Raw genomic sequence first — 112,134 nt, 5'->3', positions numbered from 1 at the left:
GTCCCTCAAGTAGAATTTCTTGAGGTCAAATTGTACAAATTTCTGGTGACTGACGTGTGATTAAATTATGATAACGTGATCATAGTTGACATTAAATCAACAGTTTACACTGGACATTGATTCTGAATGCCTCTTAGTGTGTGTTTTTTTTAATTATTATTTTAAAGTCCGCATCCAAATTCATTCTTATTCTTAAAATCCAGTTGCTTTAAATTCAAATGTCAAAAATTACGTTTACTTTCGATTTATTTGTGATGCGCTTTGATGAGAGGGATTAATAAGAATTTATTCAACCCCCTGATTCTGCACTTATTAGTGGCTGCTGAAAGTACAAATGTCCCTAAAACAAAATCACCTTGTCAGTAACGACCGTAGACCTCGAGGAGCTCTCCTCAGTTAAACCCCAGACAGCAGGTCAGAGCGCCCTCTACTGTCTGCGCATCAGTCACCATTTAACATGATTCTATTAAACCAGGCATTATGAAGAAATGGACACACAAAATTAGCTATGCTGTAATGTCACATATTTCATATTCCACATCAGTGAATGCAACATGAAAAGAATGCAACCAAAAAAGGATTTTTTTCTAGAAATATTTTATGTTTTGCCCTTTTTGTTCTAATTCAAATTTATTTTATCCTGTTACTATCTACTGCTGCATCAACCTAATATCTCAGATTCACAGAGATAATACAGAACATACTGCATATTTATATTAAAACACTTGAAGCTTGTTTGCCATGTTCAAGTCCCCACCACTTTCGGATTGGCAACCCCTGCAACAAGTACCTTTCTTCCTGTTGCCCGACCCTCTTCGTCTTATACTGAACATACACGTATATAAACATTTGCACACATGCTCGTCTCAGTTTAGGATATTTGCATCACCTGGCAGCGTGGTCAGCTGATCTGATTCTTGTTGACCGATGATCAATGGTTACTGTGGCTATACCCATTCAGAGGAATGCATTATTGTTTTTAGATGTTAGGCCTCATCAAGCATTATATTATAAGTAAGTGATTCATTTACCAAAGCATTTTGTATCTTTATTTTCCTTCTTCAGAAAAGAAACTGGTTTCCTTTCATTTCCATATGTCATTAGAATGAATGTTCAGACAGTTTAAGTGTAATGGTAATCTATCCCAGTGGCCATCATTTGTTCTTTCTTGGTAATAAAGTTTCAGCAACATTTGTCGCAAAGTAACTGTAAGTGTAAGTGACAAAAATGAATGATGTTGACCATCAGGCATATTTTACCTCTACTAATCACTTTTACATACAGTAGTGTTTGGTAATAAATGGAAACCAATGGCTGTCTGAATGGGAAGAGAAAATACACAAATCTGTTTTTAAAAAATGGTTAAAATAGCTATAACTAATACGAAGCATTTGGAGTGAGAAACTCAGAGTATTGTTATGCCATATGTTGGTCTGTGACTCACTCGGTCTCCATATTTTACACCCTCAAAGTCATGAAAGTGTCAATTGAGTTATGGGTGACATTTTTATTTGAGTAAGTTGTTTATTTTATTTGCCTCTATGAAAAAGTTTTTATTATCTGTATAAACAGGAAGTTTTAACAGATGCAGTTAATACAATAATGAATGGATGAATCGGACGCATATGAATAAAGGCTGGTGACAATAAGACCAAGGCTGAGCTAAAAAAAAAAACTGGATCCCTGCTCAGGTGTAAGTGACATGCAACATGCTACCACTGAAGTCACCCCACTCTGTTTCTGTCAAGGAAACCAGAGAGAGAAGCTCCCCCCCCTCCCCCTTCATGTCACTGTCTCCTTCTCATCAGGCAACTGCCAGCCCGACAGATAGGCCTTGAAGGAGGCTTCCGATAGCCTGAGCCTCTGCAGCCGCTTTGACTGGAACATTTCACACGCTGTCACAAGTACATGTGAGTGCCTTAAGTTGGATCACACCTAGTAAAGGGCCTCGTGGGTGAAGGAACGGTGTGTATATGTGTGTTGGTGTGCATCTTAGTGTTTGACCTGTACTGTTTTTTGAAGCCATGCTAGTGGTGTAGTTCTGTGGTTGGCAAAGTTGTCGCTGAAATATTTAAACTACTACCGGATGGATAGCTGTGACATTTTGTACAGACATTTATGGTCCACTGAGGATAAATCCCTTATAACTTTGGTGATACTCTGACAATTGCCATGCAAACACACTGAACTAAGCTGGGGAACATGTTAACATTACACCTGCCTAACATTTGCATGCTCGCATTGTCATTTTGAGCATAGTAGCATGCTGACATTAGCATTTAGCGCTAAAAGTACAGCCTCACAAAGATGCTAGCATTGCTGTAGACTTGAATATCAGTTACTTTATAATATATCTTGTGTTGAACGTATATTTAAAAAAACCCAAAAAAACAGTTTTCATTTTCATGGCCCTAGAATTAAAAGCATTCACTGCTTACCCCAGAACTGTTTTCATATCAAGTTGAAAATGCTTCTGTAAAAGCATTTAGACCTTAATGATTCACCAATATGAGCCTCCCCATTGAAACGATGACCAATCAAATTTTCCAAGCTGTCTCTCTAAGCCCGAGTGATTCACCAGAGGAACCTCCATACACTTTGCCTTTACATTAAAAATGTCTCTTCCAAAAAACTGAAAATCAAAAGTAAACATGCAAAAATAACAACTATAGATTTGAGATTTTTTTTATGAAGCTGTGATTTAGTTTTATTACCCTCACATGAGTCCAATATGGCTCCAAACCATAATACCTTCTGAATACTAACACCTTCCCAAAGGGGCCTCGGGTGGTGTGTGCCTACCTTGTCCTCCTGTTTGCATACATGTGTGTGAGGCGCAGAGAGAAGGAGTGTGTGTGTGCAGGAGGAGAAGGGATTATGAGTGGGAGCGCTGTGGGGGGTTTGCCAGCCTCCAGGGGGGGAGGTGAAGTGGATTTCTTCTCTCATCCATTTTTCATGGCTTTTCTCCTTTCAGATCTCCGGTCTCTGTACATACGGCTGACGGGTCGATTCTCTTTTATCTTTAAGCATCTTTTGGGGACTCGGTGTGTGCGTCTGGGGGGGGGGGGGGTCAAGGTTAAGACATGCTGTTTTTCATCACGCTCTAATGACTATCTCACCAAACTGGCTGCTGAGAATATGCTCATTTGCTCATGTGTTTAAGGTTTTAACTGCAGCTTCTTTCTCTAATGGTTAAGTCAAAAGATACTGAATTCTAAATATGTAATAATGAGGATGAGTAGCTGCATGTTTTTCACACTGCACATGGATGAATGGATGTGGTTATCTCATAGGAATATTATGGAGGTCGTACGACGTGGACCATACATAAACAGTACTGTTAAATAGCAGTTTTATTTCCCTTGTGGATTAATTCAAACGCATAAGTCTTTTAAAAGGGGATTTGAATAATTAATGACCTCTGTTTGTGACCTCTATGGTTCATCATGATTAACCAAACTTGTTTCCTGGCCTCTACCCTTCCCCTTGAAGCAAAGAAGCCTTTAACCGGCACCAATTACCATTTTTTTTGTGGTAGCAGCAGTAGTTGCAGTAGTAGCAGTAGTCGTAATAGTAGTAGTAGTAATAGTAGTAGTAGTAGTTGTCTTAGTAGTATATCCATTAAAGCCACCATTCACCCATTTACCCACACATTCATTTACTGATGAAAGATGCTACCATAGCTGGTGCTACCTGCTCATCAGGAGCGATAAACATTCACACGCACACTCGGCAATTTGGGCTTCAGTATTTTGCCCAAGAACACTTTCACGTGTAGACTACAGGGGTCAGGGATCGAACCAGGGACCTATTATCTCAAAGACCGCTCTAACTCTTGAGCCATAGTTTTCCCATAAAAATTGACTCTAAACTTTAGCAAAGCAGGCTCAGGAGTATGATTGGACAGTGCAGCTCATCAGCTAGGGGAACTATTGTAAACGTGCCCTTGAGTGAGGCATTTAGCCCACAATGCAACAGTGTTCTCATGACCTGAACACACAAACACCAAGCATATTGCATACTTGATATACCATGTAGAAAAACATTTTTCACAAAGTTAACCAGTTTTTATGATTTGACCTGCTTTCTTCTATCAATACTCTGAAGCACACATTGATAACAGTGTTTTATTTTTATTACAAATGTCAGATTTACAAGAAGGAACAGGAATAAAATGTTACTATAAAACCTTTCATTAACCCATTTTCCCTTAAGTTCCCATGGTTGCCTGAGTTATCCAGTGTGTGGAAAGGGCATTTCCGCTACGATAAGATGAGACATGTTAGTCACCACTGACACCGTAGTGTACCTTTATCATACCCTCATGTTCTGCTCTGCTGATAGTACTGTATGCACTCACGTTCTCTCATGCGGAGAGCTCAGATTTCATGCCAGTCTGTGTGACATGTTACTGTTCAGGGAAGAGGAAAAGTGACAGACATTTTCAAACCAACTGGAAATGCATAGTTTGGTTTCAATAACAATGGGCGAACACGGAAACCGTCAACTCAGACAAACACACACACTGTTTTTTGAGAATGGAAAAAACACAGTTATAATGTTAACCAGTCGGGCCAGTTACTAACACAACGTACAGTATGTCTCGCTTTTCCTGTTTGTGCTTTGTAACAGATTTTTGTAGTGGCAGTCCCCATTTAACCTTTTCGATATCGACACATGACGACAAACTGAAAGGTTTTCTGTACTTTATGTGGTGGCCTGGCAACACTAAATACTATATTGATTTTATTCTGCTGGAAAAAACTCAGCTCATGTCCTGGAAGAAAAATACAGTGAAAGAGCGTCCTGAAAGCCTTTGAACCCAAATTATTGCTTGTTTTTGCTTCCTCTCCTCCACTATCACTAAATTCTAAGAGATGAGATATATAATGCTCAGATCTCCTAAATGCTACCTGCCACGCTTCCTTCTATGAATCACTGAATAAAGAGGATATGTGGTCTTGTCAGTGTAAACATGGCAGATAAGAATACTTTCACATATGCAGAGACATGGGACCTCGTAAATATACGTCACTGATAAGGCCTCACAACGCTCCAAAAAAAAGAGCAAAAAAAAAATGGCCAGCTTGATTATAGCCCTTTAAAACAGAAACAGGTTGTGGGTATTCACCTGGCTCCTGTCAAGGACTGTTTATCAGTTTGAACCAGTCGGCTCCTCTGCTTTTCCTCAAAGCACAATGTCATGTTAATCCAGGGTTATGACCTAACTGAGGAAGAGTCGAGGGCAGAAGAGCAGCACATCTTGTAGTTATTTAAGGTGTATGTTTGGTGAAAAAGTAGATAAGAAACGATAGATTACCTGATCTGATCAGAATATTCAATTATATTTGCTACTTTATGGGGTTGCTAGATAAATCTGAAGGGTTGTTAGATCACTAAGATAAAAAAAAAAAGGAAACTCTACTGCATTAAAAAAATATATTATTTATTATGAATGACTGAACATCACTCTTTGGTTGAACTTGTCATAATTCATTGACATACTGTGTGCAACCTGTGACTGAGGGGTTGCAAGTAGACATATCTTTACTATAAATGAGATTTGTTTCTGCATCAGGATTAAAGGAGGAAGCCGTATGACGTTATCATAGTGCCACAAAGTCTGAGCATAAAGAAGGACAGGGTGGATAGACGGTTCAAAATGTCCTCAGTCGTTGTTTGCTTCCTACCAACAGTTAACCCTGGATTCTTTTAGCCATGACCAATGTCATTTTATCACCTCAACCATGTGATTATTATTTAAACCATGACAAAGATTAAGATCCCCTAATCTTGGCAAAATAGTCATTTTAACAGAAACTATAATGTTTCTTTAACTCTTATGTGTGCTGTTCTGTAATGAATGGACTAATGATTTATTTTGTCATTTCATTTGGAGGATTCAAGGCTTTAGAGGGTCATAACAAGCCAAAAAGGTTGGTGACCATGGGTTAAAAGGACATTTGTTCCAGCTACAACTATACCACTGGTAATGTAGGTTTTATTTATAACAGTCTACTCTAAACATTATGGAAGCATTTCCAAGAGTTTAACCAGTGGAGGTGAAAGAGGCAGTCAGAACGTCTACTAAAGGAAAAGTAGCAATACTTAATTGCAAAAATACTCTGTTCCATGTAAATGTACTGAATTAAAAATCTTAGATAGGTGAAAGAACAGTATTGGCATCAAAACATACTTTAAAAAAGTATTCAGTACTCATCAAGCAGAATGGTCCATTTCAGGATAATATATATATATATTGTATCACTATATCATACAGTTAGTGATGTGTACACCACTTCAATGTTGCAGCTGGTAAAGGTGGAGCTAATTTCAATTGGAAATACTCAAGTTAAGTACAGGTACCTAAAAATTGTACTAAAGTACAGCACTTGAGTAGGTGTGCTTAGTTACTTTCCACCGTTAGTGACCTCCTTAGCTGGGAATACTGCTTTAACTGTGCCCTCAAGCAAGGCATTTAGTCTTCAGTGGATCTGTTAAGTGTATTAAGAGTATGAAAAGTATAAAGCTACTGTACATGAACATGTGAAGATGCAGAGGTCGACAAAGGTTGAGAAGCACACCTCCTTCCCATATGTGTAGCGTCTCATTTGCATACAGATGGAGAGTGTGCCAGAGTGTGCTGGAATCACTCTGGTATTGTGCACATCAGTGTCTCCTCACTGCAGCGCTGGATCTTGTCTTTCCTTCAAAGAGCAGGTTTTAAGCTCCCACCTGTGAATGGACTGCATTCAGAAAGAGGGGAGGTAATCCATCTGCTGTGGTAACACACACACACACACACACACACACACACACACACACACACACACACACACACACACACACACACACACACACACACACATCCAGATGGTCTCTGGAGAACAGGGCCGTCCCATGTGTCCAGTTACAACATGAAAGCAACAGGAACACAACTTAAGCACCCATCCGCACCACCCATCCGCACCACCCTTTTATAGTCAATGGCTAGGGGAAGATGTAATGTTGTCATACACACAGGCTGTGTTCAAAATCACAATGTATTATTCATGTTAGCACGACTTATTATTGAGTATGTAGTGCGTTCCAGATGCATAGACAGTTTTCATTCAACTGTAGCTAGGACTGGTAAAGTCATGATCAATACAGTCATGTGATGCAGGGAAGACATACTAGTGTACTTCAGTGTGAACAGTCTGATGGTAATGGCACACTTCATTGATAATTCAGAAGGCAGTATGCAGTATAAACTAATGAGCATGTAGTGTGCAGCATGTAGAGTGCAGTACTCTAATATGCGATTTTGAACAAAGCCAAGTCTCCGTAAGAATGAGCTTGATTTCAGGAAGTAAGCTAATCTGTTTTCTTTCTGATGAGAAGAAGAACACCAGGCTACTCTTTGTGTATTAAGTATGGAGCTAGCGTCAGGTGAAGTAATAGAGAGTATTTCCTAAAATGTTGGAGTCTTACTTCAAGGCCTGAAAGAGAAAAAATAACCCAAACAATCCCCTTGAATCATCCATATCTCTCTGGATTTCATGATGTTTTGAAACTTCAGAAGACATTTTACTAATTGAAACAGACCCCAATATCTATGCAAATGCACAACTGAATGTGTTTTGAGCAACTTGATTGAACAACATGAGTCACCAAGCTGACTCATGTTTTTTAACAACCCGGGTAAGAAGTAGAGGGTCAATCGATTCTCTTTCAGTCTTAAAGTTATTAAAGTCAACAGATATACACGAGAATGCAATTTAAAAACTTCTCCAGTATCTAGTCGGATGTGTCTATAGTGTGCTTCTTTTACAGGAGAGACATTACCAGAGCAGAGTGGTTTGATACTAAAGTAGGAGACCGTATAAGCGTGACCTGTGGCAATTTGTATCCTAGCAACATGCTTTTAAGAGGGCAACAGAAGTGCGGCCTTAGAAAGGATATAAAGTGAAATTGATAAAGGAAGTCACGCTTGGCAGACATGTTTCAGCAACCAAGTTGTTGAAGCAAATATGAAGACTTGTTGTCACAATGTACAGAGTTTGATGAGCTTTTCATTTTTGTCTTAGTAAGAATAAATCTACCAGAAAGAAAAGGTTCTTCCTGTTTCCTTACACTCATTCACATACACACTTCTGCTAGATAAAATCATCTCCACGGTGCAACAGTTTTTATTTTCCCCCTGGCTAAATGCGAGAACTCTGCTTTCATTTCTGGGAAACCATCAATCAGGATCTCCTCAGGTCTGCAGAATTTACATTTGCTTTGGCTTATCTTCATCAGGATGTGTTTGTTCAAGAGAGATGATGTGTATCAACGGGCTGCTGTTGACAGATTCATGTAAGCAGCAGGTAAAGCGCTGGGGAATTCAAGTAAATCACATTATACTTGCTTATCTCTGTTCTTTCAGTTTCCTATGGAAGTAAAGTAATTGTTATACACTTCATGCAAACATTACTTGAAGTCCCCCGGGAGTGTTCAAACATGTTACAGTTTATAAGACTCTATAATGTTGTAAGCAGATATAAGGACTTGGTAATGTAAGTTATTTGTCAGTGATTATGACACAGGAAGACATATTTTAGTATTGTATCAACTGTGTTTTGTTATATTGTCATTCATCATCTGTTTATACAGCAGCCTCCACTTATGGTTTCTACAAAAGGAGTAATAGTTAATGACACATTATAAACACCCATATCTGCTTACAACTACATTAGTGTTTTTTATACCAATTATTAAAAGTTCATACAGTGTACAAATGACTCAGGTCACAAATAACATTTTGGTCGCCCAAAAATGTCAGCGTTCAGTTAGCTCCACCCCAGTCTATTGTCTGTGGTGTAGTGATCGTGACATTCTCCTAAAATAAGCTTGAAGCATATAGTAAAATAATACAGGAAAAGAAAAAAATGTAATTTTGGGCATCAAACCCATTTTATTTCAACTTAATGCAGTTTAATCCAACACAGTTAGTGCACATGCAAAGTATCATATTTAAATATATACTGTATGTTTGTACCAAGTGTTATGTTTTTAATGTTTTAATATTTCAACATTTAGATAATAAATTAACAAAAAAGTTTAAACATTACTGAAAAGACTGCCCACAATGAGTATACACTTTTAATAAAGCAAAAGAAAGAAAAAAGCATGATAAATTCTTAAAACTGCAATGTTCGTTAGTGTTTGTACATTTTTCTCAGAAAATATTTTTTTAAAAACACAAATTCAGTGAAGAAAAAAAATATCACAATTGGACAATTTTCTTTATGTCTTTACCATGAAAAAAATCATAATACTTCTTTCACTTAAAGGTATTATGTGTAGGATTTTCACTGAATATTACACTATCTAACAGATAACATGTGCTACACTTTATAATCACTATGAACGGCTTGATAGCAGCAAATGTGATTATCTTCCCCTTGTTGCTTCTGAATATTCAGCTACCAGTCTGCCAATAAAGAAGCAAACACGACCGACATCCAAAATCAAGGGGACTTTTCCAGCAAATGAAGTATTGTTGTGTTTATCACCAGAGGTAATGTTTGAACTGTCACATCCATGGTCCAATTTAACAGTTACAAGAGAATACTACACATAGCACCTTTAAAAACATGTTCACGATTAACTGTTGCTCAGCTCATGATCACTTAAAATACAGTAAGAAATTGTCAAACGGTGCACAAACTATTAACAGAAGAAAACGAAAAAACACGATCACAGTTGAAGAAGCAACTACAGCATAGCCATGGGGGTACATTTATAAAAGTCTGGTACCGATGAATTAAGTATTCTTTCACAGAGAACCACTGAGTGTTGACATTTCTGACGTTTCTGAGAATTTGATATGTCAGCGCCTTAGAAGCAAGCAAACGGACACTAAATAGTTTCATTATGTGCCTGAGAGATGGAGGTAGAAATGTCCAATGCTGGGCTGATTGTTAATATCCAGCACAGGCAAGAATGAATTAAACAACCATTTACGTACCTCATGTATTAGTGTTTTATTCAATAGAAGTAGCATATGGCTTACCAGTGGCACAGTCTGCAACCTCACTCTGGACTGTCAAAAGTGCATTTACTTTTGTCATAGAGGGGAAGGTTAGGATTGTCGCTGTGGGAGACTTAAAGGAATAGCTCAACATTTTGGGGGATATGCTTTATTGCTGAGAGTTAGATGGGAAGATTGATATCACTCTCATAGGCAGCAAAAGTAAATATGAACTAACAGCCAGTCGTCTGTTAGCTTAGCTTAGCTAAGCTTATGCTGAGCTAAGTTATCCAGCTGCTGGCTGTAGCTTCATATTTATCATACAGACATAAGAGTGAAGTCAATCCTCTCATCTAACTCTCAGCAAAAATGGCAAATAAGCACATTTTCTAAAAGGTCAAAAATGTTCCTTCAAGTCCTCCAAGAAAACTGCCAATCACAGGAATAAACGACCTTTACATGAACTTCCATTAGAACAAAGCCAACACTATGAGAGAGCAGAGTTTGGCTTGAAAGTAAAAATGTTGCATTTTATGCCGAAAAACACACATAAGATAATAAAAACATAGCCCGTCACAATAGCTTATAAAACTAATTTTAAAAAAAAGAGTATAAAATAGAATGCAGGTCTGATAACAGACCAGCTTGTGAGTTTTGACGCCAAAAGTTGAACAAAAATAAAATACAAGCCACACATAAATTTAAATTTCCATCTTATATATTTACCTGCCCATATAGAGAAGCCAGTTGATCCAGCTGAACCTGAAGCGCTGCCACGCTGGTTGCCACTTGCAGCAGGTATTTCTTTTTCTTTTTTTTTTATGGATGCCACTTTTGTTTTGTCAATCATTAAGGCTGCTGTCTGTCTTTAGAGAGATGTTCACTAAAAGAGCTTTACCTTCAGATAATAGCCCGAGGGAAGGTGTGGAGAAATTTGGACTGCTGTTGGCTTGCTGGCTGATGCTGCCCACAGTGACAAGCCCATGGAAAAGGCCAAGAAAAGCCTTTGTGTTTTTGCTATAACTTTCCTCAAAAGAAAAATAATTTCGACCAAAGGAGAAGTCATATGGCAGTTTTCCACATTTGACAGGCACATTAAGTTACAGACTGGCCTTAAAAGTTTAAATGGCTTTGTTTTACAAATCAGAAGCAGATGGCCTAATTATAGAAAACTGAGATTTTCTAAATACACAGAGGAATAGTCATTTTGGAAAGATTATGGCTAACCCATTTAAAATCTGGGAGACAAAAAGTGACAACCATCTTCATTATTTGCCACAATAGGTCCATCTCATACCAGACGAGAACAAGACGATGGAAAAATGTGAGCACCATTGGGAATCTTTCAATAAAGTTCTCCATTAAACTTGACAAGTGTTGAGATCCACTCAGTCCTTATTCAACTGAAATCAAAAGAAAGGTTTGTCACATGGAAGAAGATGGAGGAAATTGGAAGGTTAAGGACCAAATTAGGATAAGGTGCCAAATAAATATCTTTCTGAAAACTAAAAAATAGCAATTTAAAGCTATTAGGGTGGCTGTTTATCATGATGTAAAGTTTGGTTAAGAAAATACTGTTTAAAAACCCTGTCAGTGTTACTGTAGCCATGTTTCCATTCAGTTGAAAAGGTGATTGTCAAGTTTATTTTAAACCAACTTTGTGTCAATTAGGCAAGTTTAAATTATTCTTTCATGTCAGCTACTAATCGGCCATGTTTTATGTTGTCTGGATACAAAGACAAGCAGTCGCACATTATGGGAATATCAGGGTAACGCAGACAGCGGAAAAAGGTTATCCGTAATTTAAGTTAAAACGTTATTCTGCAATTGAGGAAGTTTTATAAAATGTGGCCGTTTTCATACAGGTTTTTTAATGCTATACTTCAAAATGGGCAAAAAAAGATGTTAATGGAAAGACGGCTAGTGTGTGTGTCCTTTTTTTGATCAACTCTACACATAACACTAACAAGCTGTCTATTGGTCGTTTTATGGGTTTCCAAAGGTGAAATTCACATTTTCCCAAAATTGTTATTGTAGCTACTTCCTGGACATTAGTTTTGAGTTATAATTTGAGAGAATATGAAGCAATTTAGCAAATGAGTAATCCTTCTTATTCCATAGAAAAAATAATCATCAAAATAAAAATGTGTTCAAGCAGTTCCAGCAAACTATACAATCTTACATCAAGGAATGATCTTTGATGGACAGAGGGATACCAAAGCTCAAAGATTGGGGTTTAGGGGAGATAAATATGGCTTAAGGGTTCTGCATATGTTCCAATAGAGTCTGGGTGGATATATTTGACTCAATTATGTGAAACATATTTAGTTTGGTTGATACAAATGAATAGATATAAACAGTGAAATAAGAGCTTAAGCCGCACCAGATAACCGTGTTGAGATGCCGGATACTGAAGCTCAGAGAACCCCTGTGAGATTCAGTAGTGACAAACACACACCTGACACACCAATGAAGAAAATTTACCCAAAAAACACAAGGTTTTATGGGTAAAATAAGACAAATGTTCACATTTGATTGTCAGTTGTTCCTCAGGATAATAAAAGGCCAATGAACAAAATAAATCCTGGATTGATGCTCAAGTATTTTCTTCATTCAGCCGAGTTTAGACAAATACATCAACAGTAAGTTGTATTATGGTAGTTTTTGTATGAAATTCCAGGTTTATGATTTACCTTGTGATTTCACCTCCAATATATTCAAGGTGTTATTAACAACTGAACAAATAAATAACATACAGCACTTTTAATTTGTATTTCGTAGAAAACAAACCAAGTAATTCAGGCAGGTTTTTTGTTTTTTTTTAATAAATGGAAAATTCCTTCACTATATTTCGTCACAAATATTTTCCAATTCCAAACTCTGAAGGTGCACCAAAAAGATTTGCTCTCTTATGTCTGACAGTAATAATGCATTAATAATTAGATGCGTTATCTGTTTTAAGTGAGCGGTAATTTTCCAAAAATGGTGTCGTCTTTGATTCAGAACTTGCATATTTTTAAGAAAACTACAAGGGGGGGGGAATCGCTTACTTTTCACATATTGATTGATAAATGAAGTACCAGCCCTTTTAGAATGAAGAAAAATACTAACATGTAGTAAAGATAGTAAGAACTTTGTTGCTTTTGAGCTGAAAGTGAGTTTGAAATATACTTGCTAACATGCTGGTCATCATCACATCCAGAGATCCACCCTGAATATGACCAAAAGTTTGATTATTTGGACCTGAGATTTTGGCAAACTGCTGTTGAGATTCACTTCGTGAGATAAGGTTTGTGTGTTAATGACCATCCGAGATTTACAACGCAGAACCTCTGATGTGAATAATGATCAATCTTATTAGTGGGTTTAAGTCCTTTTAAATAAGCTCCTACACCTGTACTAATGTGTTCAAAATGTAACCTTGACATGCCGTGTATAAAATGAACTCTCTAAAAATGACTTTGATTGTAATGAAAATGATAAAAAAAAATGATGCACTGGAGAGCAAAATGACCTCCTTCATAAATCAAAAACTAAATGCAAACTATTCACTGACATGTTACAGTCCAAATATCGGTAACCCTTTGCAGGATTGTGCTTGAGAACAATGACACTTTAAACTGAGGTGAGGCCCTCGGTGCAGGGGGCAGGTAGGTGTATGTTTATTCTGTGACGTGAAACAATACCTAAATCACATTTTCCACTTGGCTTGTAGGAGAAAAAAAGTCTGCCAATATGTCCACTGGTTTGACTTAATGAAGATTTTCCAACAGAGTTGATTTTAGTGACACTGAGTGATTGTTTAGCCCAGGGTATTATCATAAGTATTGCTTAAAGGCTGTGGATCAGAGAAAACTATTGAGGCATGCTTGAACAAGTGGTGGTTTAAAACACACCTAACACCTCAAACGTTACAAGGCCCCACCATTGACTAGCATAGTTTTTGCATTACTGGATCATGAATTAAAGGAATACTCCACTGTTTGGTTTAGCTTTGTTACCTTATCTGTACCTTTAATGGTTCATGTAATGACCAGTACAAAAAGTATCTATTGTTCAAATGATGTGTATTTTCATATTAATATACAAAGTTCCTCCTGCAGTCTTGGTCAGGCAAGTGGAACTGTTTGCATTAACTCCAATAAAAATATTAGCATGGTGAAATGTTAGCAATCCGAGGCTTACCAGGAGCACATAGCTGGTTAGCATCATCAGGTTTGCTTTGAATGCTGGGAGTTGTAGGAATGCTTGAAACATTGTTGACAAGTTTGTTTATTTGACTGTGAGCAGAATGGTAAATGGCTTTTCTCAGCCAATATCAGATGTATTTAAATGCTTTTTTTGCTTTTATAAATGCAGATAACATTCAAGAACCTACACTAGAAGCAGTGGAGTGCTCCTTTAATCAGGGGCAGGCAAATGAAATCAGTGATATGCAGCCATTTATAACAGATGGCACAGTAAATGAAATGATTAACAGACTACAAAAATCATCAAGAAGAGAAAAATGTGCCAGTGACAACCAGCTATGGCAAATTTGTTTTTAGGGGAAATATTAAGACCACATGAAACTTAAAAAGGTTAACAGGACAAAACTTAAAGATACCTGTTGGCAACAAGACAAGGGGGCCCACCTTTCATCATGTACCAATAAGCAAAAAGGCAATACAGGATGAAGAGCCATGAGGGGAAGAGTGGATGTGCTTGGCCAGTGTTTGATTGAATTTGGAATAAACGGTATAAAGATGGTTGGTTAATACTAGTTACACATTGGTGGAGATCTTGTACTTGGGAGACATGTTATTATGGAACCAGATGAAACTAAATATTAAGCCCATGGTTTTGGGTATACGCTCGTCGTAGGCGAACGTCATGGCCTCGTGCAGCGGGACTTTGACCACCTCGATAAGCTCTCCCTCCCGTGGCTCACCTCCACCTGCACTCACGCAGTTGTCATCCGACACCTCGGCGTAAAACATAGTCTGCTTGGCACCTGTTACACCTACGCCTGACCTGTAGGGACGGAGAAGGGAACGGAAAACTTTATTGATATGTTCGTGTTTTTGCAATGACTCAAGTTTTTAAAATAAAGGGTCCAAAATATAGAATTCAAATGCATTAGTGTTTCAAATTTTCATTTCCCTAAATCATGTGACTTTTAGTCCCAACTTGAGTGTCTTTCTTAAGTTCCTGTCTGGTTAACACCCATGTTTTACAAATGTCTTGTCCCCAGTATTAAATCTGTAGTCTCCAACTACATATGAAATCTGTACAGCTTTGTCTTTGAATGCCGGTAATAAGCAACACACCAGTATTTTGAATTATTCTTTATGCTATTTCAACCAAACTGACCTCAGGCTGCCTACTATTAGTACAGAGCTTCACCACACCATGCGCTTCCGTCAAAACCACCCTCATAGGGGTCCTGAGGGTTAAAACGATACCCATCTATTTAATGGAAGAAGCCCACACATAACAACAGTCATAGACAACACCAACAAAGCTTGAGGAGGTGTTCTAGTCAAATCAAAAGCACAGTTATGAGAGCTGTCAGTCAAGGCTGTCCAGGTGCGGATGTTTAATGTGAGACTGTTCATGTCCTGGAACTTGAAACTGCTGCTTAAAGATATAGTATGAGCTTATACTGTGTTGACAAAGATGGCTGCTTCCACTGACGCATCTTTACAGCTCACTCACATAACCACAGCTCAAACTAAAGGTTGCATTTTGGAATCTTGATACTGTTCCACCGAGGTAAACTACATTCATGAAGATGCATGCTTTCCTTTTGGGTGCATCATATTAAGTGGACTTTTAGAAAGCTTCAAGATTTAAAAGGGATACTCAACCAATAATTGAAATAACTCAAACTCTTGACAATGGAGAACTGGATTATGCTGCAGAAGTGGTTAAATGAGTTTCTGTATGTTCAGTACTCATCCATGAAAGGCTTTTCTAATCATTTTAAAGTCTGCTATCACCCTATTAAAGTTGTTTTTAAAGTGTTTTCAATGGTACCTGGAATTGAACTTTACAACATCAGTTCAACTAAAGGAACAAAGTTGCAAATGTAGGTTATTTCTGAGTGAACATAGCTAGAGGAGCTTCAGAAATAATAAATGAAAATGATACAAAATAGGACAACAGGATATTAATTGTTAAGGGACAAGAAATCCAGTGGGAGGGACTAAAGTAGATATTTAAGAAGACTATGAAAAGCCTTGTCCTAAAACTTATTTGTGTTGGAAATGGACAGACTAAAACCTCATTGATATTTCCTACAGCTTCAGAAAATGCAAATGTGCAATCAGCTTACCTGTAAGAAGTAATCCTCTTCAGTTTAGAGGCAGGCACATCGTAGCCACACTCCTCCAGCACCTCCTGCCGGGCGATCTCCTCCAGAGATAGGTTGGGTTTGTCCACCAGCCCAGCGCAGAGCTCGTAGGTGACCCCAGCTGAGGCCGGGGGCCACTGAGAAGAGCTCTCCCCCTCTGAGGCCGACTGGCCCTCCTGAGATTCGGGGGCAGGGGCGGTGGCTTCGGAGGCGCCCTCCTCACTTTTTTCAGCCGACAGAGGCGGCTGCGTCTTGTTTCTTTCCCACTCGCACATGTATACAGCTGGTTGGTAGAAAAGACAAAAAATACTGTTATACCTGGGTGGAATTAAGACATTGTTCTCGTATGTGTCTACTTTTCTCGTCTTTTATAAAATATGATTAATCAATTAAAAGGAAAAATAAGTGACAAATGAATCAATAATGTAAAAAGTCAGTAGTTTTATCCCGACAGGATGCATGCTACTCTTTGAAAGCTTTTTGAAAATAACTCTAACACTGACACAATTCGAGCAGCGTTTTATTGTGAAGGCATCACGACTCACCTGAAATAAAAGGACGCATTACAATATTATGAAAAGTAATCAATTTCTTGGGTGAAACCCTTGATATACTTTTTAATTGGCCCTGTACCACAAATAACTTTCTTTCTATTTATTGTCCGATACCAATAAGCTGACCAGCATATTGACCACTCCCTATAAAAAAAAACAAATGCCATTCTCAGTTGTAGACAAATTGATTTCTTTCAGATAAACGACAGTATTTTTCCCCAACTGCAAAGAGAGAGCAGAGAAGAAAAAAATATCAATGCCCAGACTTCCTTGAATTTAGCACACTGCGTTGTGGAACAGTCCCACGCGACATCTAACAAAGGAGGTTAGGCTGCTTTGTAACGGGGCCTCTTGCGGTCTATTTATGAGTCTGCATTGTTACTAAGATCCAGTAGAATAAACAGGGATTATAATGTACTGCTTTTTTAGTGAAAGTGCCCACAGGATTTACAACAATCTAGATATATCCGGGTGACAAGGAGAAAATGAATTAACTAGATTGCAGAGTAAAGTTAGTCTCCTGTTTTGTGCACTGAAAACTCACCTGGGCGGAACTGCTTGACGAGGACAAAACAGTGTGAGCTGGTGTTGAAGAGCAGCACTGACACACTAAAGAAAAAGAGAAAAAAAAAAGGTCAAGTTAAAATAAATACAGAAACATTTTTTCTAATAGTAAATCTCTTTGCATACATTATATATTAGGAAAGATAACACCCAGCATTTCAGTATGGTGGGTCCACAAGTATTCTATGCATGTGAATCTGAAAAAGAATCATTTTTTAAAAACCTGACAAAGGAAGAACATTTTCTGGAGGGTCATATGTTTTGGGCTGAATCTACCCAAAGCATCATGGATGGAGGATTTGTTCTAAAAATGAGGCTCAAAAGTGTGGTTTAAGTTTGAGTAAACTAACTGAAATCAAAACATTAACAAGGGACAAACTCAATCAGTGTATGACGCATCTCAATACACCCATGCCTGTCGTTTTTCATGCCAACCCATAGAGATCCCGTTTCTAGATACACAACTATCCTTTTTAACGCTTCATTCAATAGCGGCAATTTTATCACTCCATCCCGGCAACTGAACCTTGACAACAGCTGTCCGTAGGGCGCGTACAGTGCCCTGTTGGCATCAATTGAAGCGGTGTTGCACTTAAACCTAAATCTATAGCTTTTAGTAACCAAATTGCCAAAGTGCTATAACCAAAATGATACTGAAACTCAAATCCAACTCAATTGAGTAATGAACAATGTTATGGAATGTAGAGGACCAAATTTTTCCAGATTCAAACCCTGAATCCCAACAAGCAAGTTGATGAGATCCAGCGTTAGCGCACGGTGAATTGTATGCACACAGGTGGTTCACTGCTGTGTTTGAGCGAGTATGTGAGCGTGACTGTCGCTGCCAGTGGAGACTTGAGGCCCGGGGTCGCCGTTGGTAAAGCGGATGTGTCTGAGGAAGCAGGAAGCCCTGCCCTGCCCTGCCTTGCCTTTCCCAGGGTGAGAGGACATTATTGGACATTGCTATTACGACTTCTTTCTAGCTACAGTGCCTGTGTTGATACTGATTTAATATCTGTTTGCAACAGAGATATTTAAAGTTAAAGCCTAATGTCCATGTTACGTTTGTAAGGGTGTGATGAATTTGCCCTGGCTGGTACAACATTACTACTGATAGTACAAATGTCCAGAGCTATAAAAGAAAGACCCAAGTTGTGGTTGAACATGAATTCATTTATTTGGGCAAAAAAAAGCCTGATAATTCCAGACACAGTATTGCTTCGTGGCTTCGATAACAGCTTCTCGATGTTTGAGAAGAAAACATCAATTGTGTCCTATCAGTTCTTCCTTTGCTCTCACATCCTTGAAAGAGAGTACACTGAGCACCCTTTTTTTTTATTGGTTCGCCCTTGAAAAAGTTATTGGAACCTGACATATCACTTCATCATGTCAATGTCTTTTTCTTAGCTTTTATCTAATGATTAAGTTGATAATTTCAAAGGAGAGATGCAACCAAATATCAAGATGGGATCACTCAAAAAATAACCTCTTTCCCTCAAAGTCTTCAGCAGGTGTATACCAAAACGCCCGATATTTGTGATGCCTACAGCTGTAAAAGTTATGGAGGGGGATACAGGCAACGTAGAGTACAAGTACGGATGATATAATGGTGCATCGGTACTTTTGGGCTTAAAGTAGCAAAACACAGGCCTGAGGCATGGAGGCTGTCCCCTGAGGCAGGCCTGGCTCTTGTTGTGCTGTTCCACACCATTACAGCTGTTCTACAGCCTCCCGCTGAAGAGAAATGCTCTAATGGTTAAACCAAGAAGCGGGCTAAACGGACGCTAAGGCCTTTTCATGCACCATTAAGCTTTGTCCGCGGGGCTTCTGGCTGGAGAGCGGGAAACCTGGGTTATGACAGACACATGAGGAGCAGGACTAAGGTGAGGATTGGTTGCACTGCAAAGCTTATGGTCTCTAGATACTATGATCAGGTCTTCTTTGTACAAGATAGAAATGGGTTACGTGCTAAATAATCCATCTTCAGATACCAGAACTGAGGCAATCGAAATGTGCAAGACCAACAACTCTAGAGACTAATTTTCTTTTAGTTCTTTTAACTTTTGCTAATTGAGATATATTTGTATGCACCACATGAAAACGTGGTTAAAAAAGTGGTTATTGACTAGTTTTAATGTGTTTTTTGTTTACTCATAAAACTCATAATTCCAAGTGATCCATATTTGTAGACACTCAATTTTTTTTGAACATCCCTTGCTAAAACATTTAGTGTAGATACACATCTTATTTCCTTGATATTCCCTCTAGACTTTATTAAAGCCTCCCAGTGGGGCATTAAACGGATTGTGTTACTCTGTTTACAAACTAATCCAAATGAATCCCAAATGTGAAACACAAAGTATTGTGTACCCTCTACATGTATTTCCTGTCTGGGGATACATCAGACATAATCAAACTCTGTAGGGTGAAGGCATTGACGCAAATTAAGACACAGGAGCAGGACTACAGCAAGAGCTCAACATATGAACGACCATGGTCTCTTTTTTTTTTTTTCTTCCACTGGCTAAAAATGGCTAAAAATACTGGCGGTCATTAAATGTTACCTCCAGTAATAAACAAACACCCGTTCGCAAACGCTCCCATAAACACATAGGTGTCGAAATACCAAAGCAATGGTTCTTTACTCATCAAGCATACGTGTGTTTTTTTAGATTTTGAGACAGCTCATGACCGTGTCCCACTAGATGTCTTAGAAGCTCTGCATTCGTGGCAGTTAGTGAAGGGAGTTCTTGGTGGGCAGAGACTTCAACATTGTGTATCTGCTTTTTCCCAAATATGCAATTTTGTTGGCTTCAACAGGCTGTGACATCCAGAGGGATATCCAGAGGGACATCCCGAGGAACTCCGAGTTGGAGACCATGGGACATGTGATGGAAAACAATGGATTTTTCCATTTTCAGTCCCCTTGGGTTAACAGTATCTCAGGGTAAGATGTGGTATGTGAGTTTAACCAGATTGTCACGGTGAAAATGAAGCTTCATTCACTAAATTAGATATTTCACTGTACATTACCCACAAACATTTTTTGCTCGTGCTCCTGAAATGTGACAAGAAGTGTCCTGCCGAGAACAAAATGTTATGCGCACTTGAACAAAAATGCAAAACAACCCTGCATCCTTCCAATACAGACTAAAGGGGGAATAACACTCTGCAGAATTTCCACCTGGGGGAAAGCTGGATATTCCCATGGGCTACTTTCTTTAGGAAGTACACGTTTTAGGTTTACTGCTTTTGCCTCAGTGGGACTATTTTTCACAGGGACCTCTCTTCAGGGTCAGGAGTGGAGGAAAGAGGGCTTAAATGACCTGAGACTTACCTCAGGGCATTATGGTACCCTGGTCAGAAAAGGGAGTAGGGACCGGGGTTTTCGACACAAATGTGTGATATTTCTCTTACAGTGCCCCCTGTGAAGCTCAAGACATTTATAGCCGGTGAAATGTAGAATAACAGGGCACTAGTTCCTGAAAAACAAGGTCTGTTTTGGTTTGGCTGCCATTCCAGTATTTGCTATATTTTAGAGATGCTAGAGAATAGAAGGTATACAAATAGAATGGGTGAGAGGTGTTAATAATGGCTACAGGTGAAATGACGCAGAAAAGAAATAAGCAAAAACTCACACAACTTATATATTTTACTGTGCACACAACTCACGAGCATAAAACTTTATAAATATATTTCACGGTCGACCAGAAAATCCAGAAAAAAAGCATGTTGTGTCCTTTTTCCATCTGTTTGTATCTCACATTTGAACTGAAAAAAATATGCTGCTTATAAAAAGGCAAAGAATAGAGAGTAGATGTAATATTTAGAGGTACAGAGATGGTGAGGTTTAGGATTGGTGCAAATCAAGCCCCTTTGTCACTCAGATCATCAAATTCATCCTTGTTTGCTCCCTGGAAGCTCGATCAGATTCAGGTACTTCAGTGCCAAGCTTTTCATATCGCAAAATGTTTCCCGACACGAACTTGCAGCCTTTTCTTTACATTTCAAAGCGATTTCATTGTCAGCTATTCTTTAGAGGTCAAGTCTTGGCTATGCAAACCAAACGGTTTTGACAGCAAGCTGTACCATCTCTTTGTGCATGTGTTTATTCGTGCACACATGGAATAAGAGGGGGACTGCTTCGATTCAACAGTAGAGAAGAAAATGTGATTTTACCTATCGTGGGTTCGCATGAAGTCCCAGGATTTCTTTGTGCCATTCTGTGAAGGAATAAGACAAAACAATCAGCATAAGTTAATACAATAAACGAAACACTATTTTAATCCCCAAACACTGTGGTTAAACAACCAAGCGAAACAAAAGAGAATACAAAAAGTGTGAATACAGTGTGCATTCAGTGTAGCATGACTTCTTACTCCCATTGTTGTATGTGACTGGTATGGCAGGATGTGAAATCACCGATGATTTATTTTAATATGATTTCTGTAGAAGCAATCAGCTGCCCCACAACTGATGCCTGCATGGGCACGTTAAAGTAAAACAACAAACCCCACCCAAATAAAACATCCGCGGATGCAAATCAAAAAGCACCGTGCCTGCACTACACGTTACATATTTTAGCTTTATTAACTGAAGTTGAGCAAAAAGAATGTGAAAGACAAATGCAAAACTTTTAATTCACAGGAACATCCTGTGAATTAAAAAAAATCGGAAAAGGGCATTTTGTCTTGTTAATGTCCTAATATTAAAATAATTTTATATTTAGCGACCAACATGGACTGCTTTGGGTGATTTTTTGGAACTTTAACACAGTGATTGTTATGCATCCTCAGTCAAAAAGGCTCCACGGTAATTACTGCTTGACTCACTAGCAGGGAGAGACTCCTGATAGCAACATGCTAAAACATGTCCTGTAGTTATAAAACGCATGTGGGAGAAGTTGTTGTAGCGAAGTGTTTCCATGCCCTCTGGTCACATCATCACATCACCAAGGCCTTGCAGCCAAACACTCCTTCAGTAAATTTCCAGCGGCACAATTATATCACACCGCCGAGGCTGGTGTGTGACCAGCAAAAAAGAGATACAATCCCAATCAGCACAAAATACTCTGGCATAACAAGATCTTAAATATGTGGGCAGTGACACACACATTGTCTGATTGTTGGCTCATCACTTTGCAGTAGGAGTGAACGGGACAGTGAGCAAACAATCCTGATATTCCAGTTCATTTTGAGGTTATTTTCATTCATGCCAGGTGAAGAGAGGACAGCTGTTTACAGTTACGTGTGCAAATCTGTGTGAAAGGAAAATCCAAATGATGTTGAATTCATCACTTCATATCCCTTTTGCTTTTAGTGCATTTCAGTCGGTACAAAGGACAGACTTCAGCCCACTGTTTTGAAGTTTAAAACCTTGAGCATAAAAAGGCATATCAATATTATTGCGTCCAATGGTGGTCCAATTTTGTAAGGCAGGAATTGTAATCTGTAAATCAAGCAGAAGTCACAGTGAACAGGTCAGATGAATGGCTGCAGACGACATCAAGGTAAGTAAGACCTTAAACCATTTTGATATAATAAAACTTCATCATTCACATCAAATCAGTAAAGATATGTAACTTAAAACAGAAAACTAAGCATATATTCCTCCATCCACAGATTGCATGCTGTATAAATATGGTAAAGTTGGCCTACATTTTCTATGCCTGAGGAAATATGGCCTTAATTCAAAATTAGGCTACACCTCCTCTCCACCCACAAGCTCTTTCAGACACAGGGATGACAGCTTTACTAGAACAGGCTTATATTCAGCTACAATAGATGTGCCTTCATGTGTGCCAGTGCGGTGGTGCAGTTTTAGTACCACCCAAGGAATGGGAGGAGGCCAAATGGCAAGCTAATTGCACTGATAGAATCAGAAATAATAAAGCTACTGTTGTTGCAACACACGGTTTGAGTGTGGATGTGCCACTGTGCCAAAGAGCAACTTTAAGATTTGTATCTGAAAGGAAATAAACTCACACACAGCTTTCAAATGCAATCGGCCGATTTGACTGATTGAAGTCTCTGACATTTCTAAATATTCTCATTACTGGGTTTGAATCAGCCTGGCTGAATATCGCTCTAGAATTGCTTTATGTTGTGAAAAATATCAACATTTGTACAATATTGTTCAACTAAAATACAACAAAACCTCACACTAAAAAAACGCAAATCTTGCTGAATTTGAATAAACTCCTGTTTAAAAACGACTAAACTAAAAGTGAGAATATAAGCAAACTTAGTGTAACTATCAAAATATAGTGTTAACTTCAGGGCTACTGCCTTGTGTTAACCTCAGATACAGCGGACATAAAAACTCATAAAAATCATACTTTCAAACAACGTTGCATGACCTAACAGGTCAAGTCCACGGGGCCGCAAAGTGAAGAAGCCAAGCTAATATGAAGCCGTTCATGCATCATTAACTATCATGTTGTGGTGTGAAATGAGAGGATGAAGCCAAAGTATGTGTAGGCTTAGTTAAGGTATTGCTATGGCATCGCCTTTATCTCCTGTAATAGCTATTACGTCAGTTTATGATAAAAGCTTACTGTATGCACATTTGAATACTGAGCTGAGAAGTTACTTCTGACACCTGACTTTAACCTAAAACAAAGTATGTCATCATTTCTATCACACAAATGTAATAATCTACTGTCTTGTTTCTATCTTCTATTTTATATATAAGTTGTACAGTATGATGTATAAGAGATTAAAAAAAAAATGCATTCAGTCTGTCCATATTCTCTTTGAATTGCCTATAAACCAAAACTGCAGGTTCATAATGCAGGTTACTAGAGCCAGAGACCTAAAGACAGCAGTGATACCAGTCAGCGGCTGGGTCGTTGCATGCAGGATGCATAAAATTAAGATTTACTGCATACTGCATTTTACACTCTACGTGTTGGGACATACCTAATCGTCTTCTGGCATACTAGATAGTATGGTAGTATGGGTATTGGAACGCATAGATCTTCTCTGGTTGTCAGCCAATAGTAAGGCGTTGACATCATCCAAACTCCTCGCTGTGTCATGTCATCAAAGATCTTCTGCGTGCGCTGCAGACAGTCTACCGGTGTGATCACGCTCACAGAAACCTGTCATGTCAACAAAGTGTGCCGAGCGTCTTACACGGCATCATTCCTGCTTGAGGCCAAGCCAGCCGCACCCCTCTCACTTTCCCTCGCTAAAAGCAAAACTAGTGTGATAGCGTGTGTGTGTGTGTGATTTATTACTTGTCGTGACTGAGGCGGTGATGTTCTTCTTGTGGCTTGTTGCTTTGTTAAGCGTTATTATTGTATGATGTATGAGACAAAACTGTTTATCCTTTCAATGAACATTTTAAAAGGTAAATTGTGGGGTATTTTCATGTAGATTACAAACAAAGATATACACTTGGGGATGTCAAACTGATTTTCCGACATTATATTGATGCAGACCGCACACCTACTATATTGCATTATACTTTGCATTGAAGCTATAATAGCTAGGATACTTTCGAACATAACATGTGGTAACACGTACTAATAATAAACATAGCCACGTGTATACATGGGACATTCCAATCCTATTTTGTTGACATTCTTTAGTAATGTTTTTAAAAACTAAAATGCACTTTCTGGAGGATACAAAACACATGGCACAACACCAATATTTAGAAATCTAATATTTGGTTTATGGCTCTGAAACATTAGAGGCAATCATCTGCAGAGAATTGGTAGGCATCCATTGACAATTCCCATAACTCATTCAAAAGCCTATTGAGTCTTGCCTGACCACAATAAATGACGCAGACAGACTGTGGTTTGGGGCAATTTACTGATCATCAAAAGCTAGTTTAGCTCTGGCGGACGGAAAAAAACAGGACAATTAAGATACGGATCAGCAGCTACCTCTAACAAGACAGCTAAGAAGATGCAGTGGTAGAGGCTAACCACCTCCCCAAATGTCCATCCCCAGCTCACACATCCCAGACTGTGCAACTTTATGCAGAGAAACCAATCATGCCAACCCTTTCCCTGACAAACTGTCAAAATAACAGGGCACTAATGGGAAAAGTAACTTTTGTCATAAAGCTTCATTAGTTAAGAGTAAAAAAAACCTAAGCTTATTTGGGATGGAAGGCCAGAGAAAAAGATCAAATTTGGCCTTCTTAGAGCACAAACTGTGCAAGCGTGTGCTGTCCTTCCGGTGTAAATGGGAGCTACAGCTTTCCCAGATTTCTAGTAACAGCGGATGATGGAAGGTGTGAAAAGCTGATGATAAAAAAATAATAATAATAATCGCCAAGAAGGTCTGTCCATTCAGAAAAGCACTAGAGAAAATAAACTCATCAAGAGGGAGGGAGGGTCGAAACAGGTCAGAACGATATTTTCCCAACAGGAAGTTGCCGAAATTAAACTCGGAAAACACAGGCACCAACGATAGTGTCGGTTAGAGACTAAGAGAAAGACTAACCACCATCTTGATTATAGTCTAGTTTGTTTACAGTAATCATATCAAATTATCCCAATTAATTTAGCAATGATTAATTCCACTGATCAAACATCAAAAAGATGGATTTATTTTACAGCAACAACATACTGTACAAGTTAAAACGACTCACTCACTCACTCACTCACTCACTCACTCACTCACTCACTCACTCACTCACTCACTCACTCACTCACACACACACACACACACACTCTTGTATCCTGTCACAACTCACAGATGGTGGGGTTCCCCTCATTACTGGGGCCACTTGCTGAGAGAAGGGGGGCGGGGAAGGCTTGAATGGCCCAGGGGAGACAGAGAATCATGGCCGACATGGATTACTACAGAGAGATTAGCCCGTTGGGAGGGAGGCATGGAGGGAGGGAGGGGGAGAGAGAGAGAGACATAGACGAAGACAGAGAGAGAGGGAGGGAGGAAGCAGGAACACTGCTACACAGGACCTTGGAATGAATGTGGTCCCTCTGGCTTTGGGCATCAGAAATGACAGACTCCTGTGTGAATGGCTATTGTGGGGAGGGATGTATGGTCTTTTAGGTGCTTAAAGTCTAATAACCACACACACACACACACACACACACACACACACACACACACACACATATACCTCCATACACTCCGGCAGCTGCAGCAGGAAGAAAGAAAAAAAATCAACTACCGTCCTCAAATACAATAGCACTCTTTGAATCTCAACATGTGCTCTCCAGTTTTTTTTCTGGTTTTAGCTTCGGTCTCTGTCTTCTCAACCAGCCTGAACAAAGGCACTAAGGCTATCAAACACACATTACAACCAGTGAACTAATGACCAACAGAGTTTGAAAATGACAATGACAGAAAGCATCTGCACCTGCACAAAACTGATCGACCATTCATGACGAAATTACAGATCTGCAGCATTAAAACAACCTAATACGTATCCATGAGTGCCAAATATAATGTCAAGGACACACTCCTCAAGTACACAACCATGTGCCCTTGAGTTAAAAACCATAGAAAGCATGTTGACCTCAAATTGCATCAAGTCAGCTAACACATTAGTGTCCCTCCAATGCAAACTGACTACTTGGAGGAATTGACCACAGCATATTTCTGTTTTAACCACTGTTATCTTAAACAGGCCCTATTATGCTATTTTCCGGGTGCATATTTTTATCTCAAGTTACAGTTACAACATATTTACATGCGTTAATGCTCATAATCCGCCTTGTTTTTCTCATCCTGGCTGTCCTGCAGCACCTCTTCTCACCCTCTCTCTGAAATGCTCCGTTGTAGCGCTGGCTCCTCCCTCCAGAAAGCAAAGTCTGCCCTGATTGGTCAGCTAGCCCGCTCTGTTGTGATTGGTCAACGTTTCACATTTCAAAAAACTCTTCCTCCGGAGCTTCAGCTCCGTCCCTCTCTTTTGTTGTTTGAGGGCAGGCCAAACTAGCCGGAAGGAGTTTTACGTCACTTTCGTAACATTATGACCTCATAAAGTTACAGAAGTGAAGGAGAGAATTCAATGGAGCTGTTTCAGGCAGCTCAGGAGCTTCTGAGGGGGGGGACGACTTCAGGTTTTACACTCTACGGACCTTTTACATGTACAAAAATATATATAACATACTAAAGAAGTGTGAAAAAGTGGAAAAGCATATTAGGGCCACTTTAAATGGTTTGCCATTTTTTTAATTCAGCAGTCAATAGCATTTGTCCAAGATCATTATTTAAAATCCATGCAGGCTGTAATTTCTCCCAACATGTTAGGGCTGGTAAAACACTGAAGCAGTTAATTTATCAACAACTATTTTAATAAAAGACCAAGAGTCTACAGCCTGGTTAGCAGCTCTGTAAGGCTGTTCTTAGACACAGCCATGCTTTGAGCTAAATGCTCACCATGCTATCTAGCTAATGTATGGCAGGTATAATGTATGATCACCATGTTAGTTTAAGTATGCTAACATTTTCTAATTAGCACTAAACACTTAGTACAGGTGAAGCTTATTGTAATGTTATTTTTTTTGCAGGTATTATTGTTATAAAAGTATTGGACAAAATGAAAAATTGACCTGATGATTGTACAGATATGTTAAATTTCATACAGGAATTCAGTGGTTTCAACTAATCTGTTGTCACTAAATCCTTGTAAATATAGAATTTCAAGTTAATTCAATTTACATTTTCTAGTTTTTATTTTCAGACCATTTCAGCACTTATAAACATGACAATTCAAGTCAATGTCATGTTTATAAGTGCTGAAATGGTCTGAAAATAAAATGAATAACTGAATGTACTGCTGGGAGATCACTCAACTCATCAAATTAACGATAATGATATTAGCAGACTTCCTTGCATGCATTTTTTTGAGTGTTGGAACTCTCCAGAGATCGGTTGTATAATTTGAAGAAAACATGGATGGAAAAGTTAGGCTGTGTGTCAGAGATATGGTTTAACAAAATAGCTGCTTATTCAATTTAATAGATTAGGTTTAAAAAAAACTTCTCCCAGTGAACTTAACTTAGTTTGTTTAATATTTTCTACTTATGTGACAACTTTGATTCCACTTTTCAACTTCAGTTCAGCTAACTAAAGTTTTTAAGACATCAGGGAAATATAGGTTTTTAAGTTGAACCAGCGAAAGATGCTTTACAGTTTGAACTCAAATGACAAAAATGTTCATCGGATAAAACAAGAACTTCAATAACTAATATTGTTCAAGTGCAAACAATGGTCTCTCCACCTACAGACACACTCATACACATAGGGCTCATTTTACAGCCATGAATCCAGCTGAAGCCTAAATAAATGACTACTCACGAGAGGTAATGTGTGTGTTAAGATCATGATAGATCTCAAATTCATTGAAGGACTAGTGGGGCCACTTGCTGTAAGCTGTACAAGATAAATAATTCCAGATGAATAATTCACATCACTATAATGAATAAATGGAAGGCAATTATCCTGCACCAAGTAGCAACCCGTGAGTCAACGTAAGCACGAGGCGACGGAGATAAGAGGGGTTTCCCAGAGTCAACGAGGGACAATCACCTGCCTTGTAGAGAGAGGCAAGGGAGAGGAGACAAAACACCAGTAAACACTAATGATGAAGAGAGCCTCTCACGCATGACATTATCTACTGTTACAGTGTGTTTCTGTGTGTGTGTGTGTGTGTGTGTGTGTGTGTGTGTGTGTGTGTGTGTGTGTGTGTGTGTGTGTGTGTGTGTGTGTGTGGGTGAATGGGTTTCTGTTAGTGACCAGTGGCTTAAGTGCAGATGTACCCACGAACATAAAAGGTTTTGGGGAAGAGATGCTCCCTCAGTGTGACTGAAAGGCCTTTGTGGGGAGTCCCTGAACAGCTCCTCCCGAGCTGCAGAGGAGAGATGACGAGGATGAAAGGGAGGACAGGACGGAGAGGGAGTCATCTCTTTTGTTGTCCATCTGCTGTCCTAGCCGTTCCGCCGTTCTCTTGACAAGCTTAACCCCCACCCCACTGCTGTCACAGGTGTAAACCCCAAATGAAAAAAAATGAAAAAACTCCTCGATGAGCTCCCCTCAACATGAGTGCCTTGCTACTTGAGTTTTCTGATTTCATTGAAAGCAACACTACAAAAGAACACTTTCCAGTTATAGATAGTTGCAGTTTCTTTATGTTTAAAAAGTACTTTCCACTCTGAACACTGAGCATTGTTACCAGGCCTGAGTGAAGAAAATAGCTTTTATCTTGCATTTTCATGTATGACATTAACTGTACTTCATCAGTAAAACCAGGTTAAATAACGTCTTTCTATCATCTACAGGGAAAGTTATGTGTCTTTAGGGCGAGTATTACCATGATTCATCTTCTGCACCACTGTCGCTTTCCTGGTTTTACACAACAGAAGCCAAGTCTATAACTCAGGATCAGACATACTGCACAAATATCAAACCTAAAAATAATTTAATTCTGGACTGTAGCCAATGTTTGGGTGAGGAAGCATTTCTCACTTTGCTGGAGACCATCAGGACACACAGTCATCACGCTTTCCTTTTAGCATGAGCACTTAATAAGGAAATATATATATATACACATATATTATACGTAATGTATTTACTTTGATGATAAACCTATAAAACACAGATAAATAAAGCATAGCAATACTGATTCTGAGTCATGCTCCAGGATCACAATATCATGCCTTTCAATTTCCATAATGCAGTTAAGAATATTGAACATTTACCGGAAACCACTGAATCAGCTAATATGAAATTTGACAGTTTTTGATCTCCGGAGATAAAAATGTACAGTTAACGAGAAATCGGTCACAGACAACTCACTCTGCCCGCCCTGATTGTCACCATGACCTGGATAGGCAGCTAAAAATGGATAGTTGAAAGGAGGAATAGATGGATGGATAGGTAGCGAATATAGGTCCACCCACAGGCCCCACAGTATACAGTATATGCTTGTATGAATGTAACAAAGTAGGACTTCAAAATCTATACAAGAAACACTACAAAAGCATATTAGAGGAGATGTTTTAAGTCAGGAAGAGATTGATTTCTGATTATGTAAGGTAAAATGAGAAGACTTTGGTGGCATTAAAAACAGAGTAAACTGGGATGAGAATTAATAGCAAAAATACTACATTTTATAATGACAAAGAAACCGTTTTTACTGTGGATCATGGTCAATACCCTGCATAACACATGTGCCAATCTGCATCGCTAAATAATACCATCATAAAGAGATCAACATCATCATACTAAATATAAAAATAAACATATCAAAACCACCCTCTCACCCAGAAAAGAGCAGTAGTTTAAGGCTTCACTCAGGCAAAAAATGTATTTGTGTTTGAAGGCACCGTATCCAATAAGCTTCATGTATAAAGTAAGAACCTAACAACGTTTTTGGTCAGGTTCATTCCCAGGCAAATGCAGTATATGAGATAATGATCCTTATTGTACACATATATTTTTAACTATCTGGTACCATCTAACTTCTTACCGATTCACACTTTCATCAGTATAAGGGTTTGGAAACACCAAACAAAACGTGAGTGATCAATGACCAAATAAGAATAACAAAAGGGTGCAGTCCGTAAAAATTAGCAGGTTTGATTGGAACTATAGCACAAAAAGATCTAAACCTATAAAGGTACTTGGACAATAATGCAAAAGACTGCAGCTTCCCTTAGTTTAGAGAAACGTAGACGGTTTCATGTTATGTATTCAACCTGTACCTTCACTGTAATGTGGTAAAAACAGATATTTAATGTAGATTTATAAGTCTTTACAATGTTGCACATGTAAATGGGTTCATTTAGTTCAATGCAAACCCTTAACTGTATTGACCTCTGACCTCCAGACACCAACACCTCACAGACACACACACAGGAGTCAGTGTGACAACTGGGATCAACAAGTCTCACCTGACCTTCTGTGCAGACGGAAAACAAGTCCACTTGTCATGTAACACTGCTAAACAGTGTTAACTACACCTCCCTATACTGTACAAATGAGAAACATGTGCTACCGTTTACGTGATGCTCAATCTAAAAAGCTCTCCAGCTATAAGCTACCGTTAGCATTGTTAGCTTATAGCTGTCTCTCAGCTGCCTCGGCTCATGTCAAACACACAAACGCACCGTACGTGAAGACAAAGCGAACACTGTTGTTTAGTGATTGCGGATAAAGCAGCGCCGATCTTTGTAGTACACGTCTCTGTGTAAGGTCAGTTTAGCCTCCATGTTATGCTAGCATGCTAGCCGCAAAATGAATGGGGGGTTGGGCTAGCCTACAGCATCCAGCAGCCTCTACCCACCGCTATCAGACAGACATTACTCACCTGGTTATAGTGCACCCGCAACGGTTTCAGATAGTCGGACTCTGTGCACGGAGTGACTTCAATGTTATTGATCTCTTCCATAGTTGTACACCTGGAGCTGGATTGTTGGCTCTCCGATGGTTATCTGTCACCGCACACTGACTGACAGTAAAGGAATGTCTACGGAAGCCGGGAGAGGACATGAGACTGAACCGCGAGGGTGGCATGAGAGGTGAAAGGATGCGAGAATGGAAGGCAGTTCATTTCATTAGAGTAGAAACTGATACAAACTTTTAGGGAACAATAGCTGAGAAAACGACTCTAAGTATTGCCTAGAATAATGTTTTTTATTATTATAAATGAGCATTATAGTACTAATATTTATTTGTAACTTTCATACATATTATCAGTGGCGGAATGTAATCAAATCAAATAAGCTTAAAATCAAATCAACCTTGTAACTAAGTAGGCCACGTTTACTATCATAGGCATTGCAATTTACTTGAGTAATTCCATTTTATGCTTCTTCTACATTTTGGAGGCAAATACTGTACTTTTTAATAATTATGTTATAATATGTATAGGTTAAGCAACCAGCTGTATATAAAGTCATTAAAATCAGACCCACATTCATCAGCTGCAATATTAAAGTAATGTACGGATGTACATTAATGCATCACCAATTATTATCCAGTAACATGATAAATATTATTCTGAAATGGTGGATTTTGCGTAATTATTATTTTTACTTTTGGTACTTAAAGTATGTATTGATGCTGATATATTCTTTTTTATAAACATTTGGCTGACAATATAACAACATACAAAAAAAGGAGTAGAATACAATCTGAAATAAGATAAAAAAAAAAATAAAAAAGTGAGTCTGAAACCTTTGGCAAGGGCTTCTGGGAATCCTACATCCATAGTGTCTGTTTCAATAAAGGTCTTGGACAACATAATGTCAAGTCAGGTTTATTTATAAGTCTCAATACCACAAATCACATATTTGCCTCAAGTCCTTCTGACAGGTACATAAGATCAAAATCCCTGAAAGCTGACTAAATGGTTCAAAGAAATCCACACACCGTCAATTAATCATTCCTCAATTTCTCTGCAATGTTTCAGGTCTTCCGACGTTCACAAGGTCAAATTCTTGGGTGGGATTCACCAAGTGAAATATTTGGTTTATTCATCATCGGATTCTGTGAATTGGCAGATAAAGTGCCAGTTGCAATTCACACACACGCTTAAAAACTTTGGGTGATTTAGGGCCACATTGACACAGGCAAGGCAGGTGGATTTTTAACCTAAAGTTTCTTGCTGCTACATTAACCACTGCATCACCACCACAACAATACATTTGAATCATCATTAGCTGCTGTGTCCTAGGCATTATTTCAAAAAGTCTGCAAGCACGAAAATGTTCTAGATATATGTCTAACATCAGACTTCAATGCAACAACGCAAGATTTTCTTAAAAGACTCAATGTGTATGTCCTTCCTTTTTTACAGAAAACAAATCTACATTGCTTGTGTTTCTCGAATGATAAATAAAATATAACCTTATTATCTGCTTACTATAGTGCTTTACAAATATGTTTCTAATGAAAACTAAATTTCGTCAGTTTGTCAGAAAAAAAACAACCTCTATGACCTCTCACTAGCGCTTTGTGTTTTCTTTTTTAAATGGTCTTTACAGTCTTCATCAGCAGATTTAAGACGGTGTTCAAAGCACCTAGAAAAAGTTCTGGATGTTTTGTCAACTACTTGACAGAACTTTCCTCCTCAAAGTTGCATCAGGTTCGAAAAAACATTAAAGGAATAGTTTAACATTTTTGGAAATCTGATTACTGACTTCCATTTCCAAGATATAGATAAGACAGGATTGATACCACATGTGTTTGTGCATTACGATTTACAAGGAGTCGTGTGTCAGACTATTTACTGGCCGGGACAGTGAACACTCCTGTAAAACCACAATGTGTCGTTTTTTTTAATTAGATTTTTGCACATATCGAACAAACGAGATATAACGTGCAAATTAAGCAACTTTACTCATGCTGGTAGATTGATTTCTTCTTACTTTTGGACAAAGCCAGGCTAGCTGATCCCCCCTGCTTGCAGTCTTTATGATAAGCTAAGCTAAACGGCTGCTGGCTGTATTCAAAAATCTTATTTCCCCTAATATTGCTCTATTCCTTTAACAACTGAGAAATTATAATTTATCTATAAATATTGATTGTTTATAGACTTTTGGATTGACAGCTTTTTTCGATCCAGTGTGTTGAGTTTGTAGAGCACCTTTTAATGTTGAATACAGCTTCATATGAAACATTCTAAGAGGTCCAGCATCCTCTCACTTTGCTGAGCAATGAATAAGAGACGGGTGTGGGAGCTCTTTCTCACCAACCCTGCCTTGAAGGGTGAGGCTGCATGATGTCACCCCCTCACATCGATAACAACCTTATAATGGGAAACAATCTGCAGAGCTCCAATCTCCATGGGGCTGACTTCCTCCAACAAATGAGTCCCGTCTACCGCCCACTACACAAGGACAGGACGTAACACTTTTTGAGAGCTGATTTACATCTAAATAAATACAGGCCTAGACGAAACAATGTGCGGACCCAACGGAGGAACCGGCGTCTCTCTGCTGGGCACGACCATTTTATACTGCCCGATCAGGCCAAGCTGCAGGACACGATAAGACGGAGGAGTGGGGGGGGGGAGGGTACTGCAGAGTTGAAGTATTGTACTGGAGTCAACCTGCTCTGATTTGCTGAACACAAAGAAACTATGGCAGAAGAATGAGGGATTGAAATATACTAAAATAATATTCCCTATTGTCAAAACAAGTATTTCTCACTGATTAGTGTTAAGGGTTGGGTAGGTTATTTTTGGACGACTATTATACGGAAATTTTTTATAACGACTATTACACGGAAACTCTTACCTTGTCGCCTTGACAAAGCAATAACCGTTAGTTTTATCTACTTTATGTACAGTTAGGTAGATTCCTGACTTCAAAGTGTCTTAAGATAAATCTGAGGGGTCTTGAGATGATTAATGGGAAAGGAAAAAAGTTAAACAAAGTTCTTATAAACAACGATTCTCTTTGATTTTAGTGAAATATTTGGGGGAATGACTCCTTGAGGAAATGCGAGCAACTCAAATATATCCTAAACAAGGAGTTAATAAGGAGCCGCAAAAAGATACAATATTTGTGTAAGGGTTCGCAAGACAAAAGATTGAGAGCCACCAGTTTGAACTTTAACAATACACCGTATTCAATAATCTTAATCCATGTTTTATGTTAAATCTTAACAGTAAATAAAGCTGTTCATTGAATGTAGTGATTAAAAGGTACAATAATTCCTTAAATAGCTGTATAAAGTGGCATAAAATGTACAGTACCTCAAAATCTTGAGTTAAATGGGACATATCATGCTTATTTTCAGGTTCATACTTGTATTTTGGGTTTCTACTAGAACATGTTACTTGCTTTAATGTTCAAAAAAACACTTTATGGGTCACCTCTTTGTGAATTTAGAAATACATCTGAAGTTTTTCAGCTGAACAGTCAGCAGCAGAAACATGAAACTTCATTCCTACACAGTAGACCGTCCTGACACTGACTCCTGTCTTGGGCCTCATTTGAGCATCACCCACAAAAAGGCCTCCAAAAATCTTATCAGCTCCTGAGGCACCCATAGCGTGTTAATCCCAACCTTCCACCAACACGCCAGTGAAGACTCCTTTCCGTCACGACCAATTACAGCCTGCATGCGGCTGATGCACGCCAGACTTCTCCTAGCTTAGCTCAACGCAAAACCTGGAGCCTCCTGAAGCCACCAAACATTCCCTTCTTGTCTGTCTCTTTATGCCTTACTGTGTCTGTTTTATAACAGATTTAAATATTGTCCACCTCTCTTTCATTTTTGTTTAATTAAATCATATTTTTTTGTTATTTTACAACAGCTCAATACTTTTCAAATTATTGGTATAAAATCAGTCAAATACTGTGTACTCCCTTTACTTTTGCAACTTTAATTTATTAGTTATGAGATTTTCCTTTTTGACTTTTAGTAATGTTCAGTCTACTTAGTCTACTTAGTTAGTTTGTTCTTTACCTTGAATAATGTGAATAAGAAGCAGTTTGATACTTATTTATGAAGCAAATCAAATTATGAATAGTTTCCTCATTTCTATGGGATGTAGATAAACTGTACTACATGTTGATGATGATTATTCTAATTTCAGGATTTGAATTCTATGACGTTTGGTGTTTTTTTGTGTTGTGGAAATGCACTTACTCTGTGTGAATGTTGTCTTTTTATTAAGAAGAATACATTTGTGGAGGAAATGGACCAGAGAGTGATAAAACTAGACAATGCTATTGGAAAAGAACATATATGTAAATGGATTTTATGGCCCACAACATGATCCATATTAGTTGCTGTTGTGGAAACTTTGGTCTAACTCTTATTTTAAAGGGAAAAACTCTCCCGTGGTCTATCCATAGCATAGTTTATCAGCCAGGGTCAAGCAGGGATTTGGGCCAGGGGCTCGGGGAATGCACTTAACCAAGGTGGTAGCTGTACCTCTGTTAGCGGGCTCAGGGTGTGGGTCAAGATGGCCGGTATCCACCCGTCCAGCAGTCTGGACGTTCAGCCGCCACTCGCCTTGTCCAGGAGACGCTCCTAGATCCTCCCATGTGAGCTTGGATTTCAAAATAGGGCCACGTGTCAAAAGGGCACTCGATAACGCAGCACAGACAACTGCTGGTGCGGTGTAGGTGTGAGAAGAGTTGATGGTGAATTCGAGTGAGGACAGTAAAACACAATGGTGACCGGACTGGGGTTCACATTGTTACACATTTAAAAAATATTAGTTTTAAAAGGATCGAAAGATATATAATAAATGTTTCTATTAAAGATATTCAGAGTTGTAGACTTGGACTAGAGTTATACTTAAAGTTGCACTAATTAATATTTTTACATTATAAACATGAGTAGTAATCCGGCTTCTTTCGTCTCATTGTTTTGTCTTTTTGGCCCTCAGTTTAAGTGTTTTGGTTCACTCTCACTGTTCTCTCTTGCTGAGAGCAAAACAAAGCTAAAAGGAGAGTTAATATTGGACTGACATTCATCAGATGACTCAAGGCACGACTTCAAATGAATGCCTATGTTTGCCTGTGTCTGCTTGATGTGTGAATAGTTTAACAATTTTTCCATATTCAACTTTATAAAGTGATGATATGTGAACGCTGTGTTTAAAAGGTTGTTGAACTGTGCCCCCCAAGTGGCCCAAAAAACAATAAATGCAAGTTAAAGTAAAAAAAAATGAGTACTTGACTTGGACTTGAGTTATCTATGCATTGACCAAACTGAGACCTGACTCCCTTAAGAATTTATTTAACTGGAAAACAAATCATTCAAGTCACAAGTTTAGGCTGACCTTCAATAGCCACACATCATAAATACTTGAGAATGCATCCATCCATTATTGGATTATCCTTTACAGGGGCGCAGTGGGCGAGGGCCGATCCCAGCTGCTTGGTTAAGAGGTGGGTACACAGGTCACGGGTCAGTCACAGGGCTGGCACTTACAGGCAGACCACGATTCCCATTCACACCTTTGGGCAATATTAGACTCAACAATTAACCTGCATGTCTTTGGACTGTGGGAGAACCCCGAAAAACACAGGGAGACCAGAAGGGATCAAGCCGCCCAGGGAGTTCAAACCCAGAACCCTCTCGCTGTGAGGCGACAGTGCTAACTGCTAATTGCATTTGACATACTTGATATCAGTCATATAATGGTCAGCATGCATAAACCTGAAATACTTTTTATTTGCTTGTGAAGACTTGCCTCCAAAGAATTAAAATAGCCCTGTAGATATCGTCTGCAATTTGACTAGCTGTGCTGCATACAAACTTCATGAAAACTTTAATTAACAATGACCATTGAAAAAATCAGACTAAGAGAGCTGCATAACATGCAGCATATACTGTTAAACAACACAGTCATGTGTGAGACACATGGCTGGACTAGTCAGCTTTATCAGTATTTATGTTCCAGGTAGTAGTAATAAGTGGTGACTCTTCTTCCTCCTCTGCAAGATCCAACTCCCAAGGCCATTGTGGTGGAAGCCCTCCTCTGTCAGGCCTTTGTATTTTTTAAGGAAAAGCTATTATTGTTCTGTTCCCTTGTATTTCGTGCCCCAGGATGCGTTTCCCTGAACAAGGTCAGAATTCCTGTTTTGTCATCATTATTCAACCAGAGAAAAGGCCACTCGCCCACAATGCTTTCTGTTCGTCTGGGTTCCTGGTACTTATTTGTCTTCCATGGATACAAATAGACCTGAAATGGAATTTGGCCTAAGTGAAGCTATTGTGGCAGAGAATACTTTGGAACCAGTTTAACTAAGCTGGAAGTTACCCTGAAGTCATTTGCTATTGATGGACCAGAGGGGGAAAAAATGTCCTTAAAAATAAGTTTCTAAAGGCCCAATGATGCATCATATTCAATTATATAATTATTGTTAATTCATATGCCTGTAGGTTTTAGACATAGCAAATTTATATGGAGGATAAGTTACAACTTGCACATCTTGGGCGGATTTCTGCGAAAAGACCATATTTTTTATTCGCAAACACAACCTAATACATCATATAACACTATTATGAACTCAAAGTCTTTTGTAATGTAACTTCAAATAACACACAGACACCAGAATCCTACTTGGTGGGCTGCATGTCCTCATTGATAGTCAGTTTTTTTGATGTATTCAATCTCTGCTGCTCTCTGACACACCTGCACAGATATGCAAAGGTATTGTTTTGCAGTAATTTTATGGGTTGCAGTAAAAACATGTTCATGTTTTAAGAAACTTAACATACATTTTAATTAAGAATATTTTACAGTGTCATACTTTATTTTTCAAATAATTTTCAACAGGTTTTGAATGCTGGGAAACATCCTCTCTCCACGTAGAACAGCACGGATATTAAGGGAGTATTAACATTAATACTTTTTCCCTTCTGAGATGTAATATGTCCTCCCAAAAGTTTAAAAACAACCTCTGGACTGGATGGTTTGTGAGGCTGTTGGGACCATTGAAGCTTGATACTATGGGACAGCTGCTGTGTCCCCCTGCTGAGAGGGAGCCCATTTTAACAAGGAAGGCCTATTGTCTTTTCCCAAGAATGACCAGAGAATGTGGCAACTCCCTGGGTCACATAGCGTTTACTAGCGTGTGTGTGTGTGTGTGTGTGTGTGTGTGTGTGTGTGTGTGTGTGTGTGTGTGTGTGTGTGTGTGTGTGTGTGTGTGTGTGTTTGTGTGTGTGTCGATGGTCATTGGGGTGAGTGGTGGGACATGGCTGTGTCACCGTCATTCGCATCACTATGCAAGCACATACCTTCAGAGTTAATTACCTGCCTGGAAGGACCAATTAAGAGACCCTCTGACGCCCCTAAAAGGTAACCTACAGAGGGCCAACAGTCGTGCGGCATGGCTGTGAGTGGGAGGTGGGGAGGCATTGATGAACAGGACAGAGGCATAAACAGTTTTATTTTAAGTCAATTGTGTGGAGACACGGCTCCGTGTGTCTCTGTTTCAGGATGCCAGCGCACGGACGAACAAACACAACATTTAATGTTATTTGGGGTTCATAAAAGTAGAAAGTCTCGCTGCTTCCCATAGTTCAAAGATGGCCAGTACATCATACTTTCTGTCACAGTGGGGAAATGTTACATATAGTAATGCAGCAACATAAATTAATATTACACATAGCAGAAGTGTGCTCCACTGTTTTTGTATTAGTTTCATACTTGTTTCCACTAAAACAAAAACCTTTTCAGTTTGAAACACTTGATTGAGCCATGAAACTCGTTTAAATGGACTGACTTTGCCATGTCCTCTATATATAACATGTTTTCCCTTCATCAAAAACCACAGTTGTATGCAATTATTCACAATGGTGTTCATTCATTTATAACCCTTTTTTCTTGGAATAACTGTTTGTGGGGATCTAACATATAGTCAGACCTCCATCTCATAAAAGTCATGGCAGTCTTAAGAAAATTAATCTTTTCTCTTGATTGGATATAAAGATGTTCCATACAGCATAGATTTATTTTGTTTATGGATACCACAGTGTCTTCTTCAGACATTCATAGCCTATTGGATTATTCTATACATTGATTTAAAGGTGGGTGATATCCTCATTGTTGTTTAGGCTTAACAGGATGGCACTATGTCCTCTCATGACAGGTCTGTTGGATCGCAACATTATCTGCTTAACAATGCCAATAAATCTGTTCAAAAACTACTTTTCAATCAAAATCAACATTTACAGAAATCAAATTATAAACTAACTATGCGTCATGCTGATTTAAATAAACAGTAAGCATCTACTTACTCCGGTGTACAATGGGACCTGACATTTTCATTCTTATTCTCTGACCTCATAGTTAAAGTATTATGGGTTGTGAATGTAAAGAAACGCCATAAGAATAAATCCATTGTGTTTTGGCTTTGATACAGTCCGTTTCCTCTGGTGCTGCTGTAAAACCCAACACTTTGTTTGAATTGAGCTGCCTTTATCTTTTTTCTAACTGTATGAGTGAAGCTGTTGCAGCTGGACTCCAGCAGCACTGTGAGATTATTATAATACATGGAGTTGTTCTATGAACAAACATGGCCACCAAGGCCAGAGGAAGGGAGGGACAATGGAGGCAAATAACTGCAGACTAGAGGTGTTGGCAGGCGGTCGTTACAGTTACAGCCATGGTTGTTGGTATACTTGAACTCTGACCTTCTTAAAAAATCCTAGTGAATTAAACCGTGCTAATGAGATTCTGCACATTCTTGCCAAAATATCTGCTGAAAAATGAAACCAACTGAAAAACATATACTATTCTTGACTAACTGGACTATGGAGTGTTGATGTCAAGTCTTTTGTCACTTTTTAAAATACAAATGTATATATATTGATTGAAAGCCAAACAACACTGATCACAGAATGTCTCTTTAGGAGACCCCAAGTTATATTGATGTATAATCTCAAAACCATTATTTATATCTCTAAATATCAAATCATTATCCAAGCTGGATTTGGAACTGAATGTTGCCGCTTCAGGTGCTTTTGTTTCTAATCTTATTTCTAGAGATAGAAATGAAAAATAGTCCTTCTTACATGATTAAAGCACATACTCTATTTTGCTTTCTTTCTTTTTTTTTATTGCATGAAGCACCAGTTTGTCTGGCAGGTGGTCATGTTTTGACTTAAATACAAAGGAAACCTTAAAAGACCTTTTCCATCTTCCAAAATCAATTCTACCCGCTCAAAGCTCTCCCTCCCTGCTGATGTCAGAGGAGGACACTGATAAGGTTACTCAGGTGAAATACTGCTCTAGGATCTGTGGATAAACAGATTGGGACCAGGTTGCTTGAGGCCAAATGTTCCACTTTACAGAATTAGACATTTGGACTGTTGCCGTCTATTTTCATCTAAATCCCAATAAACTGTAACATTTGTCACTCTTAAAGGTGTTTCATTGCACCTTTCGTATGTGGTGATGCATTTAATGTCAAGTGGAAATGAGCATTGGGAAATACAACAGAGTTTATTTAATCAACTTAGATGGATTTTATTTCTTTTTCATTCCATTTAGTTGTCGTAAAGGTTTCTGCTTTTGTTTGTCAATTTGCATAATAACTATTTTGTATACACCCTTACAATTAATTTATCTGATTCAGACACAGTTGATTGCATTTTTTCAACCAACTGTTTAACGCCATGCAATACTGTCTGGGTTGAGATCATAGCTGTTTCACAGGATTTAGTATTATGTTAAAAGATAATGAATTACAGATTTTTAGCCACAGTAGCAGCATGGCACTAGGGATAGCAACATGCCAATTGATTGCTTTGAAATTGTGTACAGATTTCGGGGTTCCCGTTGGATAAATCCTATTGACTGATCCCCTGACTTCTCCTCTAGAGCAACCATAAGTCTGACATTTGTTGTTTTTAAGTAAAATTTCTTGTGAACTATGGCGGATTGCCACAAACTGTATTCTTGTAATAACTGTTTGACTTGAAACAATTTAAACTGATTTCATTGAGCAGTATCATAAGGTCAACAATTGTAATATTTGGTCCTAAAATATAATTTATATCCAAATATTTAATGACGTTCCCATCAGTCTCATCAGTACTTTGTGTTTAGTGCTAATTCTGTTAGCATGCTAATGTGATAAACCTGAACAATGTATCCTCATACAGTTTGTATATCTTACAATTGTTTTTATTTTTTATTCCTATTACTACAAATGCCCTGCAACTTACACAAACCCAATATATTACTACCCGCTATTGTATCCACCTAAATCACACACACACACACACACACACACAACTCACAGGCTCCAATGTAACCGCTCCGTCTGCACTGTCTATATTTACAACCCTGCCATCACTTTGGATTTACTTAACTGGAGTAAAAACCCACTTATACCTATTCATATTGTGTTCTGATCTAATGAATGATTCAGTTTCACATTGTAAATAAGGACAAATCCTTCAATGGATCGATTGAAATGGATGTGAGTTGACCCCCAGGCCGAGGTCAGGAGACCCAAATGCTTCTTCAGCCAAACTTAACCCCCCGCCTGGACACCCTGCGTGTCCTCTATGTGGTTTGACAGCAGCCGTTGTTTCTGGGGGAGGGACGGAGGAACTCGTGTCCCCTGACGGCTCACTAGAGGGTGACGGTTTGGAAAGTCCTCTTTGACCTTTGACGTCCGGGCTTGAGGAGTGGACAGGCCGCCCCCCCCCACACCCTCTCAGAGGCTTGTATCTGGCTGTTTGACCTCTCGAATGACCTCTGGACACTGTCCATGTCAGTCATGTTTTGGCTGTTGCCTATGAGCTTTGAGCAGAAGCAAGAACTGCAGCTTAATACTAACATGTTTATGTTGGTTCAATAAAAGACAGAGAGCCTACACAGATTATCTTTCTCTGTTTGACGCCAAGGTGCAGCTGCTCTCTGGTCATTCAGCAATGACCAGAGAGCATTAAAGGCTGTCTATTGGCCCTTAAATCAAAGAAACATTGTTAAAAACACAAGAAAATCTAAAACGCACATAAAACCAAGTCTAATGTAATGTTACTAAGTTGTTTACATTTCATAGATAAAAAGCAGCACGATGTGCTGCTAAAAAGTATATGTCATTTACAGTTTATTCTTACCTCCGACTTACAAACAACTTTAAATGATATACTATCTTACATTCGCTCTATGTTTATCAAGTGGTTCTAAACCTCAAGGTCAAGATCCCAAAAGGGGACCAAGATAAACCTAGGGGTCACAAGATGATTAAAGAAATTAGGAAAGAGCATCTAGTATTTTTTTCTAGCTGTCTCAGGCCTCTAAAAAAAAAAAAAAAAAAATCATTCAAATCAAACAATCTGAGACGAAAAAGAAACACTGTTTCATCTGCTCACAAATATCCACGATAAGGCCATTTTCTGTGGAGGGGGCGTAAGTAGACATTGTTTTAAGAGGTCAGGAAACCAAAGTGGGTGTTGAATACGTTACATATTTTACAGACCCATGGCGCCCTCTAAAGCATTACCACAGCATAGCATTTAACACCAAAGTCAACATGAGTAGCATAAAGAAGGGTTAAAAAGAAAGAAATGTAAGCGCAAATCAGCCGTTCTGAAATTCCTGGCGAAACGCAAAATCTATCAAATCAGTGGAGGTTTACCAGTCTTAGAGCCCAGAAGCTCAACATGACACAATATCTGTATTGTAAGATATAAATTTCACATTCTGCAAAGTGAATTTTTATTATTGATGATACATTACTGAAACAGTTTAACCTACATGTTGTAGACAAGCAGATTAAGAAGAGACTACAGTATGCAACCTGTGAATTAATCTTAATTCAGATATTGCATCCTGGGTAAAAAAACAGGTAATCAAAAAAAGCACAGAAAAAAAAATTCAAATTATTTTATTTATTTATTTTTAATGCACGAACAACAACGATCTAATGACAAAAGTACATAGATTTTTTTTTTCAAAAATTAAAAGAGGAACTGTCGTTACAGTTTTACAAGCAAAATATAGTGAAATCTATTTACATATGTTCAGTACTGTACAAAGGTTAGGCTAAATGTGACATATATTTGTAAGCTAAACACTATAGGCAAAACAAGGTACTGTAAGCTGGGTTCATGTTCACCGTCTGGAAGAGACTCTGGAAACTGTCTTCACACCAGACCAGAGAACGACGACTGTGTTTAATCTGTTAAATGGTTCACATAATCACTGAACAAATATAAATCGAACCAAATGTTCTAGCTGGATGACATAGCTAACACAACTACACATAACTTGAATAACCTCAAATAAGAAATGAAGCTGTTTCAATTTTTAGCCCTTTTCTTTTTTAAAGCCAGATAATACATTTTAAAGTTTAAATTTGTCAACATCCATACTGTACAAAAGAGTTTGATTAGAAAACAATTGGAATAAAAATTCCTGGTCTCAACAGAGCAGATGATCATGAATCTTCTTGACAATTTTCGTCAGGAGGTTCTTGGTTGGACTGAACGACGCCACAATCTCCTCAATCTGCTGGATCCTGCAGATAAATGAAAACATCAAATGTGTAAATATCAAACTAAATGTAAGCTTATGTAAGGGCAGCACTGACGCAACACTGAAGTGTCTATACCCGTTCCTTTCTTGTATACAAATTTTAAAGCCTCGAGCAGCAAAACGGCAGCCAAACCTTGCAGTGTGTTTTCCTTTGGTATGTGTGAACATTCTGATCTAATTTTCCATCAACAAACCTGAAGTGTGGTTCATTCATTCCTGGCAGCAAATGTTTGCTTACAAAAGCAATTATTTTGTCTGATAACGTTTGTTAAAAGCTTTATGCCAAAGAAAACTTTATTTGAAGGCTTTACCTACACCACTTTTTAAGACAGCAATAAATAAGAGAACAGGCCATTGGAAACACAAAATCAAAGAAAAAGGTCAGATAATAGGAAAAGAAAGATAATATGATAAAAGTTTAATAATTAAATTAATAAAACCCTAAAATATGTTATAAATTGTACTCATGTAGTAAAGTAGTAGTGTTTTATTGGCCATTAAACTCCCGTTTACGTACGTATTAATTGAAAAAAGATAAAAGACTAAGTATAGATAAACGCTTTGTTTCGCGACTACGTGTAGAAAGATGCATAGATCGACATGAGTGTATCTGTTGCGTCATACGTATGCAAGTGAAAAACAACACATTTTGTCACATTTTGCCAGGAAAGCACAACCTCACTTATTTCTACTGAATTTATATTTGTGTCAAACTTACGTTGTGTTTCCGATCATGTTTTTGAAGCTCTGCACTTTAAGGACACAGAGGTGGTCGATCAAACTGACAGAGAAGATCACTTCAAACTTGGAAAATGTCTTGAGACGGCTGAACACAATGTGCACCCTAGAGGAAGAAAAAAGAAATATATATTATACAATGTAATGTGGGCTTTTATTCTATTTCTGTTCATCAACAATGGAACGCTAGTCTAATTAGTTTGTGATTTGGTTTTGAATGCATTTTTAAAGTCATTAGGTCAATGTCCAAAATGAATTGAAAAAAGTTTCCTTTACAAATGTTGCACTAGCTATCTTTGGTTGGGAAGAGTTCTTACTGAGTGTCCACACAGTTGATGTTGAGAATATCAAGCCTTAGACCGCCCCACATTTTCAGCAGGCGCAACTCTTCTCCCAGCAGACGACAGCGACTCACCGCCAGACTAACATCATGGAGCAGCTACATACCACAGGAGACAAAACACCTCAGATGAAAGGTATATATTAACTGTGTAAAACACTATTTCCACCAAAGGTAGAACACAACAATGAGACAAAAATACTACGTGTCTACTGACTGAAAGAAGTTTAACAAATTTGACATTTAACATGATAAGCACGGGTACAACATGCAGCTGCACATGTGCCCTTCTTGCAATAAACAGAACAAATGTCCATTCACACCTACCTTTGGAACATGTCTGCTGGTTGGATACTTCTCCACCCAGTCACTTTCCCGCTCGAAGTACTCAGAGAGCAGTTTGTGAACGAGGCAGGCATGGCCCTGTGACTTCTCATCTAGTTAGAAAACAAAGTGTTCAGTAGTCTTATATTCTTTTTCAAATTACCAGTAACAAGAATGTCCCAAAAGCTCAAAATGTATTCTATCAAGATTTGAGCTCATGTAAATCCAAACACAATATTCATCCCATATTCTGATATTCTGACATGACACACTACTTGTTGTATCTTCTTTTCTCACCATCAAGTTGAAGTTTGAATGCGATATGTGATATTTTCCTCTCAGACTGATCACCAGCATCATTTCCTTCAAAAACAACAGGAAAGACAAATAGCATTAATTGGAAAAAGATTTGATAAAGAAATAGTTGGCTGTGAAATCAAACACAAAAATAAACTAAAGTCTGTAAATATACTTTCACTCAATGTCTGCCTAGTAAACAGGCTACATTTCTGTGCATAGTTTGGCTGGTAAACAGTAGTTTAACTCCTGTCAAACTACTGGATTAGTGTGGCTAAAAGGGCAACATGGTTAAAATTGTTCAGTATTTAGCCACTTATTTGTGGACACACGTTAAATAAATAAATAAAAAATAAATATATATGTAGAAATATTATGAATGCTGTCCACCATGTAGCAGCCATACAAGCTTATCTAAAGTTTAAAAATCTATTTCCTGCTTATTCACTCTTTAGTGTCTGTCTGTTGAAGACTACTTACCACTGGATTTTTCATAAACCAGCTCTAGATGAAAGGTCTCATGAAGGAAAGTGTAGGTGGTGCAGTTGTCGGTCTTCTTTGCAAACTTCCATTCATTCAACCTGAGGTAAGAAATGTACAAAAAGGTTTTCACTTTAATAGCATTGTGTAATATGAAAGTGGTTCAAGGTGCAGCATAAGCAACTTTTTGTAAATGAGGTCCTATGTGTTTTGAAAGGCATACTTAAGATCTGAAAACCCATTAAAATCATAAACTGACATATGCAGAACGTTGACGTGGCTCTCAAGGTTCCTGGTCTCAGCTTTCAGCCTGTTCAGTTTATTTGAACTCTGCTTATTCTGCATCTCCAGTTCGGATATTTGTCTGTGGCAAAGGCAAAGAATAGAATGAACATTTAAAGTATATAAACATAAAAAAAAAAGATACTCATTAATATTCTCAACTCACCGGTCATTATCTGCCAAAGCCTCAGTAACTTTCTGCATTTCTGTAAAAAAAAAAGGGGAAAAAAGTAAATATTCAATTCAAGCACATAAAAATGAATTAATCTAATAACGAAAAGGTATTACAAGTTACCTTCCTGACGTGATTTCAGACTTGGTTTGTCTTCGAAGCCATTTTCTTCAACTGCAGCAAGTTCTAGAGGACGGGAAAAACAGAGAGTGTTACAGCTGTTTCACCTTGTGCTCCGACTGTCACTTTATCATCACCTCCACACCAATACAGCCTTGTTTTTGTGAGTCTGAATCATAAACCATTTATACAGAGAAGGTAGCATTGTAAACTGGACAGCCATGATTGATTTTCCCACAGTAGCATACCGGTTTCTAATTCCTGAATACAGTCATCCAAACTTTTTAGCATCTCATCTGCTTCCTCAATCGTTCCTCTCGACCTTTGCTGCTCCTCCTGGAAAGATAAAAAAATATATTTAACCTTCTATGTCCTCAAAATATCCACAATGTTGTAATTCAGTATTTCTGTGTGTGGAGGCTCGTACCAGATTAGCCTGCACAAGATTTGAGTACAACACCTCCTTCATTTCATGGGACTGAACTTTGCTCAACTTTCGGAAGAGGTTATTTCTCTCTTTCAGTTTGGCGCCAAAAGATTTGAGCTGTGAATTCAAACAAACACAGTGAGGGTCAGGAATGAAATCAAACGCCCAATCGATACTTTTCCTACTGCTTTATCTACATAAACAGCAAAGGGCACCAGCTAAATCCCCAAAAATATTCACATGCAGCCTTTTAACAAAATGTCAATTATTCTCATTTTCACACTGTTCATGTGACACCGTTAACATGTCACATGACATAGTCATCATGGTTACAAAGAGGAAAATACATTTGAGTTAGAAAGAAATACACTGGGTTATCCTTTCATACCTCTTTCTCTGAAGAATTTCTCACTTCTTCCCACAGCGGTCTATTAACAATCTTCAGTGGTTTGTCCAAGTCCCGCATTCGCTCCTTCAACCTGGGGAGAGGACAAAACAGAGTCTCTGTTTTATTTTAACTTCTTATAACAGTATCTTTCTATGGCTATATGGATCTTTCCATACTCTCACACAAGATATGCTGCTTTTAACAAACGGCAAAAAAAAAAAAAGCATGGTTAGCAGCTAACCCCAGTCCGTCCTGTCATGCAATAAGCCTTGTTTCTTCGAAGAGGTGATAGTGAGTCACTATAGTGTCTATTGTGGGAACAAACTATCAAAACATACACAGACTATAGGCTGAAGCCACACATGAAGATTTAAAGATGGCAGTGTTAATTCGGCCTCAGAGTTTCAGCAGTTTAGTTGATTTATGTGTATTCTTGCTCTGCTGTTAGTTAGAAGTTGGCTATTTTTCAATAACTGATTGTTTCGACCTAGCAGAGGTGAAATGCTGAACTCCATTTCTTGGGAGCAGATGGTCAAGTACCACACATTGCACCTTTTAAGGGGCCATGCTGACCGAATATGAGACATGAACACCCTTCAAGGAAGAAAAACAACAAGGTTAAACAGTGTAATGTGACATACAGCTACTGTATGTGTCTCAATATCAGTCGTGAAAGTGTAATACTACAAACTTCACTGTACATACCCCTCCACCTTTTCTGTGAGGTTGAGGACGTCGGTCTCGTACACCATCTGTTTAGGACGGTCGATGTGTCTTTCTTTCAATAAATCCATCGGTGTGCGATCTGTGTCTGACAAAAGCTGCAAAAAGAAGAAGAAAAAAAAGTCATGTCGCTACATTTGGCGTTTTTTCCATTTATATTTTTAGTATTTATGAAGATGAACCTACTCTCGCATGAAGGATGCTTTGCCGTGGATTATGGATGACAAAGTCTATGTTGAAGAGTTTAAAGAACTCCAACACTGTAATGGTGCCATCATCGAGTTTCTGTAATCAAAACATTGAGAGCAATAAATAACTGAATAAAAAAACAAGATCATTCAAATATATATTCATGTCAACAACATACCTTCTGTACATCATTGGTGTAGTCTTCAAGCTGGGATTCAAACAGGCTTTGTTTGAAAGCTGAAAAAATAAAAACAATAATTGCACAATCGCGTCAGGAAAACATCACCAAATAAGAATTTTGATGATACTCATGTGAATCCATTTCAACTTACTTGATTCAAATGTAGCTTCACACCTGGTGCTGGCTGTGTGACTGCTGTTGGAGTAATCTGTGGTCTGTGCAGTCATGGTTGGAGCTGTAGTAATGTTACCGTCACCCTCCACAACATGAGACTGAAAATACAAACAAATGAAGAATCTCCATAACAAAATATTTGTAGTATAATATACTGGATATTCTTAAATCAAAGTCAATATGCAAGGGAGGTGAGGTTAATTCCTGTCAGGTATCTCACAAAATTATGATAAATAAACCAATAAAAAAAAATAGGAAGTTAAGTATTTAAAGTATGTCAATGTAAATAAAGTAAACAAAGCAATATCCATTATTTAAGGGGTTTACAACACTCACATTTTGACCTACCGTTTCAACGTCAGTGGTCGCCTCAGTGAATGTTTTCATTCTTTTTTCATCCTCCATGTTGTTTTCATCTACTGGCAAAGGTCTCTTTTTCCCATTGACAGAACTAATAAAGTCCTGTTCAAAAAATTCTTCCTCTATAAGCTCATCCTCGTGGAACCCATGAGAAGTACTCACTTTTTCAGTGGCTCTCTGAGGACTCATGTCCAGTGTTTCTGACATATCTTCAAAGCTTCCAAGCTCTTCGTCATAGATATTGCTCAAATCATTGTCAAAGTTGCTCAGTTTATTCGTAACGTTGACGGTGACTGTCCTTGTAGGTTCTCCCACAGAATTCTGCTTCTTTGGGTCTTCAGGTTTGCCTCTTTGGGGGAGTTTCGCCTTAAAGCTTCCCATTGAGAGCCTTGACATGAGTTGTTTAGTCTTCAGGTTGAAAGGAGTTGTTGTTGTAGTAGTAAAGGATTGTTCTCCTTGCATAAGACTTTGAGCTTGTGTATTTTCTTCTGTGTTTACATAACCCATTTCAAGTTCAGGCTCCGTTACAGGTGGGCATTTAGTTCTGTCTTTTGAGTTTTTGTCAATGTCGGGTTCTAGTCCAGGCAAAGGTGCTGTGCAGGCGTCCATGGCAGGAGCTGTGTTCATTATGTGGCTCAAACGTCTTACTTTTGATTGAAGATCAGCCAAACTCATTCGGCTAGACTTCCGTGAAGGCGCTGTACCAACATCATGGTCGACACGAGCACTGGGTGAATTCTCCATCTTCTGCGATAAAGTACCAGTTTGATTTCTTGGTTCGCACCTGGTGCCAGTTTCATTCGAGTGAAGAGAATCAGGAGGGGTTGTGATTTCCACGCCACCATCGTTGGATGATCCCAGTTCTTCACTGCTTAATTGTGTAGTGACCCCGGTGTTATCCAAATGGTCAGAATTGCGGCATAAGTCCTGTGTTGAAGAAAGGCATTGAGGCGGCTCATCTGTTTGTCCCAAAATACAACCCGTCTGAGCTTCAGTCATATCCATGCTCACATTGTCCTCCGGACTTTCCACCGTGGTTGTATTTATTGGCTTCTTTTCGGCAGCGGAAACAAAAGCTTGAGCTTCCTTTTCAGTATCCACACCTGGCCTCTTTGTTTTAACTGGGTTCAGGAAGTGAGGGGACAGTGCTGCAGGAGCCACTGCTCTGGTGATCACAGGATAAGCCCAGGGGCCACTTTTCCTAGATAGGGAGTTTTTAAATCCTGGATCCAAAGTGTGCGCTGATGAAGATCGGTTTCTACGCTGAAGATGTGTCATCTCCGCTGGAAAATTTATGTTTTCATGGGTGGATATGTCAGAATCTCGGTGTGGAAGAAGTGACTCTGATGCTGAATTTTGGGCAATATTTACAGTGAGGCACTGGGTCACATCCATACCTGCATCAGTTGCAGTGAACCTCAACGTTTTCTCTCCACAACCAGCTAAATATTCTACATTTTGGTGAGACTGTGGTTCGAAATCGGTGGCAATATTTACAGTGTGACTTCTTGTCACATCCATAGCTGCATCTGTTGCAGTAAACCTCACTGTTTTCTCTCCACAAGCAGGTAAAAAGTCCACATTTTGGTGAGACTCCAGTTGCAAATCTGTTGCAATGTTCACAGTGTGACTTTTTGTCACATCCATAGCTGCATCTGTTGCAGTAAACCTCACTGTTTTCTCTCCGCAAGCAGGTAAAAAGTCCACATTTTGGTGAGACTGCAGTTGCAAATCTGTTGCAATGTTTACAGTGTGACTTTTTGTCACATCCATACAGGCATCTGTTGCATTGAACCTCACAGTTTTCTCTCCACAAGCAGGTAAAAAGTCCAGATTTTGGTGAGACTGCAGTTGTAAATCAGTGGCAATGTTTACAGTGTGACTTTTTGTCACATCCATACAGGCATCATCAGCAGTAAACCTCACTGTTTTCTCTCTGCAGTCGTCTTCAGCTTCAAACTTGACCTGAAGGAGATAGTCAGAGAAAATGTGTCAACTTTCATAGTACACCAAGTTAACATTATCTTTTCATAATTAAAACATTTTACCATTTCAGTACCATTTTTTCTATGGCCAAGATTTTAAAATGCACAAATTAACAACTTGGAAATGTCTTATTGCAGACATTGAAAACATTTCCCCATTTAAGGATTCAACAGATATGGAGAAATATTTGGATTTGTCACTTTTAGCCACCCTTGTCACGCTACACAGTTAATTAATCAACTGTTAAAAAAATTAATTAGTGAAGGTTTAATGCAAGTTTTAAAATGCAGTATTAGGTCAGGTGTGCGGTATAGTGATTCCTTCAGAAAACACATTTGTGTAAAAGATCAAATTAAGGAAAAGTTTAGGCTCACCTGATGCTTTTGCACCTTCGTCTTTAAAGAAGCAGTCAATGAGGTATCCATACCTAAAATGTGTAGATGGGAAATAAGTAAGAAACAATTCCAACATAAAGAAATCAGCTTTCTAAACCCAGTTACAATATTTAAACATTATTAAGCACTCGGGGAGATTTTCTTATTTTGATCATTATAATATTTTTTGTCTGGTGCCTTGTCAAAAATTGGAGGGTTTGGTGTTTCCATACCTTTGCGGTTAGATGATTCCAGTGCTTCATTGTGCTGCTGTTGTGAAGTCATCTCTGCTTTCTTCAAGTTACCACTTTGGGGGTACATGTCTTGTGTGGGGAAAAGACACTGAAGAGGATCATCTGTACCTGTGATTCCTAAAATCCGGCCTGTTTGAGCTTCAGTCATGTCCATGCTCACATCATCTTCTGGACAGATTGTCCCTCCATTCCATGAGTCTCCAATGGTAGAGGATTGGGCAGCTGTAGGCATCATTTTTGTGATCACTGGATTACCACTGGGGCCACTTGTTTTTGAGAGGCTTGCACCAAAGCTTGGATTCAAACGGTGTGCTGATCTGTTTCTAGGCAGATCACATGTCTCAGCATCTTGTTTCTTTACAGGGAGAAGTGAATCTGATACTAAAGTACTTGCAATATTTACAGTGAGGCACTGGGTCATATCCATAGCTGCACCATCTGCAGTGAACCTCACGGTTTTCTCTCCGCTTGTGGGTAATAAGTAAGAATTTTGGAGCGATTGCAATTCGAAATCAGTGGCAATGTTTACAGTGTGACTCCGTGTAACCTCCATACAGGCATCATCAGCAGTAAACCTCACTGTTTTATCTCTGAAGTCTTCCTCAGTATCATATTTGACCTGTGGAAGAGAAAAACATAATCACTGTGAGTGTACAGGTATAGAAAAAAAATGGATCTTGATATGACATTTTAAATTAGCATTACTAATTAATTCATTACAATATTGTTTTAACATTTTGGAGACACCAGAAAAAATTAGGTAACAGTGCTGCACAGACCACATACAGCTACACAACTTATTTTTTAAATATACAGTTGCTGTATATTAATTAATACACAACTAAAAAATTATAGTAAGTAAATCTTTAAGCTCACCGGATTTCTTTGCACCCTTGTCTTCGGTGAGTTTTCCATACCTAATAAGTAGAGATAGGGAATTAAAGTACGGTAAATGCAAATTAGAGAAAAGCAATCAAACGCAAATTCCCATCATTTAAAATAGTAATAAATTAAATGAAGGGCACTCAAGTTGTTCTTTGTGCTAAACATGAAATAAAATGTTTGTTCAGATGTAAACATTTTGGCCACATTTCTTTTTGGGTTCTCTAAATTGATTATTTGATCTACATTGGAGTCAAAAAAGGCAGGTTTGTAGTATCCATACCTGTGTGATTAGATGATCCCAGCCCTTTGTTGTTCTTCTGTTCTGAAGTCACCTCTTGTTTCTTCAGACTTCCACTCGGGGGGTACATGTCTTGTGTGGGAAAAAGAAACTGGAAAGGATCATCTGAGCCAGTAAGTCCTATAATGCGACCTGTCTGAGCTTCAGTCATATCCATGCTCACATCATTTTCAGGACAGATTGTACCTCCATTAAAAGATTCTCCAGAAACCCTGCTTGTATTTAGTGACTGATTTTCTTTGCCAACATTACTTTTCAGCTGGGACAGGGAGCGGTTTGTGTCAACAGTTTCCCTAGAGGATGCTGCCGTAGAAGGTACCATTCTTGCAATTGCAGGACTACCACTGTGGGCACCGGGTTTTCTCTCCTCCAGGGATGAAGTATTGTCCATTTTTCCACGAGTGAGAAAAAGGTCCATGTTTTTGTTTGAAGGAGCTAATGAACCACTGGCAATGTTTACCGTGTGACTCTGAGTCATATCCATAAACTCATCACCTGCAGTGAACATTATCGTTTTCTCACTGCATTTGTCTGCTTTATCCAGGTTGGCCTGAAAGAGAAAAGACATTGGAGAACCTTTAACAACATTCTGAAAACTATCCAAGTACTATCTATAATTGTCATTATTCATAATAGGTGCATAATTGGCAATAGTACATAACACAAAACAATAAATTAAAGATTAAAAATAAAATATGGAGTTATGAGAAATAGAGTAAAACCAACATCCAATAAAAGAGCAGTAAGAGGATGTTAGAAATAAGGTAAGGAGGATTTGAGAAAAGTCTTGTGGCCGCCTCAGACTGGTCTAGAAGCAAGCAAACTAATGTGGGTCTTTAATTTTAATGAAAAATTGTCAATTGTAGACCAGGACTTAATGAGGCACGGGAGGCTTTTTGCAAAGCCTGGGAGCAGCAACAGAAAAAGCTCAATCACCTTTAGCTTCATGTAATGGCAGTAAAGCATGACTGGTTGTTTTCGGACTTAAAACTTAAGTTATACTTAAGTAGACTAATTATAAAACTCACCTTGTGTCTTTGATTCAAATCATGTAGAGATGGATTCTTCAAAGATGTCATATCTGAATTTGGAAAAAGAAATAAGATGCTAATTAAACTGTCAATAAGTCATATATCATAAGTTGTGAAATCAAATCAGCATCCCCAAAACACACAAGATGTACATATGATGTATTAAGACAAGGCAATAAATATTTTGGCATTGGAACATTTAGTCCATTTATCTGTTAGTTTAGTTGATAGAAAATACCTTTAGGGGTGAATGACGCCTGTGGTTTACTGATCTGCTGCTGTTTGGTCTTCTCTTTTGTCAGTGACACTCTGTTGTCAAGGTCGGAGTACATTTCTTGCGTGGGGAAAAGACACTGAAAGGGATCATCGTCATCGGTGAATCCCAGAATGCGACCTGTCTGAGCTTCAGTCATATCCATGCTTAAATCATCTTCAGGACAGAGTGCACTTCCATAAGGTAATTCACCAATCTTCCTGGATGTACTTAGTGACTTCTCCATCAGAGCTGCAGCAGAAGTTGGAGCCTGATTTTCTTTATCCACATCAGCCCTTTGTGGTTTAATCTGGGCCATGGAGCAGTTTGATCTTTCAGACGATGCAGCAGGCGTCATCCTGGTGATCACAGGATTAGCGCTGGCGTCACTTGGTTTAGAGAGGCTTGCAAGGAAGTTTTCAAATCCAGGATCCAAAGTAGCTGCTGATGACGATACATTTTTCTTCTCTACTCCTAAATCGATATTTCTGCTAGTGGGAACTGATACTGACCCAATGTTCACGTTATGACTTAGGGTCATACCCTTGGCTCCATCATTGGCAGTGAGCTTCACTGTTTTCTTTCCTCTAGTGGGTAAAGAGTCATAGTTTTGGAGGGAAATGTCTGCAACTAAATCTGCATCATTTGCGATGTTTATTGTGTGACAGTGGGTCATGTCCATGAATGCATCATCTGTCGAGAACATCACTGTTTTCTCCCCTAAGTCATCCCCAGTAGCAAAGTCGGCCTGGTGAAGATAAGTGGCTTTATGTTAATGAACGGTCACTAAATATAGATTTGTACATGAAAACTTCTCATTAACGTTATAATGAAGCATTGTATTAATATAATACATTTAATCATAACAAAGAAAATGTAACCATTGGTGGCTGCAACATTGCTTAGAAACACAACTCTGACAAAAAAAGCAGAGTGACTTCAAACTCACCTTATCCCTTTGTTGAGAGGCATGTAGAGGAGCATTCAACAGGGTTTCCATTCCTAAATTTGAGAGACTTGAATTCAGTAAGAGTCATCTTACACTGTAGCAAATAATGCGAGTGTGTGGTTAAAGCTGTTTGAAGTTGAAAGATAAATATATCTCTACCCATAATTTGTTGAATCCCATCTTCAGTGACCACAGTCTGGACCCTTATGTAAGAAAACACACAATATTAATGTTGTTACTACAGAACATTTGGACTGGTTTGGTGAGACTGTAAGTCAAAGATCAGCAAATATAAAGTTCAAACTTTTTTGTCCTCGCTAATGAGGTCAACAGCTTAATATGTGGAGCTTGAAATGATTAAGTCACCTTACCTATTTTGTGCATCTGTCACTGCTGTGGAATTACAAAAGGAGAAATATTACAAGGCTGCTCCAAAAACTAATAATATATCAAATACTTTTAAATAATAACATTACATACTTGTTGCTGTTAAGTCTTGTAAAGGACTTCTGGCAGGAGAGGCATTTTTTACATCCCTGTAAAGATAAAATACAGATTAGGTTGAAATGTCAGTGTCCTTGCAGGAAAATTTGGGCCTGACTTTTTTTTCTACCGTCTCACTTTGAGAACAGAAGAACATCGTTGGCAGGGGCAAAACTGACTCTTCTTGAATTCCTCTTTTCCACCGGTTTGGCACACTCCACCTTAGTGATTATGAAAAAATAGAAAGTAAAATATAAAACCATACAACTCACATTCATCCCCATTAGGGTGAGCATTGACACTTAAAAATATATTACCATTTCAGCTTATCTTTCATTACTAGAAAACCCCCCAATTTGACATATAAACACTTTTTTAAAAATCTAGCAATTCAGTTACCACATGTTCCTGTGGCTGTGGCTCAGGAAATCTGACTGATCTCCGTGGTGCTTTTAAAATCTAAAAATGAGAAATTGCAGAGGTTATGATTCAGGCCTATGATTTGTTCACAATAAATGTACACTATATTCACTTTGTCTATAAATTATTTATGCCACTAACCGAAGAAATGCGTCGCTTGGAGGATCCACTGCCTTCACTGTAACAGCACATGAAACATAATATTCAACTATAGTGGTTGTTTGTTCTTGTGTAAAATGTGAATACAGTCAAATCACAAATCAATGTTAATGCCAGGTACAAAGATGGCCTTTAGGTAATGTGTTGTCTGTTGCTCTGAGGTTCAGGCACAAAGCACACTAGCGCTTTCTCCTCACAATAACATCATTTTTTACTCACTCAGTCTTGGCAGGATCCAGAGGCTCCATTTTCAACTGAACAAACAAAAACAGACCTTGATTCAGTAAATCCCTGATTGTGCAGCACATGGTTACATTTAAGTGAATAAGACATAATAAGACATGGCATTTCATATCATTTTTGGTGGTATAATAGGTAGATAAGATAATCCTTTATTAGTCCTGCAGCGGGGAAATTTACAGGATTACAGCAGCATAGAGGATAGTGCAAACAAGAGACATAGTAAAAAAAACACAAGATCAAAAATAAGTATTATAAATAAGCAAATGAGCAATAAAAAACAGTAAAGAATCCACAGTAACTAAAATATTATATATACAAACAGAAACTATTATAACTATTGTATTGCACAGTGTATTAGTGTCATGTGGTCTACTGGGAGCAAGGTACGGTGTGTCAGGTTGAAGAAGCAGAAATGTATAAAAAGGCATGAACATATAAAAAGTATTTGAACAGTAGTAGTTTGTTGCACTTATTGTATTCGTATTAGTTTGTTTCTGTACTTTTGCTCTGGTTTATGCTCTTAGATGCTTGTTTAAGAAACTTGTGACTTCTGGTGACTCGTAGTTCTCTTGAATACCTATGTTGTATACACTTATTGTAAGTCGCTTTGGACAAAAGCCTCTACTAAATGACTGTAATGTAATGTAGTAAACGTTAAATGCTTTTCTGTTTTTAACTTCATCAAGATTTTGCAACATTTACCACGGTGTGATCTTAATTTTCTAAATAATTGATGCTATAATTGACACCCTTCCCCCAAATATTGATATTTAATGAGTTCCAACTTCTCTCCATTCCATTCACACACACACACACACACACACACACACACACACACACACACACACACACACACACACACACACACACACACACACACACACACTGATATGTGGCCTCTGCAGAGAGCATTGGTCTGTCATTAACAACACGAACGAGACAAATACTAACTGAGCCCCAAAAACGAAACATTACAGCGCATACCTTGCAGTTGTTATGAACTAACTCCTCGGCTCTTCACTGGATACTGTTGAGTTATTACTTCCTAACTAACGCGAAACAGCTTTCATGACTTTAATGCGATTGAGCTGCAGCTAACGTCAACGAGCCTCGATGCTAACGTCTCCGGTTTGAATTTAGCCGCCTCCACGCATGCGCAGTGAGCTATTTCAATTTGTTTTTTTTGTCCGCTGTCTCTCGCTGCCGTTCGCTGCTTATTTCGGTTAGTGCAGTAATGTTAACTCAACAGCATTAAAACAAGAATACATGTAGCGCTTAGCTCGAATTAAATCAATGAATAAAACCCTCTATAAATCGACTATAAATCGAGGAAAGAAGTTTTCGTCATACAGGAAATGATGGATTCAAACCGGAAGTGGTCATAGAGGGCGGGACATTTTGAAATTCGTGCGGTTCGTTTTGGGGGAATTGACTGTTGACAAGTCTTCTATTTAACGCATCCATAAAGGTAGGCATTGGTGTGGTGTTGTTGATCCCTGTCACACATATCGGTATGTTTGAGGTTTGTCGAACGTTTAACTAGCACCTAATCTAAGCTGACTACACCCTTGATGCTGTTCAGAGGGTTGTATTTGGGAACTAACACCAAACTCCATTCAAAAATCAGTCTTTTTTTATTTTATTGGCGTAATAGTGAAGATAAAGCTCCTAGTATTCTATGATTTAAGTTGTTGAAGGTTTGGAGTATGCCTGGTTAAGTGTGATTTTTACAGAAATGACTATATTATGAGATACTTAGTTAATCAGATTGTTTCTTCATACAGGGGCCTTTTTCATTGCTGGCATTGTATTCATTGCACAACACATTAAGCAAATGTCATCCAAAATTCCAAGAGGTGAGCGGAATTTGCTATTTTTGCACGGTGATTCCATTTATGTGTGTATATATACATTTCATTATGCATTTTTAGTCAAACAAAGCTGATGTCTGATTTACAATCTTATGTTTTCCAGGTGTCCAGTTACCTGTAGAAATGAAGAAAACCGGTAAATTTGAATCCAAAGACGCAGCAACTGTATCTGCAACAGAAAATGCCGCCAAGAAGTCAGATGGTGTCCTCAAACCTCAAAAGGAAAACATACCAAAGTAAGACATGTGCTAATCAACACTACTCTGTATAGTTGCTTCACAGCTGTTCAATTCATTTATTTAATTTTTTTTTTTCACTTTTGTCTTGCAGGAAAACTGTTGCTCCCAAAGGATACAAAGGGTAGGTATTACATTATATTGCATATCCTTAACATGCAGTGAGCATCAGCCTTTTTTTTTTTCTCACATCTTTATATTGCACCTGTTGTTAGGGTCTCCACCAGGTATGGGCAACAGGCAGAGCTTAAGGGGCAGAATCAGCATCTGACGGCTACCAATGAGGAGCTGCAGAAAAACCTCACAGAGACACAGGTACAGGAAGCAGTTTTAATGAAGTACTTGTATGATTGTAACATAACTAAGTACTTGTATTTATAAATTGCATTCAGTCTGTTGTCTGCTGCAATTGACCAGCATTTCTTTCCTTGATACTTTGCAGCAAAGAGTTGCCGAGTTGGCGCTGCAGTTCAGTGAACTAGAAAAGGAGAATGCAGAGGTTCATAAAAACCTGAAGGACTGTCACATTCTCCTAGTCGCAGCCAATATAGACCCAGGTGAATATGTGTCCCCAGTTAGAAAATGTGTTTTTCTTTGCTTGATTTCAGTGGTTGCTTGACAGAAAGAAAAAAAAAAAAGAATGCCGCTTTCGTTCTTAGTTTTAGGAGAAAGGGTTGGAGAAGCTGCACAACAAAATGAAGATAAAAGAAAAGAGGTTATGGTATGTATATTTTATTTTTTTAACTTGATGTTATATGTACAGTCAAGGTTCTTGTTTTTTTTTATCACACATTTAACTACAAACATGCACTTGTTGTATACCACATAACCACACAATTAAAGTGAGAAAATGTTTTACCAGTTTTAAAAATAATTCCCAACTACACAATACCTGTATCCTACACATAGAGGGTAACAGTCTTTTTTGCTATCATAGGCAGTGCCATCTATTGAACACAACTCTCATTGTCTCCATTTCAGAGTCTGTCCACAGACCTGCTGAATGAATTAAAAGTGTTTGGAGACACTGCATCACAGCAACGTGCCCGGTTAGAGGTGAGTCAAGCTAACACTTCGCTGTTTGTTGTTATTGATTTAAGTGATGATTGCAGTGTATTTTAAATTATCCTCATTTTACACATTTACAGGAAATCCAAACAACGATGACAGATCTCACAAAAGCACGGGAACATATGATGCAGGAAAGGGAGAACTTCTCCCTGGAGGCGGCTGAAATTGAAAAAACTCTCAAGGAAGCAGAAGCTCTCTTGCTGTAAAAGTCATAATAATTTCCAAACTTGAAATTAGTTTTAAAAACAATTGCGTATTAATGTATAAAGTTTGTTTTGATGTTTGTGTGACTGAAACTAAATAAAAGAGTCTTTATTCCTGTGCACCTCATCTCATTTTCATATTCCAAACAGTCAAAACATGCTTTAGGAAACCTTATTTTTACTTTTACTTTTCCACAACTGGAGATATTTTATCGGTTAAATTTGAGAGTCTTGAAAATGTAATTTTAATAAAATACTTAAGCATTCAATATTCATGTTTTGCAGGTTTTTTTTCTATTGAAAAATCTGTCAAAAATATTGATAATTAACTCTGAAACATACAGCCTTTATTGACCCTCCCTCAAAGAAATTGAATTGTACAACCCTAATTCTGGTCATAAGAAACTAAATAATATAGTATTAAAGCAGTTTTCCCATACACTAATGACCTACAATAAATGTCAGGTAAAATGCCTCTTATAATGTTATACCCCAGTACACTTTCTAGTTAATTCTACTTGCTTGTAGTCTCTTACTTCAAGCTCACCATCTTCACCCTTTTAATCCCCATTCGTCTTCCAGGGCTTTATCTGGAAGACAAATTGCTGTACATGTTCTCGGTGCTGTCCAGGCCAGTTTGAAGAGTGCGGGAGCGGTCTGAACTTTCCTGACCACTGCTTACCTCTTCTGAGTGGCTGGTTTTATAGTAGTAGATGAACAGGAAGAAACCTAAAAGACAAAGAAAGATGGTCACTCATACGGACAATTTGAGCCTTTGAAATGTAACGTATTTTTAGTTTATGGCTATTTTACACTCATTGCTCATGTCGGTGGGTTTTATTTTCAGTCATCCATCCTTTTAAATCTGACTTTTATAATAATACAATAATATTGTAATAACCACTTAAACAAAGTAACTGAAGTAATACAAACCAACCTATATGAGCAGCGAGTATAAAATAGGATTAAATTCAATTATTTGTAATGCAACAAAGGATTAAGTTGAAAGCTTAATATTAACACAGTTGAGGACCTTGGAAAGAATTCAAGACGGTGAAAATGTAGTAGGACGGGATCCGGAGGGCACCGTAGGCGAAGAAGGCAAAACCCCAAGTGATACCCATCGTGCAACACAGTCCTAGGATGATTGTAATGCTTTTTCTACTTTTATTCTTCTCTGTCTTGTCTCCTTTGAGATAAAAGAGCCAGGACATTATGATAATGAAGGTAGTGAAGGTGAAGAGGAAGACCAACACATAGTAACCTATGTTGACAATGTAGTGCACGTCATTGTCCGTTATCCAGCACCTTGGAACAGAGAGACATGTCAGTAAAGGAAAGGAAGTGTATGAATGAATGTATGAGTCTGTATATTTAATATTTAATCCACACACTCACATGGCAACTTTTTCTTCGGTGTCACTAGTATGGATGACTTGTTCACCATATTTTCCTAAAATGAGCAGGAGGATTCCTACTACACTCGGTAGTGCTGGAAATGGAAAAAGAAGATTTACCAAGTTATCACTGACTTGCAAATGTCAAGTCCATGTTCAGATAAAACAACCGAAAATAATGATGTGTACTCACCCCAACTGATAATTGAGACTTTGAGTATGTAGTGACGGATTACAATTTGGCCCCCCACGTAAATCTGCAGGCAGAGGTTGAAGGCCTGCACAGCAAACCAAGTAAACGTGGTCAACATGAAGTAGTGCATGAGAACCGCCAAGATCTTACAACCCACAGAGCTCTTCAGATTTGCCACAAAGTTGTTGATCAGGAAAGTGGAGTTGAGCAGGAACATGGCCGACACCAGGTTGAGGAGAATCTTTGTGGCTATACTGGCCACGGTTTTCCTGTAAGAGAGACACATAGACAAATCAGTGTTTTTATGATTACCCCGTCTGGTGAAGGAGTTAAAGCTGCTATGACAAACTTTAATTCTGTGTTGTTTTTGGCGGTCCCTGTAGACTAAAGCAGTAGTGATTCCTAGTACCAGAATCCCTTTAAAAAACTTCTAATTTTACCGCAGCAGGGTCTGACAGTCAGCCACACATAGTGTGGTAATAATAATTCTGATGTTTGGTTTGTTGTTTGGACAAAACAAGACATTAGAAGGAGTCTCTTTGAGTTCTGGGTAATTGTGACAGCTTCTCTCACTGTTTACTTTACAAACCAAACGATAAATGGAATTAATCAATAAAAAACAGCAGATTAATCAGTAAAGAAAATAATCATTGGAGCCTTATAATAAATGGTTAAAAATGAGCTCCACCTCACGAGAGTATAACACTGCTTAAACATTAATGCATGAGCAATAATAATGTAATCATATTCTGTATAATAGTATGTTTTACTTGTAGATGTTTTTTATGAATTTTAATTTACTTGTAACTGTTTTTTATCATTTTAATTTCTGTCTATATGTTGTGAGTGTAATATTGTGAGTGTACATATGTTATTTGTTGCTGCCTCTTGGCCAGGACTCCCTCGAAAAAGAGGTTTTTAATCTCAATGGGACTTTCCTGGTTAAATAAAGGTCAAATAAAAAAAAAAAAAAAAAAAAAAAAAAAAAAAAAAAAAAAAAAATGTCAATAGATATCATAAACCCCTACAGGGGCTTTTTCTTTCCGTTGAGAGATTTAACTTTTGATACTTTAAAGAATATTTCCTGATACTACCCTTCCAGTACAGCACTTTTATTTAGAGGAGATATTTTTTACAGCGTGGTATTAGTATAGAAAACTAAGTTTATTAGTTTATTAACTTTATTAATCTCCGCTGCGGGACTAATAAAGGATTATCTTATCTTAAAATTCTTCCCTCACCTCTGTAAATTTGTAATTACCATTTATCATTGTATGGTTATTTAATAAGTCATATCCAAAACAGGAGTCATATGAGTAGTATTTAATCACAAATTTCATAATTCTATGTGTATTTATATATCTCAGATGGGATGCTACTTTATTTTCATAAGGCATTTATTTGGTACATAACACAGTTTTTTTCCATAGCAACCTTTACAACGAAGCTACTGTTCAAATGTCTCATTTCCCTAATGCAAATTATTTACATAGTGTTCTGCTGTTCTGTGTTCTGTGTTCTGTGTTCTGTGTTCACGCTTATTTACATGAATTTTCACAACTCACTATCAACTGGTTCGGGGACAACAAAGCTATCGGCTGGAGATGATTTTTTTGGTGTTTGTTTACTTGTATAAAGACTTAAGCACATTTGTGTCAATGATATCTAAATAAAAGATAAAGTGATTAATTGGTCGACCGATTACTTTTAAGATAAATGGGTTTTTGTTAACAGTCTGAATTATTTTTAAATCAATCCTGTATCTTTTAATACAACTTTTTTTGCTAGCAATAATGATGATGACACATTTTTTTATTTAAAATAGGTGCACTGCTGACAGTTGTTGTGTCTCTTTTGTTATTATCAATAAATTGTTATTTATCAGATGCAGAAAAAACAAAAAAAACAACAACATGATATTGGCCGCCTTACTCTCTAAATATTTGCATCAGTCCACAGCTTTTCGGAATTTAAATGTTGATGATTCATTTTTGTCAGTTGCCTTCATCCCTTTTTATTTGTTCACTCTTTTTTTTTATGGGAAATATCTGAGTATGTATGGCTACATAATGAGAGAGATTGAGTATTCCGCTAGATACTGAAATCGGTCCATGAAACCTGGATGAAAGATGGGTTTCATACTTTAGTTTACATGGTCATAATTTCCTGATAATTTTCTTTCTTGGAAAGAAACTATTGAATCTGAAACTAATTATTGAGACATGTTATCAATACCTCAGAAGGAAGTACATGAAGAGGACTATGCTGAGGAAGAACATGGACAAGCCACAGCCAACTTGGGTGATGATGGTGAGGTTCTTCAGGTCATTACTGGATATGGTATCATTCAGAGGAGCCTGCAAATAGCAAAAAAGAAGTAGCTACAGAGTGCAATTTAGGCAGTCATACAGAGGAATGTATATATATGTGTATTCCACTGGGAAGGCCAATTGAAAGAACAAGGCTTAGTATGTTATGAGAATATTACAAAAGACGTATAACGTACCAATAAGATAGCAAAAAAGGTCAAATGCGAACACTGGCATGTAATGTTTTTCCCATTTTGTACTGTCAGACATCCGTCATCAGTCCAATTTGGTCGGCTTCCTAAAAGACAGGATCAGAGCATGCAGACAACGCAGAGCTGAAGCTGGAGGGCTTATGAGTACTTCGAGTGAGTGAGAAACAACAAGTAAGCATCAACGCTCCATGCGAATAGTAGATCTCAAATGTCGAAAATACTGGAATATTAAACCCAGATGTAAATAAAGGTCAGTCAAAATCAAAACGTGTGGGACAAACAATTAATTTGACATTAACACTGTATCCATTCTATTCAAGTGTCTTAGTACAGTAAGTCATGACAGAGTGATGTGAGTCAACATGCAAAATACAAGTAATAAAACTGAAGCAGCTAAATAGAATTCAGCCGTCATTAATTGTATTATTTACACCAGTGGTATGTGATATGTGAAACAGCCCTTTACATCATCTCACCAATGTAGTCTCTGTTATTTCATGTCCTTTTCTAGTCTACATTATGGGTCATGGCAACAATCACATATTTGGGTTTTGTTCCTAAAAGCCATCGTTAATGTTATTGATAGTACTTGATGTGTGAAAAATGTCTGCTGTAGGAAAAGCTCTATTCTCTCAAAGGCAGTGTAGACCTAAAGAAAAGTTTGCAATTACCATCACCATTCCATGATTGACAAGATGGAATTCCTTCCTGTAGAAATTAAAACAACAAAACAACAGAACAGCATTAAAAGAAATACGAATAACACACATTCAATAATGCACAATATATATATATATATATATATATATATATTAAAATGTTTTACTTACGTATTCAATGTTCTTGAAACTGATGCCCATTTTGTCTGTGAGCTCTTTGATAGTGGTTCCCATTTCAATTGCTAAAACCTCATTACCTAAAATACTGCTGTTCAACTCATCCTGAAAAAAAAGTAAACAACTACAAAATAGTAACGTGATTAAAATTTCTGCATCATTGAAGATAAAAGTTTGAAATTGTTTCTTACCGAAGCCATATTGTTGAATCGTAAAATGGCTACAAATGGTACGCTAACATTCATACGCACAGCTTTCTCAAACGCTTCTTTTGACAGTGTGATGGTTCTTGAGAATTGAGCATCTTCACCTTCTACAATCTGCAGGGAAAAACAAAGGTGTGTTGTCAAAATTGGGTACAGTGCTGTTTTAAAGATTTAGGAATAATGAAACTTTATTTAGAGTCAATCCAATTATAATCCAGGAAATTACTTAATATTTAGGAAATTACTCAGCAGTCTTCCTGTTGTGCTACATTAGTTTAATCCTTTCACTACAATCTCTGGAAGAGAGCAAGTAAGAGAGTTATTTCCAAATGAGAAACAGGATGGCATATCCTCAAAGCCTAGATCGACTACTTATTTCATGACTCTGAAGGGGTAAATAAATAAGGGATAATGCCCGAAAAAGTGTCCATTATCAGGAATAATCGCGGTGCATCTGGTAGTTCTGGCCTCCACAAAGGGGCAGTGTAATTCTCATTTGATACAAATTATCAATAAGTTGAAATGGCAGAGGATGAGGCACAGAAGGACTAACGTTACCTCAGTGTGGTAAATAAGAAATTCAGATAATTTTTGCGGGGGATTTAATCCAGCCATTATTCTAGACTACACTTTAACAACTACAACTACTTAGTAGGTGTCCATTATCAGGAATTAATGGACAGCCTGCGTCCTATCATAATCAAGTATTCACCCAGATCGTGGAATAAATCAACGTTGACTTGGTTTCACACCGGACACAAGCAGCGGTCTCCTGAGTGAAAGTCCTTTGTTTGTTATCATCCCCCCATCCAACTGGCCCTCTGTGATCTTCCTCTGTCTATACCAAGTCAGTTGATGATCAAATGCCTGATTTAGGCCATAATACCTTCACAGGCATTCCATGCGGCAAATTTTCACCATCCAACATTTTCTGTCAGCGCGGATGTGGATAGTTGGAGAAAACGGACCACTCTGAGGAGCTTTGAGAATATCGGCTGCCGCGAAGAGAAACCCAACCGCAGTACAAGAGATAAGTTTACCCGTCACGATTCTGCACCATCTCATGTTCGAACGACTGTCCATGCAGAAAGCATAACAGAGGCTTCACACTGACTCGGACCGGTTTACATTGGAGTTAGTTGAAAACCTGGTGCACTTCATAAAGACGCTAAGTTTGGACTGAGAACTGGTTACCCAATTCATACTGTTATACAGAAGTCTGTACTGAGAATGTGACCACATAGCACGCATATGAAGGTCAAATAAAAAATAATACACCCACACTTATGTTGTCATTTGGGGACTCATAACCAAAGGAGACCTCGTCTAAATCCTCGGGGTCTGTTTTTCTCACTAAGATACCCGTTACTCCTTCTGCCACAGTCAGTGCAGCCGAATCCATTTCCATGGAGTTGGCAAGGTCGGTCATTTTGTTCATGACTCCACTGTTGACAGAAGGAAAAATATTCAGAATTCTGAGTTTCACATACATTTTTTACATACATACATTACTTTTGGTAAATATATATAGCCCCAAAATATTTCCCTCTATTATTTTAAACGTTATAAAGAATAGTTTATTAGGAGTTGTGCAGACCTGGAGCAGGGAGGTTAGCTTAGTTTAGCTCAAAGACTGTAGGCAGGAGGAAACAAATAACTTGGCACTGTCCAAAGTTTAAAAATCATCCACCTAATCTCAACTTGAAATTTCAATAATTAAGATTTTGTATCTTGTCAGGCTACAGAAACAGAAATGTAAAGCTTTGTGGTATTACGAGGAACTGCCTGCCGTGACTATTTCTGGAAACAGTGACTTTAGTGTCGACACAGAGCAAGTTGAAATTTTTGCATTTCTATTTACATCCAAACAGACAAACACAATACAACATGTTAATAAATCAGCATTAGTGGTTTTGGAAAGCAAATTTCTCTGCAGGGTGATAAGAACGTCATTGATGGGATGACAGATACCCTTACATTCGTAATGGTAGCTGCTGTAGGTTTTTTTTATGTCAGTCAACTAAAACAGCAGAGAGGAGAGACAAAGCCTGAATAATCACTATTGAATAAAAAAAGACAAAGTAACCTAATGAATTTTTCTCTTAAAACTCTTAACTTGGGGACTTTTCCTTTAAAATAAAACAGCACATTGTTTAGTTCTGTGAATTGTCTATCTATTATCAAAGCAATATCAGCAATACAGTTCAGATTAAATAAATATGAATGAAATTTTCAGTAGTGCTCCATGGTGCACTCCAAAAGTTTCCCTGGAGGCCTGCTTTGGACAGAACCAGGCTAGCTGTTTCCAATCTCACAACCTGTGCTCAAGCTCCACACTGGTAATAATCTTCTCATCTCCTTCTCGGCAAGAAGGCTAATTAAAGCATGTTTCCCAAAATATCTAAGTATTCCTTTATTAATTTCATGTCTTACACAGCTTCGGCAGCGTCGATTTTCTCTCCTTTTTTAGTTGTAAAATTCCCATCGTGCTTAATGGTACCATCCGGCAATCTCTTTTTTGGAGTACAGTTTAAGGAGTCGCAGTCTGTTGCTGTTATGTTGATGATGTACTTTCTTTTAACCTGTGGAACTGAAAGGAAGGGACATCGGTTTTATCTGAAGCATTAAAAACTGTAAAGATATACAGTTGGTGCCACTAAAGCCATTGTCCTCAGCATATGATATGCATTATATAGCACAAAAAGGCAGGAAATGAAGAAATAGTCACACAACTATTGCTTCTCTGAAGGGTCCTCACATTGTTCGTTGCATCTCTTTTCATCATAAGCAGATTCTTTTGTATCAAAACGTGCAATCTGGCAAGATCCTACAAAGAGAAACACTGTGAGAATCCTCACATACACAGTAAAGACAAAAATGGGACAAAGCTACAGAAAGTACACTGATAAAACTATTTTACAATCTCTTTGAAATTACTATTTGGAGTTAAATTTGTGAACTAAGAATAGCTAAAACACTGAGGGATGGAAAAAAAAACCAGACTTCTAAATTGACTTGTTTCATCATTCAGATTTTTACATTGACTGTAAATGTGGGTTTTTTAAAAGTTTTTTTTCCTGTTAGCGAGTGATTATAACACGTTGAATTTGAATTATAAGAGACATTTATATTTAAAAAAACAAATCATCAAATTAGAATGGTTGTTTTACAGTTTTAAAGGGCCAAACACACACACACACACACACACACACACACACACACACACACACACACACACACACACACACACACACACACACACACACACACACACACACACACACACACACACACACACAGCAAACAGTATATTTTCCAACTTTCCTCTCTTCTCATCTGCCCTGTGCGCTAAATAATAATATAATAATAAGCAATACAGTAAAGGGGAGTAGGATGTAATTTAATGTTGCACACAACATTTAATACTGGCATGGAAGAATGTAAAACAAAAGTTCTGTAATATCACCTGTGCAGTTAGATGATGTGATGTTGCACTGCATCCCATTCAGGACACACAGGTGCCGGTTGTTTTTGATGTACCAATCGAAGATGAATAGTTGATAAGAACCGTCTTTTTCCTTCAGTTGAGGAAATCTGCCTGTTACTTAAAAACAGAAACACAAATAATGCTAATGTAAATTCAAAAATAAATTCAATATTCTTAGTGTGATAAGTTGGTTGTACTTACTTGATACAGTGTTTTTCTTCAGAAATATTACGCAACCATTTGCACCTGAGAGGTAAAGAATGCAGTGTTTTTATATCACATAGTAAGAGTAACAAAGTAAGAGCAACAAGGCTCAGTCTATTGTATATGTACTTAAATAACAGCCATGTCATGTGGTGTTTTCACTCGTCAGATGATACATTACTGATCCGCAATATTTCATCATTTAAAAAAACATAAATAAAGCTATATAAGCTGTAAAGGTGCACCTTCCCTCCCAGACTTTGTTTTGTTCCCCAAGCATCAATCAACAGCTACTGTAGATAAAATGTTAATCATAGTTTTAACTCACTCTGACTACAATGTTTATCTGCATTGATGAAGCCATTGAAATGATCAACAACCACAAAAAGTGATTTCTTGTTATCGTTCAAACAATCTTTGAATTTCTTAGGAGTGTCAGCTTTCTGTTGTTTGGACTTTCCACCTGCCAAAATGCATCAAATGAGATAACAAGTTAAACAAAAAAATAAAAAAGAATTCATTCTTTACACAAAATGTTTACACATTATAATAACTATAAAAGATCTTAAAAAAAGCAATTCCTTATGAGAATAAGGCAAAATGATATATAAAGGCTACTAGATGTTAATATTTGGAGATTTTGATTACTTACAAACAGGATAAATCCACAGAAGGCCCACAAACAAAACCCAAGTCATCCAGCTCATGTCGTTTTGATGGCATTAACTCTCCGTCAGGACGTGTGATCTATTCCCTGCTACAGAGGATGAATAACAAGTATAATTCCTAAGTACTTTTTCCATACAGATAATCAGCCGCAGTATTTAAATTCTTAGCTCTCTGTGGTTGAAGTAGCGTCAAACCAATGACGAGCAGCACTGAAAACAGAAACAACTGAAGCGTTTGTTTCATGAATATTTTGTCAAGCTGACTTTGCATATCTGCCCGCCAAAAGCATTTTGTTTTGCAAATACACATTTCTAGGAAATTTCCTTTTGCCCCTCTCCATTGCATAATAACAGACGCAACACTTTGCCAGAAAGAATACCCAGTTACAATGTAACCGTATTCAAGGAATAAATTGATGCTGTAATGCACATTAGCTTGTGTCAACATCATTATTGTCGACGCAAAGTAAAAATGTATAAATAGGCCTAACAATTTACTCTTTACCTTGTCCTTTTACGAAAACATCCTCAAGAATAGCCTACCTTATTTTTCAGACAAGGATTGTGTCGGCTTAATGCTTACTTCTTTTATAAGTTTTTTTATTATAAAGTAAATGGTATATATTCAGGAGCAAAGTAAAATCGACGGAGAAACATATTTCGATATCAATTTTAACCGTTACAGTCAGTTGTAACTGCATTTGGAAATTGACTTTTTAAAAAAAGCTTTAATCCATAAAAAGGAACTCCTTGTTTATTTTTCCTGAACTCATTACACATAGCTAAACTAATTAACTCAATACAAAAGGTACAATAACAGGCATCCAGATCAAATACATCCAAATGATTTCATGGCTCTGAAACATGAAAAAACTGGGCCAATTGATCAAAAAATGAAATAGCAATGGAAGCATTTGTAAGGAATTGGCTTATGTACAATAAATGACAACTACACAAAAACATGAAACTGCTATATTTTCAATTTCCGCACACTTTTTAGTCATTAAATTTGTTTTTGAGAATTTGTAAAGGCAAGAAATCAACAATGTAAAATTGAGGGTGGATTGAGATGTTTTAAGAGTTGAGAAGCTTTGGCTTAACGTAGCATAACGATTGGAAACGGGAAAAACAGCAGTGACAAAAAGACTTCAGGAAGTCACTGGTCCTCACCAAGAAATAGTCTGCCACATAACCATTACCTCCTGTGGTAGCTACATGTAGCCTATTCATTAAAATGTAACATTCTTTTCACCTCCATTGCATTAGGATGGATAGATATACATTTCAAAGCCAGACTAGAACTACCTGGATAGTAACATGACTAAGGTCAAATAAGAATGTATGGTATGCCCTTTTGTATTTTGGGTGAACTGCCCCTTTAATGAAGTAACGACGTGTCCGGCTTTGCCCAGCAGAGGGCAGCACCGTGGTTTTGCTGCATCTATCCTTCCTCAAAGGAAATGAAGAAGACCATGGCGGAAGAAGAGGCAACAGTCAGTCTGCAATATGAATAAACGACATTGACCTAAAGTGAGTAAACAACACAACAACAGAAGACAATTGGATAACAAGGTAAAACTTGACTTCTGTTAAAGTGACAATGACACCGATTTTTTGTTGTTGTTGTTGTTGTTGAATTCAAATTGAATTGTTTCCAAGACGGTAGGCCCACACTAAACGCTGCCCAGATTATTGTACACAGTACAACTCCAGACTCCCATTATAAAATCTTACACTTTTATGTTGACATGTTAATTTCTCAACACGTGCAGCACAAGGCATTTACTGCAAGGCATTTTTATGAAGCAAAAATGTTTGCTGGTCAGTTCGGCATGACGTCGCGGAGGAACATTTAATTCAATGTAAGTCATGTAGTAAATGTGTTGTATCACGAATATCACAGTGGACACTAAATGTTTGAAAATGTCGCATTTATGGTGTGTGCAGTGACATTTAAGAGGGGGAAACTATAATTGGCCGATCTTTCAATGGGGGCTGGCCTGGAAAAAAGATTATGTCACAACTGTATGACCTGGCTGTTGATACAACGAGATGCTGCTAATGATTGCAGAGATGAAATAGAAATAAACATCCATTGGATATGTCTCTGATATCAGATCTACCCAGGACATATACAGTACCAGTCAGAAGTTTGGACACACCTTCTCATTCAACTACTTTGAAGAATCTAAAATATAAAACATATTCTGGTTTGTTGAGCATTTGTTTGTTTACCACATAATTCCATATGTGTTCCTTCATAGCTTGGATGTCTTCAATATTAATCTACAATGTAGAAATAAAAATAAAGAAAAACCATTGAATGAGAAACGTGTGTCAAAACTTTTGACTGGTACTGTAGTATGACAGGAAATAGATTACTAAAATATATAATTTTTTTGTAAGTGTATGCCAAAGTTAATGCGCCTACAAGACATTACTTAAAATACCTACAGGGCAAAGAGAAACACAAATAAAGAAAGCCAATCCATGTTAGTGTATGTTTCAAACACATTGTTTGATAATCTTATAATAATCATACATTGATGGTAAGCAATTACCAAAAACTGAGCTTTGCCAATTGCCTTGTATGTAAAGATGTACTGTAATCTACATTTATCCATCATGTCCGCCAGTCATTTTCAGGAAAAGCTTAACTCTTACATTGTGATAAAAGAGATGTTTTTTTCCTAGTTATGGCCTTTTCACGATGTATGCTGCCTCACATAATCAAATCTGGCCCCTCAATTGTCCCCTCTCTTTTTTTAAATTCTAGGATATGTCTGCAGGTTGTGCAAGATGGATACTGAGCCGTACAGCAAGGGCCGTGTGTGGTGGCAGCCAAGGCTATTTGACACCAGGATCAAGATTTCCGATACCCTGTGAAAGATCTAACATCATTGCTTCCTCCTGGAGATGGTCTCCATTCTCCACAGCTGTAGAAGATACAGAACAGACTCCTGCACCGAAGAAGAAAAACAAGCATGATCCCAAAGCTCATGCCACAATCAACGCTGTCGGCCGTAAGATCCCGCACCGTGAGATACAGGTGATAAGTGAGACAGGCGAGAACCTGGGCACCATGCACCGTGCAGATGTGATCAGAATCCTGGACCAGCAGGGCCTCAAGTTGGTGCTGCTCAGTGAACGTAAAGATCCCCCCACCTACCGGCTGATGAGCGGCAAACAGATCCACGAAGAGCAGCTGAAACTGCGGGAGAAACAGAAAGCAAAAGCAGGTATGTGGTGTCCTGGCAACAAGGACCCAAATTAGGGTCTTAGTGTAATTCAGTGGTTCTCAGTCTGGGGGTTAGGATCTCTCCAAGGGGTCATAAGATATTTGTCATATCTGTGCTTTTTAAGTGTTGAATACCAGGAGGTTTTAGTTCCTCTGGGCGCTAAAAAATATTCAAGTTCAACAATCTTAAGGAGGTAAAAAACCTTCCTGCGTGACACTGCTCATATAAATATGTACATTTAATGGACTTTCTCTCATTTAAAAGGGGCACAAGCCAAAAATGATGGCAACCACTATTTTAATAGAGGTACATCACAACCTGGAACAAGCAGTCTTTGTGTCTGATGAAGAGTTCTGCACTTTAAATCCAGTTTTTAAAGTTGTCAATACAGGGAGCTGTTTTCACACTTTTTATTCTACGTTTATTAAAACCTTGACAGATGAGGCTTCACTTAAGCTCTGTTGTGCTGATGAGTGTACATCTTCTTCTATCGATTGGAGGTATTGATCCAATAATCTGTCTTGTCAAAATATGTCTTACAACAAGGCTCTAACTCTGTGAAATAACGTTTTACCTTGCAACCAGAATTCAACGGTACCATCAGTATTCGACAGATCTCTACAATAAGTAATGCATGTTGTTCACCTAGTATGAAAGTTAAACACATGTATTCTCGCCACAGCCCCCTTGCAGGTGAAGGAGCTCACCTTTTCATCCGGCATCGGGGCTCACGACCTGTCAACCAAGATGAAACAAGTGGAGAGTTGGCTGGAGAAGAAGAACCATGTTAGACTTACTCTGCGATCAGGACGCGGGAGACCTGCAGACAACCTGGTGAGGAAAAACATTAGATAGGAGCAATAGAGAGATAACAGGGAATGAGGGGAGAAGGATAACATGACACTTTCTATTGTCCACTCCGTCCATCTGCAACTGAAACAGGTTCAGAATAGTGCATCAGTGTGCATTCCAGATTTGCATTCCTAAAATGATACATCTGCATGGCAGAAATGATCACACATTTAATGTTATCTGCGTGCATGTCTGCCAAAAAAGTTATCAAAAAAACGACACAGTAAATTGTTTGTCAACCAGAGACTACTGAAAAGTATATTTCACTTTTCTTAAAATACTATATCAAAGGGATATGAATTACTTGATATGAAAAACTACAAATCAGCTTCTATTGTTGGTAACCAACTGGATGTAACAATAGAAGCTGATTTGTAGTTTTTAAATACTCTAGCATAAGAAAAAATGATGCGAGAGACCGAAACTATCTTTCGGTCTCCTCCCCTTCATCACTTGATGCTATTTTTCCAAACGGCATTGTTGACCTACCTTAATGGTTTAGAAAGAGAGGGGAAACTACCCTTTCATGGTCAAACAGTGGGCATGGATTCCCCTTCATTTCTTTTCCTAAAAACACATTGTTTTCTTTCCCACAGGACACAACTCTGGAGCAGATAGTGCAACAAATGGAGGTGATGGTCGGATTTGTTTCCAAGCCAAAAACCATACGTGACGGTCATGCAGCCATGTGCATCCTCCGACCGCCTTCAGCGAAGGAACTGTCACAAAATAAGAAGAATAAGGACGAAGCTTCTCAGGATGACGACTCAACTTCAAGATCCACTGAGAGCGAAACACCCATCCCTCCTGCTGCTGGCGACACAGACGCAACAGAAGGATCTATACAGCAGGGATCTGATGGAAATAAAACATTCTCATAAAAACTGGCAGAAGTCTGTGCCTAAATGTCACAGTTTGGTGTAAATTCCTTCATTGGGCTCCATTTGTTGTGTATAGTGTGAAGTATTTAATAAAGCTTGGTATATAATAATGATGCATCCAGCGAAATGGAATAACCATCAGCCCTCTGAAAGTGCCACATGTTGTTCAAGAGCAGAGTGAAGTTTTAAATGCACAGCGCTCCATGTTTGCATACTACATTCACTTCTAATAGATCTGCACTTGAAAATATCACATCCAATCATCAGCTATATGGCCAGCTAGTTTTATAGTTGGCTTTTACTTTCATATCACAGGCTATTGTCACCTAAAGACTGAACTTTATTAGGAGAAGTGCAGGTCACCATTCGCAGGTTTCATTCATAAAAACATACACCGAAGGGTTGCCCTCTCCACTAAAAAAAACACTATCTTGTAGTGATGTACTTATGAGGACACTGTTCAGACTTCCATAGATTCCTAATAAGCTTATTAACCATATTTAGAATTGTTACATGCCATTCTTACCCTATTTCCATAGCCTTAAAACACAAATGGGTGATAATTAAAGGAAATAACAATATAGAGTAGACTCTATGAGGGAAGCAACCACTCCCATCAAGATGGAAATGTTTTGACCTAATGTATAAGGTAACTAATATCATTTCCTTCAGCCATCTGATCCAAATTGAGGTCAACTATGCCTTAGAAGCATGTTTTACGTGAGGAAATTGACGGCTTAATTCTATGATGCAGTATGTGTCTCTAATCACTCAGCCTTTTCCCTTTTAAAAGGTGCAGTGTGTAGGATTTGTCGGCATCTAGCGGTGAGGTTGCAGATTGAGAAAAATGGGCGTGTAGTAAAACTACAGAGGAAACCCGCAGAAGCCTTATTTAGAGCCAGTGTTTGGTTTGTCCCTTCGGGCTACTGTAGAAACAAGTCTGCCGGCTCATTCTAAGGTAACAACATCACAACGGTGCTTTATTTCAGGTTATGATTATACACTAAAGGAAACATAATTAATATTATATTCTCATTTCTGCCAATAGATCTCCCTAAATGCTACACACTGGCCCTTTAATTTGTCCCGTCTGTTAATGTGGCCTGCATGGATCAAATGTTTTTGATTAGTCGGGGCTTGAGTCTTAACATTTGACATTGAGAACAGACTTTTGTACCCAAAATGTGATAAACACACGGCTGTTTTGCTTTTTACCCACAAACAAACACTGATGAACAGGTGGACAGCACAGGACATGTGGATTTCATTGATTTTTGTTCACCTACTTGTGACCATTTTAGACTTGCTAAAGGATAATGATTGTAGATCATCAGTAATTAGCCTGATGATGATTTTCACAGTAGTATATCAGATAGTATGTCAGAATTGCGTGAAGGATGTCATCGCTGTTGAAGTAAAAAAAAAAAATGTTTTATATGGGATGAAGGTATCAAACCAACACAAACTCATATCTTTCTCTGCTTTATTTGAGATTCATCCTTATGTTTTTGGTAAAAAAAAAGTTAAATAAAAGCAAGTTTTGGCATACAGATACATTCGTTTCTCACAGATAAGTGTGTTTTCTTGACTGGTGTGCCAGTTCCACACTTTATCAACACCTTTCTTTAACTGCGGAGATATACTGTCTTGGATTTTTTTTTTTTTTTTTTTTTTTTTAAACTAGAGTCATACTTTTTCCTATACATACAAAAGAAACCATAAGAGAGCGAACTTAAAAACATAAAATCACCTTAAGGCCCCAAAAATAAAATCTTTCCTAGATATTGTTAAAAAGTTGAGAACAAAAGCAGCTTAACTAGCCTGCATGGACAGCATTTGTCAATAAGCCTCGAGTACTTTGTAGGAGGAGAAAGGTTTCACAAAGTGATAGTCCAGGTTGCCGCAGTGAGGGCACTGCTGGACGTTGCTGTACTCAGAGAAATACTGCATCCCGACTCGAACGTCCACCACCGGCTTCCCGCAGTGCTTACAGTTGAGACGGGCCTGAGGACACACAGGGAGGACGCAGGTCACTTAAAAGCGCGTTGATTTAATGCTGTACAAGATTTGACCATGGAAGTTCAGAAGGTGTGACAAAATAATCTTAACCCAAAGCTCCACTTTCCAATTTATTCTCCCTGAGCTTTCAACTGCATCTCACGGTGTTCATCAACACTGGTGAAACAGCGATGGACCTGAGTTGCACCAGCTGTTCTTATGTTCAAACTTAACATGGAGCATTTACCAACTTTATATTGACTGCCTCAAGCCAAAAACTAAACACAGAATTGTATTTGACTTTCTTCTGTTTCAGTTGGACCTATAATTCAAGGGCTTTCACGATTCTTTTGTACCAAGCTAAATTGGTATCTAGTGAGTTAGAGATTAACATTTGAGCACCTCAACAACTATTTTAGCATTCATACCTTTTAGATCATATGGCAGGCTTTTTAGCAAAAGACCAACAATAGCACTCGTGATGTTGTCTCTGGTCCAATATTTAATCTCTTCTGACTCTTTTGTTGGTCTCTCAATGCTCCACTATGTTCACCAGACGTAAACTGAGTTTGTCTGCTGTTTAGTGCTGGACAGCTAGTGTACAGTTTTTGCTGAAAACAGCCGCCATGCTGTGGGTTGATAAGAGACTGAACCAGAACCAAGAAGTTGTAGGCCAGAAAAATAAAGCCAATGAACTGAAAGACACTAAAATGTACCATAATCTGAGGGGAACTGAGTTGGATGATAATTCTCTTGATTCGCCACTACGAGTGACGCCTCACATTACACATAGTTATTTAATCCATTGTTATTACACGTGTGCAAATTCACAATAAGAGGTCATAACACTTGACCTCCATGCCAAATTTCAGCCTCCTAGAGCAAAAACTGTGGCTGCCAAAGGGTGGGGAAATGTTTGTGGACCGACTGACCGGCAAAAGAGCTGGGAGTCGCAACTAAAAACATAGATTAAAGATCATTGGAGAGTACCACTGTTTCCCTGCCAATTAACCCGAGGACACGTGTGATAGAGAAAATGATGTTTCTACCTGGCAACACGGTGAAGCAGCCAGTATATCGTAGGTGTACATTGTGCCCAGTTGGTGCCAGCTCCCGTCCCAGCGTGACTTGCACTTGATGCAGACAATCTTGTGGACGCCTTCTAAACAGTCCACACAGATGGCGTAGAGGTGCATTAACCTGCCTGTTAGGAATAAAAAAGTATAGTTAGGCATTAAGTTTAGAGAATAACAAGACAGTTTGTGGTCTTCTGCCAAGAAAATCTAAACAATAACAAACCTTCTTCCACATTATCATGCTCATTATCATGCTTCTACAGTGCAAGATAAATACCAGTTTCTATGTCCTTTCATATTGTATATAGCCCAGAGACTAAGCTACTGGAGTGATGACTAAAAAAATCAGCCTGGCAAGTACCAAGATGAAACCTTTCCAGCTCTGTACAATTTCTGTGTGAATGTCAAACAAGCCATAGTTGGAAAAGTCATTTTATTTAGCGTGTTATTTTTAGAATCCATGCTACCCAACAAGAGCTTTGAACCTCATCAAACTGAAGCTTTGGAGCAAATACAATGCAGCTTACCATCCAAATCCCATGGTAAACATGAATGAATTCAGAGCCACTCACATAGAGAGTCATGATTTTCTTTGGTGAACATGTGTTGTAAAATAAGTCCCCTGCAAAAATGCTCACTAAAAAAAACAAAAACAAACATGCATTTACATTTTTCTCAAGACCAAATCAAGCTCTTTAGCCTCGTAGGAAAAAAAAAAGGTCCTAGCGTTTAACTACCGTTGAATAAATTGAACCACACCTCACTGTTTAATTGTACAGCATGATTCAACCGTTTGTCAACATTTATATTCTGCCTCACACAAAAGCATGAAAAATTGAATAAATAATCCTTTCATACTGATGCATATCAAGCACCATATATATCAAAGCTTGTGGGCCAAAACATCAAAGTAGCTTCATGTGGCCGGCGTGCTAATTCACATTCATGTTGGACTGTGCCAGCTAAAAACCTTCTATGTCTATATTCACAATATGGACTGAGATTATTGAGGGATTAACCAGTTCTAATTCCTCTTTGTAGACATGTTAAAAATAACTTGAATATATAATTGAGCAAAATAACATATTAATGGTTGCAATTCATGTATTTATAATTTTTTTTGATTAAACACTGTACCTACAATACAAACTGAACATAGAGTTTTAACATGTTTTACATAATTCACAATGGTAATTTGGTTTTATGTGAGGTTGTACAGGCTAAATGCTGACGTCAGCGTCCTAACATGCTGGAAAATGTGAAGCTTAAATTAAAACCTTTTTCACATTTGTTTTTATTTAAACACTTTCATATAAAATAATCAAATTTACAAAATATTTTTATATTTTGAGATATGTCACCACCATACACTTAAAGCCGCAGTTGGTAACTATAATACAAATATTTTTTTTATAATTACTCAAACTGTCACTGTATCCTGACGGATGTAGAGGGAAAAAAAATGATCATTTAATGTATAACCTTTGTATTAAAGTGTAACTCTCTGTGTTATACTGTTCTTGTGGCCTGCGGGAAAGCATGACCGGCTTCCTTTCCGCTTGAACTATACTTGAACACTTGATGTCTGGCTCCCTTATCTGCTGAACTATACTTGCCCTTTATGAACTGTCTATCTTAACACAATGCCTGATCTGTATACCACACTGACGTACTAAATGACGGAAGGTTGAAATATAGCCTAGCCTGTTTATTAACCCTTTTCATGTGTGTCTGAGACAAGAGTGTGCCTTCATTTGGGAAATTCCCTGTTCTTTACTAAGCGATGTCTCTTTGTTCTATATTAAGTATGTCTATCCCTTCATTGAATGTAACTATTGACTCTTTGTTCTTATGCATATAAAAACCCTGGTGAAGATGCACTCAGGACCGATTCCTCGGCAGTCGCTGACTGTCACTTTGTTGGTTTCGGTCCTTTTGCGCAAAAGCTTATAAATATACAAAGACAAATTTCTCTTTGTTGGTCCCCCTTATTCGGTCAACTTTCACCACAACGGACAATCTGAGAAAAAAACGGTTCCTCTCCCTCCTCTTAGTGCTCCTAAAGGCATTTGCAAGGTTCCACCTCGCCCAAAGGAAAACAGCCAATCAGAGCCAATGAGTCTCTTAACGCAGCTGTTAATCACTGCCTGTGAAGCTCCTGAACTCCAATCAAATTGTCAAACTAGGCAGAGCTGATTTTATATGAATCAAGATTCTGTTACAGTATTGCCTTTTTGTCTTTTAAATGTATTCAGAAATCAAATTTAGTGTACTGTTTAGCTGTAAAATGAGAACGTTTGCGACCCGGTAGCCAAAAAAACTTGTAAACATGTGAGCCAAAACCAAGCACTGCCCATCCGTAGCAAACTCATATTTTTTTTTTAATTATTATTTTTTCATTTTTTTCATTATTTATTAATATTTATTCTATTAGCTTTATTATTACACCACTAATATACATACATGTATTTGACCTCTGCAGTTGGCTGCTGCGAAGCACACCTGGAGAATTTTGGGGTCCAATGTCTCGCTAAAAGAAACTACGACATGCAGACAGTAGCAGCCGGGATCAAACTACCAACCTCTTGATTAAAGGATGATGCGTTCAACCCATTGAGCAAAAGCCGCCCTCATCTGACAGCTTTATGGTACAATAAAATATATTTCTGAAAAACATTTGTGACAAGGAATAGCCAGTACAGCAACAGAATCTTGATTCATATTTGATCAGTGCTGCCAAGTTTGACAGTTTGATCTGAGTTCACAATTTTCTCAAGCAGCGATTGACAGCTGCTTTAAAGAGACTCCTTTGCATTGATTGGTTGTTTTTCTTCTGATAGAATGGAGTTAGGAGGACTAAAAGGAGGCAGAGGAACCTGATTTTCCCATAGATAATCTATCTCATGTACTACTTTCAGGGTATATTGAGAGTTTGAGCAAATGTGACAGACACGTTATTTTTATTATCTGTAGCTTTAAGTATTTGTTTCTCACGCCATGCTCTTGAGACCAGGTCTGACCTTGGAGGTGGCAGGGGACGTCATACTCAATCTCGTCGTGCCGTGAAGGGCTGAGAAACAGAGTCCCGTCCACCAAAGGGAACTGTTCAAACACGGGCAGCGCTCTGTGGCACAGCGCACAGTTCACCACGTTTCTCTGGCTCGCACTGAGGGCTGACAGGATAAACCTACAGGACAACATGGACAGAGACATCAACATTAGGTCCTCTACACTGAATGGTTCCTCTGGCACAGTTACGTGACATTCTTGCTGGGTTTTTTCCAGAGTTGTCTTTATAAACAAAGAATCAATTCTGTGAGGAGTTTTGTTTCTCAGGCTGAAACTAGTGATATTGTTAAGGTGAGACTAATAACGTGTGCATGTCTAACATGATAAGAGAGTGATTAAGATAATTAAGGTTATTTTAGAACCAAACACAGAGCAGATTAAAAAAGTATTCTTTAATAAATATTTGCGTTTCAATCAGTAATAATTATAGAATGTATTATCATGTCTTCACAGATCTCTCTCAAAAGTAAATCATAATTTGCAATGCCCTGTTTCTGTTTTATCGTCTTCACTCAGTTTCATTTTATATTTTTTAATTTCATTATTTACAATTTTTAAATCCCTTCTATATTCCTTTTGAATTGCTTCGTGTTTCTTTTATATCACGCCACATCGATGCCTTTTATGTTTAATGTACAACTTGTTGAATTGTGTTGCTGCTAAAAGGTGCATTATAAATAAACTTTCATTGCCTTGCCTTTTTAATTCAAGTATGGTATTAAAAAAATAGCTATTTTCTTTCTTAAATTGTGTGTAAAGGGCGTTTTGCTGCAATAAGTTAATACACTTAATCACTAATATTAAAATGTATGTTACGTTGTATGTATTTATCAGATATTTAACAATCAATGTAACTGTGCAAATCTATTTTTATAAATATACCAAAACTATAAGCTACAGTAAGTCCACTTAACAAATGCAATGTTACAATCCATGTCTTATTATACAGTGTAAAACATCATACAGGAACTTTGTGGAATCATCTTTTGTCTTTACTTTTTTATTTTACTTTTCAAGTATGACACCTTGTGTTATGGAAAATTGTGATCAGCATATTAGCAGACTTCCCAGCATGCACTGTGAATGTTAAAAACTCTCCAGAGAGTCTACTGTTGTGTAGTTTGAAGAAAACACATATGAGGGGAACCTGCTGTGTGTCTTTATTACATGTTGAGTTAAGTCATGGTTTATTCTTTTCATAATAATGAAAACACTGAACGATGATGAAGTTTAGTATCAATTTCAGACTTTTCCCCACTTACACTTTTACATTCCTCTCTCCTTTTAAAGTGTAAACAGTAACTTCAGAAGCAGCAGCCATAACAGAACGTCATCACTGACTTATAAACTGAGAAATTGATTCAAAGCGAGTCTGATTGTAATTAATGTCAGTTTGACTAAACAGTTATTGACTCAACTTAACATCTTACATCGGCCAAACAAGTTTTTTCATAACCATTGAACTTAACTCAGCCAGTTATATATTTTCAAAACGTTGAACTAAATACCAACATAAGCTCAGTTAACTAACATTATAAAGGCAGAAGGGAAACATGTTTTACGGTGTACCTGCGCAGCTCTTCTCCCTGGCCTGCCTGGGCATCATCCTCCATGCGGACGTGGTAGGTGTTGAGTTTATGTCGAGGGACGTGGGTGAGGAGCTCTGAGAGGTCCAGCCTCCTCAGGAACTGCACTGGGTGAGAGTGCGGGCCGTCACCCCCACCGCCGGAGGAGAGCCTGTGATGGAGCGGGAGGGCGAAGGACAGCGGCAGGGGAATTACAGACCCGGGGTCCAGGTGAGCTCCGCCGCCGGAGGCCCCCATGGGGCAACCGCCGCCCCGACCGAGAGCTCCCCCGACCAGCAGGTGTTTCCTCTGAGGGTCCATGTGGACGGCTGATTTGAAGAACTCTCCCAGCTGACGGGAACCTCGCAATCCTGCTCCTCCAGCTGCTGCTCCCAGGATAGCAGTGGGGGAGAAAGGGAAACCAGTTGGGGGAGATTGTCCCGGGGAGTCACATGGTGACTTGTGAGGAGGCCCCAGAGAAAAGGGTCCTCCTGCAGGGAGTCCTCCTGCTGCTCCTCTCTCTGTAGAGTTCTGACGGTCCATTGATTGTCTCCGAGGTAAATCCTGACTAGAGGCTCTGTGGGGAAGTTTACCTCCCCCTATACCTGCTGCTCCTGGTGGCTTGCTCCTCTTGGGCTCATCAAAAAGCCCGTCCCCGGGCCCCGCACCCCCTCCACTGGACCCGTTCCTGCTCCTCTCAGATGGCTTCTTCTTGCGCTCATCGTGCAGCCGCCTCACCTGATACCAGTCGGTGTCTTTCTTCAGGTGGCCCTGGCCGCAGCGGCAGGAGCAGAACCTGAACGCCAGGTCGTAGCCCTTCTTGGTCCACATGTTCTGCCGGCACTGTTTCTCGTTCCAGGAGCGCGCACGGCCGATGCAGTTGAACTGGACGAGGATGGAGCTCTCCCACTCGTAGAAACACTGCAGGTGCATCCAGTTGCCATAAGGGCACAGCTCGCTGTTGCAGAGCACCCGCTGGTAGTCATCCTTCTCCAGGTCGATGGGACGGGCCAGGCTGCAGCCGAGAGGGGTCGCACACTGGCCATCTGGATGAGCAAAGACAGGAGGGGATTAGTTAGTTGTGCTCGCATCACAATTTCCCACAAAAAATGAATTTATTCATCTCGTAAATGAGTTATATCTTACTGACTCTATCGAGGCCTTTTACTTTTTGATTAATCAATGTACTGCTTGGTCGAGTAAACATCAGAAAATAGATTTTAAAAGTGTCCCTGGTCATTTCATTTCCTACGTCATTGTAACTGCTTCATGTTATTGTCTGAATGTCTGTTTTTTTAAGTTTGTCTTCCATGTTTATGTCACTTTATTTATTTATTTGTTGTTGTTGTCACATTGCTTCACCAATAAAAATTTTTTTAAAAAATAAAATAAAATATGTTTCTGGTGACGTCTTCAAATATCCAAAACCCAAAGATAATCAATTTACAATAAAATGAGACAAAGAAATTCTTACTTTAAAGAAGCTAAAACCATTAAATGTTTTTCCAGTGTTATATTGTTTTTTCCGAGATAACGGAACCATTAAAGCAGTCTCTCCATCATAAGTTAGGTGTCAACAACACAACATGAGGTGAATATGTAAAATTTGAGATTTCAGTGCCCTTGCTGCCTCATCGCCATCCATTTATGAAATTCGACTAGGCCATCCAAGCCTGTGAGCGGCTCTTTTCAAGCTCTGCCAACTGTCAAGTCTGGATGTGAATCAAGTAAATGTGGGCACTCAGTCTCTAAAAGAAGTAGTTCATGATAGCTGTGTTTGTGTGTGTGTTGTGTTTGTGTGTGTGTGTGTGTGTGTGTGTGTGTGTGTGTGTGTGTGTGGTTTCCTCCTTCCTTTTCCGGTTCAGTGAGCATCAACACTTTTTTTACTCCCTCTAAAGTCACCACAGTGGGGAAAAATATACTGAAGTTTTTAGGCCTGTGAATTATTTTAGTGGATAAAGCTGATAAAGTTCAGCTTTAAATTAATCTTGCTTCGACACGAAAACCCAAAGCTCCATAAAGATGTTTTAAAACCTTTACCTACTTTACTGCCCTAAAAAGAAAATATATAATAATATAAAATATTATTATTTTGGGCTGCAGATAGAGACTTATCTGATGATTGTTTTCTTGGTTAACTGATTCATTTGAGTCAACATAATGAAAAAGAAAACAGTACAAATATGCAAGGTGTGATATTCAAATTGCTTATTTTGTCCAGTCCACACCCAAAGATAATTCCATATAATACACTTAACTCCTCTGAAAAACAAAAATATACATACAACTGTGGAGCATTTCTGTCTTTCTACAGCAGTGTAGGTATAACAAGTCTATATTAAAAGTGTTATAATAATGTGATAAAGTGACTCAGAAGATGGTAGACCCCTAATATCTAAAGTGCAATAACATGCTTATGTTCTGAGGTTTAAACCTAAAGTCTGTTTTAAACAAAATCTGAATAAAAAGTGAGAGGATTCAGTTTTTCTTTTTAGGTACTGTGAGTCTGTGTGGGAAGTTGAACTGATTGCGCAGACAAGCGGTGGGTTGTCAGTATTACCCTCGAGGTAGGCCACGACCAAAAAACATGTGTGGACAAGGTGCACTTCAGGAAGAGAAAGTTGAGGCCTGCTGAGTGACACCAAACAGCTACTGCCAACGATGAAAGAAGCGCTGCATTGTGTCACTGAGACTCACTGAGTCAACATTAGTCAACAAGGAGTACTATTTCCAAAGATGATTATTTCCAAGAAGGGCTCGAGGCGCCACATTCCATTCATAAATCTGACAACATGAAGACGTCTTTACGTTTAGGGTACGTATAAAACACAACAACTGCTCTCTAATTCTGCTAACAAACAGACACAGCAGGCAGCACCTGTTTCAGTAATATGTCAACTTGTTTGCTTGCTGTTCCCACGCTCTTCTTGCACCAACACAAACCACAGTCTCCTCATCAGTGTTAAATCAGTTGCACAAACAGAGATTTCAATGCAGTTTTAGTACAAGACGAGCTACTTGCTGGTTCACATATACAATACAATTCACTCAATTCACACAAGGCCTCAAGTCGTGATCGACCACTGCAGCCCCAATACGTGCCGACAATCAAATAACCATTCAACTAAAACATTTTTTTCAAATGGAGAAACTTGCAGTGATCTCTCCAGATGGGAAAGAAGTGGAGGGAGGGAGGGAGGAGAGAGGAGGAGGGAGGTGAGAGCTATTGGCATCGTCGCAGTGCATGTATGTCACAGTCGCACGGACAGGACAGATCTTCCCTCCTGGCAGGAAGGCAGCATCATCATCATCATCATCAAACTTCTACATCTGTGTCCGTTTCCTCTCTTACCACTTGAGCGCTCGGGTCTGGGCGCAGCAGCAGCAGCCGCCGCGGCCGCGCCTCCTGCTGCGGCCGCACAGGCTCCATTTTCCTGCTCATCTCCGCTGCTGTTGGTGCGTTTGCTTTTCTTTCCCTTGTTGTTCTTCTGGTTGGGCATTGTACAGGATTCGGATTGTCAGTGTTTTATTTTCTCGACCTCTGTCAACGGCTGCTGTCAAGGCTGTCTGACATTTCTGTGGACTCCATTTCTGCAGTGGTGCTTTTTTTGTTGTTGTTGTTGTTGTTGTTGCAGTGCTTTCTCTTTGTGTTGTTGTTGTTGTTGTTATTGGTATCCTCGTGGATGACGTGCAGAGTTTAATGCAGCAATGACAGCAGCGGTTATTAAATAAAAGCCACCATAACCTTTAAGAACGAAGGCGTGTCCGTCTCTTGTTTTGATTCCTGCTCTGCTGTTTTCTTCCACCCGTGACGTCATAGGACCCCGCCCCCCGCGTTGGCCGTCAACGACAAATGCCGCATTCAGGGCCTGTGTGAAAGCTTGGACTTTATAACTTCAAATTCAATATTATTCTTAACATCTCAAATCATTAATTATTTTATTTTGTTTATACATATCACAACCAGTGGTGGAAGGAAGTAAATAACACGAGACAATCTCTTTTTTGACACAAGGATAAACCTGCACACATCACATATATATTGGTTTTACTACTTAATGTGATGGTTTAACAAGTTATTAATCATCACAAAAAATAAGTACATATATTAATATACATATATATTAATATATATAACCTATCTACATTGGCCTACAGTTTACCGTAGAGTTACATTTTATTGTATTATATTCCATAGATATACTGTTTTATATTCCTATATGTAACTACTGCACTATTGTATGTCTGTTTAAGTCTTTGATGTTTATAATTTACTTTTTTACTTACGTGATTAACGCTTCATAGATATTGTACGTATCTTAGTAGTGTTGAGAATGCTGGTTCATGCTGAAAAATAACATTAGGCAGAAAAATGGCCCCTGTAAGCTTTACATTATGACACATTGTATCATTGGATGGTTAAGTAAGTACCATTTTACTACTGTCATCAAAAGTATTTTATGTAAAATATGAATTAGCAACAGTTACTACAACTGTCAGATTGATATAGTGGAGTAAAAGGTACAATAAGTCTAGGATGAAGTGGAGAAAATGCGCAAGGTGGTATTACACGGAAATACTCAAGTACTCCAAAATTGTACTTAACCATGTACTTTTTCTTCTCTTTTCCATCACTTAAAACAAATCCTCTACAATAATAAATGGGTAAGACATTCCCACTGTACTTGAATGCAGCAGCAGACTAAGCCTTAAGACTATAAATTGATGAGAAGTAACAAGTATCACATAGCTGTGGGGAGGCATCACTGTCTCATTTAGCCTTTATGACAGCTCATATTTCATCAGCCTGGCAGTGGTCCCAAAAAATCCTTGTGAGGAAACAGGAGCCTTGCAGCAGAATAGTACTTAAAACAAGTATTCTATACATCGAAGTTCCTTTGTAATTTAAAATGCATGATCTCCTTGCACCATAACACACCAGAGTAGCCCTTAAAAAAGTGTAGTTACATGAAGTGTGATTCCACAGCAGCTGAGTACTTGCTACAGTACTTTGACCACCAAAAATAAACTCCATTAATAGAAGAAGTCTTCAAAAATGCACAAAACAATGTATCATGCCCAGTCTCAGTGGCTCTTCAAAATAAAATAAAAAACACAAAACAGGTTAAAGGCTTCAAGTGTAAAGATTTTATTCCTTGGATCTCATTCAACAGTAACAGAAACCTTTATTCTGTGTTATCGCCAAAACAAAAAGACAGTAATGACGCACATGAACACATCATGCAGGCAGCCCACAAGTTCACATAAATGGCTTGAGGTATTGGCACTGCTCTGATCATAATTTCTCCACTTGGTAAATTAAGTTGTGCTGTAATTTGCATTCATGATGAGCCCACTCCAGTGCAACACACAGCAGGATAATTCAAAATGACAGTGATGCAAGCGGCATTTTTCCTCCTTACTCTTGCTTTTCTCCTATATCTCTATAACTTTTCAGACTCTTCCTTTGCCTATCGTTTTGTATTCTGATGATTACATTTTTGTTTTCTCGGCTACATTTCAGCTTCATTCATAATCAGCATAAAATTAAGCTCATTCAGTTTTCCTGATTTAGACAAGTTGTTGATCCACCAAAGCTGTTTAGAGCATACTCTCCTATTGTGTTCGAAAAAAAAAAAAAAAAAAAAAGACAAATTCAAGTCAAGCTGAAATAAAACAGCCAAAACCTGAGCATAAACAAAACATTTGCCTGATACAACAGCAGTGAGCGTGAATTGGTTCTCATAAAACTTGCAGATGAGGCTTATGAGGTTATATTCGGAGACTATTGGTCCTTCAGGGGATTATTAAAAGATGATGGCACAGAGCCATGAAAATAATTGTTAAATAAAATGCACCTGAAATGCTATTGTGAAAAAAATTAAAAATCACAATTGACGTAATTTCATTATATTAACTGGATAAGCAGGTTACGGAAAATGAATGAATGATCGGAGTTCCAAAAAATCTATTGGATTATTTTACAAACTCATGTTTTATCACATATTTTGGCTATATCTATTCACATGATATATTTAGTTCATTTTGACCACTTTGGGCCTCCATACAAAGCTTGGAGTGCTCGCGCCTCATCCGCAAGTATCATTTGACCTACAGTACAGAATAAAGAATGGAAAAATCAAATAAAAAAAAACCCCCAATACAACTAAAAATGCACATCTTGTGTCAAAAGTAAGACACCTAATTTAAGCTACAGGACATTTACTAAACATATTTTGGTTCTGTTGATTTGGTCCTGAGAAACATCGCAAATTCATCTTTCGCATCTGGCACCAATCACCCTGTAATTATCATACACTGATAAAAATTGCACAAGAAATACATTCCCCATTTGCTCATCGACTGTTTCTTACAAAAGGCAAGTTTAAGAGTTTGTTTAGCAGAGAAAACTCACTTTTGACCACGTGTAAAAAGATGGAATAAAAACTACTCTAGTAGATTGCAACAAGTACAAAACGGTGCAAAAGTTTTTCTTGAAATGCACTTGTCTTTGTTGTTTCTATGAAGGAATTGTTCTTGTATTTCTAAAAGCACTGGTCTTATAATGTTCTTTTACAAAGTCCACAAGAGGTAGTAGAATGGCTCATGTAAACAATAAATGGAACTGCCTTTTGCTGACACTGTTGGTGGAAACATACTTATCGTTGTCTTAAAGCGGATACAATAGAGTCTATGTGAAAATGCATTACACGATTTTGAAGTAATGCAGTCTTAACTCCCGGTGCCATTTGAGGCTGTTAAAAGGGAAACAAATAAAAATTGTGCAACTTTAAAATCAAGTATTTGTCAAGATCAGAGAGTTCTAATCAAAATGTCAAAGTATCGTGTTCTGTGTGTCCTTAATCCTGTCACTGACACCATCAAGAGTAGCTTTTGGTTGTGAAAACCACCTTAAACTGTAATATCTCCAAAAATTAACAAAAAAAAATCCCAAATGAACACAAATTGATACATTCCTGATTTGTGCACTTATGGTCTTAAAAGTGTATCAAAAATCACATTTCAGTCCCGTGGTTGATAACAGCAGCGCCGGAGAAGGAGAGAAACACATATTTTCTTTGTCATCTGAAACCATGAATGTGGCTGTTTTTCAGTCCCGAAAAACATTCTCAAATAACTCTTTGTGATACTGTTTGGCACAGACGAATCAAATGAAATCATATGCAGACATGCCAGCTGGGTCCGTACCGTTTGATCTAATCCGTTTGAATTAAAATACTGAGCCCTGCACATAAAGGAAGATAACTGAAAACAGATGCTCAGTGAGAAGCCGGTAGACGGCCGAAGCTCGTGAGTTGCTAGAAGACCGTCTGATACAAACGTTGACATCATTCCTGGAGCAGGATGATATCAACGTCATCATGGACGCCCTGCAGAAGCAACTCGCCCTCGAATGCGATAAACTTTTTCCTCTTGGCTGCCCTCAGGGTGCCCACCAACGCCTCGAAGATGTTGGCACACCGGTCGTCATTAAATAGGACCCCAAACTTGACTGTGGTTTGACCATCAGCATCTGAAATAAAGGCAGATTGATAAGTTAATTCCACATGGGACAGGTTATAATCTAAAATGACCTGAGCTTTCATGGATAATTCTACCATGTTTCCACAGGTAAACCTCTCAGTCAAAGCAGATAAACAGGAATTTAGTCAAATATGCCTTTTTTCCTCAAGCCAACTATTTGAAGTACTTTATTAACAGGTGAAAGCAAATACATAAAGTGTACAGCTTCTTTTTAAATTGGCTTCAGAGATCGAATAAGTGTTAGTTTTGGATTTTATTTTGATGTAAGGGGCTATTCTTATGGACATATAATATTCTGATCATTTTTGATGGATTTTTTGGTAATGATTGATTAATTGTTTAGACTACAAAATGTCAGAAAACTGTGAAAAACACTAATATCAATCTCCAATAGCCCATGAGCATTTTATCTAGAAATTAAACAATTGAGTGAAGGCAGAATTAGCATCAAAGATAGCGCATGAAGCGGTTATTAAAGAGTTATTTTGGAGAATAAATACGAGTGAGTGAAGAATCAGGGCTGTTGAGCTGGTACTCTAGTTGGTTTGTGTTTCCAGCATTAGGAGCAGTGAGCTGGAACTATAGTGATCAACATCACATGATTGCATGTTTATGGTTCATTAGAATGCATGGCATGACTTGCTTCAAAACTGTTCAGCTATGTTCAGAGTACTTCAAGAGGAAACACATCCTGCTCCAAAACAGAATCATAGCACGGACTCACTTTTATTGCCGAGTCGCTGAATCTCCTCCAACAGCAAATTCACTTCATGAGAGACATTCATTGTTGCTAAAAGGGAAAACAACATCAAGAGTCAAATATACCAATGCAATTAGACTTTTTTTTGCTTGAAATAAATCATCTTATTTTCTTAAAAGAATCAAATACTCTGTAGGGTGTAAGCAATTATCCCTGATGCATGTCCTTCTCCTGCAGGAAAGAGACCACCAGGCCAAAGTCCATTCAGAAATATGTCATTTTAATGGTCTTTAGCCTCAGGGAAAAGGTCTTCTTCAATATTTCATCCTTTGAATGAAGGTTCATCGCTCAATTCGGTTTATGCCTAATCCACCAATCAGGGTTTTTATTAAAAAAAAAAAAAAAAAAAATTCTGCACTGACATGGGGCCCCCTGGAGCAACGATGATACTGTGAAGTAACCATTGAAAAACTGATTTCATTGAAATGAAGGGCTGCTTGGGGGATTTATTATACGCCGAATTTGCAACAACAGGGAAATTATTCTGAAGAAAAATCTTGACTTTTATTACCACCATGATTATCAGGAAGTTCATTCAAATTTAGCAAAATTGGTTAAAAGGAGTTTTGGAACTAAACGTATCTTCTTACAGTAAAACGGTTGTTATGACCATTGATGTAAATGCATATACCACAAAAACACTAGCACAAGCCATTAATAAGAGCAGTAACACCAGCACTGCTAATAAAGGGAACGAGCTTCAACATGAACAGGGCGGACGACCGTGAATGCGGAAATGGGTGGATTAGCACTCCCAGCTAGCTTTCACAAGCACAGATCCTTATTGTAATTCATTCATCTTCAGTCATGTGCAGTCGTTCTTAAGTGCGGGTTAATGTTCACAATTCAAATATGTCTTCATTAACTCAAAGTACAATAGAAAGTATTGAAATAAGCAGCAGATACGAGCTCGCCGGTAACGTTAGCGTCTAATGTTCAACAATGAGGGAGGACAGAGGAGCTTCAGACAGAGAAAAGGCTGTTAGAAGTGGTGGGAAAACGATGTCATCAAAGTGAACGCAAACACAGCTTAAATGTGACATCAACATGTATATATATTTACCTTTAATTCGTATTGATTCTGATAAGACAACGGACGGCTTTCTGCTGAGTCTGCTACGGTGGATAATGCTGCTGCGTTCAGTGTCTGCACGGAAACTTCCACTACACTCTTGGTGCACAAAATCCCAGATTTATCTATTTTCTTCTTCTTCTTCTTAGATTTAATGGTGGACAACAAACCAACCTTTGAGGTGCATGCCGCAACCGACTGCACCGGAGTGTGGTACGTCATGGCTTTATGACACATTTTGTTAAATAATAATAGTTAAAAAAAAAAAGAAATTCCGACTTCATAAAAAAGTTTTATTTTGGAAATTTAACCTGCTTCATTCAAAAATGTAAATAAAGCCCTTATATCCTGAACTTGTGTTTGTCACCTATCTCTAACAGTCCTTTTATGGTCATCTCTCTTCACATCTCCTCCTTCCCCATAGTATTTCTCTTTCCACGCTGAACTTCCTACACCCTATCAACAAAAGTTCAACAGTTTCTTTACAGTTGCATATCTCACATTTATCCGACACTGTCTTTTTCAGGGTATATAAAGTGACATTGAGTTCTGTATGTCCTGACCTTAATCCATAAAAGTAACATTTTCTTTTCCACATTTATTTATTTTATTATTCCAAATTTCCTGCCAAGATGTGATTATTCTGCGCTGTATTACTGATTTTGCTTCTGACCTGCCAAAACAAATGTTTATAATATCAATATCATTTTTGTTTATTGCACTTTTGGTAAGTTTATCTGGAACCTCATTGCCCTCTATTCCAACATCAGCCAGTCCCCAACAATAAATGTACATTTATTCCTAATTGTCGTAAATCCAATAATGACATATCAACTTCAGTTAAAAGATCCTCTCAAACTGTTTGACCTCCTTGTATACTTTGTATTGCAGCTGCAGAATCTGAACATATTACTACTTTATTTTGTTTAACCTCCTCTAACCACTGAAGACTGATGGTTTTTGCTCTCAGTTCTACTGTGAACACTAATAACCTGTTTGAAATTATTTTAACAATTCCTTTGTTGAATACTGGAATGTATACATCCTCTACTATATGTTTGTTGTCTGACTGTTTCAATCATCTGTAAACATATTTAGATAATTGTAGAATATTTTCTTAAGGTAATCTTGAACCAAGTTTCCAATGTTATTAGTCCTCTCTGTCCACTCTCTTCTCTTTTCTAATCTGTAGAGCTACCTTGGTTTGTGGAAATATCCGTTGAGGAATGTTGCTACTAATAACTGCTGGATTATGTTGTATGCTATCTGAAATGTTTCACTTTCCTGTTAATATCCTATCCAAAGCTTTTACCAGAAAATGCTGAGTACTCCCAACAGTTGTAGAAGACTGTAGATGCTGCATTTAGACCACCCTGAATTCTATTCCAGTATGACGATGCTAATTTTGTAGTTCCCTGGATTCAACAAGCAATGCATTAACAGGTGTGTTTTTGACTCCCCATTCAAATCCGACCGCACACCTCATTCAATTTAACACATTTGTACATTTGGTCTTGATGTTTTGAATATGATTTTTAAATGTATATTTTTCATTAAACAATAAAACCAACATATTTAAATATGCTGACTCTATCCATGGGCTTACTGCATAGTGTTAACCATTGTCCATTACCTATTTCCTTTTTGGTAACCAATATGTAGCATGATTTTTCTATTGACATTTTTATTTCAGGAGGAGTTTCAGACAGCTAATATATGTGATAAGTGGTGGCAAAACGATGTCATCAAATTAAACACAAACCCATTACAAATGTAACATTAACATATACATATTAACCTTTAATTTCGTCTTGATTCGAATAAGATGATGGACGACTGCCACAAGCAAGGGAGTTCAGGATACGTCCAACTGGTAAGAGGGCCAGGGTAGACCCAGAACACAAGCTATTATATATCTTGTCTGGAATAATCTGCTGGGCCTGCTGAGCCTGTTGGCAATGCTGAGGCTGTTGGCCCTGCAACCTGGCCCCGGATAAGCGAAAGATACTTGATGGATGAAAAAATGTTGACTGGTTTGTTTAGTCTTGATTTTTGCTGCAACATTCAGATGGTAGGGTCAGAATTTGGCGTAAACATCATGAAAGCATGGATCCATCCTGATCGTATTAACGATTCAGGCTGCTGCTGGTGTTGGTGTTATGGTGTGGGTGATATTTTCTTGGCACACTTTGGGCCCCTTAGTACCAATTTAGCATCACCCTACCTGAGCATGGTTGCTGACCATGTTCATCTCTGTCTGACACAGTGTACCCATCTTTCTATTGGCTACTTCCAGCAGAATAACACGCCATGTCTCAAAGCTCAAATCATCTCAAAATGCTTTCCTAAACATGACAATTACTTCACTGTACTCAAATGGCCTCCACAGTTACCCAATCTCAAACCAATAGAGCGACTTTGGGATGTGTTGCAAAGCTTTATATATACAGTACCAGTCAAAAGTTTGGACACATCTTCTCATTCAACTACTTTGAAGAATCTAAAATATAAAACATATTCTGGTTTGCTGAGCATTTGTTTGTTTACCACATAATTCCATATGTGTTCCTTCATAGTTTGGATGTCTTCAATATTAATCTACAATGTAGAAAAAAAATAAATAAAGAAAAACCATTGAATGAGAAGGTGTGTCCAAACTTTTGACTGGTACTGTAGATTAATATTGAAGACATCCAAACTATGAAGGAACACATATGGAATTATGTGGTAAACAAACAAATGCTCAACAAACCAGAATATGTTTTATATTTTAGATTCTTCACAGTAGTTGAATGAGAAGGTGTGTCCAAACCTTTGACTGGTACTGTACAATGTAGAAAAAAAATAAAAAAATAAATAAAGAAAAACCATTGAGTGAGAAGGTGTGTCCAAACTTTTGACTGGTACTGTATGACACATGATTTGGATATTTTCATGTCGGCGAACTCCGGTCTTAAATAGGTTAAGTCAGATCCCTTTAAAGGGCTCCTGGTTTTCCGGTGTTTTAATTTGAAAAGCTGCTACCGGAAGTGCTACTTTCCCAGGCTTGACTCTGGTGGTAGGAATGGCGGCTAAGATTACAAGAGGAAGGAGCCCAAAAACCATGAAACTTTACTTCTAACGGCCCCGCTGATGAATTTGTTTCCGGCGAAACGCCCAAAAAAAAGTCATCCAATAACGGATTAGAGGGGGAAGAAGTGCCGTAACGTGAGATCAACGCCGTAAACGTCCACACTGAGGAGGTGGACGCACTTTGCGACTCGCTAGTTAGCTTCACGTCAGAGCCGCTGACTTTGATTCAAGGTAGCCGCTAGCTCGCTGCACTGCTAGCCAGCTGGTGGCTGACCCAACAAGTTAACTAAGTCATTAACTTTATGAAAACATTCCTCTTTTTGAATACTTGAGTGTTGACCAGCTGCCTTTACCCACACATAGTATTGTAGAGGAGCATAAGGCGACAACAAGCCTGCACAGCGCGGTGATAACATTATACCGCTAACCTAGCTAGTGCAGCGACGCTAGCAGAGCTGGGATCCTGAAGTCTCGCCCATTTTTTGGATCCTGCCCTAGCCATTGGGTAAGGGCTAATCAGCGGCCAAGTAGTCTGGTTTTTCGGGGTCAATCGGTACTACGATGGAAAGTCTTACGCTCACGGATATCGAGCAGAAATACTACTCTGATCTGTTCGTCTACTGCGACACGGACAACACCAAGAAAGTGGCGTCCAATGGGAGAGTTCTTGACCTTTTCCGGGCGGCCCAGCTACCCAGCGAAGTGGTCCTGCAGGTAAGCTAGCATCAGCCCCTGCCAGGTTTCTAAAGTGGTGTATCATCAGACTGTGAGGCTGGCCAGTGAATGGATATTTCACAAACTTGCCCCAGCTGTCAGAGCCGAGCTGTCATCCTGTGGTTGAGCTATGGTGGTTAGCAATGCTGCGCAGCAGAGGAGACACACCTTCTTCTGCTAATGTTAGCCTGTGGGGCAGCCAAGTCACATCATTTACCACAGCTGAACATTTGCTCTCAAATTGACATCTTATTCATATAACAGACGCTTGTATGTCTGCTCTGCAAGTATTTTTTTAATTATTTTTTTTATGGTCATGTGTTGAACAGCACCCAATGTGCATAACGTTGTAGTCAATGATGTCCTCATCAGCCCTTTGCTTCAGATTACTGCCCACTCTTTCCTGTCTTCTCACTCCATTACAATCTGTTATTTTGCCAGCCACTGGCTTAAGCTATCATGATGGAAAAGCAGACCCCATGTCATTGTGATTTCAAATAGCTGTTAGCTAACATACCACCAAGTGTCTCAAAAAATACCTGATTTATGAATGGTGTCTCATATAACCCGCCTATACACAGATCAAAATTCATCGACATGTTTTCTACTTGTCTTGTTAAATTGATGTTATGGTCACATCAACCTTGATGCCATTCACACAGTCACTGCTCTGTCTGTTAACTAAGAGTTAAGAGCAGCCATCTTTTTTTTTGTGTGTGACTTCAGGTTTCCCCAGCAGGCCAATATTTGCAGTTTGTGAGTCAGAAACCTTTTCAAGGTCAACAAGGGGAGCTGTATGCTGGAAGAATTGGGCAGTGTTGTAATCATCTACTTTCAAAATGTACACTGTGGTGGCTAATCAGACACACACACACAGCTACAGTGTCATGTTGTAACAGGCGGAGGAGAACAGTGACTGGTGCTTTGTATCCAGACAAACTCAGAATAAATCCTTTGTCAGCAAGAGAGGGATCAGTCAGCTGTGGCGTTCTGTCGATGTTGTGGCTCTCGGCACTGAAGGACTCATCTTAATGTTATGAGGTTTAACTCCCTGGGTGTCAACCGCCCACAGGTTCCTGGTGTCCACAAATGAATCACATGACCCCACTGTGAATTATACACTCTAACCCCCCAAGAATTGCATTATATTATTATGTGTTTCTTTCTGTGCACATTTTAAACACGTTGTAGTGTCTTTCTGAATGGTCAGTCTGCCGTTCTGGACGAGCCTGCTCAGCATGATGTCAAGTACAGCCAAATTTGTGATAATCAGGCTTATTAGCGGCGAGTCCCACTGAACATCTGCCAATGAGCTGAGTAAATGAGACGGTTGCTTGCGTAGTTTCTTTGTGACTTGAAGCATGTAAACTACATCGCATTAACTCAGTTAGTCTTAGGAGGACTATGGATAAGTATATCAAGTGATTACAGTGTTGCTTGTGACCACTGAGAAGAAACAAATTGAGCCTCTTGTTAAAGCAAACTGAATGATAGTTATGCATTGTTTGTTTTCTAGTTAAACCCTTCTGTGTAAAATTCTATAAGTTATGAATGGTTAGTCTCTGCTCTGGTCTTCTTCTCTCTCGGTAATGTTTAATATCAGAGTTTCAGATGAATACAATGTTTTTAACTGCTCCTCCTTGTTCTTTTGTGTGTGGGTTTAGATCACAGAGCTATGTGGAGCAACTCGGCTGGGTCACTTCGGGCGGAGCCAGTTCTACATCGCTCTGAAGCTTATTGCCATTGCCCAGTCCGGTCTGCCCCTGAGGGTGGAAAGCCTCAACTCGGGTGAGTCCACCGATGAATTTAACCATTCATCTTACCTTCAGAACCTGCTCTCAGCAGATTCCCGCTACGTACCATCATATAAAACACACCAGTGACACCGGACTGAAAAGCTTTTTGTGTATCTAAGGCAGTCAAAATCTTGTTTCAACAATTATAGCTTAATGAATTTGAAGAGGTCATGGGACAGGAACAAAGGGCGGTATAGAAGTCTTCTAATTTAAAGTCTTCAAGAATGCAGTCTGTGTTAACTAACTGCTAATGATGGGCGTAATATCAAAAAGATGTAAAACAACAACAAAAACAACAACAAAAAAAAGCTCATTAAGTGTGTATATGGGGTAAAAATATTGTTTATTTGGACAACAATGTAATGTTATCAAGAATGATTTGCAAAGGAGTTGGTAGTAGACCAATATTTGTGTTATCAGGTGCTTGACAATAAGAGCTTTCTATTTATCTTTGTTCTAAATAGAGTCTGTAGTCAAAGCCCTCGAGGGTCTAACTGCAAAATTGCATTTTTCTGTTTGTCTTTGGCATGACTGCTCTCAGAAAATTAAACAAAGGAAGATGTCACAGTCACCCTGTGAGTGAAGTTACTTGTTTGACCTGAAATATTGCAACATGAAGTTGCTGACATTATTTCATCATTTTAATAAATATAAGGAAACACAGGGTGGCCACTTCCTCAAAGCAAAATGGACGTGATCAACAACGTGATGATAATTTGATTTGGGGATGTTTTTGGTCTTAACGGGGCTTTCCCTCTTAAAGAAAAAAGGCTTTCTCAGAAATACAGTGAATTCAAATCATGGAAAAAATTTGGTTTAAAATGTTTACTTGCTTTGTGCTATCAGAAAGCATAAAGTCACCCTGGTCATGCTGAGATATTGAAAAAGAAAGTTATTCTATATCACCAGTGTATAGTATGTTCAGCAGAGAGCACTGACAAGTACATTTTTCATCTGTAAAATGCTCCACTCAGTTTATTGCTTGGTTACGATTCTAACAATTCAACACACACCTCATTTTGTTTTCCTCCCTGCTCAGTATGGCACACTGGTGGCTTTTGGGCCTTAGGGTCTTTTGAGTCGATGTTATTTGCTGCTTTTTTGATATACAAATTCCTATCTTTCTTTTAATGTGAGCCGACCAATAATTTCTGTGTGTCTTCTGCTTGTTCGCTATGTTTTATAAACTCTAAATATCTTTTTTGTGTGTTTGCCTTGCCGATTCTTGAATTTTTTATTTGAATTTTTTATTTTGTGTTAAGACTTTTGTAATGTTTAACTTTGAGTTTAACTTTACGAAAGAGAGATAAAGTAGATGATGTCAGTGCTTCAACATTGGTAGCTAAAAGCAGAAAAAACAAAAGCACTGGTCTGAAACCGTAGAAATATCAAGTTCTGTCGTCATTGTTATGGCGAACTTCTAGTGAGGAAATGGCGAACTACTAGTGAGGACTTTTTTCCAATGTCACTATTTTGTTCTGACATTTAAGGTCATGCAAATCCACTGAAGAGGAAACAAACACACTGTTTACTGCAGCAACAGTAGCATCAATAGACAAGCACTCAGTCCATGTTTTATTTTGTGGAAGCAATTCGACCTGTTTCCTTCTGTTTTCACATTCTTGTTCTCATTATTGCTCTTGTTCTCTTCAAAAGCACGTAAATACCACAGCTGATTGCAAGAAGTTCATGCTCCTTTCTTTAAGTATTCAGGGTAATCTCTGGATTCAATAACTGAAGTAGAAGCAAAGTAGGCAGGATGAAGGGAAGTGGCTTCACCAAAAGATTAACTCATCAGCGTAACCGATGAACACTAAACGTAACAGACGGAGTACATTTGACAAATTTAGTCCAGTGCAGAGTGATTTCAGTCCTTTTGTTTATTGCATCAAAGCACCTTAAAAAAATCCTTCTGAAACTAATCTCTCCTCTAATCCTATGAATGGATTCCTGTCTCACCAGTCAAAGACCTGCCGCTGCCCAGGTTCGTGGTGGGGAAGAATGAGGCGGAGGCGAGGCACGCCGCTCTGTACCAGGACTCAGACAGTCAGGGGTTGTACCCGGCCTCTGCCGCTGCAGTAATGCCCAGACCACCAGGCAGGGGTCTCCAGAACAAGAAAGGACCCCCATCAACCACTTCACTTCCTGCACACGAGGTCATCCAGCCCCTGGCACCCAGCATAGAACCACAGGTTAGTAATGTTACTCCTATTGTGTATAAGAATACAGGCTTAGGGTTGAAGTTTAAAGACACGCATGTCTCTTTCCCTGCTGCTAGTAGTCTTGCAAAGACTTTACTTTTATCTATATTTTGGGGAATATCATACACACACTTTATTTCCTCCTACAGATGAACCCAGCAGTTCCTAGATATATGCCACTGTGTTTCCTGTGTTTTTTTTCCTGGGCATGTTTGCAGCTTTCTAGTTCAAATTACGCTCGGAAGTTTGTCTGCTGTTGACATTTTCTTTGCCGAAACCCACAGAGTGTTGCTTGTCAGTTACACAGACCTCATATCTATTTGCATCTATTGTGAAATGTACGCTCACTGGCTGCTTGAACATCCATATCTCTGATGAGCAGAGAAAAAGCTTTGAAGCAGCATTTATTGGCTCGGATGTGGCATGTTCAGGATTGAAATCTTGTATTATTATGAGATAGGATCTGAGAGTTAATACTTATACCATGTGAAACAATGATAACACAGTTGTGGCTATACTTCTGCACGCTGAGCTTCTGTTTCCTCCCTGTGTGTCAAATTGAGATTTTAGAAGATTGAATGTCTGGAGACGTTTATTCTCATTAAATCTGCAGTTGTTCTGGTGTTTACGGAATGCCGTCTTTCTCTGCATACATATTTCATTAGATTGATTGTATTTACATGTGTTCCCAGCCCGAACCGACGTCCCCCGTGGTCTCCCCTCACCAGTCCCCCCCCAACTCCCCTCACTCGTGGAGGAAACACAAGCGGCAGCCGAGTGGAGGAAACGCAGACCGACCGACGGTGGTGGCTCCAACTGGAGCTGTGTGGACGCATTTCAGAGAACCACAAGCAGGTAACATCCACTGACACACTGCTGCTGAATAGAAGTTGGTGATGATGAATTAGAAGTAAATTGATTGAAAAACACCTCTGGTGTCAGTATCTCCAGTGTCTCATGTTTCCTGCTTTTCTCCGTTATTGGTTAATGTCAAATTAAACAAAATATCTTTGGGTTTTGGACCGTTGGTCAGGCAAATCATGACATTTGAAGTTGTCACTTTTTGACTGAGAAACTGAGGTGAATATTTTTCAATATTTAACAGATTAACTAATGCTGAAATAAATCGTTAGTTGCAGCCCTTAATTTGAGTAAATAGGAAGAGGCCACAAGGTGAATGATAACATATATATATATATATATATATATATATATATATATATATATATATATATATATTATTTTTTTTACGAGTAGTTTGTTTTCTGAAGTGTTGATGGCAACAATTATAATTTGACAGATTTGGCAGAAAATTGTATACCAGCTGTGGCGCTGATCAGAAAGAGACAGCACAGAGCATACTGGTTGTCTTTGTTACTTCCTGGTGTTTGCAGCTTGTACATAAATGGTGTTTGCTGAGAGTGGTTAGTCATTAGAGGAACAAAGGAGACATCACATGACCTGTGCCATGCTTTCATCAGCACAAAATGTGATGGAGATGTTACACAAAAGAATAATATCAAAATAATCCTTTTTCAGAGCTGCAACAATTTATGGATGAGTCAATAGTTGTGCAGCCCTTATCTTTTTCCTGATAACTCTTGCAGTATATTTATTTGTGTATCCTGGGACGTAAATGTATGCTTTTCTCTCTTCCTCCCTCCAGGTCCAGTGCCCGTTGATGGAATGTGGCCGTCTCACTCGCCCCCAGCTCCAGGTCAGGAGAGTTGGGTTAGTTTCACAGCAGACACCCCGCCATCCAGCGCCATCCCAGGAATGCATCCCTCGTCAGTCCAGGTAGGGCATTGTTACGTTTCTGTCCCTGAGTACCAGGGCTGGTCAGACATACTTGTTGCTGAAGCAGTTTGGTTTTAGATTCTTCAGTTGACAAGCAAACCCCTAACCTTTTATTCTGGCCCTGATGCTAAACATTTTTGGAGATTAACTTGAACTATACACTACTGGTCATGCAACAACAAAGGCTTAGTGCTGTCAAACAACACCATCAGCTAATCACACAGCAGTAATGGGTTTCGTGGTGACGAAATCTAATCAGAAAAATAAGCTTGCATAATGTTGTAGCTTCTCAATTGTTCTGGAGGTAATACAATAAGTCATCAATATATTATGAGAATGATTCAGGAAATATTGTGACAGGCTGTATTAATCAACCTCTTTCATCAGATGGAAAATGGCCGTCAGAGATTGATAACACAGAACGTAATCTAACCAACCACAGTGGTGCCTCAAACATGAGCCAACATTTTATATCAGTGCTTTATCTGCCTGCTTTAGTAGACTAACACAACTTGTGTGACATTGCTCAGGCAAAGTGAAAAACTACAAAAGCCTCTGCTCAGTGCCTTATTTTAGACAGGCGTCATGCTGATTTTGAGCGTCTTAGATGATGTCATTTATTTTGTCAAATTGTCATTGATGGATGGGATCTGATAATGGGCCTGTGTCCGTCCAAATTCCTTTTGCTATGCCACATTCGTACTACTTTTATGAGAATTTGTAATAGATTATACCGTCAAAATAGTAAACAAACAAACAAATAAAATAGGAGTAGATCAGCCGCCTTGACCATCACCTAGTAGGATGGTTAATGCGGCGGACGTTTTTGTTTGCATCGGACAAATACAAGCTAACTAGCTAACTAGCCAGCCAGCTGTCCACTCTCCTCCTGTCAAACTGTGGCACATTTACAGCCCCACTGACTTGTGTTGTCACCATAACAACCAGTCAGATAAACAAAGAAAACAGTTCAATGTCCGTTTCTATGAAAAAATAAATCAATAATGTAGTAATAAAATAACGACTACATAAAACTATTACTACTATAATTAGTATATTCCTTTAAACCAGTTTTGCTTTATTACATGTTTCTGTAAATGTCCCATGTGGTTTCCCGTAGGAAAGCACAACAATACGAACGGTGGCCTCGGCGGCAACGACCAATGAGATCCAGCGACAGTCCAGCGGCTACGATGATCCGTGGAAGATCACAGACGAGCAAAGACAGTATTATATTAACCAGTTCAAAACCATTCAGCCGGACCTCACCGGCTTCATACCTGGTAGGAAAATGCAGAAACACACACACACACACACACACACACACACACACACACACACACACACACACACACACACACACACACACACACACACACACACACACACACAGAGACAAGACAAGACAAGTGGATCGTTTTAATCTTTGGTTTGGTTGTGTTTCAGGTTCAGCCGCAAAAGAATTCTTCACCAAATCAAAACTACCGATTTTAGAGTTGTCACATATTTGGTGAGTCTTCACTCTGCTGTGTTGGTTTATCCTGAAGATATTTAGTGTCCCATGTAGATGTCTCCACCTACAGTGCAGCTAATACTGGACAGCTAATACTGGCAGGATGATGGTAAAAAATGTACAGTACAGTTATTTTATTTAAAAAATATAGCGGATTGGACAGGAACCAAGCATTACCATTTTAATTATTTTATTTACAGTATGCAATGTACTGTGTTATATATCTGATAGGAAAAGTATAAAATAAGCATTTTCTGATAAATGAGAATCTGTAGAAAGCTAAATTCAGACTTTTATATACTTGATAAATTACATAAAGGATTAATGAAAAACTATGTTATTTTGAGGAAAACTCTCTTCTGCAGCTACAGTTGCTACTGTGATGCGTTTTGTCAGGATGGCAGACTCACTAATGTCTAATGTGTGTTTTGAAGGGAGCTGTCAGACTTTGATAAAGACGGAGCGCTGACCCTGGACGAGTTCTGCGCTGCCTTCCACCTGGTTGTGGCCAGGAAGAACGGCTACGACCTCCCGGAGAAGCTGCCCGAGAGCCTGATGCCAAAGCTGATTGACCTGGATGACTCAGCAGGTACACAGTGTCTTCCGCGCTCTCTCTCTATCTCTCTCTCTCTCTCTCTCTCTTCTCTCTATGCCTCTCTCTCTGTCTCTGTTTTACTCCCTCCCCTTTTTACCAACCTCAGGCCTCATAAAGCCTGTGAGGTTACAGCACTGCAGTGTGCTCACTCTGAATCGCGGTAGTTCAGCTATAGATTAACTTGGGCTATACTTTCTATGATGGAGCTACTGTACGTTTCTGCTGCCCTTTTAATGTCACGTCCTCTCAATAGCTTGACAAAACAAATTATTATTTCTATATTAATACATTATGTTTAATGTCAGAGCAGCAAAGAAAGACTGAATTTTTTTTGCAATTAAAACAACTGTTTTCTTTATTTTAAGATAATTGTACCTTGTTAAGAGAATGGCAACACAGACAGTTATTTATCTACCTTTTTGGGTGTCAAGTTCAGTTAAATCATTTTAGCCATGTATTGCCAAATATATGGAGTGTTTGGCTAAATTGCTATGTTCTTTGCTAGCAAAACATTTTCAGAGCAGTTTTTTCGCCATCACATTGCATTAGTGGCCTATTTACACTTAGCATGTAAATACAAATATCTTGTGTTTTTTTTCTTCTTTTCGCTTGTAGAATAAAGTTAAATAATTTCCAGTGGCTACACTCACTTTATATTTCTGAGGGTTTGTTTGTCTAACAGAAATTTTAATGTAACTTTTACCACAGACGTCAATTACAGCAAACGTACTCTGACAGCAGCACAAAATGGGAAAGAGTCATCAAGTCAACCAACTGACTCATTAATGTTACGCAGTAGTAGTTATCTTAAATTTGCTAATAAACTAACATTAGCCACCTTAATCCACTGGTCATCATAGACCAATTAAATCTTAATGCGTGATTCATTTATTATAGATTAAACATGATTTATAAGAACAAAACTGTGTTGTGTCGTCTCGTTATTTGGATGGAACCTGGCTAACCTGTGTCTATTTTGGGGGATTCAGAGGGCTCGGAGCAGACTGCTGACGTTGGATACTCGGGCTCCCCGGTGGAGGTCACCCCCAGCAAGTCCCCCTCCATGCCTTCACTTAACCAGGCCTGGCCAGAGATGAACCAGAGCAGCGAGGTTCACAACACGCACACAGCACACATAATTACTCATTGTTTCCTCAAACGTACTGTGAGCTCCATGTTTGTTTGCTTTTGCTGTGTTTGCATTTGATTCATCATAATTAATTGCGCAGGGTTGATTAGGTGCTTTTATTTATCCATCCATCATGATTTTACTGCCATTTCATCCTCTTCATCATCAAACATAATTACTGATAATTCAGCACCTCTTCTCTCACTTCCTGGACTGTGGCGTTAGCCTGCTGTTCTGTATGAAAGTCTGTTTCGTTTCCACGCCCACCGATGATGTCTCATCGCCACGTCGCCTGGCGATGGCCGATGATGTCACATGACGGTAGCGGCTCAGGCTGATGATGTTAATGTGTGATGTCACTGCACTGGCTGACTGACGTGTTTTTTCTCACTGTCTGTCTGTCTCCTGCAGCAGTGGGAGACGTTTAGCGAGCGCTCCTCCAGCTCACAAACTCTGACCCAATTTGACTCTAACATTGCACCAGCTGACCCTGTAAGTCAATCACTTAGTATGCATGGTTTCACCATTAATGCACAGACATTAACCCTCTGGATCTCCATGAGCTCTCTCTTCCTCTCTCTCTCTCTCTCTCTCTCGCTCTCTCTCTCAATTTAAATTCAATTCAATTCAACATGCTTTATTGGCATTAGTGTAACAAAGACGATATAGCTAAAGCGTCAAATAACAATGAGATTAAAATGAAAAAAGTACAATTCATGAAATCAAGAAAATAGCTTTGTGTGTGTACCAGTCAGTACCTGGATAGTGGAGTTCTGTGTAATAAGCACCTACATTATACTCTTCACCACACAGTGAGTATCAGTATTAGTCATTGTAAAAGCAAGGAATTATCCAAAATGATCAAATAATTTAAGTTTTACAGAATTATAATAACAAAATAATATATATCAACATGTATTTATAACATACACATATGCAGTATAACTTGCTCTCAGTCTCTCTCTCTCTCTCTCTCTCTCTCTCTCTCTCTCTCTGTGCATGATGTTCTTTCAAAGTGCAGTCTGGACAGTGTGTGTTGTGATTTGGCTGGCTTAGCCTCTATTGGACTTCACCTTTTTTTTCTACAGTGACATCCGCCAATCACTAGTGCATTTGTAGATTGTGACAGATACACTTTCTATATATTGTCAAATGTTGTAATTACTTAAATGTTGTGGTGCTCTGTCTGTTACTCTTGCAGTGTCCAAGTCCTTTTTTTGCTCCTCAGGCAGCATTTATTTTCCTTCCAGCATTTATTGGCTCATGAAAAGTGAACTATTAACTATTAACTATTAATCTGGTGCAGTATTGACTATCACAATTTGTCTTATTGCTAGAGTGGGCATCTTTCATTAGATTATTTTTGGGTACTCTGAAGTCCCAGCAAAAAAAAATCACTCAGCAGAACCTGAACTTTGCTGTAAAAACCTCTCAGCACATCATGTGAATGAAGCAATTATGAAGTTGAGTCTTTACTTTGTTTATTATTTGATAGGCTGCTATTTATCAAACCAAGTTGATTAATAGATTGAGGCAAAACCTGACAAAATAAACGGATAATAAAGTGTTGTGGACTACACACACACACACACACACACACACACACACACACACACACACACACACACACACACACACACACACGTATCTCCAGTGAAACTTCATAAGTCTTTCTCACCTCCTGTCCCCACATATCTGTCCTTCAGGACACGGCCATCGTCCACCCAGTCCCCATCCGGATGACACCCAGTAAGATCCACATGCAGGAGATGGAGCTGAAGAGGACTGGCAGTGGTGAGAAAACCTCTGGCCTCAAGGCTAACTCTCCACAGCATAGATTCAAATTTCATAAATTAGTAAAAATCAGTTTCTCTCATTATTTGAGTGCAGCAGTAAGCTTGTTGTTTTTATGTATAGCATTGGAAGGGCCTTGACATCACTTGTGAGTGTGAGTTAAAGCTAAAATGATAAATAAATTAAACTTGCTTTAGATGCTTACCAGCACATTTTGGAGATGTAAAAAAAAAAAAAATGATTTGAATGGCTTGCATAGGATTTATCAGATTATATTTATGAGTAAACAGAAACTAACATCATTAAAAATGTGTTTTAGTAACTTTCCTCAAGCTGCTACTGAAGATATTTTGGGATGAAGTTTGTAGTAAGACTGCTTACTGTTATTTTTGTCACCATGAACAATTGACTCAACGCTTGTGGACTCCCTGTTATTGCTCAATCCTTCAGACCACAACCACCCGACCAGTCCACTGCTGGCTAAACCTCCGGAACTTTCCGAAGAAGCAAATATACCCGCCTCCATGAAGTTTGTAGCTGCCAACACTGTAGGTGAGTAAAGGATGGACTGCTGTGCCAGAGAATCAATGTTTGAAAGAGAACTCCACCAAAGCACTGACAGACTCAAAGTTGGGAGTTTTAAAAAAGGATGAAAGTGGGTTCAGCAGAATTCTAATCCCCACATTCTTCTTCCCTGTCCAAACCTTGCGACTACATTAACCACAGTGCAACTCAATTTCAGAGTGGGGTGCTATGCTAGTAGCAGCTAATGTAGCGTCAGGTAGGGATGAGGAGTGGGCTACAGAAGTCTGATAAGATCACTTCTTTTTAACTCCAAACCTTCAGGTTTATTTTTATTTTTCATTTTTAGACTTGTAGTTTTCATCCCCAACTGACACTAACTCAAGTGACATCATTTGATTATTTTTTAATGCAGGTCCCTCTGGAGCCACAAGGGCTTTATACAACATTTTAACAAAGGCAGAAGTACTCCCCAATCCTTTTAACAAATGTTGGGTTCTTCCCTTTAAGTGACACTTTTAAAGCATATTCATCAGTTTGGCTAAAGTGAGTTTGTTTGCTTATTTTAATGATTAATGTAAACTTTTGGCTCAGTGTGAGGTTAAAACTAAATGTGGCATAAAATCAATTTTATATCGTTTGTAAAAACATCATAATCAGTAGGTTTATTTGATGTTTATGGGATGTTTTTTTTTTGTGCGTCTTTGATGAAGGTGATGGTTACAGCAGTTCAGACTCCTTCACCTCAGACCAGGAGCCAACCACAAGACAAAGGTCAGTGGCTATCACATGATTTGAGTTTGCTTAAGTTATTTATTGTTGGGTTTTATGTTGTATTGTTACTTCTGTTGGGCAATCATTGTAGACATGTCTTTGAGTTTTGTATCTATGTATCTGTTTAACTGTGTTTTTTACCATCCTTCCACTTAGATTAACGTCCGCTCTGATAAACCGCATTTGAAATATATAAAGTAAAAATGTATATCCCATCAATAACTCCAGAAACATACATGTTTGTCTACAGGTCTCAGTCGGGAACGTCTCCAGAGCCTCTGAAGGTGGTAGCCCCGCCTCCACCTCCACCCCGCCCCCACCCCTCTCACTCTCGCTCCTCGTCTCTCGACATGAACCGCACCTTCGCCGCCGCAGTTGTTGCAGGACAACCACAATCCTCTGCGATAGCTCCGCCCGCTGTGCCTCCTCGACCGCTACCCACACAGGTAAGACGGACAGAAAAAAAAACCTGCTGATAATTCACCTTTTTAAAAACAAATCATGAGGTTCAACTGCATCGCATCATCAGAAATCCTGCATCAAGTGTTATCCTGACAATATGAAGGCCTTCACCCTTCTCCTCTCTCCCTCTCTCTAGACATCAGCACCTCACACCGGGCATCGTGCGGAGGCTGAAGGTGCACCAGGAGGTGCTGCGGCGCTTACCACCACCTCCCCCCAACAGATTCCCCAGCAGCCCAATTTCGCTGACTTCAGTCAGTTTAAGGCCTTCGCTGCATCCGAACAGCCTTCCAGCCTGCCGGATGTCGATATACACAGTGAGCCCGGACAGGTAGGTTGTTACCTGGAGTTTGTGTGTCTCCATCACTATGTAGCTGTTCATTATAAACATTTCACAATTAACTCTTGTTACTTGACCATGCTGTGAGGAACACCGTTCTTCTCTCATACTGAACTTCCTGATGGCACATTGACATCTGCTATCGTTTTATTGACGATGCCATTTAAACAATGAGACATGATGCAAACAATCAGCTGTTAACTTAAATAACTTTATCTTAACTCTATATTTTCCAAAAAAATAGCACTTAAGGTGTCATCGTCTACTTCATTTTTCATTAAGATACAATTGTAAGGGTTCTGCCATTTATCGTTGAGCAATATCTACGGATGATAAATATTTCTTATTTCCAATAAAAATGGGCATTACAGTCCTTTCCCACAACAAACCTAGGCCAAAATGGTCTTAAGAAAATTAAAGTTCTGATCATAATACAGTAAATTTGATGGATGGATGGATGTAAAAAATGCACAATCCGTGGGCATTTTTTTAAATTCCAGCCATGATTTTACAGAGAAACTGTCATGTTTTTTTTGTGTCTACAGGTGGAGAAGACATCGGAGGGAGCCGGTCCTTTAAGAACAGTCAAGAGTGACGGCCAAGCAGATGAGAGAGCCTCAGCTACTGTCAACTCTGTAAGTCAACATAAAAATGTGAATAAACTGAATATATAATCTATTACTTCCAAAATCTCACAACACAACTGAACAATGTATACAAAATGTAATGAAGGTTCATATCTTAGGTGATTATTGTGAATATATTTGCAGAACAGAAACAATTTTATTAATGGGTCAAGATAGGTAGAGTAATAGGATAGGTAGAGGCTGCAGCTAACAATATATTTTTTTCTTTGAAAATTTAGCTGCAGATCATTTACTTGATTAATTCATTGATTTGTTTTGTATATAAATGCCGATCATAGTTTCCCACATCAAAACGTTTATCAGAAAATATTCTGTTGAGACTAATCGATTAATCCACTTATTGTTTCATCTCTAAATACATTTGATAATAACTGACTTTTAATTTGTAGCAGTGAAAAGCTCCCTCCTTGTAAACGGTAAAACTACTCAAAGACATAACTTTATCTTTTTCTCTCATGTTTTTCCCCCCCCCCCCCATCAGGCCAAAGGTTCTGGGTCTGGTCCGATAGCGCCTCCTCCAAAGCCTGTGCGGCGAAGGTTGAAATCTGAAGACGAGCTACGACCAGAGGACGAGCAACACGGTCCGCAGAAATCAAACGTCATAGCTGCTGTCCTGGCCACTCAGCCCTCCATCCCCAGGTAAGAAACTTGGTTGGTTGGTTGGTTGGTTAACAAGACTTTGGAAGATTTTCCTTTAATTTAGTTGTTGTTATGTATTTTAGTAAAAAAAAAAAAGCGTGTCTGTGTGTGTTTTCAGGTCAGTAGGAAAAGACAAAAAGGCTATTCAAGCTTCAATCAGAAGAAACAAGGAGACAAACACAGTGTTGGCACGACTTAACAGTGAACTGCAGCAACAGCTGAAGGTACGTAGGATTAAAAAGTTTTCTCTCTAAATCGTTTACCCTCTGGCAAAAAAAAAAAAAAAAAAAAGATCACTGATAACTTTTCATTTTCCAGGACCTGCTTGAAGAGAGGATATCCCTGGAAGTCCAGCTGGAGCAGCTCAGACCTTTCTCTCATCTTTAACCAACGTGAGGAGGAAAACTCTGCTGTAGTGAAGCAAGGCTGTGGCCCTCTGTGTGACTCCCCCTCCGTCCCTCCCTCCCTCCCTCCTCCTTCCACTATCACGGCTTTTCCCTGGAGGCTCCGACCTGCAGCAGGGTGCTCCGTTAAAACTCTTGCTCTCAATCACACACTTAATTGATCATAAACCCGGAAGGACCTGATAACACAGTCTTACAACAAGGAGGAGGGGACAGAAGTGTTGGGGGGGAGGAAACTTTACAAACTGGCACTTTTGAATTTTTCTGTAGAGAGAGATGAACGTGAGGATTACAGCGGCCTGAAAAAACAGTTGGGAGCAGCGGACAGGACGCTCCAACTGCGAGTGCCGTCTCAAGACAAAACTGCTGGCGTCTGATTACTTTACTCTCTGAATGACTGAAGAAGAAAAGGCGGAGTGTGTTTGTCGTGTGTGTGTGTGACCTTGTGTATTTGTGTTCCTGTTGATTGACTTGCTTGAAGCTAGCACCAATGTGTTTATTCTCTCTTGGGGTAAAGACTCTGCAGCACCAAACTCCTATTAAAACCAGGCAGATTTAAAGAAGCAGTTTAGTACTTTTGTGAAATACACTTCTTTGTTTTCTTTTATAAAGTTTGATGCAAGATCCATAACAATCTTATGTGTGTTACGTATGTGATTTGCTCAGCTCAGCTTAGCTTAGCATAAAGACTGGAAGCAGTGGGAAACAACTAGCATGGCTCTATCCAAAGTTCAAAACTACTCCTCCGAGCAACTCTAAAATTCACTAATCAACATGTTTTACTGTCTTTAAAAACATACATTTCTGAGTATAGGAGGAGTTAAATGCTGGAACTGCTTGACATTTCTTCATCAACTAATTCTAAAGAAGAAACTTTGTGTGTATTTCTCAAAAAGTAGGACTATTACTTTAAACGTCTTCTCATTTATTGGTGTACCTCCTTTTCTTCTGCCTTCAAAACTGGACATTTCTGATTTAAATATCATCAAAGTTCGTCTATATACTGAAAATGTTTTTCCCGAATGTCACCATCTTCAAAGAATCTGTTAACAAATCGATCACAGAGACATGCTACTACACACTTTAGAGGCTTTGAAAATATGAGAGTCTGCCAGTAAGCAAGGAACGTAAAAATGAACCTTTTTTTTGACTGGGGTTTGGTCTGGTTGGTCTTTCCATTAAACATACTGGGCTACTTGACAGGATTTTATGTGTGTGTTTTTGTGCGGCCTTAAATGGCCAAATCATCATGGTGAAGGCTTTTTTTCTTTTTTTTTTTATTCATCCTGTGATATGAGTTCAGCCCACCCCTCTCTTCTTACTGCCCCTTGAAGTCTACATATATGTGTGTATGTTGATGGCATGATGTGGTGAAAGAATGTCTTTTTTTTTTTTTCTTTTCCTGTATGTTAAAGTGTCCGGGGTTCGGTGTGACTAAATGGTTTAACTTTATGCCAAGTGACTGAACTATCACTCTGCTCTCTCACCTCTACTGTGGCTGTGTTTGGGGAAAAAAAAAAGAAAAAAGAAAAGCAACCTCTTTTCCCTTCCTACAGGTTTATCTTGGTTTGTTTTCAAACATAGCAGTGCATCAACATCTCAGCTTTCTTTTAAACATCTTATACTTGGTTGCTGAGCTTATTTCCTGTCTTTTTACCATTTAGTTAAGCAGACATTCACCTGAAGGGTTTGAAGATATTCTGGCTGCTAGACTGCAGGAGGGGCGGCATTTATGAAGAATTGTGTTGCTGATTGGGGAGTTTTCCTGTGATTTTTTTTTTCCCGATCAGCAAACACAAGTGCACAGATCCAAACTGATTGAGCAGATAAGAGTTGATATTGGTTTAAAGA

General features: G+C 38.6%; 7 protein-coding genes across 11 annotated transcripts; 3 read left to right on the top strand and 4 right to left on the bottom strand.

The window, feature by feature from the left end:
- Positions 1–12,631: 12,631 nt before the first annotated feature.
- On the bottom strand, positions 12,632–31,904 carry nudt14 (nudix (nucleoside diphosphate linked moiety X)-type motif 14). 2 transcript variants are annotated; one of them, XM_054618699.1, is made up of 5 exons: positions 31,748–31,904; positions 21,629–21,672; positions 17,430–17,494; positions 16,314–16,614; positions 12,632–15,010 (listed from the first exon to the last, which is right to left on the bottom strand). In XM_054618699.1, exons 1-5 carry the CDS (start codon positions 31,826–31,828, stop codon positions 14,761–14,763), a joined length of 741 nt encoding a protein of 246 aa, XP_054474674.1. In that variant the 5' UTR covers positions 31,829–31,904; the 3' UTR covers positions 12,632–14,760. The 2 variants fall into 2 exon arrangements, with proteins under 2 accessions (XP_054474674.1, XP_054474675.1); XM_054618700.1 differs by lacking the exon at positions 31,748–31,904 and adding an exon at positions 31,548–31,637.
- Positions 31,905–43,779: 11,875 nt separating this feature from the next.
- knl1 (kinetochore scaffold 1) lies at positions 43,780–58,397 on the bottom strand. Its single transcript, XM_054618651.1, has 32 exons — positions 57,919–58,397; positions 56,911–56,945; positions 56,674–56,710; positions 56,512–56,571; positions 56,251–56,333; positions 56,110–56,165; positions 56,001–56,022; positions 55,789–55,832; positions 55,630–55,682; positions 54,666–55,428; positions 54,425–54,477; positions 53,379–53,946; positions 53,090–53,130; positions 52,193–52,832; positions 51,960–52,012; positions 49,588–51,564; positions 49,217–49,337; positions 49,063–49,121; positions 48,882–48,980; positions 48,678–48,793; positions 47,973–48,063; positions 47,585–47,701; positions 47,406–47,493; positions 47,161–47,223; positions 47,032–47,071; positions 46,843–46,947; positions 46,584–46,684; positions 46,104–46,169; positions 45,810–45,919; positions 45,460–45,581; positions 45,123–45,248; positions 43,780–44,387 (listed from the first exon to the last, which is right to left on the bottom strand). Exons 2-32 carry the CDS (start codon positions 56,937–56,939, stop codon positions 44,291–44,293), a joined length of 6,000 nt encoding a protein of 1,999 aa, XP_054474626.1. The 5' UTR covers positions 56,940–56,945; positions 57,919–58,397; the 3' UTR covers positions 43,780–44,290.
- Positions 58,398–58,414: 17 nt separating this feature from the next.
- Positions 58,415–60,500, top strand: knstrn (kinetochore localized astrin (SPAG5) binding protein). The gene is made up of 9 exons (XM_054618652.1): positions 58,415–58,445; positions 58,719–58,790; positions 58,909–59,041; positions 59,136–59,165; positions 59,257–59,356; positions 59,484–59,598; positions 59,701–59,762; positions 60,023–60,097; positions 60,190–60,500. The coding sequence occupies exons 2-9, from the start codon at positions 58,769–58,771 to the stop codon at positions 60,316–60,318; spliced, it is 666 nt and encodes a 221-aa protein (XP_054474627.1). The 5' UTR covers positions 58,415–58,445; positions 58,719–58,768; the 3' UTR covers positions 60,319–60,500.
- A 10,767-nt stretch (positions 60,501–71,267) lies between these two features.
- On the top strand, positions 71,268–76,473 carry mtif3 (mitochondrial translational initiation factor 3). Of its 3 annotated transcripts, XM_054618805.1 has the most exons (5): positions 71,279–71,399; positions 71,600–71,689; positions 72,604–73,066; positions 73,749–73,900; positions 74,515–76,473. In XM_054618805.1, exons 3-5 carry the CDS (start codon positions 72,607–72,609, stop codon positions 74,797–74,799), a joined length of 897 nt encoding a protein of 298 aa, XP_054474780.1. In that variant the 5' UTR covers positions 71,279–71,399; positions 71,600–71,689; positions 72,604–72,606; the 3' UTR covers positions 74,800–76,473. The 3 variants fall into 3 exon arrangements, with proteins under 3 accessions (XP_054474779.1, XP_054474780.1, XP_054474778.1); XM_054618804.1 differs by lacking the exon at positions 71,600–71,689 and having other exon boundaries at positions 71,268–71,357; XM_054618803.1 differs by lacking the exon at positions 71,600–71,689.
- Positions 76,474–76,546: 73 nt separating this feature from the next.
- On the bottom strand, positions 76,547–86,339 carry heca (hdc homolog, cell cycle regulator). Its single transcript, XM_054618802.1, has 5 exons — positions 85,860–86,339; positions 82,512–83,553; positions 80,894–81,060; positions 77,847–78,001; positions 76,547–76,803 (listed from the first exon to the last, which is right to left on the bottom strand). Exons 1-5 carry the CDS (start codon positions 86,005–86,007, stop codon positions 76,639–76,641), a joined length of 1,677 nt encoding a protein of 558 aa, XP_054474777.1. The 5' UTR covers positions 86,008–86,339; the 3' UTR covers positions 76,547–76,638.
- A 1,304-nt stretch (positions 86,340–87,643) lies between these two features.
- Positions 87,644–92,028, bottom strand: abracl (ABRA C-terminal like). Its single transcript, XM_054618618.1, has 3 exons — positions 91,876–92,028; positions 90,777–90,842; positions 87,644–90,041 (listed from the first exon to the last, which is right to left on the bottom strand). The coding sequence occupies exons 2-3, from the start codon at positions 90,835–90,837 to the stop codon at positions 89,857–89,859; spliced, it is 246 nt and encodes an 81-aa protein (XP_054474593.1). The 5' UTR covers positions 90,838–90,842; positions 91,876–92,028; the 3' UTR covers positions 87,644–89,856.
- Positions 92,029–94,914: 2,886 nt separating this feature from the next.
- Positions 94,915–110,519, top strand: reps1 (RALBP1 associated Eps domain containing 1). Of its 2 annotated transcripts, XM_054618725.1 has the most exons (19): positions 94,915–95,670; positions 97,335–97,458; positions 99,429–99,658; positions 100,360–100,522; positions 101,334–101,464; positions 102,585–102,747; positions 102,911–102,974; positions 103,412–103,566; positions 104,562–104,683; positions 105,113–105,193; positions 106,408–106,495; positions 106,946–107,047; positions 107,731–107,791; positions 108,042–108,237; positions 108,390–108,584; positions 109,139–109,228; positions 109,722–109,879; positions 109,998–110,103; positions 110,198–110,519. In XM_054618725.1, the coding sequence occupies exons 1-19, from the start codon at positions 95,518–95,520 to the stop codon at positions 110,264–110,266; spliced, it is 2,451 nt and encodes an 816-aa protein (XP_054474700.1). In that variant the 5' UTR covers positions 94,915–95,517; the 3' UTR covers positions 110,267–110,519. The 2 variants fall into 2 exon arrangements, with proteins under 2 accessions (XP_054474700.1, XP_054474701.1); XM_054618726.1 differs by lacking the exon at positions 105,113–105,193.
- The last annotated feature ends 1,615 nt before the right edge of the window (positions 110,520–112,134 follow it).

The sequence above is a fragment of the Anoplopoma fimbria genome, chromosome 18 (assembly GCF_027596085.1).
Source record: "Anoplopoma fimbria isolate UVic2021 breed Golden Eagle Sablefish chromosome 18, Afim_UVic_2022, whole genome shotgun sequence".
NCBI lineage: Eukaryota > Metazoa > Chordata > Actinopteri > Perciformes > Anoplopomatidae > Anoplopoma > Anoplopoma fimbria.
The sequence above is the reverse complement of the archived record's forward strand: the minus strand, read 5'-3'. Positions and strand labels throughout refer to the sequence as shown.

Bases quoted from the DNA above. Each gene is read 5' to 3' on its own strand.
- nudt14 (XM_054618699.1), bottom strand. From the start codon at position 31,828: ATGGAAGAGATCAATAACATTGAAGTCACTCCGTGCACAGAGTCCGAC. The intron at 17,495-21,628 runs GTAAAATCACAT...CTTTTTCTTTAG, and splicing joins TTCATGCGAACCCACGATAG to TGTGTCAGTGCTGCTCTTCA. The intron at 15,011-16,313 runs GTAAGCTGATTG...CCGTCCCTACAG, and splicing joins AAGAGGATTACTTCTTACAG to GTCAGGCGTAGGTGTAACAG.
- knl1 (XM_054618651.1), bottom strand. From the start codon at position 56,939: ATGGAGCCTCTGGATCCTGCCAAGACTGA. The intron at 53,947-54,424 runs GTGAGTTTTATA...TTTCTCTTTCAG, and splicing joins ATTTGAATCAAAGACACAAG to GCCAACCTGGATAAAGCAGA. The intron at 49,338-49,587 runs GTAGGTCAAAAT...TTGTATTTTCAG, and splicing joins CGACCACTGACGTTGAAACG to TCTCATGTTGTGGAGGGTGA.
- reps1 (XM_054618725.1), top strand. From the start codon at position 95,518: ATGGAAAGTCTTACGCTCACGGATATCGAGCAGAAATACTACTCTGAT. The intron at 107,792-108,041 runs GTCAGTGGCTAT...GTTTGTCTACAG, and splicing joins GAGCCAACCACAAGACAAAG to GTCTCAGTCGGGAACGTCTC. The intron at 108,585-109,138 runs GTAGGTTGTTAC...TTGTGTCTACAG, and splicing joins TACACAGTGAGCCCGGACAG to GTGGAGAAGACATCGGAGGG.
- mtif3 (XM_054618804.1), top strand. From the start codon at position 72,607: ATGTCTGCAGGTTGTGCAAGATGGATACTGAGCCGTACAGCAAGGGCC. The intron at 73,067-73,748 runs GTATGTGGTGTC...TTCTCGCCACAG, and splicing joins GAAACAGAAAGCAAAAGCAG to CCCCCTTGCAGGTGAAGGAG. The intron at 73,901-74,514 runs GTGAGGAAAAAC...TCTTTCCCACAG, and splicing joins GGAGACCTGCAGACAACCTG to GACACAACTCTGGAGCAGAT.
- abracl (XM_054618618.1), bottom strand. From the start codon at position 90,837: ATGAATGTCTCTCATGAAGTGAATTTGCTGTTGGAGGAGATTCAGCGA. The intron at 90,042-90,776 runs GTGAGTCCGTGC...CCTTTATTTCAG, and splicing joins TCAGCGACTCGGCAATAAAA to ATGCTGATGGTCAAACCACA.
- heca (XM_054618802.1), bottom strand. From the start codon at position 86,007: ATGCCCAACCAGAAGAACAACAAGGGAAAGAAAAGCAAACGCACCAAC. The intron at 81,061-82,511 runs GTACACCGTAAA...GTTGTCCTGTAG, and splicing joins CAGGGAGAAGAGCTGCGCAG to GTTTATCCTGTCAGCCCTCA. The intron at 78,002-80,893 runs GTCAGACCTGGT...TATTCCTAACAG, and splicing joins CGTCCCCTGCCACCTCCAAG to GCAGGTTAATGCACCTCTAC.
- knstrn (XM_054618652.1), top strand. From the start codon at position 58,769: ATGTCATCCAAAATTCCAAGAG. The intron at 59,166-59,256 runs GTAGGTATTACA...ACCTGTTGTTAG, and splicing joins GCTCCCAAAGGATACAAAGG to GGTCTCCACCAGGTATGGGC. The intron at 59,763-60,022 runs GTATGTATATTT...TCTCCATTTCAG, and splicing joins ATAAAAGAAAAGAGGTTATG to AGTCTGTCCACAGACCTGCT.